Consider the following 137,475-nt stretch of genomic DNA (forward strand, 5'->3'; position numbering starts at 1 on the left):
TGGGGTGATATTCTCCTTTATACCTTAAGAAAATGAAATAATTCTATATTTTAGTGGGAAAAAATTTGATTTAAATTTTCACGGCCTAATTCCAATACATTCTGCAAAAAAAAAACTGTGGGGTTTAAATGCTCACTATACCCCTAGATCAGTTGTCCCCTGGGGTGCCATGAGAACCCTCCAGGGGTGCCGCGACACTCCTCTGAACCACTGCCACGGCCGGCCCGACGGAGATTTTTTGCAGACCCATCTCCGTAGATGACCCCCCCGCACACCTTCTTCCTGTAGATATCACCACTGTAGCTTCCTGAAGGAATCGGAATCCCTCTGTGGCCGGGGATTTTGCTCCTGGACAGAGCGCTTGATGTCTCTGTCCATATATGGACAGTGACACCAGGGGCAACTCCTGAAGCGGAAACCCGGCCATAGCGTTACTGGCACGGTGGCCGATGATTCAGCTCCAGGAGAAGCCCCTAACGTCACTATCCATAAATGAACATAGACGTCAGGGGCTTCTCCTGGAGTGGCATCCCCGGTCACAGCATCGGCAACGCTGTGGACGGGGATTCCGCTTCAAGATTTACCCCTGATATCACAGTTCATACATATACAGAGACATCAAGTGCTTCGTCCAGGAGCAGAATCCCCGGCCACAGGGTGATTCCGCTCCTTCAGGGAGCTGCAGTGGCACCAGCTACAGGACGGGGGGTGCCATCTATGAGGTGGCTGTGTGGCACTACCTACAAGTGGGCTGTGTGCACTACCTACAAGGGTGCTGTGTTGCACTACCTACAAGAGTGCTGTGTTGCACTACCTACAAGGGGGCTGTGTTGCACTACCTACAAGGGGGGCTGTGTGACACTACCTACAATGGGCGCTGTGTGGCACTACCTAAATTGGCGGCTGTGTGGCACTACCTACAAGGGGGCTGGTTGGCACTACCTACAAGGGGGCTGTGCGGCACTACCTACTTACTACTATAATTTTAATTCACAAAAATATGGGTGTGGTAGGTATACGTTCACTTGTATTGACTTATATTTAGAACTGCCTGTGTAAACGTTTTAAAACAAATTTTATTAAACATAATTAATTCTTAAAAAATGTAGGGCAAAAATTGCTAAAGAAATCAGCTACAGGCGTTGGCAAGCAAATCCGGATTGCACACAATAGCTTGCGGGGTGTGAACATGTAGTCAGCACCAAAATAGAAGTGCCTAGCATGTAATAAACACCCCACACATTCACAGCTGCTAGGTGTGCTGGCAAAATATTTGAATGGGTTTGCCTGCCACAGATATAAAAAGACCACTTCCCAACGCGTTTCTGCACCAAGTAGGGGAGCGTCTTCAGGGGTATATCTTGTCTTATTAATCTTTATTGGTAAAGGGCCGGTCAGCATGTATTATGCTGTTTAAATTTCAGTTACGGCACGTATGAGACATCTGATGTCGGTCCCAACACGCGCCGGCAGAACACTGGGATCTTATGCACATCAAGCCCCACCTCCCTGGCCGGAGGCGTGATCGAGCCGCACCAATCAAAACACAAGACATCAGAAAAGACGCCCATTCGATCAGCCGGCCCCCTGGTAACCACTCAGCCAAAGGGATCGATGCAAACAGCATCGTTAGTAACATGGGGGGAGCCAAAGGCGGCCGAACCCAGCAAGACGATATAGCACCAAACTGAACACTGTGATACAGCAAGGGAAACAGAATCGGAAAATGACAGCCCGAAGGCCGTAAATGGATGCGCGTACAGCACAGAGTAGAGAGCCAGGACGACATAGACGCCGACGCCAAGGCACAAACATACCATAAAGTACGCACATCAGGATCCAATTAAAAATGCAGCAAATACACCGCATAGCAACATAGGCGGAGATCAGACGAGTCACAGAGAGAAAGCACGAATTAGGCCGATAAAGCGAGCACCACTTGCTGTCCCTCATCAAGTAATCCCTGTAGGACCCTAACGTGGGGGAGATCCTCCTCCTCGATACCTAATTCAGCACATTGTCTCCTGTCGTGGGTATGGAAAAACTTCTTCCATTTCAATTTTCTAACGAACAAGTTTAAGTCTTTTACCCACGAGAAGAGATCAAATTTATTAGTTGGAACGAATGATAACCCCTTTCCGAGGACTGCAATTTCAGAGTGGGATAGGATTCTATCAGATAAATTGACAATTTGCATCTCATTGTCGCTATGTGAGTACGCAGTAACTAAACATCCATGGGGTCCCTTTGGAGGTAGTCCATAATGGGGTGGCTTCTGCCTAAAAAACCACCCCCCCCTAGTGGAGGCTCTTCCCCTATTTCCCCCTCTCTGCATGGTACGCGGATTAGCCCTGCCCTGAGTTCTTTTATTCCGGGTAGTACGTAATGAGTATCTTTGCGTATCGGTGTCGGATACATCCGGCTCAGAGGAAGACAACTACGTGTCTAATTCCCGATATCCCGTCTGTTTGACGCAAAATTCAAAGATTCTACCCTCCCTAAAATCGGTAGTGTCGCGGACGAACTGAAAGTGCTTCCGTTCTTTGATATGTGCGGTGTACTTCTCAATGGCCTGTTGGAGTGCAAGTTCTTTTCTCTCAAAGTCAGCACTGCCAGAGAATTTTTTGACATGCTCTATTCCCTCCTTCAGCTCCAAAGAACTGCGTACCAGCAAGTTTCTCTCCTCCTCCAACAGAATACTCATAAATCTAAGAGACGAGTTAATAGACTCCTTCTCCCATTTCGCGAGTAGCTCCGCCGATCGAAGCCTAACCGCTGGAGTGAGTGAGATTCTAAGTCCCCTTGGTACAAGGTTATTTTTTAAATAGGTCTCGATGGTTTGAACCTCCCACCATGACCTAATGTGTTCCTTATAAATTTTGGTAAGGTGTTTAAAGGCGCTGTTCACACTGAGATTATGTGACTGCGGCACCAACTCACTCTCCGAAAACACCTCCCTCGCATCACACATTCACCTATCGGTGCTATTGTCAGTAGTGAGAAAACCTGCCATCCCCCCTCTAATATCAAAAGATAGAGAGTATAATTTTAATTCACGAAAATATGGGTGTGGTAGGTATACGTTCACTTGTATTGACTTATATTTAGAACTGCCTGTGTAAACGTTTTAAAACAAATTTTATTAAACATAATTCATTATTAAAAAATGTAGGGCAAAAGTTGCCAAAGAAATCAGCTACAGGCGTTGGCAAGCAAATCCGGATTGCACACAATAGCTTGCGGGGTGTGAACATGTAGTCAGCACCAAAATAGAAGTGACTAGCATGTAATAAACACCCCACACATTCACAGCTGCTAGGTGTGCTGGCAAAATATTTGAATGGGTTTGCCTGCCACAGATATAAAAAGACCACTTCCCAACGCGTTTCTGCACCAAGTAGGGGAGCGTCCTCAGGGGTATATCTTGTCTTATTAATCTTTATTGGTAAAGGGCCGGTCAGCATGTATTATGCTGTTTAAATTTCAGTTACGGCACGTATGAGACATCTGATGTCGGTCCCAACACGCGCCGGCAGAACACTGGGATCTTATGCACATCAAGCCCCACCTCCCTGGCCGGAGGCGTGATCGAGCCGCACCAATCAAAACACAAGACGTCAGAACAGACGCCCATTCGATCAGCCGGCCCCCTGGTAACCACTCAGCCAAAGGGATCGATGCAAACAGCATCGTTAGTAACATGGGGGGAGCCAAAGGCGGCCGAACCCAGCAAGACGACATAGCACCAAACTGAACGCTGTGATACAGCAAGGGAAACAGAATCGGAAAATGACAGCCCGAAGGCCGTAAATGGATGCGCGTACATCACAGAGTAGAGAGCCAGGACGACATAGACGCCGGCATCAGTCACCGACGCCGACGCCAAGGCACAAACATACCATAAAGTACGCACATCAGGATCCAAGTAAAAATGCAGCAAATACACCGCATAGTAACATAGGCGGAGATCAGACGAGTCACAGAGAGAAAGCACGAATCAGGCCGATAAAGCGAGCAAACCCCCCCCCCCAATAAAAAAAAAAAAAAAAAAAAAAAAAGTTTCGTCTTGCTGGGTTCGGCCGCCTTTGGCTCCCCCCATGTTACTAACGATGCTGTTTGCATCGATCCCTTTGGCTGAGTGGTTACCAGGGGGCCGGCTGATCGAATGGGCGTCTGTTCTGACGTCTTGTGTTTTGATTGGTGCGGCTCGATCACGCCTCCGGCCAGGGAGGTGGGGCTTGATGTGCATAAGATCCCAGTGTTCTGCCGGCGCGTGTTGGGACCGACATCAGATGTCTCATACGTGCCGTAACTGAAATTTAAACAGCATAATTGTAAAGGATCTGCCAGGCACTACGTCTGGGTATACTCCCAGGATTAATCAGTCGACACCTGAGGCCAGACCTCTGAGACTGACACCTGCTCCCACCAATCAGGGTGGCAGGCTCAGGAGTGGGAGAGCCTATCGCGGCCTGGTCAGTCAGAGTTAGCTCCGCCCCCTGTCCATTTATACCTGCCGTTTTCTCTTCCTCCTTGCTTGTTATTCTTCTTGGATTCCTGGCCCCACTGCTGCCTTGCTCCAGCCTGCTTCTGCCGTGCTTCTGCCTTGCTTCAGTTCCGTTAAATCCTGCGTTGCTCTGCCCCTGGCTTGCTTCTGCTCCGTGCTCCCGTTTGTATACTCCACTACTTCCTGATCCTGACTGGCTCATTCACCGCTCCGTCTCCTCGCGGCGTTCCGTGGGCTACTGTATTCCCTTGCGTGTTCCCTGTTTGTACTCCTTGCACTTAGACAGCATAGGGACCGCCGCCAAGTTGTACCCCGTCGCCTAGGGCGGGTCGTTGCAAGTAGGCAGGGACAGGGCGGTGGGTAGATTAGGGCTCACTTGTTCCCTTCACCTGCTTCCTGCAACTACATAATAACAAGCCCTTACCTAGTCTACCATTTCTTCTACGCTGACGCTATCATGGACCCCCTTGAGACCCTGACCCAGCAGATGCAGGGCCTCTCCCTACAGGTCCAGGCCCTGGCTCAGAGGGTCAATCAGTCTGACGCTGCCTTTGTAGTACCCCTCACCTCACCTTTAGAACCCAACCTCAAGTTACCTGACCGGTTCTCAGGGGACCGTAAGACTTTTCTCTCCTTCCGGGAGAGTTGCAGACTTTATTTCCGCCTAAGACCTCACTCCTCAGGTTCCGAGAACCAGCGGGTGGGTATCATTATATCCCGACTCCAGGAAGGGCCCCAAGAGTGGGCCTTCTCCTTGGCTCCTGACGCCCCTGAACTTTCCTCCGTTGATCGGGTTTTCTCTGCCCTCGGTCTCATTTACGACGAGACTGACAGGACTGCCTTAGCCGAGAGTCAGCTGGTGACCTTACGTCAGGGTAGGAGACCTGTTGAGGAATACTGTTCTGATTTTAGAAAGTGGTGCGTAGCTTCTCGGTGGAACGACCCGGCCCTAAAGTGCCAGTTTAGGTTAGGATTATCTGACGCCCTGAAGGATCTGCTAGTTAGCTACCCCTCTTCTGACTCCCTAGACCAGGTTATGGCCCTAGCAGTACGACTTGACCGACGTCTCAGGGAACGTCAGCTTGAACGTTTCAATGTTTTCCCCTCTGACTGCCCTGCGATTCCCCCCGAGGTCCCGTCTCCTCGCTCTTCCACGGAGGACTCGGAGGTACCTATGCAACTCGGGGCCTCCATGTCCCCTCGACAACGTAGAGAGTTTCGCAGGAAGAATGGTCTCTGCTTCTATTGTGGGGACGACAAGCATCTACTGAACACCTGTCCCAGGCGCAAGAATAAGCAGCCGGAAAACTTCCGCGCCTAAGTGATCATCGGGGAGGTCACTTGGGCGCACAGGTATTTCCCGTTAATACTAAACGCAATAAGATTTTGCTTCCCTTTCAGGTCTCGTTTGCTGGCCGGTCTGCCACTGGCAGTGCCTTCGTGGATTCGGGCTCATCTGCTAATATCATGTCTGTGGAATTTTGCTATGTCTCTAAAAATGCCTTTTATTGATTTACCTTATCCTATCCCGGTAGTGGGTATCGACTCCACTCCTCTTGCTAATGGTTATTTTACTCAGCATACTCCTGTTTTTGAACTCCGTGTTGGCTCCATGCATTTGGAGCAGTGCTCTGTACTGGTGATGCAGGGATTATCGTCCGATCTGGTATTAGGTCTTCCCTGGTTGCAGCTGCATAATCCCACGTTTGATTGGAATACTGGGGATCTCACCAAATGGGGTAGTGATTGCCTGATGTCATGTCTTTCGGTTAACTCTATTTCTCCCCGGGAGGAGGTAAACACGCTTCCTGAGTTTGTTCAGGACTTCGCTGATGTGTTTTCTAAGGAGGCCTCCGAGGTGTTGCCCCCTCATAGAGATTACGATTGCCCCATCGATTTGGTGCCTGGTGCCAAGCTTCCTAAGGGGAGGATATTTAATCTTTCATGTCCTGAACGTAAAGCTATGAGGGAGTATATCCAAGAATGCCTGGCCAAGGGTTTCATTCGCCCCTCGACGTCTCCTGTAGGTGCTGGCTTCTTCGTGGGGAAGAAGGATGGTGGTCTTAGGCCGTGCATTGATTATCGGAACTTGAATAAGGTCACAGTAAGGAACCAGTATCCCCTTCCTTTGATTCCGGATCTTTTTACTTGGTGCAGAAACGCGTTGGGAAGTGGTCTTTTTATATCTGTGGCAGGCAAACCCATGCAAATATTTTGCCAGCACACCTAGCAGCTGTGAATGTGTGGGGTGTTGATTACATGCTAGGCACTTCTATTTTGGTGCTGACTACATGTTCACACCCCGCAAGCTATTGTGTGCAATCCGGATTTGCTTGCCAACGCCTGTAGCTGATTTCTTTGGCAACTTTTGCCTTACATTTTTTAATAATGAATTATGTTTAATAAAATTTGTTTTAAAACGTTTACACAGGCAGTTCTAAATATACCTACAAGTGGGCTGTCACAAGGGGGCTGTGTGGCACTACCTACAAGGGAACTGTGTGGCGCTACCTACAAGGGGGCTGTGTGGCACTATCAAAGAAGGGGGGGAGGGGGAGAAAAATTCTGGTGTAGATATGGCACTCTGCTCAAATATAACTATAAAAGTAACACATTTTATTAAATATAATAAAAGTAAATGCAGATCAATCCTGCATTTACCGACAAACAAACATATACATCACAAGCCCGGCCGGGACATAAGTAGCATGTTTCACAATATTGAAGAGCAATTGCTCCTAAAGATCGTATCGTACGTCAAAATTGCACAATGAACATAAACATCACATTAGTGAAATATAATGGAGGTCATACATATGTATACAAGATTAGGACCATATAGATCCAATAAAGCCGCAAGATAAGGACCAAATACCTAAAAATATAATGTCATAGATTGGTTAGTAAAATAGCGGGCATGAGCCATGAATTTAGCGGTCATAAACAAGGAGTAATTCCTAGAAATAGATATGAGTAGAGATCTGAAAAGCCTGGCTTCCCATGAGTATGGACTGCAAAGCATTAAAGAGGCTCTGTCACCAGATTTTGCAGCCCCTATCTGCTATTGCAGCAGATCGGCGCTGCAATGTAGATTACAGTAACGTTTTTATTTTTAAAAAACGAGCATTTTTGGCCAAGTTATGACCATTTTCGTATTTATGCAAATGAGGCTTGCAAAAGTACAACTGGGCGTGTTGAAAAGTAAAAGTACAACTGGGCGTGTATTATGTGCGTACATCGGGGCGTGTTTACTACTATTACTAGCTGGGCGTTGTGTATAGAAGTGTCATCCACTTCTCTTCACAACGCCCAGCTTCTGGCAGTGCAGCACTGTGACGTCACTCACAGGTCCTGCATCGTGTCGGCACCTGAGGCTACAGATGATTCTGCAGCAGCATCGGCGTTTGCAGGTAAGTCGATGTAGCTACTTACCTGCAAACGCCGATGCTGCTGCAGAATCATCTGTAGCCTCAGGTGCCGACACGATGCAGGACCTGTGAGTGACGTCACAGTGCTGCACTGCCAGAAGCTGGGCGTTGTGAAGAGAAGTGGATGACACTTCTATACACAACGCCCAGCTAGTAATAGTAGTAAACACGCCCCGATGTACGCACATAATACACGCCCAGTTGTACTTTTACTTTTCAACACGCCCAGTTGTACTTTTGCAAGCCTCATTTGCATAAATACGAAAATGGTCATAACTTGGCCAAAAATGCTCGTTTTTTAAAAATAAAAACGTTACTGTAATCTACATTGCAGCGCCTATCTGCTGCAATAGCAGATAGGGGTTGCAAAATCTGGTGACAGAGCCTCTTTAATGTAGACAAACAGTACAACCGTATGGTCGGTGCAAGGGGTACTCATCGTATGGCATCACATGACGATCAACGAAGGATTCCTTTAATAAGTTCAGTCACTGATATTAAACGTATCGTTCCTCCTGCAGTAAAAAGCGGCAGCTTGAAGGAATTTCTCAGTATCGAGAGTAAAGATGCAGTCAGATAATCACAGTTCAGTGTTAGGGTATGTTCACACGGCCAAATTTCAGACGTATACGAGGCGTATTATGCCTCGTTTTACGTCTGAAAATATGGCTACAATACGTCGGCAAACATCTGCCCATTCATTTGAATGGGTTTGCCGACGTACTGTGCAGACGACCTGTTATTTACGAGTCGTCGTTTGACAGCTGTCAAACGACGACCCGTAAATTTACTGCCTCGGCAAAGAAGTGCAGGGCACTTCTTTGCCACGTAATTTAAGCCGTTCTTCATTGAAATCAATGAAGCACGGCTCAAGGTTTACGAGCGTCTCAGACGCCTCGTAAATTACAAGGAGGAGCTTTTACGTGTGAAACGAGGCAGCTGTTAACAGTCTGTCTTTTCACACGTAACTGCCTCTCAGCGTGTGAACATACCCTTAAGTTCTCCCAAACGCTTATACAACCAGATCACGGTGCAAAAGGAGCCAGTGAAACACTTAAGTCAAATGCAGTAAATTTAGTTCATAATGGATAGTGCCTCGATCTTGGATACTGCGTAATCCGTACTCCGACATCAGATCCGAGCAGCGTGGCATCCAGTGAAGGGCCGGTATACCTGCAAGGGGGCTGTGTGGCAATACCTGCAAGGGGGCTGTGTGGCACTACCTGCAGGGGGCTGCGGAGCACTACCTACAAGTGTCTGTGTGGCACTACCTATAAGGGGGCTGTGTGGCACTACCTACAAGGGTCTGTGTGGCACTATCTACAAGGAGCATCTGTAAATGGGGGGCTGATAGTGAATTTACCTTCAGTGGGGGCTGATGGTCTTTAATTGGTTTCCACCTCTGACCTCCAATTGACAATAATAGGAGGCCGAAAAAACCTGCGGTGCTCGGTTGGAGTGCTTTTTTTGCCTGCGTCTTTTGCATTAGCTTCAAATGCTTAAAAAAACGCAGGCAAAACAACGCTGTCAATTCCAAATCTGCCTCAAAAGTCCTGAAGGAATTTTTCTGCCTCACAAAAAATGCTGTGTGAACATACCCTAAACGCGTAACCCGTAAACGCCCAAAAAACGGCCGAAAAATCGTAAGCAGAACGCCTCCAAATCGCGAGAGGCACAAAAACGTCTGAAAATCAGGAGCTGTTTACTCTTGAAAACAGCTCCGTATTTTGAGACGTTTTTGACTCTACGTGTGAGTGCTGTGCTTGTTTTTAGCTATTTTCTGTCTTCCTCTAAACAATTTTTGGTAGGGGTGCCCTAAGGAATTTTTTTTTTCCAGGGGTGCCTCGAGTCCGAAAAGGTTGGTTAACTCTGCCCTAGGTAGATTCCTTGAGGGGTGTAGTTTCCCAAATAGAGTCACTTTTGTGGAGTTTCCACTGTTTTGATCCCTCAGGAGCTTTACAAATATGACATGGCCCCTGAAAATCATTCCAGCAAAATTTGAGATCCATAAGCCAAATGGCACTCCTTCCTTTCTGATCCCTGCCATGTGTCCAAACAGCAGTTTATGACCACATATGTATTACCATATGTATTACCATACTCTGGAGAAATTGCTTTACAAATGTTGGGGCTCTTTTTCTCCTTTATTCCTCATGAAAATTAAAAAATCTGAGCTATTCTCACAGCCTAATTTCAAGAAATTTAGCAAAAAAAACAAACAACAGTATTTGATAAAAATGCTCACTATACCACTAGATGCGTATTTACGCAAATTGCAACTTTTCTATGGCAGAAAACTGGCATAGAGTGTTAAATAATTTCCCCCCACAGTGCATGCTGAGATTTTTGGACCATTTTGGGATCAACGCTCTCAGTGACAGTCCATAAACTGTTTATCAGCAGTGCAAACAGCAAAGGTTATGTACGAATGTTTGTGTATTTTTCCTAAGAAACAGGCCTAATAATCTAGGAAGATTGTTTGTACATGTTCATTAACCCCTTAATGACCGCCCATACGCTTTTTTCGGAGTGGTCATTAAGGGTAACTTTGTCATAAGCCTGGCATGCAGGGAGCATGTTCCACTTCTGGCCGGTACCCCCAGTAGATCCTTAGGGCCGGCGCCACGTTTTGCTGGCTCCAGCCTCCATCATTGCTTTGACCGCTGACATGGCTGTGCTGCACCTTTAAGAAATGACCACTGTATCTAGCAGATGTGCTGCATGCTAAGCACCAGTGGCGTAACTATAGGGGTCGCAGTGGTCGCAATGACGACCTAGACCCCGAAGCCAGGGGGGCCTGTGGAGTAGGGTAAGTTTAATACCACTGTCTGCTGGAGCTGATGGGTCCGGTTCCGACTCCCTGGACCCCCGCCAATCAGCTGCTTTGAAAGGGGTGCAGTGCTCGTACGAGCGCTACCTCCCTTTCATTCCGGTCACATTCTCACACTGTGAATCGCCGACCCGGACTTGTCAGCGATTCACAGTGTGCGCAAGTGTGGAAAATGAAGGGGAAGCAGCGCTTGTACAAGCTCTGCAACCCCTTGAAAACAGCTGATTGGCGGGGGGTCCCAGGAGTCGGACCCCGTCCTTTAAGCTATCCTGAGGATAGACCATCAATGTTTAGTGTCTGGACAACCCCTTTTAAGCTTACCATGTGTTAGGCTTAGATACAGGGCACCAGCAGACAGTAATCTTATACTGTATAAGATTACTGTCTGCTGGACCCTGCATCTAAGCCTACCTTAGGCTTAGATACAGGCTCCAAAAAACAGTATCACACATGCACATGGGCCCTGTATCGAAGGCCCTGTTCACATCACCGCTGCCCTTCTGTCGGAGGTTTCCGTCAGGTAACCCCTCAACAGAAAGGCAAACTGTTACCTCAGCTTCCGTTTCCCTCCCCATTGATCTCAATGGTGACGGAAACTTTGCTAATAGTTTCCGTTTGTCACCATTGTGAACGGGTTCCGCTGTTCAAAGCAAACCAACTGTATCCTGTCACAACGTTGACAAACGGAAACCTTTAGCAATGTTTCCGTCTCCATTGTGATCAATGGTGAGGGAAACGGAAGCTGAGGTTTCAGTTTGCCTTTCTGTTGAGGGGTTACCCGATGGAAACCCCGACTGAACCCCTCAATGGAAGGGCTACGGTGATGTGAACAAGCCCTTACTAATGTTTTTTTTTAGTTTTTTTACAGGTTCGTTCGTTGGACTACGTTGGATTCGAAGTCTACTTCGATGACTGCTTTTTTTATTCTCAATAAAATGGTTAATGAGGGTTGCGTGGGGGTTTTTTATTTCAATAAATCTATTTTTTCTATGTCTGTATTTTTTTTAAACTTTATCGCTACCGCCTTAGTAATGGCTTAGCTGGTGAAAAGGCTAACACTAACCCCCATTATTAACCTGGTACCCACTGCCACCAGGGGTGCCGGGAAGAGCCGGGTATGATCCAGTACCCGACCATCTGTAGTGATGGCTGGGCACTGGGGCGGCCGCAGGCTGGTATTATTAGGCCAGGAAAGGCCAAAAACAGTCGCACTCCCCACCCTGGTAATGCTAGGCTGTTGCTGCTGTGTTGTATCTGGCTGGTTATGAAAAATGGGGGGGACCCCACATCATTTAAAAAAAATAAAAAAAATAATTGGAAAGCACGATGTGGGGTTCCCCCATTTTTATAACCAGCCAAATACAACCAGGGTGGGAAGGGCCACTGTTTTTTGGCTTTCCTAGACTGATAACAGCCTGCGGCCGTGCCAGTGCCCCTCCGTCACTACAGATGGCTCTTCCCGAGACCCCTGGTGGCGGTGGGTACCGGGGTAATAATGGGGGTTATTGTTAGCCTCTTCATGTCTAACATTAAGCCTTACCTTAGTAATGGATGTTGTTAATCAGCCAGCAGCTATTACTAAGGTGGTAGTAGTAAAGTTTAAAAAAATACAAAGACATAGATAATATATTTTATTGAAATAAAAAAAAAAAAACACACAACCCTCATTAACCATTTTATTGAGAATAAAAAAAACACCATCATCGAAGTAGTCCAACAACCGAACTTGTAAAAAAACACAAACACACAAAAATAATTAGTAACACATAAAAAAGCAAATCAATTCTTATGCTTACCTTTCCTGGGTCCAGCGCTGGAGCCGCAATGTCAGCGAACTGGGCCTTATATCTAATGCTATCATGTGTAATACTGCCTGCTGAGCCGCTGTATCTAATCCTATCCATAGCTATAGGGTCGTAGTGCTATAGATATGCTGTCTCATATATATATATACACATATACATACACATATACATACATACATATCCATAGCTATAGGGTCGTAGTGCTATAGATATGCTGTCTCATATATATATATATACACATATACATACACGCACACACATTTTTTTGGGGGGGTATATGTATTGGGGCTATTTCCCCATATGTTTTAAATCCTTAGCGACGCCCCTGGCTGCTGGTGCTGCATCGTTGGGTCACTTTGACGACCCAGCTATGCAGCTGAAAGCTGCGGGCCATCGGCCATGAGAAGTTTTGGGGGGGGGGGGGGGGGGTCCAAGTAGAACCATTGCATTGGGGTCTATGAGTCTTTAGCTACACCCCTGCTAAGCACATCTGCTATAACACGCCTCCGACTCTGCCTGCCAGAGAGAAGCAGTAGAGCCTGCCGCTGCGTCTGAGCGGTGAGTGGCTTGTTGGCTGCTGTGCCCCCACTTCCCGGGTCTGGAGCACAGCAGGAGATTGAAGATTGCTGGTGAGCAATGTAAAATACTGAGTGCTGCTGAGCCTACTGTTCAAACTATCCAGGACCTTGCAAAAGTTAGTTATTTGCTGACGACAGTGCTCCTGGGGGGGACTGACTGCTGAAGCCTCTATGGGGGAGGGGGGATAGTTGCCTATAGCAAACAGATTACTTTTTTCATTTTCGAAAGGAACTCTGCAAAATTAAAGATTGAACCTGATTTGTTGCAATGGGCAATTACTTCACTTTTCCCTTGCACCAGTTTTGATAAATCTCCCCCAATGCCTTGCTCAGACCCTGTATTGCAATTGTAAAGATTAGTGTGTGGGTGGATTTAGGCTCTGTTTAGATCTGCAATGGAGGCTCTACTAATAGCCTCCGTCACAGATCCAGTAAAAAATGGAGGACAAAATAGCACAGCATGCACCGCTATTTTGTCCGGTAAAATGACGGACACCATGATGGAAAAATGACAGGCTGTGGGTGTCCCTCATGCAACGGCTTCGTCACTGCTGTCATTTTCATTGTTCTCCTCCTATGACAGAGCCGTAAAACAGAAATGAGCAACGCAGATGTGAGCAAAGCCTAAGTAACCTAATGCATTTTCACTCTGAAGTTATTGATTTCTTATGCCTTGTTTTGCCTGTTGCTATTTTCTGTTCCAGTAAATGCAGCTTGATGTATATGATTTCCAGCTTGTGTATGTATTTTATGATAAGACAGTAATATACTTCACTGAAAAAAACTGCAATAGCAAAGAGGAAGACAAGAACTTGCTAAAAAAAAATCAAAAAAAAATCTGCATCTAAAGAGATTATGGACACTTAGGTCACTGGGGCTACCCCAGGGAAGCTCTGGTGACATAGTTTCCTTTGTCTCCTCTATTTCCCGCTCAAGACGTTCTAAGCAACCATAGCTCCGGCTACTTTAAAGATATTGAAGGGGGATAGTCGGCACTTTGAGGGAGAATCACTTGGTGACGGCAATGGGAGGGTGCTGAGACTCCACTTAGGGAAGCTATGTCACTAGAGATTTCCTGTGGTAGACTATTCTGTCCTGAGGCATCCAGTGAAAAAACATATACATATAACGTGTAGCGTCCATGGCCGCGGGACGTCGGGTTCACTCACCTCCCGACGCCCGCAGCCATGGATCCGTGAGCGCTGGTCCCCGTCTCCCTCAAAGGAGATGCCAGCGCTCACTTCCGCTCCGTTCGGCTGTGTCCCTTAGGGTGCGCGCGCACACTCGCGCCCGGCCTTAAAGGGCCAGCGTGCGCAAATAGGAAATCGTGATCATCATCAACTGCCACGATTTCCTGGTCTATAAGAAGGCCCCTGGCCTTCTAATCCTTGCCTGAGCGTTGTTAGTTTTCCCAGTCTGTCTTGCAAATGGTCCCTTAGTGTTTCCCGTACCAGTTGTTACCCGTGCCTTGTTACCCATTCCTATTTCCCGTGCTGTGCCTTAGTATCGAGTCCTGCCACATCCAGAGGAATCTGCCACGTCCTGTGTCATCTGCCACGTCTAGAGGTATCTGCCACGTCCTGTGTCATCTGCCACGTCCGGAGGAATCCGCCACGTCCTGTGTCATCTGCCACGTCCGGAGGAATCCGCCACGTCCTGTGTCATCTGCCACGTCCGGAGGAATCCGCCACGTCCTGTGTCATCTGCCACGTCCGGAGGAATCCGCCACGTCTGGCGCAACTTGTGGCTCCTGTGTCATCGTTTGGCGCTGTCTGCTGCAACCATCTCCATCTGTGCCAGAGCTGCGGCCACCGTCCGGACTTGTGCGGGACATTGTATCTCTGGGGTTTCCTGTGGTTTGGCCAGCTGCCTCCCCGCTACGGCGGTACAGCCTAGTGGGTCCACTAACCCGCTTCGTGACAGTATGCTCAGGCCATGGACCCCGCTGGTCAACCTGAGACTTTGACGACACAAGCCATGCTGGCCGAGATGGAGGATCTCCAGTCACGACAAGACCAGCTCCTCCTGTCGGTGAACGCCATAGACCATCGGTTGCTCTCTCCAACCACAGTCGTCTCCACACCCGTTCCTGCGGTTCCTCCTGCTACACTTCCTGTCTGTACCGGTACCAACCCCCTGTGTTTCTTGCCGCTACCTCCACGCTATGACGGAGATCCAAGGTCTTCCAGGGGATTTTTGAATCAGTGCCTGATCCATTTCAGACTACATGCCGGGTCCTTCGGTTCGGATGACGTCAGGATCGCCTTCATCATCTCTCTCCTTACTGGCAAAGCCCTGGCATGGGCTAATCCTCTGTGGGAACATCAGGGACCAAAGACCCGGGACTTGCAGTGCTTCCTACAGACCTTTCGCTCGATCTTTGAAGAACCTGGGAGAGTTTCTTCGGCTGCTGCATCCTTGCTAACCCTACACCAGGGAGACCTCTCCGTGGGCGAGTATGCCATCCAGTTCCGTATCCTGGCTGCTGAATTGACCTGGAACAACGAGGCTTTGGTGGCCACATTCTGGCAGGGACTGTCTTCAGGGATCAAGGACGAGCTGGCTGCTCGCGATCTGCCATCTACCCTGGACGATCTTATCTTACTCGCCTCCCGTGTTGACATGAGGATCCGGGAACGTTCCCAAGAGGTTCTCCGGGAGAGAGAACTTCCTAGGCTGGATTCTGCTGTCCTGCAATCCCCCTCAGTCGTTCCACCAGAGGATCCGATGCAGGGTAATTATGTCAAATTGTCTACCCAGGAGAGACAACACAAACGCACTTCTGGGCTTTGTTTGTATTGCGGCCGTGGAGGCCATACTGTGCGTCTGTGTCCCCAGAGGCCGGAGAGAACCCATTGCCTAGGATTGGTTGGAGAGACAACCCTAGGTGGAACGGAATCTAACAGAGCATTCGGTTCCAAATTGACTATTCCTGTGACCCTGGCATCCGGCGAGAGGACGCATCAAGTTTCTGCCTATCTTGACTCTGGCTCTGCTGCTAACTTCATCCAGAAAGAGCTAGTGGATCATCTTCAGTTGCCCACAGTTCACCTAGAGACGTCTTTGGCTGTTGCCTCTGTTAATGGACTGCCTCTGCCGGATCCCATCATTTCTAAAACCAAGCCGTTGAAGCTCCAGGTTGGAGTCCTGCAGTCTGAATTTATTTCCTTCCTTGTTTTGCCCAAGGCCATCAATCCTGTTCTGCTGGGCCTGCCTTGGCTTCGACTACATGCCCCAGTCCTGGACTGGAATTCTGGAGAGGTTCTCCAATGGGGCTCCAAATGCCATGGTCGTTGTCTGTTGCAGATCCATCCTGTCAAGCCTCCTCTGCCTCAGTCATTGGCGGGACTGCCTCCCCATTTTGCTCAGTATGCAGATGTTTTCAGCAAAAGGGAGGCTGAAACGCTGCCTCCACATCGGACCTATGACTGCCCCATTGAACTGGTTCCTAATACCTCTCTCCCCCGTGGACGGGTATATCCTCTCTCCTTGCCTGAGTCTCTATCCATGTCGGCCTATATCAAGGAGAATCTGGAAAAGGGTTTTATACGAAAGTCTTCCTCCCAGGCCAGGGCTGGATTCTTCTCCGTTAAAAAGAAGGATGGATCCCTTCGTCCCAGTTTTGACTACCGGGGCCTCAACCTGATCACAGTCAAGAACAAATACCCGTTGCCACTCATTTCTGAGCTGTTTGATCGCATACGAGGGGCCAAATTTTTTTCTAAGCTAGACCTGCGGGGGGCTTACAATCTAGTCCGGATTCGCCGGGGTGATGAATGGAAAACGGCATTTAACACCCGGGACGGGCACTATGAATACCTAGTGATGCCCTTCGGACTGTGTAACGCTCCCGCAGTGTTTCAGGAGTTTGTTAACGATATCTTCCGAGATCTACTCTATGTCTGTGTTGTTGTTTATCTCAATGATATTTAGATTTTTTCCCCAGATCCGACGACTCATCAGAGGCATGTCCGTCAGGTTCTACTACGATTGAGGGAGAATCATTTATACGCCAAGTTGGAGAAGTGCGTCTTTGAGAAGAGTTCTCTGCCCTTCCTGGGCTACATCATCTCGGATCAAGGCCTCAAGATGGATCCTCAGAAAGTGAAAGCTGTCCTGGAGTGGCCACGTCCTCAAGGCTTAAGGGCCATACAGCGGTTCCTGGGATTCGCCAATTTCTACCGGCAGTTTATTCCTAACTTCTCTTCTCTGACGGCCCCCATCTCGTCCCTTACCAAGAAGGGTGTGAATGCCAAAGTGTGGACTCCAGAGGCAGAGTCCGCATTTATTAGCCTCAAGAGTGCCTTCACTTCAGCCTCGATCCTCCATCACCCTGACGTATCTCGGCAGTTCTGTCTGGAAGTGGACGCTTCCTCTGTTGGTGCAGGTGCACTTCTGTTCCAGAGGAGCTCCAAAGGAAAGGCAGTAGTATGTGGCTACTACTCAAGACTGTTTTCTTCTGCTGAGCGCAATTACTCCATTGGAGATCGGGAGCTACTGGCCATCAAATTGGCCCTGGAGGAGTGGAGACATCTTCTAGAGGGCGCTGCTTACCCCATCCTGATCTTCACCGACCACAAGAACCTCACCTACCTTCAGTCTGCACAACAACTGAATCCCCGTCAAGCCAGGTGGTCGCAGTTTTTCACCCGTTTCCAATTTCTGCTCCACTACCGTCCGGCGGACAAGAATGTGAGGGCCGATGCCCTGTCCAGATCGTTTGAGACGGAAGACACGGTGGAGTCCCTTCAGACTATCATAGACCCATCCTGAGTTGTCACCGCTTATCCTCTGCAGATTAGAGACATCCCTCCTGGGAGGACATTTGTTTGGTTGGCAGACAGGAGAAGAATTCTCCGCTGGGGACACAGTTCTAGACTGGCTGGGCACGCTGGTGTCCGTAAAACCCGAGTCCTGATTGCTCGTCACTTCTGGTGTCCCACGCTACCTAAAGATGTTCTGGACTTTGTCTCTGCTTGCACGGTGTGTGCCTCTAACAAAGTGACTCACTCCAAGCCTGCCGGCCTGCTTCAACCTCTGCCTGTACCCAGTGCCCCCTGGCAGCACATCGCAATGGACTTCGTCACAGACCTTCCTCCCTCAGCAGGATGCAACACCATCTGGGTGGTGTTGGACCGGTTCTCTAAGATGGCACATTTTATCCCGCTGACCGGCCTACCTTCTGCTCCTCGTCTGGCGAGTCTCTTCATTCAACACATCTTTCGCTTGCATGGCCTGCCTCTTCACATCGTGTCAGATTGGGGTGTTCAGTTTACGTCAAAGTTCTGGAGAGCCCTCTGTAAACTCCTGGATGTGAGTTTGGACTTTTCCTCAGCCTATCACCCCCGTCCAATGGGCAAGTTGAAAGGATCAACCAGATCATGGAGATTTATCTCCGCCACTTCATCTCTTCACAGCACGATAACTGGGTACAGCTTCTTCCATGGGCCGAGTTTTCATACAACAACCACACAAGTGAGTCCACCACCTCCACTCCGTTTCACATCGTGTACAGTCAACATCCCAGAGTCCCTCTTCCTGTGCCAACTTCATCTCAGGTACCCGCGGCTGACTCTGCATATGGGGTCTTCCTGCAAATCTGGCAACAGACCCGGTCCTCTATTTTGCTGGCGGTAGATCGCATGAAGCGAAAGGCGGATACTAGGAGAAGAGAGCCGCCTCAGTATCTTCTGGGGACTAAAGTTTGGCTGTCCTCTCGGAACATTCGCTTGAGGGTGCCTTCATACAAGTTTGCTCCCAGGTTCCTTGGTCCTTTCGAGATCCTGCAACAGATCAACCCTATCTCCTATAAGCTGCGGCTGCCTCCTACCCTCAGAATCCCTAACTCCTTCCATGTGTCCCTCCTGAAACCAGTGGTCCTGAACCGCTACAGCAAGACCTCTAGTTCCACAGTTGCCCCCAGCGGTCCTTCTGATGTATTCGAGGTAAAAGAGATCCTGGACTGCAAAAGGGTAGGAGGAAGGACTTTCTATTTGGTGGACTGGAGAGGGTTTGGTCCTGAGGAGAGGTCCTGGGAGCCATAAGAGAACATCAGCGCTCCTGCTCTCATTAAAAAATTCCTCTCTCGCGTAAGAGGGGGGATACTGTAGCATCCATGGCCGCGGGCCGTCGGGTTCACTCACCTCCCGACGCCCGCAGCTATGGATCCGTGAGCGCTGGTCCCCGTCTCCCTCCTAGGAGACGCCAGCGCTCACTTCCGCTCCTTTCGGCTGTGTCCCTTAGGGTGCGCGCGCATGCTCGCGCCCGGCCTTAAAGGGCCAGCGCGCGCAAATAGGAAATCGCCATCATCATCAACTGCCACGATTCCCTGGTCTATAAGAAGGCCCCTGGCCTTCTAATCCTTGCCTGAGCGTTGTTAGTTTTCCCAGTCTGTCTTGCAAATGGTCCATTAGTGTTTCCCGTTCCAATTGTTACCCGTGCCTTGTTACCCGTTCCTGTTTCCCGTGCTGTGCCTTAGTATCGAGTCCTGCCACGTCCAGAGGAATCTGCCACGTCCTGTGTGATCTGCCACATCCAGAGGAATCTGCCACGTCCTGTGTCATCTGCCACGTCCGGAGGAATCTGCCACGTCCTGTGTCATCTGCCACGTCCGGAGGAATCCGCCACGTCCTGTGTCATCTGCCACATCCGGAGGAATCCGCCACATCTGGTGCAACTTGCGGCTCCTGTGTCATCCGCCACGTTTGGTGCTGTCTGCTGCAACTATCTCCATCTGTGCCAGAGCTGCGGCCACCGTCCGGACTATCCAGGTACCCTTGTGCGGGACATTGTATCTCTGGGGTTTCCTGTGGTTTGGCCAGCTGCCTCCCCGCTACGGCGGTACGGCCTAGTGGGTCCACTAACCCACTTCGTGACATAACGAATGCCATAATAGCCTATGGGTGGTGAATGCCACTGTATGGCAGCCATTGCTTGCCTCCGTTAAACATGTATGCCTGGAAGCTCCAGTGATGTAACTTTAAATATATGGATAGTTATCACTTGAGCCTCCCCATGCAGCAAAAGCTTCCCCTCTGCAACGAACCCCACACATATCCACTACGCCGGAGGGCCGTCTATCAGCCCGAAACAGCAAGACCTTTAGTGCAGCTGGAGTCCCCTGCTGTTTATCTCGGTCCGGGAAAGCTTTGTCACTGGAGCTTCCCTGGGGTAATCCCAGTGATGTAACTGTCTGTATAGGACTTTGCATAGAATAGTAGTAGTAGTTGATTACGCTATTTTATCCAGCAAAAAATATATGGAATTCAAGGGCGTTATTTATATATTGAGTTCTCTACGGTGGTACCTACCATGGGACCCACCCCCATCCTCCATATTTACTACCACCTGTGCGCCATGAAGAAGATGGTGTAGGGGATGGGCTTTGGTAGCTGCTCCGAAAAAAAAGAAGGTTTATTGAGATTATTTGCCAAATGGGGTAGTTGTTTAAAAGCAGCATTTCTGTCAGGGGGCACGTGGTGGATGTGGACTGGCAGGAGACGTCTTTTGCTGTTGATGTTGGTTACGGTGATGCTGAAAATGTGGGTGGTGGGAGTAATGTTAAGACATGGGTCGACTTTTCATGCTTCACGGATGCTGCAGACGTTAAGGCATCACTGTCCTTATATGGACAGTGATGTAAGCAAGAGAGGAGTCCCAGACAGAGCGCTGACAGTGATGTCAGGATCAAAGCAGTGTCCCAGCCTGGCGTAGCTAGCAATTGCGACCGGGCCCCGAAGCCCGTTGCCACACAGCGCAGACCGCGCTGGTCCCACTTCCAACAGAGCCTGCGTTCTCAGGACGCAGATTCAGTTGGGTTGAATGCTGGAGCCTTGCTCCAGCATTCACTTCGCCGTGAGCAGCTTGGCGCAGGCAGGCGTGATGTAGTGACATCATCGCGCCTGTCTGCGACGAGTCACTCACAGGACAGTGCAGAGGAGGAAAAGGATCTTCCACACGTCGTGGGAACAGGTGTAGGTAAGTAATTATGTTATTATTTTTCTATTAGGTACATATGGGGGCATTATACTAGGTATGGGAGTGGGTTCATCTTGTAGCTGTTGAGGGGGCATTATACTGTATGGGGAGCATTATACTGTATGAGACAGCTATGGGGCATTATACTGTATGGGGCAGCTATGGGGGCATTATACTGCGTGTGGCATTATACTGTATGTGGCTGCTATGGAGGGCATTATACTGTATGGGGCAGCTATGGAGGGCATTATACTGTATGGGGCAGCTATGGGGGGCATTATACTGTATGGGGCAGCTATGGGGGGACATTATACTGTATGGTGCAGCTGTAGGGGCTTTATACGGTATAGGGGCATTATACTGTATGGGGCATCTATGGGGGCATTAGACTGGGGCAGCTATGGGGGGCATTACACTATATGGGGGCATTATACTGTATGGGGCAGCTATAGTGGCATTATACTGTGGGGGCAGCTATGGGGGCATTATACTGTGGGGGGCAGCTATGGGGGCATTATACTGTGAGGGGGCAGCTATGGGGGGCATTATACTGTGAGGGGGCGCTATGGGGGGCATTATACTGTATGTGGCAGCTATGGGGAGCATTATACTGTATGGGGGCATTATACTGTATGGGGCGGCTATGGGGGCATTATACTATATGGGGCATTATACTGTATGGGGCAGCTATGGGGACATTATACAGTATTGGGCAGCTATGGGGGCATTATACTGTATGGGGCAGCTATGGGGGGCATTATACTGTGGGAGCAGCTATGGAGGGCATTATACTGTGGGGGCAGCTATGGGGGGCAATATACTGTGAGGGGGCAGCTATGGGGAGCGTTATACTGTATGGGGCATTACAGTGTATGGGGCAGCTATGGGGCATTATACTATATGGGGGCATTATACTGTATGGGGCAGCTATAGGGGAATTATACTGTATAGGGCAGCTATGGGGGGCATTATACTGTGGGGGCAGCTATGGAGGGCATTATACTGTGGGGGCAGCTATGGGGGAATTATACTGGGGGCAGCTATAGGGGCATGATACTGTGTATGGCAGCTATAGGGGCATTATACTGTGGGGCAGCTATGGGGGGTATTATACTGTGTGGAGCAGCTACGGGGAGCATTATACTGTGGTGGTCAGCTATGGGGGGCATTATACTGTGTGGGTGGCAGCTATGGGGGAATTATACTGTGTGGTGGATTTATACTGTGGGAGCAGCGATGGGGGGCATTATACTGTGGTGGTCAGCTATGGAGGGCATTATACTGCGTGGGGGGCAGCTATAGGGGCATTATGCTGTGTGGGGGGCAGCTATTGGGAGCATTATACTGTGGTGGTCAGCTATGTGGGGCATTATACTGTGTGGGGGCAGCTATTGGGGGCATTATACTGTGGGGGCAGCTATGGGGGCATTATACTGTGGGAGCATTCATGGGGTCTGTCGGGCAAGGCAGCTGGGCATAGGCATGCGCAGGGGTCTGGTGGTGTTGGGGAGGTGTAGGGGGGCCTAAGCTGAATTCTTGCACTAGGGCCCATGAGCCTTTAGCTATGCCACTCCCAGGCAGAGTGAGTGCTAGTAGTGCTCTGCCCAGGACTATGGCTCTGGGGTTGCCCCTTACAACACTGTCCATATATAGACAGTGACATCAGGGCCTGTGTGGCACTACCTGGGAGGGGGGCTGTGGGGCACTATCTACAGAGGGCACTCAATTTATGGGGGTACAAACTTGGGGCATATCTTCTATATGAGGGCATAAACAGGGCCTAACGTCTATATGGGGGCACAAAGTGATGAATTTTGGCATTTTACTGCCGCCGTGAGTTATCCCGCAAAGGGGCCCACTGAGTCTGTGTCGCCCAAGGGCCCACATAAACCTGGAGCCGGCCCTGTACAGAGCGGCTGTATCGTGCGCTGAAACCTGCATCCGTCTGGTCAGCGGCACTGAAGGGTTCAGTGACAGTGGGTCCTGTGTGTCTCTGACAAGGCTGCCATCAGGAATTTCTGGGACCCATACAGCCAAGGAGTCTGGATCCCCTCCAATACCGAAGGTTGGCCAACGGAAAGTGGTGCGCTCACGTTTGTACGTTATGTGCGATAACTGATTTTGGTACTGATGTCAAATACAGTGGACAAAACCATAAGACAGTCACATGACCGGTTAATGCCCTGGTTTTAATAACAGTTAATGCCCTGGATTTTTTTCAATTCAGCCAAAACATATGCCACTGTATGGCATACAGTGGGATACATCGCCCGGAGAATGGCCCTGGGGAAACTCCTGAAGTCACTGTTTATAAATGGACAGTGACGTTAGTAGCTTTCCCAGGGCTGGAATACCCGGCCAGAGCTTCTACTAGAGCTCTGCCCAAGGACTCCGATGCTTTTCCTGATGTCCATATTTGGACAGTGATGTCAGGAGCTTCCCCAGGGCCAAATTCCAAGGGCACAGCTATTGCGATTTTCTGCCTGGGGACGCCGGCATTGGGAAGCTCAACATAGTGTAGTCAGGAGTGGAATACAGCACAGTCTACTATGCTATTCCATCCTTCAAAAAAAGGTAAACCCCATTCACATGAGTTATATTGTAATTTGTAGGCAATTTTCAGTGCGCAATCCGCACCGAAAATAGAAGAGTTTTAGGCATGGGCCAATTTAAATACAAATTGTTCTTCTATTACTTTTCCAACCTACATGTATTTGGTCTTGTTTTTCTCAGAACATGTTGGGTTTCCATATTGTGTAAAAAAATAAGTGATATATTTAACTTTTTAAAAAATGTAAAAAGGGAAATAAAAAAAATAAAAATAAACTGTGAATATGTAATTTTAGTTGATGTTTTTTGACATCTGGTGCATGCCACTGGGTAAACACTCCTGAACACATATTCGGCAACTTCTGCAAACTGGCTTTTGGAGAGCAAATTTTCCAAAGCTGATTCCATAGCGATCTCTGTACATGCGACCAGTGTCACAGCCAAAGTCACCGTGTAGCGAGTCGGGTGCGCCCATTTTTTTCAGCCAGGGCCCCTGACGGCAGTACCAATAGTACTGCCCTGATGGCGGCCCTGGTCTCTGACACGCATGTTTGTGCTGTTACCAATCACATCTAAGTTCATAACTTAGATGTGATCGATAACAGGTGGATCCTGCTGGTCAGGACCCACTGTCACTGAACCCGTTAGTGCTGCTGACCTGACGGATTCAGGTCTCAGCGCAAGATACAGCTGCTCTGTATACACCATACAAAGCAGCTGTATATCAAAAAGTAAAAATCATTTTTAATAAAAAGTATTTAGAACGTTACACCAAACACACTTATGCATATTTTTATTTAAAAAAAAAAAATAATTATTCCAAAGGTGTACATAGCCTTTAAGCCCCCTCTAGAGGTAATTGCAGGCAGCCAGAATTGTATCATTAACTGTATGTTTACGTAGGGCATTTAGTGCTCTGTATTAGGAAAAGGAAACTTCGACCAGTATAAAGAAATATCAAGAAATTAATCAGCACAGAATGTTGGACCTAAAAAAGAAAGGTGGATAGGTATGCCAGGTATAGAACGGCATACAAGAAAGTAGGCTGCACATCCAGGAAAAAAGGGGAATTTATTCACCCACCAATGCAACTTTTCATTCCAACTGGACCTTGCTCAAGCATGTTTGATGGATGCGCTGCCTTGCTTCTTGTATGTAGATCTAACCCAAGGGACTTTGGATCAAGTCTCACTGAGCCCTGCACCTGGTATTTTTATTATATATCTTTTTCTCTGGTGCTGTGATATCCTCCCATTTTTGAGGTATAGAACGGCGTCTCACAGCTGATGGGGACAATTTATTCCGTACATTTCTGTTTGATGCACATGTTACGCTATTTATTTTATTATTATACTGACTGTCCTGTATAATATACCTGTACCCCTGCGAGGAGTTGATAGGATGGTCTTGTGCAAAGTTTATCTTGCTGTTACTTATTAACATGGTTTCTCACACAAATTGTAATAGGTTGGTTTCTGCAAGACAAAATTCATTTGAAAAATGGGTCGCCTTCTGATAAGTTTTACTCTGCTCTTTTATGCCTTGTCCCCAATAAACAGCGACTTTGTGATTGAAGGAATACGAAACATACAGGTTTGTATGTATAGTATGTTATATGTTATCCTTAGATATTCATGTTCACCTTTTAATGCTGCAGTGTTGTATTTAAAAAGATGTTATCATACAGTATATCGACCATTAAGTTACCATGTTATAAATATTATTTATATATTATATATTATTATTTAGCCACTTTATAGTGGTATTATTAGGGCACTGTATAGTGATATTATTTGGGGAATGTATAGTGGTATTAATTGTTTTTAGCAATTTTGTTTAGGCAACTCATAGCAGTGTATCGTTCTGATATTTGGGCACTGTATGGCGGTGTTTGTGTACTGTTTGTTTATATTATATGGGTACAATATGGGGCACTATAAGGACTTTTGTTAAGGTTATGTTTCTACCTGTAGTCTTTTATTATATTGTAGCAGTACAATATTTGTCTTTTACCTGCAACTTCTTATTCTCCCATTGCCTCATCTAAAAGCATGGAGGGACAAATAATTTTATTCAGAGACTCTTTTTTTTTTTGTGTGTATTCTTGATACAGCTTTGTTGAATTTTTTTAAGGATTCTTCAGATGAACAATTTATTAGTTTATCATAAAGTTATAAAGGATGAACCTCCTATTTTATTTCTTTATTTAAAGTTTAAAATTATAGTGACCATTCCTGCTCTGGTGTACACCACCTGTTTGAATCATAGAAATTGTAGGTATGGGGAGAGAGGAAAATAGAGCAAGATTGGTCAATGTCGCCTTCAATTCTTTTTATTGATACCGACTGTTATAGGGAAGGAATTTATTGTGCAATGTCCACTTTTCCTTTATTGCACAACAAACTATTTTATGTTCATTTATTTTTTTACTTTACAATTTTTGGTATTTTTATTAGTTCATTTGTTGTGAGTTTTTTTTATGTATTTCAAATCCCATTGATTAAGAAGCCATTATATGACTGAAAAAAACAGAAATGATCCAGCGATAGTGATATCAAAAATGGGAAAAAACTAGGTTTCCACTTTATTGAACTTTGTTTTTCCTCCTGATGTTCTATCCCAAGCTCTGACAGCTTGCATTTCAATAAAGTGGAAACCTAGTTTTTTCCCATATTTGATATCACTATCGCTGGGTCATTTCTGTTTTTTTCTGCTATTGCTGCCGTGTGCCGTCACGGCTGACCCGGGCGATTACCAACACAGGAGTGTCAGATCGGTGAGCTGGAGGTTTTCTCCCATTTCCCTTTTCCTTCTATATTACTACCATTATATGACTATTCTCCATCCATGGGAAAAAGGAGGGAGTACTCCAAAAGCTTTTGTTCTGGTTATGACTTAGTCCATGAATTCACACAACATAGATTCAGAGCTGCAGCCTGTGTCAGACGAGCAGCTAGATTGGATTGCACCAGGAAACGGTAAGTTTCCTAGTTCGTAGTTGTGTGTATCAGGACTTGTATATCACTTTGACTGCACTGGGAGAAAGTGAGTCTCCCAGGCCGTTGTTGTGTGCGTCCGGACTTTCTATACTGTCCCGGGTGTCGCTGCTCCAGGACCTGTCAGTCGAGCAGCGAGATCGGGATCACAGTTTTCACTGCACTGCACTGCACTTGGTCAAATGTGAAAACACGCCCAGTTGTCTATTAAGAAAGTCATTAGCATAAAGCTCAAATCGCTCATAACTTGGTGAAAATAGATCGTTTTTCTAAATAAAAAACACTGCTGTTACCTACATTTCAGCGCCGATCACATTATGTACAAGATAGGGCACTTATAATGTGGTGACAGAGCCTCTTTAAGGGCTCGTTCAGACGAGCGTGTATCACGTCTGCGTGACAGCTGTTAAAACAACGGGTGTCACACGGACTCATGTATTTCAATGGGGCCGTTCACGCAACCGTTGTTTCAACGGAGCACGTGAAGGGTCCGTGAAAAAATAGGACATGTCCTATTTTTTTGCGCTACACGCATCCCTCCATAGACTCTAGTCTATAGGGGATGCATAATAAAACGTTCCGCACGGGTGCACCTCGGATGTAAAAACTGCTGTTTTTCACGTCCAAGGTTGGCCACCCGTACGGGACCACGTCCGAGGTTGGCCATGTTCGTGTGAATGTAGCCTAAAGCTGCATTTGAACATTAGATCTTTAGAGAATCTTCTGGTTATCCTGCAACAACTGTGTTTAAAGTTTGTTTGATTAGGAACTCCATAACTGTATGCTCCAATCCCCCAGTGACTACAACCTTCGGTTGGATGGCGCCCTGTGCGGGACTCTTTATTGCTGCTCTCCACAAACCAAAAATGAACCACATATATAGACACGCACATACTGGAATAAATATACTGTACATACATAAAGGCAGATATTTAGACAGACAGGCAAATATATATATATATATATATATATATATATATATATATATATATATATATATACACATACATACACACACATTCTGGAATATATAAGTACGTAAAGGTAAATATATAGACATACAGACATATATATATATATATATATATATATATATAATTATATACATATATATATATACACACACACACACACACACACACACACACACACACACACACACACACACGACCATATACAAATAGATAAAAGGAACATATATACAAGCACAAAGACACATTCACACAGATAATTTAGATGTTACCTGCAGTCCTATGTTACGCCACAGATAACACACACTGATTGAGTACAGATAGGGTAGTAAATGTTACCTTCAGTCCTATGTAACACCACAGGTGACACTCTGTGATAAAACATTATGTAGTTGATGTTATCTGCAGCCCTATGTAACACCACAGATAACACACGGTGATAACTATACCCTCACAGCCACATTTAAGAACACACATAGTCACAGATATATAATCATGCAGTGCACCTCCAAACTGGAGATACACTTTAAAAAGATTATTTTCATGAATTAATTAATAGAGGGCAGCATAGTATATAGGGGCTGGATAGTATATAAGGGACAGCATAGTATATAAGGGGCAGGATAGTATATAAGTTGCAACATAGAATATAAGGGGCAGCATAGTATATAGTGGGCAGCACAGATATCTTCATTTTATCCGTTTTACTTTAATATTGAACGCACACTCACAAAGAGACCTAAACACATATATAGACACACACATACTGGAACATGTAGCACAGATACTTATATAAACACATAGGCACTTACCATCTCTCCTTGCTGACAGAATCACAGGTTTCTTGCAGGACGGGCTGTGGGCGGAGTTTCCTCCTCTGCTCCTCGGCTCCTGTTTACTCCGTGTGATTAACTAAGAGCAGAGGACAGAGCAGAGGCAGAGCCCAGTGGCGCCCCCTACATGCTGGGAGGGTGCAGCACCCTGTGCACTCGCACAGGTCGCACACCCCTAAGGTCGGCCCTGACTACACACTGCAGTTTACAGAGAGTCTAAACTACAAAATAGCATAATTAGGCTTAGTCTGTACTCTTTAGTCTGCACTGTAGAGGAGAGCAAGGGTTAAAAGGCTATTTACACTTTTGAAGCCAACCTTTTTTTTTTAAATGCAGGACCAGCTTTCACTGGAGCCGTCAGTGCAGCTGACCTGACGGAATTGACTTTGACGACAGGTTATAACTTCTATGTATGCAGAAACTGTATCTCAATATGTAAAACTTATTTTTAATAAAAAACTGTTTAAAAGTTGTTCAACCACTTCCTTACTGTAATTTTTTTTAAATATGGAAGGAAAAATAGTTGTTGTTTTTTTTTTTTAAAGTGAATATGTGACTTTAGGTGATGCTTTTTGACCTCTGGTGCTTGCCACTGGGTAAACACACCTGAACACAACTTCTGCTGACTAAAGCAATAACAAATGTGCGCACATTTCCTACATGCTGGGTGCAAGGTGGGGCTTACAATGAATGGCTTTTGGAGAGCAAATTTTTTACAAAAACGGTTTGTTCACTCCATACGATCATTACAGATGTTCTGAAGTGCCATAACACTTTTAACATCCCCAAAATGACTATTTTTAGGAAATTAGACCCCCCCCCCAAGGTATTAACTTATTGACATATCAAATTTTTGAAAATCTGCAGTGTAAAATGTCTTCGGCATGTGGATGAGATTTGTAAAATCTCATCTACTTGCCTTGTACTGTAATCCACTGCAGACTTTACCTGCGCATATCTGGAGGTTCAAATCTGCATCAAATACACCACATGTAAAACCACCCTAAGGCAAGGTGACTTTGGGATCGCTTTGTCCCATAGCCTACATTGCAAGTAATGAAGGGCAATGTGGTCACGTTGCAACCTGCAAATTACCATGACAAGACAGTATGGATTCCTTGAAACTGTCATGCCATGGCAAGTTGTGCGTCGTGACACAACCACATTGACCTTTATTATTCGCAATGTAGGCTACGGGACATAGTAAACCCTTTGGGCGTGTGACCTGTTGCACGGCCAAAGTCGCTGTTTAGCCCCAGCCTAAAACTGCACAATACATCAGTATATATGATATGAGATAGATAGAAATTATAATATGTATTTGTATAACAAAAAATCTGCATTAAGATAGATCATGATCATTATAATATCTTTATATATCTAAACACAATTTTTTTTGTGTCAAACAAATAAAGATTATTATTATCTCTATCTATCTATCTATCGATCGATCTTATATATATTGATATATAGTGTCGTTTTAGGCTGGGGCTACACGGTGACACAAGTCACATGGCCAAAAACGCTTTGTCTGGTAGCCTACATCAAAAGTAAAATTACTGCAACGCGACCACATTGACTGTCATTACTTGCAATGTAGGCAACGGGATGTAGCGACCTTTGGCCAAGAGACCTGAGTTGCAGCCAAAATACCTTGTAGCCCCAGCCTAAGCGCCATTTTACACGGGTCAATGTTTATGAGCATTCATATGAATGCTCGTTCCCGATCATTGCCCTGTGTAAGCAGGGCAACGATCAGCTGATGAACGAGCAAACGCTCGCTCATCGGCTGAATGTTTAGTTTATGCAAATATAAATATTACCATTGTTGGCAGAACATGTCCCTGTGTAGATTTTGTGATTGTTTCCAAACATTTTTTTCTGACTTAATGGAAAGTATGTTACATACTATAATTTTTTTGTTTCTTTTTGCTTTACAGAAAAGAAGCATTGGAAAGGTAAGATGTTTAATTACCAAACATACACTTGACAATCATCTATTTGCATCTATACATATCCTACTGTTAACGATAAAAGTATGCACATATACATATATCTCTCTTGAGACATAAAGAAGTAAGTACTGACTCCCTGGTCCCATTCTCAAGATCATCCCTCAGTCCTGAATGAAAGAACATAGCTTAATACAAAGTGTTAGCACCTTGTATTCTTCTATGATGAACTTCTGGATTTTCTGTCTTATACTGTAGTGCATAGTAGGACATTTTACAAAAATGAACAAGAAAAAAAAGTTAAGGACATTGAGAACAAAGGGCCCTTGAACAATAGCAGTTTATGGGCTCCTTCATTTCCAAATTCTTATTTGGTGGTACATATGTTATATCTACCCCTAAGAGGTGTATCTAGGCTTTTCTTCATCCATAGTAAAGATGCCGTTTTCTGCCTTAGCCCTGAATCTAACTACCCTGGTAAAAGGCAGAAAGGTTTGTTGGTGCCCCACTGGCACCCAACATCTGTGTGAACATTCCCTGCCAGCCCCCTACTTCCAGCTACGCCCTGACTTACCTGACTGTAATTAGTTGTGATCACAGAGAAGCTAATCTGACTAAAAGACTGTAGTGATGTCACAGCTTCTTACCTGACTGAAACACTCACAGTAGTTTACCTGAAAAAAAACTATAGGTGACGTCACAGCAGCTTACACAAGTGATACACATGTGAGGTCACAGCATGTTACCTGTCTGTAACCCAACTTGTGATGTCACATGTTTTTACCTGATTGAAAAACTTTTATGATACCACGGTAGATTGCCTGATAAAAACTAGAGGTGACATCACAGCAGCTTACTTGACAGAAACATAGTATTGATGTCACAGCTGCTTACCTGACTAAAACCTACTTATGACGTCACGATAGCTTACCGCGCTGAAACAATTGCGATATTACAACAGTTACCTGATGGAAACCAGTTGTAATGTAACAGCAGCTTACCAGATAGAAACACATTTGTGGTATTGTATGGGCCTTTGTCAACTACAGACTTTCCAGTATACCATTCCACTGTGAGCTGTCTCCTCCCCACTACATATGGCAAACATGCTCAATAATATGAAACTGTTTTCGCCTAGCTGCATGTCCAGCATCCCTAAAATGTCTGGAAACTGGTATTTAACTTACACATTACAATAGTATTGGGACAACTATACATTACACCTACAGGAGTTTTTTTTTATGACATCCCATTCTAAATACACAGGTTTTAATATGGAGTTGGTCCCCCTTTGTAGCTTAAACAGCTTCCACTCTTCTGGGAAGGCATTCTACAAGATTTTGGAGTTTGTCTGTGGGAATTTTTGCCCATTTATCCAGAAGACCATTTTTGAGGAAAGATACTGATGTTGGACGAGAGGCCTTGTTCACGATCTCTGTTCGAGTTCATCACAAAGGTGTTCGATGTGGTTAAGGTCAGGGCTCTTTGCGGCCAGTCAAGTTCTTCCACACCAAACTCACCCAACCATGCCCTTATGGGCCTTGCTTTGTGCACTGGGGAACAGTCATGCTGGAACAGAAAAGGGCATTCCTCAAACTTTACAGTTGGCACAATGCAGTCAGGTAGGTAACGTACACCTGGCATTCGCCAAACGCAGACTCGCCCATCAGACTGTCAGATAAAAAAGCGTCATTCATACTCCACAGAACACAATTCCACTGCTCCAGAGTCCAGTGGTGGCGTGCTTTTCACCACTCCATCCAACACTTGGCATTGTGCTTGGTGATGTAAGGCCCTGTTCACACAGATTTGTTTGCCGCTTTCTCTGCCTCCCATTAACGTCAATGGGAGGTCAGAGGCGTAAACGCCCGAAGATAGGGCATGTCGCTTATTTTTCCTGCGTGCGTTTTTTAGCACTCGTGGGAAAAAAACGCCTCCGCCTCCCAGTTTTTGTGCTGATGTTAATGCCGGAGGAGGTTTGGAACTTTGCAGTTATTGAGTCAGCAGAGCGTTGTTGACTTTTATGCACTATGCGCCTCAGCACGCGGTGACCCCGATCTATAATTTTACATAGTCTGCCACTTTGTGGCTAAGTTGCTGTGGTTCATAAACGCTTCCACTTTACAATAATACCACTCACAGTTGATCATGGAATATCTAGGAGGGAAGAAATATCACAAACTGACTTGTTACAATGGTGGCGTCCTATTACAGTACAACGTTGGAATTCAGTGAGCTCTATAGAATGACCCATTCTTTCACAAATGTTTGTAAAGACGACTGAATGGCGAGGTTCTGGATTTTATACACCTGTGGTAATGGGACTGAATGAAACACCTGAATTCAATGATTAAGAGTTGTGTCCCAATACTTTTGTCCATGTAGTAAATTTCAAAAAGGATTGTAGATCTTAGGAGTGATGATTCCTTATATTTTGGGTTTATTATAGAAACAATAGTCTTTCCAGATTATTGATAAAGGTAAAGATCGTTACTAATAAAGTCATTAAATATGGTTAACAGGCATATATTTTACCTTGTTAAAGTGACAGATTAAACATTAGCCGAAAAGTCCTATACATTAATTTCTGGATACAATAATAACTTGTGCACATCCATCTATTCTGTCAAATGCAGCCGGTGAACGATATAGAAGTCTATAGTGTAATTATCAACAGTCAGGTGACATCTCGCTTTGCCCATAATGTCATCACAAGCAGAGCCGTTAATCGAGCCAATATATCAAAAGAAGCCATCTTTAATGTGGATCTTCCAAAAACTGCTTTTATTACCAATTTCAGCATGTAAGTATAATATTGTACATTTTTTTTAAATTTACTTAGTGAGCATAAATGTCAATATGTAGGTATCAAGCAAATGTCATCTACAAATGAGGTTGGCTACTGAATAATGTTATCTAAAGTGCTCCCATAGTTAAAAGGCAAGTTTCTGATAATAACATTACATACAGGAACAGAAAAGATTCAGAAGTGTCGGGATTCTGAATACACATGACGTCCAGGCTGGATGGTCATGTGTATTCATTATCAGGACACTGGATTAATCAAGCAGAATCGCTGTGTATGTGGCTGCAGATCATGTTCTAGTAAGAACGCGATTCTGCTGTCTAAATGAATGGAGAGGAGTGCATGATGCTGATTGGTCAGCGTCATGCACTCCTCTGTACAACGCCCACTTGGTCGAAAGTAAAAATACGCCCACTTGGGCATTAAGAAACTCATTAGCATAAACCAAAATCGCTCCTAACGTTGTGAAAATAGATCGTTTTTTAAAATAAAAAGCCTTACTGTCACCTACATTACAGCGCCGATCTCCTTATGTAGGAGATAGGGCACTTATAATGTGGTGACAGAGCCTCTTTAAAGAGGCTCTGTCACCAGATTTTGCAACCCCTATCTGCTATTGCAGCAGATAGGCGCTGCAATGTAGATTACAGTAACGTTTTTATTTTTAAAAAACGAGCATTTTTGGCCAAGTTATGACCATTTTCGTATTTACGCAAATGAGGCTTGCAAAAGTACAACTGGGCGTGTTGAAAAGTAAAAGTACAACTGGGCGTGTATTATGTGCGTACATCGGGGCGTGTTTACTACTTTTACTAGCTGGGCTTTCTGATGAGAAGTATCATCCACTTCTCTTCAGAACGCCCAGCTTCTGGCAGTGCAGATCTGTGACGTCACTCACAGGTCCTGCATCGTGTCGGCACCAGAGGCTACAGTTGATTCTGCAGCAGCATCAGCATTTGCAGGTAAGTAGCTACATCGACTTACCTGCAAACGCCGATGCTGCTGCAGAATCATCTGTAGCCTCTGGTGCCGATGTGTCCTGACACGATGCAGGACCTGTGAGTGACGTCACAGCGTGATCTCTGGAGAACACGCTGTGTCTGCACTGCCAGAAGCTGGGCGTTGTGAAGAGAGGTGGATGATACTTCTATACACAACGCCCAGCTCGTAAAAGTAGTAAACACGCCCCGATGTACGCACATAATACACGCCCAGTTGTACTTTTACTTTTCAACACGCCCAGTTGTACTTTTGCAAGCCTCATTTGCATAAATACGAAAATGGTCATAACTTGGCCAAAAATGCTAGTTTTTTAAAAATAAAAACGTTACTGTAATCTACATTGCAGCGCCTATCTGCTGCAATAGCAGATAGGGGTTGCAAAATCTGGTGACAGAGCCTCTTTAAGTACATTATACATTTATAGCCAAGTTTAAATGCTGCCTACTATATTATGCAAAACAGTAGAAAAGAAGGGGACTATTAATTTAAGAATGATTAACAGGAGACGACACGGCAGCCATCTCAATATCAAAGACACATCCTAATCTATAGGAGTTTAATAGCCGACTATAATACCAGGTCAGCAGTATATCAAAAGGAGATACACATCCAAACCAAACTGATACTTGAAAGCAGTAGACTAGCCAAATATAAGCAAGGAGAACATCTGCTCTAAGCCATCACATAAACCTTATCATATACAAATCCCAGAAGCAGAGCAGGTGAGCGGCTAGAAGTACATTCACAATTAGGCCTACAGCATGCAACTATTATAATTCACATAGAAAAACACTAATATACACATAGAAAATACATTTAAAAAACATGTTACTCGGTATATACAGGGATGATGGGGGTTATATACAGTTATTTACAGGGATGATAGGGGGTAATGTACAGGGATGATGGGGGTTATATACATGGATGATGGCTGCTTTAGCTATCATCCCCATATATAACCCCCATTATCCCTGTATATATCAACCATCATCCCTGTATATACCAGCAGTCATTCCTGTATATAACCTCCATCATCCCTGTATATACCAGCCAGGCTGGTATATACAGGTATGATGGGGGTTATATACAGTGATAATGGGGGTTATATACAGTTATATACAGGGATGATGGTTGATATATACAGGAATGATGGGGGTTATATACAGGGATGATGGGTAGTCCAGCCATCATTTCTGTATTAACCCCCATCATCCCTGTTTAAAGCAGCCATTATCCCTGTATCATTTCAGAATGGGATACATCGGGGAGGGGAGCTTGCTCACCCTCTCCTCACACGCAGGCAGGCTTCTTCTGTTCCAGCGTTAGAAGCGTGCACTAGCAGACGTGCCAAACGTGCGCGCACGTCAGCTAGCTTGAATGACTGTTTGGCCGCGCACAGTCATGGTGAGAGCAACGGGAGCAGCAAGAGAAGAGCGAAGTGGCGGGAGAAGAGCAGAGTAGCCGGAGAGGTGGGAGCGGAGCGGAGGGCCCCACCGTCGCAGTAAGTGGGCCCCACCATCTCAGTAGGCCCGGAGCCACCGCCCCCTGCCCCTTCGCTAGTTACGCTACTGACACTGCCCACAGAGATGAAATGAAGAGTTACCTCCGATTTGGCAGGTATAGCCACATTAGCATATTTGGAAAAAAGCACATAACTTTAAAAATAATAAAGCTACATTGACACGACAGTGAAAAAAATGGCCATTAAAAATGAATCAACTGTCAGTTTTTAATGCCCATTTTTCATCAGTGTGTCTCCAAATTTCCATCTGTCCGTTTTTAATGGCCATTTACCATCCGATTTTCATGGCCGTTAAAAAAAAAAAAAAAAAAAAAAAAGTATGGATTTAATTTGTCAGGTTTTTTTTTACCCAACCCCCTGAAAACACCACAGTGCCCATGTAGATAGTGCCGCAATGTCCCTGTAGATAGTGCCACAGTGCCCACATAGTGACACAGTGCCCACATAATGACACAGTGCCAACTGTAGATAGTGCCACAGTGCCCACATATAAAGTGCCATGGTGCCCACACAGTGCCACAGTGCCCACTATAGATAGTGCCACAGTGCCAACATAGTGCCACAGCTCCCACATATAAAGTGACATAGTGCCATAGTGCCCACATATAAAGTACCAGTGCCCACATAGTGCCACATTGCCCACTGTAGATAGTGCCACAGTGCCCACATATAAATTGACATAATGCCCACATTAAGGTGCTTTCCCAAGAAAGGAGTCCCAGGCCAGAGATCTTGCGATGCTCTGGCCAGAGACTCCATAGTTGAGAGCCCTGACTTCATTGTCCATATATGGACAGTGCTGCCAGGGGATTCCCGGGGCTCAGCACTCAAAGTAGCCCTGTGTGCGGTGAGTCTTCGGCCAGGATCAGTTTTTACTGATCCATTGAGTTCTATGGAAGCCGTCTGACCGTGAAAACGGCCAAAAATATTACATCTTTTCTTTTTTAACGGCCGGTATTTACGGGCCGTTAAAACAACGGCTGTGTGAATACACCCATAGAACTTAATTTTTCTGAAACGGCTGTGCGATATATGAAACGTATATGAGTCTTAATAAATCTTCCCCTTGGTGTTTGTTTTCATTGAAAAAGTGTTTGTCTCTTTGGGACTTGGCTCTGGGAAGCTTTTTGCTTGTTCTTGACATTGATAGGTAATCCACCTACAAGACACCCACTGATTTCACATATGAATCTCTTTTATGGGAGGTCCTTTAAAATAAGTTATTGTCAGGAATTGATTTTAAAAAAAGCAGAAATTAGTGTCCCATACTTGTAAATACCAATTGTTATTGGGTATTACAGGATAATAGATGGAGTAACATATCCCGGGGTAATTAAGGAAAAGGAAGCCGCTAAGAAACAGTATGAAAAAGCTGTATCAAGGGGCCAAACAGCCGGACTTGTCAGGTACATTTTATTTCTCTTTGTCTTCAATCAATGGTGTTTGAATTTCTTCATGGATGGAAAGTGAGAACATTAAAGAGTCCTTTATCTCAGGATACAGCTCATTATTATTCATATATTTGCAGCAACCCTGGGGGAGTGCGGTTTGACCTAGAGGGACAGCTGGCAGGCAGGATGTTGGGAATAGTAGTCCTCTAGCACAGTTTGGTCACGGTGTTAACGGTGGAAGGGCCCGCCGCCACTAGGCCTCCCACACTCCTAGGGCTGGCACAGTGATGAGGGGTTTGCTCTTAGATGACGATGGTAGTTGTTCCCCCAGGGCACGCCCTGTGTAAATGTCTCCTGGAAGGTGGGGTGCCCTTAATGGTGTAGTGAATATGATAAGCCGGAAACTGTAGTGCAATTGAACAGATAACTCACGTTTTTTTTACTTGTCAGCAAATTGCAGAACACCTCCAAGATAGAGGTACACAGTCTTACAAGGCAGTCTTCCAACAAAGGGTTGGCTGAGCTGGAGCAAGATTTGCCAAATCTCAAGTTCTCACTTAACTGTAGCAATCCGTTTCTCCGTTTTAGTATGCAGTTCCCATTGGCAGGGTGCACATATATCTCAATGTTCTGCAATTCCGATCAGGTCTTCCGCACAACAGCAACATGTAAACTGCTGAGCCGGGCCGGAAGCCTATGACCCAGTCATGGCTGTGAGGCACATGGACAACTTCTCCTCACGGAATGCTCCTCTGTACTCCTCAGAGTTCAGTACATCCTCTTCTCAGCCTATCCTAAGCTGAACTCCACTGCCACTAACTGCCACTGGAAAGCCTATGTTATTTAAGCTCCGTCCTCCTTCCTGAACAATCTTTGTAGCAAACGACAGTATAATAGAAACACGGGAAACCTTACCGTCCTGCTCCAGCCTCAGATGGTTAATCCCAGATATTTAAAGGTACAGTCACTTATAATATGAAATAAAATGTAAACATTAATATAAATCAGGTTTCTGACTGGAACAAAGTTGAATCCATTCCAACACAAAACAATCTACATATCACATTTAGTAGTGTCCTAGTGGGACGCTAGATTATTCATTGCAGGGCCCACCTTTTGGTAATGCCTTTTCTGGTCCGAAAGATTAAAGCATTCAAAAGGAGGGCCCTGTAGTGAATAAATTAATATTAATGAGCTGTATCCTCTGGCAGGGCGCTGTTGTTGATAGAGCATGTTTGTATGGAGCAACTCATGCTTTATATGTTTACTAGCTTTTATACCCGTCGTTGCTCGGGAGGTTGACTTACGGTGTGGATAGAGTAAAAGCTCACAATTTAAATACCTCTCAGTATGAATTTAATTGCTACCTCTCGATATGAATTTAATTGCTAGAGAGTGTAAATAATGAAGCAATATATTCATGACAGATTTAGGCCTCATGCACACAAACGTAAAAAGGCCCGTAATCACGGGCAGTAATTACGGCCCGTAATTACGGGCCCATAGACTTCTATTGGCCACGGGTACCTTCCCGTTTGCTTACGAGAAGGTGCCTGGGCCGTTGAAAAATATAGAACATGTCCATATAAGGCGAAATTCACACGAACGTGTGCGTTTTGCGTGTGTAAAAAACGCAGTGTTTTGTGCACGTTGCATTTCCGTGTGTCCTCAGTGTTTGGTGCGTGGCTGCGTTTTTTTGCGCACATGGCATCCTTATGTCACGCGGTTTTGAGTTTTACAAAATGAAATGAAGGAGGTGGTTTTCTTTTTCTTTTCTTTTCATTTCGTGAGCAAGTGTTGCGCGATTCACGCACAGCACACGGATGTGCATCCGTGTGCTGCCCGTGACTTTCACGCACCCATTGACTTCAATGTGTGCGTGATGCGTAAAAAACGCTCAAGTACAGGACATGCAGTGAGTTTCACGAAGCGAACACACACTGCGTGAAAAACACGGAATGTCTGAATGGCCACATTGACTTCCAAACGTCCGTGCGACGTGCTTGATTTTCACGCAGGTATCACGGACGTGAAATACGCTCGTGTAAATAAGGCCTAGGCTTCATGCCCACTTCAGTCTTTTTCTTCAGGGTGCTAGCCGTTTTTCAGACGGCTAGCACCCTGACCCATTCACTTCAATGGGGCCATGCACACTTTGAAGGTCCCGTTGCTCCGTTCCGACAAAAGTAGAGCATGTCCTACTTTGGTACAAGATTCTGTGACCGTGAGGCCCATGCAAGTCAATGGGGCCATCAAAAAAACTGAAGGCACATGGAAGGCATCCGTGTGCAGTCCGTTTGTGACAGAGCCGTTGCCTAGCAACAGCCGGACGGGCAGAGGTACACATACAGACAGATACTGCACTGCACTAATCGGCAGCCCCTTCTCTCTGTCAGCACTGATAGAGAGAAGAGGCTGCTGATCAGTGCTGGAACGCAGCGATATTAAGAAAAATAAGTTCATACGTACCCCGGCCGTTGTCTTGGTGAGGCGTCCCTCTTCTGACATCCAGTCCGACCTCCCTGGATGACACAGCAGTCCATTTGACCGCTGCAGCCTGTGATTGGCTGCAGCGGTCACATGGTCTGAAACGTCATCTCAGGAGGCCGGACTTGAGGAAGAAGCACGCAAGCAGGGAGTTCTGGGTAAGTAGTAACTTTTTTTTGTTGCAGCTTTTTTTTAATATGAATCATTAATCTATATTGTGAGCGTCGCACATGGTATTCCCTGTCCAGTGGTAGTCTCTGTCCAGGGTGCTGAAAGTGTTAAGGGGCTGCACTGATCGGCAGTAACTCTTTAAGCACCATGGACAGTGAGTACCGCTGGACAGGGAATAGCATGTGCGGCGCTCACAATATCGTGTACATAGTGTGAACGGGTTTCAGTTTCCTCTTGGAAACTGAAACACGGAAGTGTACACGGAGTACACACGGGAAGCATACGGTTCCAATCACGGACACACGGATCCGTGAAAAACGGCTGTGAAAACGGTGATGGAAGTGTGCATGAGGCCTAAGTCTATGGGGCTCCCGCTCCCGTAATTACGGGTGGCTATATGTGTGCACCCGTTATTACGGGAGCGTTGCTAGGCGACGTCAGGGGATAGTCACTGTCCAGGGTGCTGAAAGAGTTAGCTGATTGTCAGTAACTCTTTCAGCACCCGGGACAGTGACTACCGCTGGAGTTAAAGGTATTAAAAGTTAACTTACCCAGAACTCCTGCTTCTTCCTCCAGTCCGGCCTCCCGGGATGACGTTTCATCCAATGTGACTGCTGCAGCCAATCACAGGCCAATCACAGGCTGCAGCGGTCACATGGACTGCTTTTAAACCAATGAAAAATCGGGCTTCAAACAAACTTTACAAAATATATATTAGATTAGGCACAATGAAGGATTTACTGCTGCCGCTGCTACATAGAGGGTGCTCTTATTAATATTTCTTTAAAGAGGACCTGTCAATAGGTCATATAAATTGAACTAGCAAACTGACCTGAATAGCACTGTCTCTCTGATTCTAGCACTGTTCTTTTTTTCCTGGACCCCCCCCCCCATATCGGCTAATTTTCTGTAGTTAACCAATGGGATGGAGCTAGCTTCCCTGCGTCTGATGCTGACCAATCAGCATAATGCAGCTTGAGGGTAGTTCATGCCCTGTTAGCTAACTACAGCAAATTGGCATAGAGGGAGCCAACACAACAATGGACCACATATCTGGAACGTGGTAGGGGTCCAGGAAAAAAAAGAAAATCAGCGCTGGAATCAGGGAGACAGCGCTATACAGGTCAGTAAACCAGTTCAACCTATATGACCTAATGACAGGTCCTCTTAAAGAAGGGTTCTGCAATGAATCAATGCATACTGTATTAATGAGTGACATCCTTATTGTGGCTGCAGGTGGCCGCCATTGCAGGAATCTGAACCCCATAGAGTTTGCGGTGGAACCCTGAGTTTCTACAGAACCCATTTTGAGAAACGCTTCTATAATCAATATCACCATTTCTTTCTTGCCAGAATTTTTCATTAATATATCCCAGTATATTATCATGGGGATAATACATATATTGTACCACATATGTGTCCTACTAATATAAAGTAATTATTGCTGGTCTACACAGGGCCTCTGGCAGGAAGACTGAGAAATTTACAGTGTCCGTTAATGTGGCTCCAGAAAGTAAAGTAACATTTGAGTTGGTCTATGAAGAAATGCTGAAACGTAATCTTGGAAAATATGAGATGTTCATCAAAGTTCAACCAAAAACTCTTGTCAAAAAATATGAGGTACAGTTCTTGTAGTATTATTTGCAATTCAGGCTTAGTTCTCATAATAAAAATTTGGTTTTAAATTGTTATGTCTTTAACCAGTTAATGACCACGTGGTGTAAACGTATGGCACATTGTCCTCGACTCCAAACCCGGCATTGCAACCATATACCGCAAGTTCAAAGCTTCTACTCTTGCAATCAAGCAGATCAGGAGGCGGTTGTCAGAGACAACCAGAAAACCTAGAGAGAAAACAAGAATGCTTTATTTCTGTTTCTGTTGTCTCCTTCACATTATACACATCGCTTAATGTATGTTGGAGCTGATGATCATGTGATCGCTGGATGCCTTCTTGCTTGGTCTTGGCTTCATTTATGACCTCTTGGGGGACATGTAAAATATATATTCAAGAAAAGGAAATAGCAGTTTCGAAATGTTGGGTACAAGCAAAAGTTTACCTTTTATGTTGATCCAACAGATCCACTTGGTAATATGTAAAAAGAGAAAAATAAAATAGAGAAAAAGACTACAGTTACTGCAACATATCACACTTAAGGGGTTATCCTGGGACCAAAAATTGCATTGCACTAATATTTTTATGTAAAAAGAAGTCACTTACTAATGTACTTTAATTTAAAATTCTGATGCTCTAATCGGGGACTCCAGTACTGCTGCCGACGTCACTGTCCATATATGGTCAGTAACTTCAGGGGTTTCCTATCGCTGGAGTTCCCGAGCAGAGCATCAGCTGATGCTCTGCCCAGGGACTCCAGCACTGCAGCTAACGTCACTGTCACTGTCCATATATGCATTGACAGTAACGTTTTTTTATCATTTCTGTTTCAGATTGAAGTGAACATACATGAACCTCAAGGTATCAACTTTTTAGATGCTCAAGCATCTTTTCTAACAAATGACCTACTACCTACTATAGAAAAATCTTTCTCTGGAGAAAAGGTAACGTCTAATGTGTTGTAGCAAAAGTTGTAAAATGTTCATGTCTATAGGTAAAAATTATGTCATATGTACCTGTAAAGCGGTTTATTCATCACTATTTATGTTTAAGTAATATATACCTCTGGACTTCGCTTTTCATTAAAGCAAGCTTAATTTCATTTAGAAGGCTTGGAAAATAACATGCTCTGTAGCTTCTTTCTATGTTGGGTTTTACAGATGCACTGCAGCTGGGAAGAGTTAGATTTGCAATCATTTTAAGTTATTGTGAATTTTACCCAAAATTGGTAATTTTAGGACTCCTCATACGTGTTTGTATATGGCCAGATTTTGGAAACAAGATAATTATGGTTTTGTTTTTTATCTTCAGGGCCATGTCTCTTTTAAACCCACAATAGATCAGCAGCGTTCTTGTGCCAACTGTGATACCACCTTACTGGATGGAGATTTTACTGTTACTTATGATGTTAATAGAGAATCCCCTGGAAACATACAGGTGAGGTGTTATGATTAGAGCTGGCCCAGTGGCAAACACAGGAGGGATTTCCAAGCTCATTTGGATGGTCAAGGGGTTATTAGAGATGGTCTAGGGCATTTGCTTTTTCATAAATATGTAATCTAAGTAGGTTTAAAATTCTTTATAAGGGTTGTTTTTTTGTTACAGTACTCCAGATCTCCTGCTTCCCTTCACTCAGCCATAGCGTTACATAATAACATTATGTTTGCCTGCAGCTGTCACTAAGGCTACATTCACCCGAGCCTGACAGATTTACGCGCCTAAAAAACACACGTAAATCTGTCCGTGTGTTGCGTTTTGCATCAGTGTGCTTTGTTGGTGTCATGCGTTTTTCACGCACTCGAAAAGCAGTTTCTTTTTTTAAAAGGAATTGATGCACAAATTACGCACTGCACACGGATGAAAACACACCAATATAGGACATGCAGATTTCATGCAGCGGACTCTCGCATGTGTGAACGGCCCCATTAAATCAATGTGTCCGTGTGCTGTGCATGATTTACATGCACAGCAGATAGACGAGATTCACGTTCGTGTGAATGGGCCCTAAGGGGGCTCACTGCATAGGGAATTATACAGCTCCCATGGTACTCTATTCTTTTTTTTTTTTTTTTTTTTTTTTTTTTTTTTTTTTTTAGAAATCCTTATGCAATATGCAATAAGCTCCTATTAGAAGTGGTAGTAATCTAACAGGTACTAGAAATCCACCCTAAGTGAACCCCTGCTAGCAATACACATTTTATATATCTGTTGGCTGACCCAGCTGAAGTTGTGAGAATGGGCAGAGATCTAATGTGTTACAGTCCCTAGACATCTACAGTCCCCAGACATTTGGAGCAGTGAAATTAATATAGGGACAATGTGCGAGAATAGTATAGTATAGTATATACAGAGGAAAGGACTTCAACTCCCACACAAACAAGAAGACTTGTGATCAGGGCCCAGGCTAGTGTGGGAATTGCGTAGACGTTAATCGGTCCCTAGTGCACACAAAAAGAAAGTGACACTGGTGGATACAGTCCTGAGACTCTGGTCAGAATTGTATTTAAAACACTTTCACACCAGGGTGTTTATTTTTTTGTATCGTTTTAAATAAATCCAATAAAGGTTTTAGATTAAGGGTCACGTCCTGCCACTATTATATATTATTTAGCCCAGCAGGGATATCAGTTAAGTGAACACTACTACAATTACTTAATAAGTACAATCCCCAGACATCTACTGTCAGAGGAAATAAGGATCAGGCATGTTAAATTTTAACCCTTTAGTTACCAGTCTATTTTGGGCCTTAAAGGGGTTGTCCACTATGGGACAACTAATGACCTATCTACCAGATAGGTCATCAGTATATGATCTGTGTGGGTCCGACACCCAGACCCCGCACCGATCAGCTGCTCCGGTGGCCTGCAGGTACCAGATGTCATTGATCAGTATGCAATGTACGGAGCCGGAAGCAGTTGGCTCCGTACATTGCATAGTGGCCGTGCTGTAGAACTGCAGGTCTGCTCCTATTCACTTGAATAAAAGCAGAGCTGCAGTACTCGTCGCTATTCCATGACCAGAGCCAACTGCTTCCAGTATGGACGTCCAGTTCCCAAAGGCCACCAGAGCAGCTGATCAGTGCGGGATCCGGGTGTCGGACCCCCACAGATCATATACTGATGACCTATCCAGTGCATAAGTCATCAGTTGTCCAGTAGTTGACAACCCCTTTAATAAATTTTTGGGATCGTTGCATTTCAAAGGATATAACTTCTTTATTTTTCCGTAGACATAGCCGTGCGAGGGCTTGTTGTAAGTTGTATTTTTAATGCCTTCATTTTGGGGTACATATAACTTTTCTAAACTTTTTTTGGGGGTATTGGCAAATAAAACAGAAATGTTACCATTCTTTTTTGCGTCATAAATTTACGCCGTTTACCATGTGATATAAATAACATAATAACTTTACTTTGCGAGTCATTACGATTACGGCAATACCAAATTTATATAGTTTTTTTTATGTTTTACTACTTATTGCACAGTTTTTTTTATTTTTATACTGAACTAGCTGTATCAGAGCTTTCTTTTGTGGGACAACTTGTGGTTTTACTATTTTGGGAAACACAAATTTTTGATCGCTTTTTATTGCACTTTTTGAAAGGCTGAATAAACAGAAAACTGCAATTCTGGCATTATTTTTACTTTTATTTTTACTGTATCTACAGTGCAGGTTAAATACTGTTATAGCTCAATAGTTTGAGTCATTACAAACACGACAATACCAATTATGCTTTTAACGTTTTCGTTTTTTTCATAACAAAGTGTGTTTTCATTTTTTTTACTTGAGATTTTCCATTTATTTATTAATAACTTTATTAAACTACTTCTACTAGGGATTTAAAGATGGACAGATGTCTCCACAATCTGAGACTTCCGCCTATCTGTGGTTATCCATAATGTGTAGATTCACTTTTGGTATTAAAATAACTTTGCTCTGTTTGCTTTTCAGGTTGTCAATGGATATTTTGTTCACTTTTTTGCTCCCCCTAAATTGTCTAGTGTACCAAAAAATGTAGTTTATATTATAGACAGAAGTGGATCAATGTGGGGTACAAAAATGAGGCAGGTAAGTCTGATATTCTATGCATCGTTTTATACTTTGTGGATTGAGATTTTCTTATATTTTTGCTCTATTGCTTTTGTTATCAAAAGTTGCAAAAGGCATATTATGTTAAATACAAAAAGAGAGCAGGGATATTGAATATCAATTTCATGCCTAGATAGCGACTGAAAATGCAAATCTAGCTGAACTTAAAATAACAACTTCTTTTTCTACACGTTTTGTTTAAGGTCAAATACATTGTTACATAATATTTAGGAAAAAAAACAAAACCTGCTATAGATATAATATATCCGGATGTTGCCAAGTTTAACTTGACTCTGATAACTTGCTGCATCTTGATATCACACAAAAAAAGCCATTAAAAAAGTCCAAGTTAAAGTTTCATATCACTGTGTATTTAAAGAGGCTCTGTCACCACATTATAAGTGCCCTATCTCCTACATAATGTGATTGCCGCTGTAATATAGATAACAACAGTGGCTTTTATTTTGAGAAACGATCATTTTTGACCAAGTTATAAACAATTTTAGATTTATGCTAATTAGTTTCTTAATGCCCAACTGGACGTTTTTAACTTTTGACCAATTGGGCGTTGTAAGGAGAAGTGTATGACGCTGACCAATCAGTGTCATACACTTCTTTCCATTCATGTCCATCTGTATTCACAGCACAGCATGATCTCGCGAGATCACGCTGTGCTGTCACATACACCCACATTAACTTTACTGAAGTGTCTTGAGAGTGAATAGACATTGCCTCTAGCCAGGATTCACGCTATGCTGTGTGAGTCCCACAGAAACTTCGCCGAAGTGTCAGGAGTGTGAATAGACATCGCATCTTGGCTGGAGCCAATGTCTATTCACTCTCAAGACACTTCAGTAAAGTTAATGTGGGTGTATGTGACGGCACAGCGCGATCTCGAGAGATCACGCTGTGCTTTGAATACAGATGGACATGAATGAAGAGAAGTGTATGACGTTGATTGGTCAACGTCATATACTTCTCTTTACAACGCCCACTTGGTCAAAAGTTAAAAAACGCCCAGTTGTGCATTAAGAAACTAATTAGCATAAATCTAAAATTGCTCATAACTTGCTCAAAAATTATCGTTTTTCAAAATAAAAACCACTGTTGTTATCTACATTACAGGGCCGATCAGATTATGTAGGAGATAGGACACTTATAATGTGGTGACAGAGCCTCTTTAATGTGTTAAAAGTCAAGATAAAGATGGCTACATCTGTACTTTGGTATATTTTGTGTTTGCATGCTTTAGACCAGTCCTTCCCACAGATCTGGCCGCGATGTGCCTGAAAACCTTGCCAGTGTGCTGTTCGACATGGTTGTCAAACTGATTGTTAATGGCTGCATGGTGTTGCTGGTAAAACCGCTGTTCATCTACCACGATTTTGCAGATAACCAGCATGCCACAGTGGTTTTTATGCTCATTGCTATGTGATTTTAGAATGTGTGTGTAATTCTTAATTTCAACTATTTTCCCTACCAATCAGTTCTTTTTTTACTTATCTGCAACGCAAGAAGGGGTTGTCCAAACAAGACTACCCTGTTAAAGTGATAACAGTTATAGGACAACTAGACAGGTTTAGAGTACAAGCTTTTTTTTTTTTAAATCCCTTTTTTTTAACTACAAATACAAATAAAATGCTACAAAATGTTAAACATTTTTGGGGTATTGTGTATCTAAGAGGATGCTGGAATGAACAATATGTAGGAATCATAACAGTCCCATATCAGGACTAATAATACTATTATGTCCACTAGATACAGGATAGATACACAATGGCATTATAGATTGATGTGGATAAGTATAAATCAATTGGAATCTATGGGAAAACGGAGGCATCCCATGAAACTATAAGGAAAGGTGGAAGCAAGACTGTGGTAAATAAGGACTATGGCCAGCCACTGCTCCCCTATAGGGCAGAGAGGGAAAGCTACTATTCGGATGAACGTAATATATTCTGTAATAAAGGGTGCTGATGTGGCAACCTTGTTGCGTCAGGAGGTATTGAGCCTCCGACCTTGAGTGGGGGAAGATGTTATTTTGTGGCGGATGGCAAGGGAACTGTAGGGGATATATGTCTATAGACACAGTAACCATAATATGGCACAGCACACACACAGTGAGGCTGGATTTGCACGAGCATGTTCGGTCCGTAAAATACGGAACGTATTTCGGCCGCATTTCCCGGACCGAACACAATGCAGGGACCCGGGCTCCTAGCATCATAGTTATGTACGACGCTAGGAGTCCCTGCCTCGCTGCGGGACAACTGTCCCGTACTGTAATCATGTTTTCAATACGGGACAGTATTCCACGGAGAGGCTGCGTTCTTGCCCATGGCGCTCAATGGGCGCGAGCGAAAAACGCAGTGAAAAATGTGGCAAAAACTCTGTGTGAACAGGGCCTTAGACTTTTCCTTTCCAGAGATTTGGCTAACTGTTGTGTTGGCTAGCCATATGCTAATTTGCTGTAGTTAGCCAACGGGGCTTGAACTACCCTCAAGCTGCCTCATGCTGATTGGTCACCATCAGAGGCAGCAAAGCTTTTTCCACCTCTGGATAATTAGGAGAGTTCACTCCCCGTTGGCTAACTAAGGAAATTGGCTTTTGGGGAAACAAAACAACAGTGAGCCATGCCTCTGGAATGGTTGGGGCGTCCAGGAAAAATCAAAATAATGGCGGTGAAATCAGGGAGATAGCGCTATTCAGGTCAAAAAAACAGTTTGACTTTTGACTTAGTGACAGGTCCTCTTCAACTACAACCTTTTTACTATCACGTGCTGTAAACAGTCAAACAAAGCCCAACAAAACAATCATGTATTGAACAAGTGGAGACCAAGTGTAGACAGTATTTGTTTCCATTTGGAGGTGCACCAAATTATATGCTGCATATTTAGTATGGTATTACAGTTTCAGCTATTAAATTTTATTTTTTGTATAATGACAAGTTATACAATTTCCCAAAATAAGTTCTGTAGCAATTTCTCACATTTTTCAAGATCTCTGCTTGCAATCATTCAATTGGAACTTTCATTGTTAACTCCCAAGTGATAAAAACCTGTCTTTTTCATGTGAAGCAGGTGCACGGCAGATATCTGATGCACATACTGAGACTGCAAGTCTTGCACCTGTGTGATCATCACATGACCAGGACAGTGATGTAAACTGACTATTGAGCCAATCAATTGTCACTAGGATCTATCTACTCTGTGTTGATTTACGGATAACCTACATATTGATGATGATTTGTACGGCATATCCATTGATAACAACTAGGGGCATTACTAGGATCTTAAAAGATCAGGAGCACTAGGCCCCAAGGCATATGTTTTGCCCCCCACCCCAAAAACAATATTGAAGACAGCATAGCTATAAAACTTTTAGATCATGTTAAGCTTAGATACACTACCTTATATGTATACTGCCCCTGGATATTACTTTATAAGGAAACCTGTACCTATATATACATTGGGCCTGTCCCCCAAAAATACAGTCCTGCAGTTATCAAATAATACCAGTATACAAGGTCCAAATAATACCTCTTCACCATGACCTTATATATCTACCACAAATACCAATATAACCAATTATATCACTATACAGTGCCTGTACAGTGGTCACATGGCAGTTCTACAGTGGCGCTCTACAGAGTATAATCATGTTGTGAATACCACACAATTAAATCCAGTGACTCCCAGGTGAAATTATTCACTTTCCGTTTTGCTATACATCTGTCCCAGACTGCCAAGAAGATTTTTGCATTACTGGTTTCTGCAGTTTGGTGCCTCCTTTAGTGGCTTCTTAGTGCCCCACACAAACATAGTGCCTTCTTAGTGCCCCCATAGAATTAGTGCCCACTTTTGTCGTCCCCCTACGGTAATAGTGCTCCCTATGTGCCCCTCACTCAGTAATGGGGTCCCTTAGTGCCCCCACTGAGTAATGCTGCTCCCTTAGTGCCCCACACTCAGTAATACTGCCTTAATAGTGCCTCCACTCAGTAATGGGGTGGTTTACTCAGTAGCGGTGCCCCCACTTAGTGTGGGGTAATAAAGCTGCAGTATTACTAAGTAATGCTGCCCACTTAGTACCCACTCATTGATACTGCCCTTTAGTGCCTGCCCCAGTAATGATGCCACCCACTCAGTAATGCTGCCCTCTTATTGCCCCCACTCAGTTTTAGCCTCCATGGTCCCCCCACTCAACAATGGTGCCCCCACCCCATAATGCCCACATTCATCAATTGTGCCACCACTCAATAATTCTGTCCCCTTAGTGCCCCCTTTCAATTATGCTGTCCCTTAATGCCCCCACTCAGTAATGCTACCACCACTCAGTAATGCTGCCCCCAGTCATTTGGAATTGTTCATTTTCCGTTTTCTTCTCCATCCGTCCCAGACTGCCATGACAAATTCTCCTGGCCATAATTTGTTTCCGCAGTATGCTGCCCCCTATAGTACACCACATGATTATAGAGCCCCCTAGTGCCAGACACAAACACAGTAACTTCTCAGTACCTCTATAGTAGTAGTGCCCACTCAGTAATGGTGCCCCCTTAGTGCAAACACACTCAGTAATACTTCCCCATTAATGCCACCACTCAGTAATGGTGCCGCCCGATAAGTGATGCTCAGTTATGCTGTCCCCTAAGTCCCCCCAGTCAGTAATGCTGCCCCATAGTGTCCCAACTCATTAATGCTGCCCTCTTATCCATTTTATTGAGAATAAAAAAACGCCGTAATCGAAGTAGTCCTCGAATCCGAAGTAGTCCAACAACCGAACGTGTAAAAAAACACAAACACACAAAAATAATTAGTAACATAAAAAAGCAAAACAATTATTATCTTAACTTTCCTGGGTCCAGCGCTGGAGCTGCAATCAGTGGCGTAACTACCGCCGTAGCAGCCGTAGCGGCTGCTACGGGGCCCGCGGCGTGAGGGGGCCCGTGTCGTCTGCCGGTACGGGCCCCCATCATGGCCGGAGGCTCCGCTAGCAGCCGCTATGGCTGCTACAGCGCGACGCCACTGAAAAGTACGGCAGAGCAAGGAGGTATCTCCCCGCTCTGCCATTAAACAAAAGACATGTATCCCCTATCCACAGGATAGGGGATACATGTGTGATCGCTGCCATTGATAGGGAGAACGGGGGACTGAAAGTCCCCTGAAGTTCTCCATCACAAACCTCGGACTTCCGGGGTCTGTGTCGGCAGCTCCGAAGAAATGAATGGAGCGCCGGTCCCGCTTGTGCGCATGCGTGACCAGCGCTCCTTTCATTTTTAGTGAGCTGCGCAGATGCCAGAAGTCAGAGGTTAGTCATGGAGAACTTCAGGGGACTTTCAGTCCCCCGTTCTCCCTATCGTTGCAAGCGATCACACATGTTTTCCCTATCCTGTGGATAGGGGATACATGTCTTTTATTAGGACACACTGTAGGTCGCATTTTTTTTGGGAGGGGGGACGCTGTGTGGCGTTCCCTACAGGGGGGGCTGTATGGCGTTCCCTACAGGGGGGGACGCTGTATGGCGTTCCCTACAGGGAGGGGACGCTGTATGGCGTTCCCTACAGGGAGGGGACGCTGTATGGCGTTCCCTACAGGGGGGGGACGCTGTATGGCGTTCCCTACAGGGGGGGACGCTGTATGGCGTTCCCTACAGGGGGGGACGCTGTATGGCGTTCCCTACAGGGGGGGACGCTGTATGCCGTTTCCTACAGGGGGGGCTGTATGGCGTTCCCTACAGGGGGGGCTGTATGGCGTTCCCTACAGGGGGGGCTGTATGGCGTTCCCTACAGACCCCCCTGTAGGGAACGCCATACAGACTCCCTGTAGGTAACGCTATACAGCCCCCCTGTAGATAACGCCATACAGTCCCCTCTGTGGATAGCGCCATACAGTCCCCCCTGTAGATAACACCATACAGCCCCCCTGTAGGGAACGCCATACAGCCCCCCGTAGATAACGCCATACAGTCCCCCCTCTAGATAACGCCATACAGCCCCTCTGTAGATAGCGCCATACAGTCCCCCCTGTAGATAACGCCATACAGCCCCCCTGTAGATAGCGCCATACAGCCCCCCTGTGGATAGCGCCATGCAGCCCCCCCTGTAGATAGTGCCATACAGCCCCCCCTGTAGAGAACGCCATACAGTCCCCCCCTGTAGGGAATGCCATACAGTCCCCCCCTGTAGGGAACGCCATACACCCCCCCTGTAGGGAACGCCATACAGTCCCCCCCTGTAGGGAACGCCATACAGTCCCCCCCTGTAGGGAACGCCATACACCCCCCCTGTAGGGAACGCCATACAGACCCCTGTAGATAACGCCATATAGTCCCCCCGTAGATAACGCCATACAGCCCCCTCTGTAGATAGCGCCATACAGCCTCCTGTAGATAGCGCCATACAGCCCCCATGTAGATAGCGCCATGCAGCCCCCCCTGTAGATAGTGCCATACAACCCCCCTGTAGGGAACCCCATACAGTCCCCCCCTGTAGGGAACGCCATACAGTCTCCACCTGTAGGGAACGCCATACACCCCCCTGTAGGGAACGCCATACAGTCCCCCCCTGTAGGGAACGCCATACAGTCCCCCCCTGTAGGGAACGCCATACACCCCCCCTGTAGGGAACGCCATACAGACCCCCCCGTAGATAACGCCATATAGTCCCCCGTAGATAACGCCATACAGCCCCCTCTGTAGATAGCGCCATACAGCCCCCTCTGTAGATAACGCTATACAGCCCCCTCTGCAGATAACGCCATACAGCCCCCTCTGTAGATAGCGCCATACAGCCCCCTCTGTAGATATCTACAAAGGGGGCTGTATGGCGTTATCTACAGGGGGGCTGTATGGCGTTATCAAAAGGGGGGGTTTGTAAAAAAGGCACTTTCTAGCCCATGCAGCCCCCCTGTAGATAGTGCCATACAGCCCCCCCTGTAGGGAACGCCATACAGCCCCCCCTGTAGGGAACGCCATACAGTCCCCCCCTGTAGGGAACGCCATACAGTCCCCCCCTGTAGGGAACGCCATACAGTCTCCCCCTGTAGGGAACGCCATACAGTCCCCCCTGTAGGGAACGCCATACAGTCCCCCTCTGTAGGGAACGCCATACAGTCCCCCCCTGTAGGGAACGCCATACACCCCCCCTGTAGGGAACGCCATACAGACCCCCCGTAGATAACGCCATATAGTCCCCCCGTAGATAACGCCATACAGCCCCCTCTGTAGATAGCGCCATACAGCCCCCTCTGTAGATAGCGCCATACAGCCCCCTCTGTAGATAACGCCATACAGCCCCCTCTGCAGATAACGCCATACAGCCCCCTCTGTAGATAACGCCATACAGCCCCCTCTGTAGATAGCGCCATACAGCCCCCTCTGTAGATATCTACAAAGGGGGCTGTATGGCGTTATCTACAGGGGGGCTGTATGGCGTTATCAAAAGGGGGGGTTTGTAAAAAAGGCACTTTCTAGCCCATGCAGCCCCCCCTGTAGGGAACGCCATACAGCCCCCCCTGTAGGGAACGCCATACAGCCCCCCCTGTAGGGAACGCCATACAGTCCCCCCCTGTAGGGAACGCCATACAGTCCCCCCCTGTAGGGAACGCCATACAGTCTCCCCCTGTAGGGAACGCCATACAGTCTCCCCCTGTAGGGAACGCCATACAGTCTCCCCCTGTAGGGAACGCCATACAGTCCCCCCTGTAGGGAACGCCATACAGTCCCCCTCTGTAGGGAACGCCATACAGTCCCCCCTGTAGGGAACGCCATACACCCCCCCTGTAGGGAACGCCATACAGACCCCCCGTAGATAACGCCATATAGTCCCCCCGTAGATAACGCCATACAGCCCCCTCTGTAGATAGCGCCATACAGCCCCCTCTGTAGATAGCGCCATACAGCCCCTTCTGCAGATAACGCCATACAGCCCCCTCTGTAGATAACGCCATACAGCCCCCTCTGTAGATAGCGCCATACAGCCCCCTCTGTAGATATCTACAAAGGGGGCTGTATGGCGTTATCTACAGGGGCGCTGTATGGCGTTATCAAAAGGGGGGGTTTGTAAAAAAGGCACTTTCTACAAGGGGGGGGTTGTGTGACACCCAGGGGAGGCGGGGCCCCAGTCAAAAGTTTGCTATGGGGCCCAGTCTTTCCTAGTTACGCCCCTGGCTGCAATGTCAGCGACCTGGGCCCTATCTCTAATCCTATCATGTGTAATACTGACTGTTGAGACACTCTATCTAATCCCATCATGTGTGATACTGTCTGCTGGGCCTTATATCTAATCCTATCATGTGTGATACTGTCTGCTGAGCCACTGTATCTAATCCCATCATGTGTAATACTGTCTGCTGGACCCTATATCTAATCCTATCATGCGTGATACTGTCTGCTAAACCACTGTATCTAATCCTATCCATAGCTATAGGATCATAGTGCTAGAGTTATGCTGTCTCCTATACACACACATATACATACACGCACACATTTTTTGGGGTTGGTATATGTATTGGGGCTATTTCCACTGGCGTTTCAAGACCTTAGCGACGCCCCTGGCTGCTAGTGTTGCATCGTTGGGTCACTTTGGAGACCCAGCGATGCAGCTGAAAGCTGAGGGCCGTCGGCCATGAGAAGTTTGGCGGGGGGCCCAAGAAGAACCTTTGCATCGGGGCCCATGAGCCTTTAGCTACACTCCTGGCTGCCGCTATAGTGCCCCCACTCAGTAATGGCACCCAAAGAGAGTGGCCCAATAAAAAAATAAAAATTAATACTCACCTGATGCATAAAGTACATTGGAAAATTGTATAACTATATATAATACAATAAATTATCTATATTGCCCTTTTAAATAACTATTTGATTTATGCCTATTGAGATATATTATTATAATCGTAATACCCACTTAAAATGTATCCTGTATACAATATGAAATTATGTAATGCCCTATAATTTACTAAACATATAGGACTGTTTGTATAAAAAAAGTTTTACAGAAAGTTTACCAGCCAAAGAGTATGTCAATCATACATCCACTTTGTGGCCTGACAAACTGATACCAGCCAAACATGTCTTTTTTTCTGAAATTCATGTATTGTATATACTGTAAACGTAACAATTGTATCTGTACATTATAGACAAAAGAAGCCCTTCTCCGCATTCTGAATGACACTTCAGAACATGATCACTTTAATTTCATACTGTTTGAGAGTAACATTATGCTGTGGAAGGATTATTTGGTCAAAGCAACTCCAGAAAACCTAGAAGAAGCTAGAAAATTTGTCAAGACGATAACTCCATCAGGCAGTAAGATATTTTATACGTTTTTTTGTAAAGTTAGTGAAAATGTATATAACGGATTTTCAAAATGGCAGATGTCATTCTGTTTCTGGAAAATACTTTTGGCAGTGCATGTCATTTGAATCATAATCTCCAGCAAACCCCTAACCACATGTGATTATAATACACACTCTGACTTCTTGGTTTCTTTTTAATCTTTGAAACTGTAGCTTGTAAATGAAGATCTATTTTACATGGATATGTTAGAAAGTCAGAGAGGTAGCTCACATATTAACCCCTCCACGTCAGCCATACGGCTATATACGTTCCAACTGCCAATGCCCCGTGCAGTTGTCACGTTTATACAGGGCCGGCATCAGAACTCATCGAACCCGGGCAAGTGCCGGGGCTCACTACCCTTGGGGGGGGCCCACTCGGCTGCCGGGTGCTGACGCTGCCATCATAGCTTCTCCAGGAGTAGAATCACCGGCCAGGGTCTAGCCGGGGATTCTGCTTCTAGAGGGAGCCCCTGTCTAGAAGGCGGCGTAACTACCGCTGTAGCAGCCCACGGCATGAGGGGCCCGTTCAACCCGCCGTCACACCGCCCCTCCATGCCCAGTGGCCCTGCTAACAGCCGCTTTGGCTGCTACAGAGGTAGTGACGCCAAATTCAATAGTATCTGCATCCTTAGGACGCAGATACTATTAAACGCTATGGCAGAGCAGGGAGGTATCTCCCCACTCTGCCATTTACTACGCTACAGACTCCCAGGCAGAGTTCTAGTAACTAATAGCGCTCTGCCCGGGACTCCGGCTCTGGTGAAGCCCCAGACATCACTGTCCATATATGAACAGTGATGTCAGGAGGAGAGAAGGAGTCCCAGGCAGAGCGCTAGAAGCGGCTCTGCTCCGGGATTACGTCTCTGGGGAAGCCCTTGACATCACTGTGCATATATGAACAGTGATGTCAGGAGCAGAACAGTGTCTCAGACAGAGTGCTAGTAGCGCTCTGCCCGGGACTTTGGCTCTGAGGTTGCTCCCGACATCACTATCCATATATGGACAGTGACTTCAGGGGCTCCTCCTGGAGGGGAATCCCTGACAAGATTGTCGGCCATGCTCTGGCTGGGAATTCCACTCCTAGAAGAAGCCCCAAAGGCGCTACCTACAGGGAGGGCGGCTGTGTGCAACTAACTGGGAGAGGACGACTGGGTGGCATTACCTGAGAGAGGGGGGCTGTGTGGCACTACCTGGGCGGCTGTGTGGCACTACCTGGGAGGGGCGGCTGTGTGGCATTACCTGGGCGGCTGTGTGGCACTACCTGGGAGGGGGGCTGTGTGGCACTACCTGGGAGAGGGGCTGTGTGGCACTATCTGGGAGGGGGCTGTGTGGCACTACCTGGGGGGCTGTGTGGCACTATCTACAGAGGGCACTTAATTTATGGGGGTACAAACTGGGGGCCTAACTTCTATATGGGGCATAAAAAGGGCCTAACAACTATATGGGGGCACAAAGTGACATTTTCTGCCATTTTACTGCAACCGTGTAGTTGCTCCACAAAGGGGCCTACTAAGTCTGTGTTGCCCAAAGGCCCATATAAACCTGGAGCCGGCCCTGCATATATATATATATATATATATATATATATATATAAAAACGTTGGCAGCGTGGAACAGGCCTTAAAGTGTGCACTTTCCTGTCTGCCAGCACTCTCATTGGGCTCCAAGCCCAGAGCATCACAAGTGCTCTGGCCAGGGACTCCGGTCTTAGAAAGCTTTTGACGTCACTGTCCATATAGGCACAGCGATGTTAGGGGCTTTGGAATACCAAAATCCCCGGCCAGAGGACTGTGACTTCAGGGGCTCCCTCTAGGAGCAGAATCCCCGGTTCCGGTTATAGCGTCAGCAATGCTCTCGCCGGGGTGCCCCAGTGGTGCTATCTACAGGGGGGGTGATGCTATCAACATGGGAGGTGGTGCTATCTACAAGTGGGGTGGAGTGGCGCTATCAACAGAATGGGAAATGGCGCTATCTACAGGGGATGTGTGGAGCTATCTACAGAGGGTTGTGGCGCTATCTACAGGGGGATGTGTGGCACTGGCTACATGGGCACTGTTGTACTATATGAGCACTATCTACAGGGGACACTGTGGTGTTAACTACCTACCTTGAAAGCATTCTTACTTTGTAGCATTTTTCCACAACTGCCTTAAACTTTTGCACAGTATTATATAAATTCCCACTTTTTTTGTGGTTTGTCTGCTCATCATAAAAATAAAAATACATAGAATTAATTCAACTAATCTAGAAAATGAAAGCCAAAACAGTCTTGTAAAAAAAAACATAATAAAAATAGTTATGATATTCAAAGCGGTTTCAAAAACATTATTATTTAACCCTTTAATGACCAGCCTATTTTAAACCTTAATGGCCAAGCTATTTTTTAAGTTTTTCCATCGACGCATTCCATGAGCTATTAGTTTTTTATTTTTGTGTCGACATAGCTGTATAAGGTCTTGTTTTTTTGCGGGACAACTTGTATTTTTTAACTGCACCATTTTGGGGTACATATAATTTATTGATTAACTTTTATTAACTTTTTTTTGGGGGGGGAATAGAAAAAAAACTGTTGTTTCGCCACCTTTTTTTGCGTCCTAAATCTACGCCGTTTACCGTATGGTATAGATAACAAAATAACTTTATTCAGCGGGTTTTTACGATCGATACCAAATTTGTATAGATTTTGTATGTTTTAAAATTATCAAAATTATTTGTTTTTGCGTCTCCATATTTGAAGAGCCATAACTTTTTTATTGTTCCACTGATGCAGCTGTATGAGGGCTTTTGTTTTGCAGGACAACTTGTAGTTTTTATTGGTACCATTTTGGAGTAGATGCAACTTTTTTTATCACTTTTTATCACTTTTTTTTTAAGGCAGGATTCACAGTTAACAGCCATTTTTCCAATGTTTTTTATTTTCTTTTTTACGGCGTTTACCGTGCGGGTTAAATAATATAATAGCTTTATAGTTGGGGTCGTTACGGACACGGCGATACCAAATATGTCTAACTTTTTTTACTTTATTTTGTTTTTTTTTAATAATAAATCATTTTGTAAGGGGAAAAAGTGTTTTTTTCTTTTTTTTTCCACTTTTTTTTAATTAACTTTCTTAAACTTTTTTTTAACTTTTTTACTAGTCCCACTAGAGGACTTTAATATGCGATCATCTGATCGCATTTATAATACACCACTGCAATACTTTTGTATTGCAGTGTATTACTGCCTGTCCGTTTAAAATGGACAGGCTTCTGCTAGGCCATTCCTCTGGCCTTGAAAAGGCGTATTGGCGGTCTCCAACGGGTTAAAGAGGGACATATCAGAAATGGAAAATTTGACCTGGACACAGGTGCATAAATGACAAAGGGTTAATATATCATTCTCTGGGTCATTAAGGCACAGGCATATGCCATTCATAACTGCAGGGATGGACTGGCTCACCAGAGTGCCAGAGGATCCTTGAGTGGGCCCAGGCTCTGATACAACAAAAGGTTCATGATGCCCAGCAGAAGATAATCCCAATTGGAGCTGACTGAATAACAAATAATTTATTAGAACGTTTTGATTATATGTATCCTGAGGATGCAATGATAACAACAAAGTTTACAATGCAATTAAAAGTGGACGTGCAAATTTTCTGCATAGATGGACTGGAGGTTAGGCCATCAAAATCAGTTTCTCTGGTGGGCCCTAGAAACCTTAGTCCAACACTGGTCATGATTGACTTGTAACGAGGGATACTTGGACCCACTGGGCCGTACCGCCTTGATGGTATGGCAGCTGGCCAACAGGACACAGGTCACAGTCTATAGTTCGTATGGTGTACCTGTGGTAGCTCAGACAGTAGTAAGACAGGCTTGGCTGGGACTAGGCAGCAGGCAGGCGCCAGGCGTGGTGTAGCAGGACAGGCGTGGAACACAGCACAGCACGACTTCAGCTCAACACAGCACTTGACCAAGATAGCACGGGATACAGGTTACAGGTAGCAGGAACGTGGAACACTGTGAACTGGAAAACACTTAGGAGACCATTTGCATAGACATACTTAGGATAACGACAACAAGGCTCATGCATTGGAGGGAGGGGCACAGCCCTTCTTAAAGTCCAGGGTGCTCTGGGAGCAATCAGCTCAATCTCCTACCTGTGTGTGACCTGGCTCCTTGTCTGGACTGAGCTTGCGAGTGCACTCTGGTGGTTACTGTGGAACAGGACGGCCGCATGTGTGGACATCTCTGGAGAGAAGGGCGTCAACCGGGTGGAAGGAGTTTGTGGTCAGCGACCAAGGATGTTACAGTATCCTCTTCTCTTACACCCCCTCCTTTTGGGACCAGAATGAGAGAGAAACTTCTTAATGAGGGTAGGAGCATTGATATTCTCTTCTGGCTCCCAGGACCTCTCCTCCGGACTAAACCCCCTCCAATCCACTAAATAAAAGGTTCTTCCTCTTACTTTTTTAGTGTCCAAGATCTCCTTAAGCTCAAAAGTATCTGATGAACCGCTGGGAGCCACTGCAGGAGTGGGAGTCTTGGAGTAGCTGTAATGTCGGGGTAGGGAGACAGACAAGTGAGCCCTAATCTACCTGCCACTCAGTCCCTGCCTACTTGCAACGACCCGCCCTAGGCGACGGGGTACAACTGGGCGACGGTCCCTACACTCAATCGGTGCACGACAGACAAACAGATAAGGGTACAAAGAAGCCAGGGAAATGGGGAAGTTGCCCACGGGGACACCGTGAGCAACAAGCGAAGTGAACGAGCCGAGTCAAACCAGGAGATGAGCGAGGTACAAAAACACAGAGCAGAAGAGTGGTCAGTAAAGCCAAGGTCAATCACAAGCAGAGGATCAGTAGTTCAAGAAACTGCAGCAGGGCCAGGAAAGCAGCAGAGAAGTATCACAAGCAAAGGAGGAACAGGAAAGGCAGGTATAAATAGACAGAGGGTGGGAGCTAGCTCCGTCTGGCCAGGCTGTGATAGGCTCTCCCACTCCTAAACCTGCCATCCTGGGTGGTGGAAGAATCGCCTGTACGCCAAGTTGGAGAAGTGCGTGTTTGACAGAGATGCTCTACCCTTCCTGGGCTACATCGTCTCGAATCGAGGTCTCAAGATGGATCCTGAGAAGGTAAATTCTGTCCTGGAATGGCCACGCCCTCAAGGCTTGAGGGCCATACAGCGCTTTTTGGGATTCGCCAATTTTTACAGGCAGTTTATTCCAAACTTCTCCTACTGACTTCTCCCATATCTAACCTCACTAAGAAGGGTATGAACGCCAAAGTGTGGACTCCCGAGGCAGAGTCCGCATTCAATAACCTGAAGAGTGCCTTCATGTCAGCCTCTATCCTCCATCATCCGGATGTCTCTCTGCAGTTCTCGTTGGAGGTGGACACATCCTCTGTCGGTGCTGGTGCACTCCTGTTCCAGAGAGGTCCCAAGGGCAAGTCAAGGGTATGTGGATATTTCTCTAAGCTCTTCCGCAGAACGCAACTACTCGATTGGGAATCGGGAGTTACTGGCCATCAAATCGGCTCTGGAAGAGTGGAGACATCTAATAGAGGGCGCAGCTCATCCGATCCTAATTTTTACAGACCACAAGAATCTGACCTACCTCCAGACGGCCCAATGGCTGAACCCTCATCAGGCCAGGTGGTCACTGTTCTTTACAGGCTTCCAGTTTGAGCTCCATTATCGCCCGGCCGACAAGAATGTGAGGACGGATGCCTTGTCCAGGTCTTTTGAGACGGAAGACACCATGGAGAGTCCACAGAACATTATTGATCCATCTTGCATTGTCTCTGTCAATCCCCTGCAAGTTGGGGACATTCCTCCAGGGAGGACTTTTGTGCTTCTGGCTGATCGTGGAAGAATCCTCCGCTGGGGACACTCCTCTAGACTGGCAGGTCCGTAAGACCCGGTATCTGATTGCTCATCATTTCTGGTGGCCCACGCTGCCCAATAACATTATGGACTTTGTTTCTTCCTGTTCTGTATGTGCAGCCAACAAGGCCACTCACTCCAGACCTGCTGGTCTGCTCCAGCCATTGCCTGTGCCCAATGCTCCCTGGCAGCATATAGCTATTGACTTTATTACAGATTTATCTCTCTCTGCTGGATGCAGTGCTGTTTGGGTGATGGTGGATCGATTTTCGAAGATGGCCCACTTCGTTCCTTCGACCAGTTTTCCTTCTGCTCCTCAGCTGGCCAAGCTGTACATCCAACACACCTTCTGCCTGCACGGCTTGCCGCAGCATATTGTGTCTGATCGGTGGGTTCAGTTTACCTCGAAGTTCTGGAGAGCCCTCTGCGAACTCCTCGGTGTGAAGTTGGACTTTTCCTCAGCCTATCATCCTCAGTCCATTGGTCAGGTCGAGAGGATAATCAGATCTTGGAGAACTGCCTACGCCACTTCATCTCCAAGCAGCATGATGACTGGGTGCAGTTGCTCCCATGGGCTGAATTCTCCTACAATAATCACACCAGCGAGTCTTCAAGGAATACACCGTTCTTCATTGTCTACAGCCAGCACCCACAAATTCCTCTCCCGGTGCCCGATACTTCCGAGGTACAAGCGGCTGACTCCGCTTTTAGAGACTTCCTGCAGATCTGGCAGCAGACTCGATCCTCCATCCTAATGGCAGTCGACTGCATGAAACGGAAGGCTGACACAAGGAGAAGAGAATCTCCTCAGTATCTTCCTGGCACAAAGGTCTGGCTGTCTTCTAGGAATATGCGACTAAGGGTGCCGTCATGCAAATTTGCTCCCAGTTTGCTCGGACCCTTCGAGATCCTGCAGCAGATCCACCCTGTCGCCTACAAGCTTTGGCTGCCTCCTACCCTCAGGATCCCCAACTCCTTCCATGTCTCCCTCCTGAAACCGGTGGTTCTGAACCGCTATACCAAGCCTCCTAGCCCTGCGGTTGCCTCCAGTGGCCCTTCGGACACCTTTGAGGTTAAGGAGATCTTAGACACCTAGAAAGTGAGAGGACAGACTTTTTATTTGGTGGATTGGAGGGGGTTTGGTCCTGAAGAGGGGTCCTGGGAGCCAGAGGAGAACCTTAATGCCCCTTCTCTTCTGAGAAAATTTCTCTGTCGCTCTGGTACCAAGAAGAGGGGGCGTAAGTGGGGGGATACTGTAATGTCCGTGGCTGTGGGTCGTCAGCTCCAATCTCCTCCTGACAGCCGCAGCCACGAGTTGGCAACCACTGGCCCCAGCCCCCTCCTCAGGAGACGCCATCGCTCGCATTTACTCACCTCAGCCGGGTCCGCGCACCGGACTTCTGATGAACTTGAACCCGTGAGTACCCTGGACTATAAGAGGGCTCCAGTCCCCTGCTTCTATGCCTGAGTGTTGTTGTTGTTTCCCTAATTTGTCTATGCAATGGTCTCCTAGTGTGTTCTTGTTCCTGTTCCCTGCATTCCATACTATCCTGGTCGAGCACTGTGCTGTGCCAAAGTCACGTCGTGCTGTATTCCACGTCTGACTTGCTTCACCTCGCATGACATCTTCCTGCAGCCTAGTCCCAGCCGAGCCTGCCTTGCTGCTGTCCGAGCTGCCACAGGTGCCTATACAAACTATAGAGATTGACCCTGTTGGCTAGCTGCCTTAGCGCTAAGGTGGTACGGCCCAGTGGGTCCACAGACCCTTCGTGACACAGGGATTTAGTCATTGGGCCGTCTGGAGATAAGTGAGGTTCTTCTGGTCCGTGAATATCAAGATGGCATGAACTGCACCCTCTAAAAGAGGTCTCCACATCTCCAGAGCCAATTTGATGGCCAGTAACTCACGATCCCCATTCGAGTAGTTGCGTTCTGTGGAAGAGAAGAGCTTAGAGTAATAGCCACATACCATTGACTTGCCCTTGGAACCTCTCTGGTACTGGAGTGCACAAGCACCGACAGAGGAGGCATCCACCTTCAACGAGAACTGTCGCGAAACATCTGGATGATGGGGGATAGGGGCTGACGTGAAGGCACTCTTCATGCTATTAAATGCGGCCTCCGCTTCTGGAGTCCACACCTTGGTGTTGATGCCTTTCTTGGTGAGGTTAGAAATAGGAGATGTCAGTGAGGAAAAGTTTGGAATAAACTGTCTTTAGAAATTGGCGAATCCCAGGAAGCGCTGTATAGCCCTCAGGCCTTGAGGGCGTGGCCTTTCCAGTACGGCCTTTACCTTTTCAGGATCCATCTTGAGACCCTGATTCGAGATGATGTAGCCCAGGAAGGGTAGAGCATCTTTCTCATACACGCACTTCTCCAACTTGGCTTACAGGCGATTCTCCCTTAACCGTAGCAAAACTTGATGGACATGTCTCTGATGAGTCATCGGATCTGGAAAAAAATCAAGATGTCATCAAGATAGAGCACAACACAAACATAGAGGAGGTCACGGAAGATGTCATTAACAAACTCTTGGAAGACCGCAGGAGTGTTGCACAGGCCGAATGGCATTACTAGATATTCATAGTGTCCGTCACGGGTGTTAAATGCCATCTTCCATTCGTCACCCCAGCGAATCCAGATTAGATTATAAAGGGATTAGGGAACCTCTCTTCATAATAAAATCCTCCCAATGCGTTTCCTCTTAGCCAAACAATTCCTCAGTGGAGATTGACCAGGAACAGCTCTACCCAAGTTCCATAGGTGCTGGTGCAGATTACTTGTGGCTGCTGATTAGACAAAAAGACGTATGTGCTTGCAGTTGCAAGGAATTAAACACGCAAAATTTATGGGTTTCGAATTTCGGCACCTGTTTTTGGCGTCTGACGTCACAGCTAGGGGGAATTCCCTATCCTTATAAACACAGTTACTCCGCCCATCCTTCCTGTTGCATCACATCCATGACGTTGATGGGTGTGTGCAACTAGAAAGGCAATGATGCGCTGACCGCGTAGTGGGACATGCGTCGACATCGCCAACCTGGCATGCCAGCGCCGCCCACATACACCTCCCCAGAAACAACGATTTAGACCCCAACAAGGCTCAGGCATTGGAGGGAGGGGCAGAGCCCTTCTTATAGTCCAGGATGCTCTGGGAGCAATCATATCAATCTCCCACCTATGTGCGACCTGGCTCCTTGTCTGGACTGAGCTCGCGAGGTCACCCTGGTGGTCACCGTGGAACAGGACGGCCGCATGTGCAGACATCTCTGGAGAGAAGGGTGTTGGCCAGATGGAAGGAGTTCGTGGTCAGCGATCAGGAACGTTACATGACTGACTGAGCAGACTCATTATTCCTTATATATTTACTTGAATTTGTAAATCTTTAACTCCCTTTAAAGTGTCCCTCTGGTTTCAGGACAAAATTATAATTGTGATGGAGTTATATTACCTGGTGCCGTACAGTTTCCCCCTCTGCCTTGGATCCACTGGTTTATGGTCTCAAAATGGCTGCAGCACTTCTCAGCGTGTCTAAGACACAGTTCTCGGATTGGTTGGAACAGCTCTGGGCAATCCGAGAACAGTGGGAGTGTCTCAGACTCGTAGTCTAAGAAGAGCTCTGGCCATTTTGGGACAGCACAGAGGGACCCTGAGACGGTGGAGGGACACAACTGGAGGGTATTAATTATCAATTATCACTCCATATACACCATTATATTTAAGATGTTATCCCGCTACTGGAGGGTCACTTTGACTTGAATTCATAAATCCGTAACTCCCTTTAAAGTGACCCTCTGGTCTCAAGACAAAATTATAAATGTGATGGAGTATATGGAGTAATATTACTTGGTGCCCTCCAGTTTCCCCTTCTGCCATGGATCCACCATTTTAGGGTCTCAAAATGACTGCAGTCTGATCTTCTCAGACTGAGTCTAAGGCACTCCCACAGTTCACGGATTGGATGGAACAGCTCTGGCCAATCCGAGAACAGTGGGAGTTTCTCAGACTCGTAGTCTAAGAAGCGCTGAGGCCATTTTAGGACAGCACAGAGGAGACCCTAAGGTGGCAGATCCACAGCAGAGCGACACAACTGGAGGGCATTAGGTATTATCACTCCATATTCACCATTATATTTAAAATGGATCGGAGGGTCGCTTTAAATTGTAAAAAACTTGAGGTGCGTTATCTTAAATTGTAAGTATCAGTGTGTTCCACTGATAGAACAATGATTGTATACATGGACCATATATGACTATTAAAGTAACTGTTACAATATTATTATTTTTTTATCATAGTGACAAATATTAATGACCCTGTGCTGAAGGCTGTCGAATTATTAAACAATGCGCATAACAATAAATCTGTTCCTGAGAGAAGTGTTTCCTTAGTTGTCCTTCTTACAGATGGTGAAGCCAATCAAGGTAGGTAAAACAATTTAGGTTATTTTGTTTTCTAGTAAATTTTATTCTTTAGTTAACCTTTTCATGAACAGGGTGTTTTGAGCCTTCATGCCCCGAACAAAATTTCACCTTTTTAAATGCTGCATTCTAAGGCTGGGTTCCCACGGGTTGGATACCCTGTGTAAAACTATGCGAATATCCGACCTAGAACATACAGCTCAAACTGTGCAGTTTTTCGGGATGGAATTTACCCCTGTCGTAGTCATGGCAATACGTTTCTCTGTTGTCGTGCAGTACGGCTGGCTGGGGTGACACTGCAGCCCATTTGACTGCTGCAGCCTATGATTGGCTACAGCAGTCACATGGGATGAAACATCAGCCCATGAGGCAGGCCTGGAAGAAGAACAGTAGAAATCGTTGTTATGGCAACGCCCAAGTATAAGCTTTTTTTTCTGAGTTGCGACTTTTGCTGTGGAATCGCTGCTTTCCCACCGCAAAAGTCACAACAATTGTCAACAATTTGTTGCGGGTTTTACATCCCCATTGAATTCAATGTCGAAAACCTGCAACAGAAGAGCAATAAAAACGCTGCATATATTGACATGTTGCCAGGGGCAAAACTAGGAAAGACTGGGCCCCATAGCAAACTTTTGACTGGGGCCCCCCTCCGCTGGGTATCACACAACCCCCCCTTGTAGATAGTGCCTCCCTATAGATTCCACCACACAGCACCCCCTATAGATATCACCATACACAGCCCCCTGTAGATAGCACCATACACAGCCCCCTGTAGATAGCGCCATACACAGCCCCCTGTAGATAACGCCTTACAGCCTCCCTGTAGATAACGCCATACAGCCCCCCTGTAGATAACGCCATACAACCCCCCTGTAGATAATGTCTTACAGCCTCAAATCCCCCCTGTAGATAACGCCATACAGCCCCCCTGTAGATAACGCCATACAGCCCCCCTGTAGATAACACCATACAGCCCCCTGTAGATAACGCCATACAGACCCCCCTGTAGATAACTCCATACAGACACCCCCTGTAGATAATTACATACAGCCCCCCCTGTAGATAAAGCCATACAGACCCCCCCTGTAGATAACGGCATATAGAACCCCCCTGTAGATAACGCCATACAGACCCCCCTCTAGATAATGACATACAGCCCCCCTGTAGATAACGCCATACAGACCCCCCTGTAGATAACGCCATACAGAACCCCCCTGTAGATAACGCCATACAGACCCCCCTGTAGATAACGCCATACAGACCTCCCGCTGTAGATAGCGTCATACACAGCCCCCTGTAGATAACGCCTTACAGCCCCCCTGTAGATAACGCCATACAGACACCCCCTGTAGATAACGCCATACAGAACCCCCCCTGTAGATAACGCCATACAGACCCCCTGTAGATAATGACATACAGCCCCCCCTGTAGATAACGCCATACAGACACCCCCTGTAGATAATGACATACAGCCCCCCTGTAGATAATGCCATACAGACCCCCCTGTAGATAACGCCATACAGAACCCCCCCTGTAGATAACGCCAAACAGACCCCCCTCTAGATAATGACATACAGCCCCCCCCTGTAGATAACGCCATACAGACTCCCCTGTAGATAACACCATACAGAACCCCCTGTAGATAAGGCCATACAGACCCCCTGTAGATAACGCCATACAGACCCCCCCTGTAGATAACGCCATACAGACCTCCCGCTGTAGATAACACCTTACAGCCCCCCTGTAGATAACGCCATACAGACCCCCCTGTAGATAACGCCATACAGAACCCCCTCTGTAGATAACACCATACAGACCCCCCTGTAGATAACGCCATATAGACCCCCTCTAGATAATGACATACAGCCCCCCCTGTAGATAACGTCATACAGACCCCCCTGTAGATAACGCCATACAGAACCCCCCTGTAGATAACGCCATACAGACACCCCCCTGTTGATAACACCATACAGACCCCCTGTAGATAACGCCATACACAGCCCCCTGTAGATAACGCCATACAGAACCCCCTCTGTAGATAACACCATACAGACCCCCCTGTAGATAACGCCATATAGACCCCCTCTAGATAATGACATACAGACCCCCCTGTAGATAACGCCATACAGAACCCCCCTGTAGATAACGCCATACAGACACCCCCCTGTTGATAACACCATACAGACCCCCTGTAGATAACGCCATACACAGCCCCCTGTAGATAACGCCCTACAGCCCCCCTGTAGATAACGCCATACAGCCACCCTGTAGATAACGCCATACAGCCCTCTGTAGATAACGTCTTACAGCCACAAATCCCCCCTGTAGATAACGCCATACAGCCCCCCTGTAGATAACGCCATACAGCCCCCCTGTAGATAACGCCATACAGCCCCCTGTAGATAACGCCATACAGACCCCCTGTAGATAACTCCATACAGACCCCCCTGTAGATAATGACATACAGCCCCACCTGTAGATAACGCCATACAGACCCCCCTGTAGATAACGCCATACAGAACCCCTGTAGATAATACCATACAGACCCCCCCTGTAGATAACGCCATACAGACACCCCCCTGTAGATAACACCATACAGACCCCCCGGTAGATAATGCCATACAGACCCCCCCTGTAGATAACGCCATACAGACCTCCCGCTGTAGATAACGCCATACAGACCCCCATAGATAACGCCATATAGCCCCCCCCCCCCAAAAAAAATGGCCTATAGTTTGTTCTACAAAAGAGATGTATCCCCTATCCACAGGATAGGGGATACATGTGTGATCGCTGGCAGCGATAAGGAGAACGGGGGACCGAGAGTCCCCCGAAGTTCTCCATGACAAACCTCGGACTTCCGGCGTCTGCGCAGTTCAATAAAAATGAAGCGCGACCGGTGCGCAAGTCTATGGAGCTGCCAGCACAGACCCCGGAAGTCCGAGGTTTGTTATGGAGAACTTCGGGGGATTTTCGGTCCCCCGTTCTCCTTATCGCTGGGCGTCGCAGCGATCACACATGTATCCTCTATCCTGTGGATAGGGGCTGCATGTCTTTTGTAGGAACAAACCCCTTCAGTGGTGTCGCGCTGTAGCAGCCATAGTGGCTGCTAGCGGAGCCTCCGGCCATGGGGGGGCTGAGCCGGCGGGTAGCACGGGCCCCCTCATGCTGCGGGCCCCGTAGCAGCCGCTACGGCTGCTATAGCGGTAGTTACGCCACTGCATGTTGTTTTTTAGCCGATAGTCGATAGCAATTCATTTTATAGGTCTGTTTTAGTGAAAACTGGTCACAAAGAAGAAACGTAAACTGTTTTTCCTCATTTTTTTCATGCAATGTTTTAAGGTAGTTTAATGAATAATATTCACCTCATAAAGGAATCCTCAATTTTTCTGGACATAACGATGTCAAATATGTGTTCATTGTGTATTTTAGCTTTAAATTTATTTCCCTCCCTTTGTTTTAGATGCAGCATCTGTATATGGGTGATTGTCAGCCAAGTAATGAAATTATTTAGTATAGGCACAAAAGTAAATAGGGTCGGGATTGAAAAGACTAAAATTGATGGCCGGGGTAATTATTTTATGTTTGGTGTAATGTACAGTATGCCTGATAGGAACATATTAAAGCCTGAGCATCTGACGCCCATGCAAAATGTGTTCACGTCATGCAGAATGTCTAAAATTGGTGCGTGTGCGTTCAGAGCGGTGTGAAAGTTTTTGATTTTTTTTCTCACTTCATTTATTCCTTTTTTTACATTTTACTGCATTTATGTTTTAACTTTCTATTTTTTGTTTTAGGGGCCTAGGTTAGCAGGCAACACATTATCTATGTATGTATTCCTTGCAATCCCCATATACAGATCACTGATAACAGTGATCTAATAAGTAACAGTTCAATAGATCACTGTTACCAGTGATTTGTATAGCCAGACATGCAGAGAAATTGCCGATTGCGTCTTCTTTGCTTCTTTCCAAGCCCCCTCTGCACATGGAATTCCTGTGACGTCATTACTGATATCACTGGGTTACCTAGAAACCGCACCTTCTGCATTCGAGAACAGTCCAGTGGCATCGCTAGCACCGGACCATCAGGGCCCAAGCCCTGGATCTTTCGCGCCGGGTGACTGCAGCTACAGGGGTCCCGTCTATTTACTATAGTAACTGGGTCCTATGTCGTAAAATACATGGGCCCCTGTTACTATAGTAATACCACTATACTTACCCTCCTTCAAGAGAACAGTGGAAATGCTGACGTCTTCTCGCGTCACAACGTCACGGCGCTGTGCGTCGCGCATGACGTCGCGACACTGGATGGTGTCGGGACATCTGCTGCACCTGGAGCCGAAGAGGAGGGTGTGTGTAACATTACTGCCTACTGGGGTCCTGTATCTAAGCCTGCCTTATGGGTCATGTATCTAAGGCCACATGGTGGGCTTAGATACATGACCATGTATGATACTGTCTGATGGGCCCTGTATCTAAGCCTACCACATTGTAGGCTTAGATACAGGGCCCGACAAGACGGTAATCTTATACTGTATAAGATTACTGTCTGCTGGGGCCCTGTATCTAAGCCTAACGTATGGTAGGCTTAGATACAGGGCCTATCAGACAGAATCACACATGGTGTGATCCTGTCTGCTGGGCCCTGTGTCTAAGCCTACCACATGGTAGGCTTAGATACATGGCCCATGTGTGATCCTGTGCGATGGGCACGTAGCAGGCTTAGATACAGGGCCCGAGCAGACAGTAATCTTATACAGTATAAGATTACTGTCTGCTGGGGGCCTGTATCTAAGTCTGCCTTGTGGTAGACTTAGAGACATGGACTAATTGACAGTATCACACATGGGCCCTGTATCTAAGCCTACCACCTGTGTTACTAATGTTTTTTTTTTTTGTGTTTGTGTTTTCTTGCAGGTTCGGTTGTTGGACTATGTCGGATGCAAGGGCTACTTCGATGACAGCTTTTTTTGTTTTCAATAAAATGGTTAATGAGGGTTGTGTGGGGGTTTTTATTTCAATAAAATATTTCTTCTATCTCTTTGCATTTTCTTTTAAACTTCATTACTACCGCCTTAGTAAGGGCTGCTGACTGATTGACAACGTTCATTACTAAGATGAGGCTTAATGTCATCAGAGGCTAACACTTACCCCCCAATATTACCCCAGTACCCACAGCCATCAGGGGTTCTGGGAAGAGCCGGGTATGATCCAGTACCCGACCATCTGTAGTAATGTTCGGGGATAGGGGCGGCCGCAGGCTGGCATTATTTGGCCGGCATAGCCAAAAAAAACGTCGGCCTTCCCACTCTGGTAATACTAGACTACTACTGCTATGTTGTATCTGGCTGGTTATCAAAAATGTGGGGACCCAACATTATTTTATTTTTTTTTAATGGAAAAACGTGTGCCCCCCCCCCCCCCATTTTTCATAACTTGCCGGATACAACACAGCAGCCTAGCATTACCAGGGTTGGAAGGCGCACTGTTTTTGGGCTTTCCCAGCCTATTAATACCAGCCTGTGGCCGCCCCAGTACCTGACCATCACTTCAGATGGTTGGGTACTGGATCGTACCCGCCTCTTCCTGGTACCACTGGTAGCGGTGGGTATCGGGGGTAATAATGGGGGTTAGTGCTAGCCTTTTCACCGGCTAACATTAAGCCCTGCCTTAGTAATGGACGTTGTCAATCAGCCAGCGGCCATTTCTAGGACGGTAGTAATAAAGTTTAAAAAAATACAAGGACATAGAAAAAATATTTTGTTGAAATAAAAACCCCCACACAACCCTCATTAACCATTTTATTGAGAATAAAAAAGCCATAATCAAAGTAGTCCTCGAATCCGACATAGTCCAACAACCAAACCTGTAAAAAAAAAAATAAAATTAGTAACACATAAAAAAGCAAAGCAATTCTTATACTTACCTTTCTTGGGTCCAGCGCTGGAGCCGCAATGTCAGCGAGTTGGGCCCTATATCTAATCCATTCATGTGTGATACTGTCTTCTGAGCCACTGTATCTAATCCAATCATGTGTGATACTGTCTGCTGAGCCATTGTATCTAATCCAATCATGTGTGATACTGTCTGCTGAGCCAATGTATCTAATCCTATCCATAGCTATAGGGTCGTAGTGCTATAGCAGGGGCGTAGCTAGGGGGGGGCAGGCGGGGCACGTGCCCCGGGCGCAGTTCAGAGGGGGGCGCCAGCGCCCCCTCCTCCTGCACTATAATTGTACCTGTGTCGCAAGGACACAGGTACAATTAGAAGCAATGAATGACCGGGCACGTTCCGTGCCCGGCCATTCAGCGCCTCTCCGCGAATTAAGCGACTGGTACCTTTTGTACCAGTGACGCTTCCGTCGATGAAAGGCGCTGACTGACTGGCAGGGAAAGTCATCCGGCCCAGCCAATCAGCGCCTTTCATAGACGCTGTGTTCAACCCCCTGCAGACCTGCGCAGAAGAGAGCAGGTCTCCATGGCTGCCGGACGGCGTGGGAGCGGGAATAAGGTGAGTTTGAATAGTTTTTTCTTTTTTCTTTTAAATTGTAATAAAAGTGTGGCTGTATCTGCGGGGGCTATATACAGGGGGGCTATATCTACAGGGGGTGGGCTATATACAGGGGGGCTATATCTACAGGGGTGGGCTATATACAGGGGGACTATATCTACAGGGGGGCTATATCTACAGGGGGCTATATCTACAGGGGTGGGTATATACAGGGGGGCTATATACAGGGGGACTATATCTACAGGGGGGCTATATCTACAGGGGGGCTATATCTACAGGGGTGGGTATATACAGGGGGACTATATCTTCAGGGGGGCTATATCTACAGGGGATGGGTAATATACAGGGGGACTATATCTACAGGGGGGCTATATCTACAGGGGGTGGGCTATATACAGGGGGGCTATATCTACAGGGGGTGGGCTATATACAGGGGGACTATATCTACAGGGGGGCTATATCTACAGGGGGTGGGCTATATACAGGGGGGCTATATCTACAGGGGGTGGGCTATATACAGGGAGACTATATCTACAGGGGGGCTATATCTACAGGGGGTGGGCTATATACATGGGGACTATATCTACAGGGGGGCGGTAATATACAGGGGGACTATATCTACAGGGGGGCTATATCTACAGGGGGTGGGCTATATACAGGGGGGCTATATCTACAGGGGGTGGGCTATATACAGGGGGACTATACAGGGGGGCTATATCTACAGGGGGTGGGCTATATACAGGGGGACTATATCTACAGGGGGTGGGCTATATACAGGGGGACTATATCTACAGGGGGCTATATCTACAGGGGGTGGGCTATATACAGGGGGACTATATCTACAGGGGGGCTATATCTACAGGGGGTGGGCTATATACACGGGGGCTATATCTACAGGGATGGGCTATATACAGGGGGACTATATCTACAGGGGGGCTATATCTACAGGGGGTGGGTAATATACAGGGGGACTATATCTACAGGGGGGCTATATCTACAGGGGGTGGGTAATATACAGGGGGACTATATCTACAGGGGGGCTATATCTACAGGGGATGGGCTATATACAGGGGGGCTATATCTACAGGGGTGGGCTATATACAGGGGGACTATTTCTACAGGGGGTGGGCTATATACAGGGGGACTATATCTACAGGGGGGCTATATACTGGGGTGGGCTATCTATGGAGCACCATAGCCCCCTGTAGATATGGTCCCCCTGTAGATATAGCCCACCCCTGTATATAGTCCCCCTGTAGATATAGCCCACCCCTGTATATAGTCCCCCTGTAGATATAGCCCACCCCTGTATATAGCCCACCCCTGTATATAGTCCCCCTGTAGATATAGTCCCCCTGTAGATATAGCCCCCCTGTAGATATAGCCCACCCCTGTATATAGCTATCTGTGAAACACTATATACAGGGGTGGACTATATGTGGAGCACTATATACAGGGGTGGGCTATATCTACAGGGGGGCTACATACAGGGTTGGGCTATCTGTAGAGCACTATAGGGGGAGTTATTTGTGGGACACTATATACAGGGGTGGTCTGTATGGGGGCACTATCTACAGGGGCTCTATGGCAGGCACTATTTACAGGGGGCTCTATGGCAGGCACTATCTACAGAGGGCACAGTGTGTGTGTGTGTGTGTGACACGGTGTATAGTGCTATTATAATTAGAGGTGCAGTGTATGGCGCTATTATATTTAGGGGTGTAGTGTGTGGTATAATGATAACTTTATATTTATTTATAGGTGCAGAAATGTTACAAAAGTGAGAAGCTGAAGACATCTGAGCAGCAAACTGCAGAAATGGCCTGTGACCGGGAGAAGCCACCATAGAGGTCTGGACCGGATGGAGAAAAAGAACTGGAATCTAAGACATCACCGGTGAGTCACTTAATGTAAATGTTTTTTCTGCCTCTAATCAGTAATGTAGTCACTGAATGATCTGCAGCGAGATGATGGGTGGTGTGATTATGATAGGATTTATTTTTTTGTGAAACGGCATCTCCCAGCATATCCTTATCATTGTTTGGGTCATGCTGGGAGCTGTAGTTTTACGCCGTACTCACCTATACGGCAGGGGTTGCACTAAATTGAGCTGTATTTGTGCTGGTGTTGTATTTATGTACTGAGCTTGGTTCTGGGGCTGTATATATGTACTGAGCTTGGTTCTGGTGTTGTGTATAGAACCATATTGCTTGTAAAATGTACAAATATTTTTATGCTCGCGTTACATAAAAAGAAATGACACGTCGATTGGTAGAGAAAACAAACACGGCGAGGGGGAAGGAGATGTCGGGAAAGAAGTTGGGGGGGGGGGGCGCCAAACTGAATCTTTGCCCCGGGTGCTGGAGAACCTAGCTACGCCTCTGGCTATAGATATGCTGTCTCATATATATATATATATATATATATATATATATATATATATATATATATATATATATATATAATGAGAAAAAGAATAAAGCAGCACAGCAACAGCAGTGGGTGCAGGCCTCCTAGGTTGAGGCTAGAAACCCTATAGTTAATGAAATCCCCAAAAAAATGAAGCGGCAGCACAAATTGGTGAAAAAAAGTGGTGTGTTTATTCACCCCAGGCAGGCAACGTTTTGATCCGTCTCTATGGGATCTTTGTCAAGCCTTTTTTTTTGGGATTTTTATATATATATATATATATATATATATATATATATATATATATATATATAGTGAAGGAAATAAGTATTTGATCCCTTGCTGATTTTGTAAGTTTGCCCACTGTCAAAGACATGAACAGTCTAGAATTTTTAGGCTAGGTTAATTTTACCAGTGAGAGATAGATTATATATAAAAAAAAAAACTGAAAATCACATTGTCAAAATAATATATATTTATTTGCATTGTGCACAGAGAAATAAGTATTTGATCCCTTTGGCCAACAAGAATTAATACTTGGTGGCAAACCCCTTGTTGGCAAGCACAGTAGTCAGACGTTTTTTTGTAGTAGATGATGAGGTTTGCACACATGTTAGATGGAATTTTGGCCCACTCCTCTTTGCAGATCATCTGTAAATCATTACGATTTCGAGGCTGTCGCTTGGCAACTCGGATCTTCAGCTCCCTCCATACGTTTTCGATGGGATTAAGGTCTGGAGACTGGCTAGGCCACTCCATGACCTTAATGTGCTTCTTTTTGAGCCACTCCGTTGTTGCCTTGGCTGTATGTTTCGGGTCATTGTCGTGCTGGTCTTGCCCATGTTGTAGAGGTTAGAGTCAAACTGATTAATTGACTTGTGGACAGGAGTTTTTTATACAGGTGACCATGTAAGACAGCTGTCTTTAATGCAGGCACCAAGTTGATTTGGAGCGTGTAACTGATCTGGAGGAGGCTGAACTCTTAATGGTTGGTAGGGGATCAAATACTTATTTCTCTGTGCACAATGCAAATAAATATATATAATTTTGACTATGTGATTTTCTGTTCTTTTTTTTCTTATATAATCTATCTCTCACTGGTAAAATTAACCTAGCCTAAAAATTCTAGACTGTTCATGTCTTTGACAGTGGGCAAACTTACAAAATCAGCAAGGGATCAAATACTTATTTCCTTCACTGTGTGTATATATATATATATATATATATATATATATATATACACACATACTAATCCTTCTCAATTAATTAGAATATCATCAAAAAGTTTATTTATTGTAGTAATATATTTCAAAATAGTGAAACTCCTACATTATATAGATTCATTACACACAGAGTGATCTATTTCCAGCATTTTTTTTATTTTAACTCCTTAACGCCGAAGGACGGATATATCCGTCCTCAGCAGCTGCTAGTTCGCGCAGGAGGACGGATATATCCGTCCTGTGATGGCGCGGGCACGGAGACTGTACCCACGCGATCAGCGGCAGGAGCACGGCTGTTATACACAGCCTGGCTCCTGCTGCAACTGCCGGAATCGAAGCGCGCTCCGATTCCGGCAGTTTAACCCATTAAATGCCGCTGTCAATAGTGACAGCGGCATTTAATGTGTTTGACAGAGGGAGGGAGCTCCCTCTGTCACCCGATCGGCGCCCCCGCAAACAAATCGCGGGTCGCCGTCGGGTTTCCATGACAGCCGGTGTCTAACAAAGACCCCCAGGTCTGTCTTCAGCATCTGCCTCTTAGGCGATGTCGGAGGCATGACCTAATAGGTTGCCTGTCAGTTTTACACTGACAGGCAATAATGCTTCGGTAAACTAAGTATACCAAAGCATTATATATGCGATCAGGAGATCAAATGGTGAAGTGTCCTGATGGGACTTTAAAAAAAAAAATGACAATCAGTTAAATAAAGTTTGTGAAGAAAAAAAAAAAAAATTAGTCAAAGTCAAATAAAACTACTTTTTTGGCCCAAAAAGTGGTTTTATTTAGTAAAACGGTCAAAACAAATCACACATACACATATATGGTATCCCAGCGATCGTAACAACTTGACCAATAAAATCAACGCATTAATTAAACCGCCGGATGAACGGCGTCCAAAGAAAACGCAAAAAACAACGGCAAAATTCTCTCTTTTCTCCCATTCCCCCCATAAAAAATAAAATAAAAGTTAATCTATAAGTCCTATGTACCCCAAAATAGTACTAATAAAAACGACACATTGTCCCGCAAAAATCAAGCCCACATATGGCCACATCGACGGAAAAATAAAAACGTTACGTCTCTTGGAATGCGGCGATGCAAAAACAAGTAATTTTTTTCTAAAAGGCTTTTTATTGTGCAAACGTAGGAAAAACATATAAAACCTCTACATATTTGGTATCCCCGTAATCGTGCTGACCCATAGAATAAAGTTAACATGTTATTTACGCTGCATAGTAAACGGTGTAAATTTATAATGTGAAAATCAATGCTGGAATAGCTGCTTATTTTCAATACTCTCCTAAAATAAAGTTAATAAAAGTTAATCAATATATTATAAGCATCTAAAAATGGTGCAAATACAAAATACAACTCGTCCCGCAAAAAACAAGCCCTCATACGTCTATGTCGACGGAATAAAAAAAAAGTTACGACTCTTGGAATGCGACCGTGAAAAAACAAGAAATAATCCTTGGTCATTAACGTGCAAAATGGCCTGGTCATTAAGGGGTTAATATTGAAGATTATGGCTAACAGTTAATCAAAACCAATAATTTAGTCTCTCAGAAAATTAGAATATTGGGTAAAAATTGAAGATTGTACACTCATGGTGTCACACTCTAATCAGCGAATCAACACAAAACACCTGCAAAGGTTTCCTAAGCCTTTAAATGGTCCAACAGTCTGGTTCAGTAGGCTTCACAATCATGGGGAAGACTGCTGTCCTGACAGTTGTCCAGAAGACAGTCATTGACACCCTCCACAAGGAGGGTAAGCCACAAAAGGACATTGCTAAAGAAGCTGGCTGTTCACAGAGTGCTGTAGCCAAGCGTATTAATTAATAGTTGAGAGGAAGAAAAAAGTGTGGTAGAAAAAGGTGCACAAGCAACAGGGATAACCACAGCCTTGAAAGATTTTCAAGAAAAGGCCGTTCAAGAATCTGTGGGAAATTCACAAGGAGTGGACTGCGGCTGGAATCAGTGCTTCAAGAGCCACCACACACAGACGTATCCAGGACATGGGCTACAACTGGCGCATTTCTTGAGACAACGTCAGAAGCGTCTTACCTGGGCTAAGGAGAAAAAGGACTGGTCTGTTGCGCAGTGGTCCAAAGTCCTGTGTTCACATGAAAGTAAATTTTGCATTTAATTTGGAAATCAAGGTCCCAGAGTCTGGAGGAAGAGTGGCGAGGCATCAATCCAAGTTGCTTGCGGTACAGTGTGAAGTTTCCTCAGTCAGTGATGGTTTGGGGAGCCATGTCATCTGCTGGTGTTGGTCCACTGTGTTATATCAAGTCCAGAGTCAACGCAGCCATCTACCAGGAATTTTTAGTGCACTTCATGGTTCCCTCTGCTGACAAGCTTTATGGAGATGCTGATTTCATTTACCAGCAGGACTGGTTTAATAACCACAGTATCGCTGTGCATGATTGGCCAGCAAACTCGCCTGACCTAAACCCCATAGAGAATCTATAGGGTATTGTCAAGAGGAAGATGAGACACCAGACCCAACAATGCAGACGAGCTGAAGGCCGCTATCAAAGCAACCTGGGCTTCCATAACACCTCAGCAGTGCCACAGGCTGATCGCCTCCATGCCACGCCGCATTGATGCAGTAATTCATGCAAAAGGAGCCCCAACTAAATATTGAGGGCATATACTGTACATACTTTTCCGTAGGCCAACATTTCTGTATCAAAAATCATTTTTGAAATTGCACTTATTTAATATTGTATTTTTCTGAGAGACTAAATTTTGGGTTTTCATTACCTGTTAGGCCTCATGCACACGACCGTAGCCATGTGCACAGCCGTGATTTTCGGGTCGGCTGGCAGCGGATTGTCATGTGCATGAGGCCTTAGCCATCATCATCAACATTAAGGCCTCATGAACACGAACGTGCTTTGTTTATGAAGACCTGCCTATTACATCCTTCACTCAGCTGCACATGTATGGGCAGATGAAAGGTTCTCTTTAAATAGATAGGTCTGCTTGTGGTTTCCTGGAAGCCACAATGCTCCCATGACAGCCCCAATGCCATCAAAGCACCTATGTCAGCCATAACGTCCCCTTGACAGCCACAATGCCCACAATACCACCATGCCAGCAAAAATGCCGGGGTGATACAGACAGGGGTTGATTTGGCATTTCTGGGACCACAAGCTAAGTTATATCTAGGGGCACTAATTAAAGATCTGTAAGGAGTTTCACCGACAGTGCCTCCTGTAGATAGTGTCTCACACACAGTGTCCTCTGTAGAGGTTGCCAAACACAGTGCCCCCTGTAGATATTGCCCACACAGTACCATCAGTAGAGTTGATAGTTCCCCACATATTTCCCCGTAGACAGTGCCACACACAGTGCCATCTGTAGATCGTGCCACACACAGTACCCCTGCTAGATAATGCTACACACACAGTGCCCCTAGTAGATAGTGCCACCACAGCGCCCCTGTTAGATAATGCCACACACTATGCTCCTGTTAGAAATTGCCCCACACAGTGCCATCTGTAGACAGTGCCACACACAGTGCCCCGCTACATATATGCCACACACAGTGCTCCTGGAAGATAGTGACATGCACAGTGCCCCTGGAAGATAGTCTAACGCACAGTGCCACTGGAAGATAGTCAGAAGCACAGGGCCGCTGGTAAATAATGCCACACACTATGCTCCTGGTAGATATTGCCCCACACAGTGCCATCTGTAGACAGTGCCACACACAGTGCCCCGCTACATATATGCCGCACACAGTGCCCCTGGAAGATAGTGACACGCACAGTGCCCCTGGAAGATGGTAACACACACAGTGCCTCTGGAAGACAGTGAGACGCACATCACCCCTTGTAGGCAGTGCCACACACTATGACCCTCATAGATACTACCACACACACGGTGCCCCTCGTAGAAAATGCCACACACGGTTCCCTTGGTAGATAGTGCCACATACAATGCCCCAGGAAGATAGTGCCACACACAATTCCCCAGGGATCTAGAGCCACACGCAGTGCCCCTGTTATATAGTTCCACTCCCAGGGTCCCTTGTAGATAGTGTCACACACATTGTCCCTGGTAGACAGTGCCACACGCAGTGCTCCCTGTAGATAGTGCTCCCATTCAATAACACTGTCCCCAAACAAATAATAGATAATGCCACACACAGTGTCCCTGGTAGCTAGTGCCCCACAACGTACCATCTGTAGATAATGCCACACACAGTTCCCAGCTACATATATTCCTCACACAGAGCCCCTGGAAGATAGTGACACACACAGCGCTCTTGGTAGACAATGCCACACAATATGACCCTGGTAGATATTGCTACACACACACACACACACACACACACACACACACACACACACACACACACACACACAGTGCTCCTGGTAGAAAGTGCCACACACAGAGCTCCTGCATTGTTAAACATCATATTTTCTTGAAAAAAAATTAAATAATACAACTGAAATGTGTAAATATTTTATTTACTCAAAGGTGAATCAAACCCTTCAAAAATCCAAGAGAATGCCAAGAAAGCCATTCAAGGAAAATACACCCTGTACAGTCTTGGTTTCGGGAACAGTGTTGATTATCCTTTTCTGGAGAAATTAGCTTTGGAAAATTCAGGAGTCGCCCGTCGCATTTATGAGGACTCGGATGCAGACTTGCAGTTGCAGGTAATGTTTTATGATGTTTTATAATGTTTATCTTTATATAATACATGTTAATTGAGAAAGAGGCGTAACTAAAAGCTCCTCAGCACAAATGCAAAATCTGTAACAGGATCCTTCAACTACCAGTTATATAACTGGTGTCATCTTATGTGGCAGAGCGGCCTTTGGGGCCCCCAGACACCTAGGCCCATGTGCGACTTCTATCTCTATACCTTATAGTTATGAACCTCAATGGAGTTTAAAGGGGTTTTCCAGCCAATAAAAATTGATGGCCTATCCTCAGGATAGATCATCAATAGCTGATGGGTTGGGGTCCTACTCCTGGGACCCTGCTGATCAGCTGTATTGAAGGGGCCGCAGCGCTCGTACGAGCGCTACGTCCCTTTCATTTCTTCTTGCTCGCTGTGAATCTTTGACACGCGTTTAGCGGTGATTCACAGGTATTGGAGCCTTTTCTACCATTGAAGTGAATGGTAGGATAGGCCATACATTTTTATTGGCTGGAAAACCCCTTTAATCCAATTTGTTTTCTTCACACTCCATCCATTTAACCCTTTCCAACACTCAAAGTTCTATCGTTTTTGCACATATATTACCCTTTGTCACCGATACATCATCCCTCTTTTCTTCGTATTTTCTCACCCAGTCCCCTTCTAATATTTCCTTATTCCTTATAAATTTTTACCTGTCCACTAATTCTGCTATCTACTAACCAAATATATATACATACAGTCAAGTGAAAAAGTAAGGACACCACATGTTAAGTGTTTGTTTTTTTTGACATATGTGTCACATCACTTCATTCAAACAGTAAATGAACATGAAGGTGATGTAATTGAACAAATAAAACATCCGTTTGACTTTGCAGCGATTTATTAAACTTAAATTTACAGTACAATTTATGTAAATGGGGTATTCAAAACCTTATCCACACATAGGAAACACATATGAATAGTGCATAGGAAAACTGCAGCATGCTTATTGTGCAGAATGTTGTGGATTTTCACAGCGAATTTCACCCTTTGCAATGCAAATCCCGTAAAGCCCTTTAATATAAAGTCATAACGTATTACATACGTCCTGAAAGGGTTAAAGTCTATAGTAAACATAAGAGAGCCACCATACACAGGGGCAGCTTTATTTAAGTCACCTCTACATAAAACCCCCCATAGCTGCAATAATCAGTTAATAGCTGAAAAGACGCTAATTTCAAGTCGGTTTTCTTCTTATATAAGTTTAGATATAAGTTTTATTTTACTACTCACATTCCCTCACTATAAGCCCGTAAACAAGCCGTGCGCTGTATGGTAATGACGAGTCCTAGGAGTCCTCTCCATCATGGATTCAGCAGGACAGTCCCAGATTCCGGGAGCCGTCCCGCTGTACCGGGAGGCCGGTGGTATATCCTGGTGTCAACTGTATTTGCGTCCTCAGGACACAGATATAGTTGAATCCAATGTTGGAGCAAGGAACCCTGCTTCAGCATTAGTACAGAGCGGAGGAGCAGAGGGAGCTCCTCCAGTCGTCGAGGACTCTGTGGGCACAGCGCTACTTTAAGCTCTGAATCCAGGGAAGCCCATGATGTCATTGTCCATATATGCACAGTGATGTCGGGCTTTCAGCTATGGAGTCCCCGGCCAGAGCAACGCAAGCTCTCTGGCCAAAAACTCCTGTCTTGGGAAAGCCCTTGATGTCACTGTCTATATATGGACAGTGACGTCAGTAGCTCCTCCAGGAGCGGAATCCCCGGCAAGAGCGTTGCCAACATTCTGACAGGGGATTCTGCTCCTGGAAATGCCCCTGGCATCACTATCCATACAGTGAAGGAAATAAGTATTTGATCCCTTGCTGATTTTGTAAGTTTGCCCACTGTCAAAAACATCAACAGTCTAGAATTTTTAGGCTAGGTTAATTTTACCAGTGAGAGATAGATTATATAAAAAAAAAAAAGAAAATCACATAGTCAAAATTATATATATTTATTTGCATTGTGCACAGAGAAATAAGTATTTGATCCCTTTGGCAAACAAGACTTAATACTTGGTGGCAAAACCCTTGTTGGCAAGCACAGTAGTCAGACGTTTTTTGTAGTTGATGATGAGGTTTGCACACATGTTAGATGGAATTTTGGCCCACTCCTCTTTGCAGATCATCGGTAAATCATTAAGATTTCGAGGCTGTCGCTTGGCAACTCGGATCTTCAGCTCCCTCCATAAGTTTTCGATGGGATTAAGGTCTGGAGACTGGCTAGGCCACTCCATGACCTTAATGTGCTTCTTTTTGAGCCACTCCTTTGTTGCCTTGGCTGTATGTTTCTGGTCATTGTCGTGCTGGAAGACCCAGCCATGAGCCATTTTTAATGTCCTGGTGGAGGGAAGGAGGTTGTCACTCAGGATTTGACGGTACATGGCTACATCCATTCTCCCATTGATGCGGTGAAGTAGTCCTGTGCCCTTAGCAGAGAAACACCCCCAAAACATAATGTTTCCACCTCCATGCTTGACAGTGGGGACGGTGTTCTTTGGGTCATAGGCAGCATTTCTCTTCCTCCAAACACGGCGAGTTGAGTTAATGCCAAAGAGCTCAATTTTAGTCTCATCTGACCACAGCACCTTCTACCAATCACTCTCAGAATCATCCAGATGTTCATTTGCAAACTTCAGACGGGCCTGTACATGTGCCTTCTTGAGCAGGGGGACCTTGCGGGCACTGCAGGATTTTAATCCATTACGGCGTAATGTGTTACCAATGGTTTTCTTGGTGACTGTGGTCCCAGCTGCCTTGAGATCATTAACAAGTTCCCCCCGTGTAGTTTTCGGCTGAGCTCTCACCTTCCTCAGGATCAAGGATACCCCACGAGGTGAGATTTTGCATAGAGCCCCAGATCGATGTCGATTGACTGTCATTTTGTATGTCTTCCATTTTCTTACTATTGCACCAACAGTTGTCCCCTTCTCACCCAGCGTCTTACTTATGGTTTTGTAGCCCATTCCAGCCTTGTGCAGGTCTATGATCTTGTCCCTGACATCCTTAGAAAGCTCTTTGGTCTTGCCCATGTTGTAGAGGTTAGAGTCAGACTGATTAATTGAGTCTGTGGACAGGAGTCTTTTATACAGGTGACCATTTAAGACAGCTGTCATTAATGCAGGCACCAAGTTGATTTGGAGCGTGTAACTGGTCTGGAGGAGGCTGAACTCTTAATGGTTGGTAGGGGATCAAATACTTATTTCTCTGTGCACAATGCAAATAAATATATATAATTTTGACTATGTGATTTTCTGTTCTTTTTTTTCTTATATAATCTATCTCTCACTGGTAAAATTAACCTAGCCTAAAAATTCTAGACTGTTCATGACTTTGACAGTGGGCAAACTTACAAAATCAGCAAGGGATCAAATACTTATTTCCTTCACTGTATATGGACAGTGACATCAGGGGCTACTCCTGGAGCGGAATCCCCTGCCAGTGCATTGCCAATGCTCTAGCTGGGGATTCCACTCCTAGAGGGAACCCCTGACGTCACTGTCCATATATGGACAATGATGTTAGGGCCTACACCTGGAGCGGAATCCCCTGCCAAATCATTGCCGACGCTCTGGTTGGGGATTTCGCTCCTAGAGGGAACCGCTGACATCACAGTCCATATATGGACAGTGATGTCAGGGGCTCCTCCTGGAATTGAATCCTCGGCCACGGCATGGCTGATGCTCTGGTTGGGGATTCTGCTCCTAGAGGTAGCCCCAATGGCGCTATCTACAGGGGGGGTAGCGCTATTTACAGGGGTGGCGCTATTGTCAAGGGGTGTGTGGCCCTATCAAGCTATGAGGCATTATACTGTATGGGGCAGTTAAGGGGGCATTATACTGTATGGTGGCAGCTAAGGGGAAATTATACTATATGGGGGCATTATACTGTATGGTATAGCTATAAGGGCATTATACTGTAAGGGGGCAGCTGTGGGGACATTATACTGTATGGGGGCAGCTATAGGGGCATTATACTGTATAGGGGCAGCTATGGGGCATTATGCTGTATGGGGCAGCTATGGGGCATTATACTGTATAGGGGCAACTAAGGGAGCATTATACTGTATAGGGGCATCTGTATGGGGATTATACTGAATCGGAGCATCTGTGTGGGCATTATACTGTATGAGGGCCACTATGGGGGATTATACTCTATAGGGGCATCTGTGTGGACATTATACTGTATGGAGGCAGCTATGGGGGCATTATACTGTATGGGGTAGCTATGGGGACATTACGCTGTATGGGGGCAACTATGGGGCATTATACTGTATTGGGGAATTTGTGTGGGCATTATACTGTATGGGGGCATATATGTGGGTATTCTACTGTATGGGGGCATCTGTGTTGGCTTTATACCGTATGGGTGCATCTATGGGGGAATTATACTATGTGGGGGCAGCTATTTGGCATTATACAGTGTGAGAGGCACAATGGGGCATTATACTGTGTGGGGGGCAGCTATATAGGGGTATTATATTATGTGGGGGGTTCTATGGGGCAGTATACTGTGGGGAGGCACTATGGGAGCATGATACTGTGTTGGCTGAACCGGGTGTGTATGGGAGAGGATTGAGCAGAGTTAGGCATGGCTCTGGAGTAAGATGCGACTCATATGTTAAGATGCGATCGCCTCCTAATAAATGTGTTGCATCTTTCCGCTGGGGTAACGACCATGCCTCATGCATTCCCCCCATCACATAAAATAAGAAAAAATACGCACTAAACTCACTGCTACTTTTCATGCCCGGCGTCAGTACCTTGAATGAGCCGCTGCATGAAGAGGGAGCCAGAGGGGACCCGAAGGAGAGAAGAGAAGCGGAGCAGAGCGGCGAGTATAAAAATATAGTTATATTTTTATGTGTCCAATCGGGAATGGGGTGCTAAGTAGTAAGATGGGGGGGGCAAGGTACGAGGTCCGGAATGGGACTTTGCTTTGCTACTCCCCACAGATGAAAATCGCAGCCGTTAGGAGTTGGCATAGATTTCTGCTGTAACTTACACCAGAAATGGTGTAAATTATAATAAAATTGCCCATTGTGGTGGAGGCCTAGCACCTTCGGCTATGTCCTGCCCTGCCCCTCTTTTTACTACTTTCAGAAAATAGCGGGAAAAGTAAAAAGTCGCAAATTTTAGTGCAACTATGGCGTGCACCGAGATCTGTTACTTGAAAACTGCCAAATGTATCTTTAAAATAAAAAACGCCATAAAAAAACGCTAGTATAAAACGCCATGAAAAAAACACTTAAATTCGGTCGAAAAAAACCTTTAAAGAGGCTCTGTCACCAGATTTTGCAACCCCTATCTGCTATTGCAGCAGATAGGCGCTGCAATGTAGATTACAGTAACGTTTTTATTTTAAAAAAACGAGCATTTTTGGCCAAGTTATGACCATTTTTGTAATTATGCAAATGAGGCTTGCAAAAGTCCAAGTGGGTGTGTTTAAAAGTAAAAGTCCAAGTGGGCGTGTATTAGGTGCGTACATCGGGGCGTTTTTAATACTTTCACTAGCTGGGCGCTGTGAAGAGAAGTAACATCCTCTTCTCTTCAGAACGCCCAGCTTCTGACAGTGCAGATCTGTGACGTCACTCACAGGTCCTGCATCGTGACGGCCACATCGGCACCAGAGGCTACAGTTGATTCTGCAGCAGCATCAGCGTTTGCAGGTAAGATCGACTTACCTGCAAACACTGATGCTGCTGCAGAATCAACTGTAGCCTCTGGTGCCGATGTGGCCGTCACGATGCAGGACCTGTGAGTGACGTCACAGATCTGCACTGTCACAAGCTGGGCGTTCTGAAGAGAAGAGGATGTTACTTCTCATCAGAGCGCCCAGCTAGTGAAAGTATTAAAAACGCCCCGATGTACGCACATAATACACGCCCACTTGGACTTTTACTTTTAAACACACCCACTTGGACTTTTGCAAGCCTCATTTGCATAACTACAAAAATGGTCATAACTTGGCCAAAAATGCTCGTTTTTTTAAAATAAAAACGTTACTGTAATCTACATTGCAGCGCCTATCTGCTGCAATAGCAGATAGGGGTTGCAAAATCTGGTGACAGAGCCTCTTTAAGGCTACATTCACACTGCGCAGTCAAATCACGGTTTATTTCTGCGATTACTTCGAAATTGCAGTAAATTAACTGTGATTTGACCGCACCATTTGAATATACCCTTAGAGTGCCCATACACGATGCAGTAATTGCCATAGTAAGTACCACGTGGTTTACCACAAATTACCGTGGTTTTGTGGCAAGTATAGGTGAAACAAATAAAATCCATGTGCTATAGCTGTACTTGCGGCATAAGGCTATGTTCACACGGGGTCTTTTGCCGAGTTTATTGACGCGGAAACCGCGTCGCAAAACTCGGCAGAAACGGCCCGAGAACGCCTCCCATTGATTTCAATGGGAGGCGTCGGCGTCTTTTTCCCGCGAGCAGTAAAACTGCCTCGCGGGAAAAAGAAGCGACATGCCCTATCTTCGGGCGCTTCCGCCTCCGACCTCCCATTGACTTCAATGGGAGGCAGGAGAAAGCGTGTTTTCTGCCCGCGGCGCTCAATGGCCGCGGGCGAAAAACGGCGCGATCATTGCTATTCACACGGAGTATTTTGGGGGAGGAATATCTGCCTCAAAATTCCGTTTGGAGCTTTGAGGCAGATATTCCTCCCCCAAAATACTCCGTGTGAACATAGCTTAAGAGTAAGTTCATACATAGCGTAAACACTGTGGAATTTCCATCAGGATTTTCTGTGTGGAAATTCAACAGCGTTTTCGCAACATAAATTGACTAGCTACGGATTGAAAATCCATACAACATGTACATTTTGCACATCTTTTGTGCAGGCTTTTTATGCAGTGTGTGGAAGCAATTTTTTTTAAGTCATCCGCTTTTCTGCTATTATAAGGTTGTGTTCACACAGGGCAGATACGCACCGTAAAAGTACACAGCGTATCCGGCCTGGACCCCGCAGTGAATACCAGATGGAAAACCGCACCAAATTGTGGTGCAGTTTTTCGGCCGAAATGTCCACTACGGAAAACAGCACATAAAAAAAGCCTATACTTACCCGTAGTCATGGCGATGCGTCCCTCTGATGTCCTGCAGGCGGCTGCCTGGGATGACGTTTCGTCCCATTTGACTGCTGCCTTTGATTGGCTGCAGCAGTCACATGGGATGAAATGTCATCCCTGGAGACCGGGCTGGATGCAGGAGCATAGAGATATGGGCAAATATAGACTTTTATTTTTCTGAGTTGTGGAATCGCAGCTTTTTCGCGAAAAAATTGAAACATCTGCTATTTGTTGTGGGTTTTACTTCCCTATTGAGTTCAATGGGGAAAACCCGCAACAGGAAATAAGCGATTCCGCAGCATGTAGCTGCGGATTGAAAAACCGAAGTGCAGGTCAATTTATGAACTTATTTTGTTGCGTTTTTTATGCTGCGTGTGGATGAGATTTTTTCAAATCTCATCCTCTTTGCTGCTACTGTACTATGCTAAGGATTTTCTGCAAAGAAATCCATTGCGGAAAGTCCGCAGTGTTTACGCTACGTGTGGACTTACCCTAAGGCTATGTTCACACGGGGTATTTTGCAGGAGGAATATCTGCCTCAAAATTCCGTTTGGAAGTTTGAGGCAGATATTCCTCTCCCTGCACGCCGATTTTCGTGGCGATTTTCGCCCGCGGCCATTGAGCGCCGCGGGCATTAAACAGTGCGAAATATGCTTTCTCTGCCTCCCATTGAAGTCAATGGGAGGTCAGAGGCGGAAGCGCCCGAAGATAGGGCATGTCGCTTCTTTTTCCCGCAAGGCAGTTTTTACTTCTCGCGGGAAAAAGATGCCGACGCCTCCCATTGAAATCAATGGGAGGCGTTCTCTGGCCGTTTTTGCCGAGTTTTGCGACGCGGTTTCCGCGTCAAAAAACTCGGCAAAATACCCCGTGTGAACATAGCCTAATACACTGCAGAAATTCCGCCACAGAAAATCCTGACGGAAATATTGATATGTCTAGATATATTAAAAAGTTAAACCTTTACATGGAGAGTACTACCTTTTACATGTATGTCTTTATATTTATGATTTCCTCTGTACAATAAATCAGTCATTTTGTTCATTAAACTTTCTTTTTTTTTTTTTGTAAAAAGTCAGTTGTGTACCGCAGACCAAGCAGCATAGCAATTGCCAGCTCACGAACAGCAATTCCCTTATATGTTAAAGCGGTTGCTTCTAGATTAAATGTTATCCCCTAACCGCAGGATAGGTGATAACATGCTGATCGTTGGGGGTCAGACCGCTGGGACCCTCACCGATCATGAGGATGGGGGTCCCGTTCCTCCGAATGAATGAAGCTGCAGGTTGCGCATATGCCCTGCTGCTCCATTCATTCTCTATGGTACTGCCGGAGTTAGCCGAGTACAGCGCTCGGCTATCTCCAGCAGTCAAATAGACAGTGAATGTGGCCGCAGTGTGAATGCACGACATGCTGCTCCATTCATTCCGAGGAACGGGACGCCGTTCTCGTGATTGGTGGGGATCCCAGCAGTCAGAACTCCACAGATCAGCATGTTATCACCTATCCTGTGGTTAGGGGATACCATTTAATCTTGGGGCAACCCCTTTAAATGGTTATAACAGATTAAAAAAATAATGCTGGTTTGTTGCATAATGAAAAGTTATTCTATCACAGTTTTCAATATCTCTGCTTGCAGTCATTCAATAGGAACCTTCATTGTTTAATTCTTGTAGATGCAAATCTGTCCTGGGCATGTGAGGGACACAGGTTCATGACTTAGTACATGACCAGGACAGATTTCTATCCAAAATAAGTAACCAATGAAGTTTCCTACTGAATGACTGCAAGCTGAGATCTTGAAATCTGTGAGGCACTGATACAGGAAGTATATTGAAAATTTCTGCGACTTTTCATCATACTTTGAATGGGCTTTATTTGCTGAAACCACTGTAAGGCCTTATTTACACGAGCGTGTAAAACGTCCGTGGGACGGCCGTTGAAACATCGGCCGTCCCACGGACCTTTGTAATTCAATGTGGCCGTTCACACAGCCGTTGTTTCAACGGACCGTGTGAAGGGTCCGTGGGAAAATAGGACATGTCCTATTTGTTCACGCTTCACGCATCCATCCATAGATTCTCATCTATGGGGGATGCGAGACATCGCGTCCCGCAGCTCTGAGCACGGATGCACCTCGGGCGTGAAAAACTGCCGTTTTTCACGTCCGAGGTGCACAACTCTCCTGTAAATAATGACTCAGGTTGTCTTTTACGATGGTCAATGTGCATTTTTACAGTGATTTTCACAAAAACGCGTCAAAAACTGTTACTTGACTGCGACATGTAAATCCAGCCTAAGGCCTAATTCACATGTCTGTGTTTTTTTTTGTCCGTTTGCTATCCACAATTTCACGGATAGCACATGGACCCATTCAGTTTTATGGCCCCATGCACATGACCATGATGTTCACAAATATGTGTAAGGGCTGCAAGTCTGGGCCACAAAAACTCAGGAGATGTAATTTTACTGTCCGTATATGCGGATCATGTGACATTGCCAAGCGACGCCAGGGAATTCATAAGATTCGGCGATCATGTGACCTACTCAGGGGGTTGTTTTCACTGGAATAGGGTTTCCGTTAATACTAATAAATAACTTTTATTGAATGTACTTTAAAATAAACAAAACTTGTGACTTAAAATAGTGCACACTTAGTTAACTAATTCAGGTCCCAAGTGAGTGGGATATACTCGTATTCACAATTCCCACAGTGGTGGGTAAGTAGCTGTGTAGAGGTAGATTATAGAGCACCATTGTAGTCATTTAACCTCTATCTCTCCTAAGCAGTCTGTTGTTATGCAGGTAATGATTATATAATGACTGTTATCTCACCAGCACCCCACCATTCAGTTAATCGGTACTGTTAGCATTTGCAGCCAGTCTCATAATATAAACCCTGCATTCAGGGTTCACCATAGAGGATAATGGATTCCTACTATCCTTTCAGAAATGCCCTGGTACAGGCTATCTCCTAGCACCCCCAGGTGGACGTTCTGCCTCAGCTACTTATTACTAACATATCCCTGTATTCAATTTGAATTCTTCCTAGCCTCTCCTACATGTTTCACCCTGCATTCAGGGATCATTAGGGAGAGTTTGGCTAAATATGCTATTTCAATGCAGGTGCAGTGCAATGGCCGCATGCGCTCGGAAACGAAGAGCTTTTAACTCAAAGGAACTTCCCACAGAGGGGACTGGTCAGAGGTATCACAGCCAATACTCAGGGGGTTGGGACAAACCAGTGACATCAAGTCCAACCTACGGTCAAGTGCTTTGGGCCTTAGGGATATGTTCACCTCCGCAACCAAATTGTAAAATTTTTCCCAATGCATCTGAAATTAAAAATTAATCAACTTTGTAAAAAGTCTTAATTAAAAACGTCCTATTTTGTTTCTACAGCTCCATCTCCATGGCTTCAGACAAGAAAGAAAGGCTATGTAGCCTGATTCTGCATTCGTATTGCCTTCTATTGGTCCTCTTCCTGCTTACAGACATTCAATAGGTTATCAAAAAGTAGGGGACAGATGGAAGAGATTATAACTGCAGGATCAAACTACAAACTATTTATTTGTCGTCTGTTACCATGGATACAGATAGATTTTCATAGAAGCTGTAGAAACCAAACTATAGGAAATTTCTAATTAAGGCCTGCTTCACACGGCCGTGTTAGGTCCGTGAGATACGGACCACCGTATGTAGGCCGTATTTCCCAGACCAAATCCAGTTAAGGGAGCCGGACTCCTAGCATCATAGACTATCATCACGTCATCACGCCGGCCTGTGCAGGGAGTCTTCCCAGCGCCTTAAAGGCTGCGAGCCTAACGTGGCTTGCAGCCTATAATATTCATTTGTATCTGAGTCCTGAGGACTCATATACAAGTGAATGTGGCTGCCGCTAGCACCGTGGTCCCCTCCGGTGCTAGAGACGCCATCGGTCATGAGGGGTTTCGGGCTGCCACGGATGCTGTGAGTCACTGCCTCCCCACGGCAATACTGTGATACTGTGTTCGGTCCGGGAAATATGGCCGACATACCGTCCGTATCTCACGGACCAAACACGGCCGTGTGAAGCAGGCCTTAGTCTTATTGCAAAATTGCTTTTTTTTTTTCATTTTAGATGCATTGGGACAATAAAATGAATTTGGGTGAGCAGGTGTACATAACCTTTAATGTAGAAATCTGATCTGGACCCTTTCAACACGCTAATGGCTGTTTCATATTATTGGGTCTCTTCACAAATATACACAAAAAAATTCAGATTTTAAGTTTCTTGCTGTGTTCATATATACAGAATATACATATAAAGACAGAAGGTGCAATACATATGCTCATTGTTTATTTCCATTTTCCTTTTGTTTTTGCACTTTAGGGCTTTTATAAAGAAATAGCAAATCCAACATTGATTGATATTAAAATGCAATATCCTGAGAATGTTATAGCTGACCTCACTCAGAACAACTTCAAACATTACTATGAAGGGAGCGAAATCGTTGTTGCCGGACGTTTAACAGATAATGACTTGAACTCATTTATTGTGGATGTAAACGCAGAAGGGGTAAGTATAGATTGTGTGCTGTAAATGCCATAACACATGTTAGGGCTTGTCCACACACAACGGAATTGTTGCAGAAAATTTCTGCAGCAATTCCATTGAAGGTCCAACGTTTTCCGCTGCGGCAAAAACGCACCATTTCCTGCGGTTTTTACGGAGGAAATGGTAAATTGCTGCGTTTTTCCCAATGTTAGGAGATGTAGACGTCTCCTCTGAAAAATGCAGCAATTATGGACACTTTCTGCAGCAGGAATTGACATGCTGCGGTCCAAAAAATACGCACTGCAGGTCAATTTCGTCTCAGAATATGTATGCAGCATGTGGATGAGATTTGTTAAATCTCATCCACTATGCTGCTACTGTATTCTGCTGCGTTTTTTCCGTCCGAAATTCCGTCCGTAAAAAACACGGCAATTCTGCAGCGTGTGGACGAGCCCTTACTTTTTTTTTTATTTTTAAAACTGTCTTTATACATTTTTTAATACAACAAAATGGGATAAAGAAATGGGAACAATCAATGGAAAATAGGGTGCATGTCATCTCAGTTGTCAAAAGCTGAAAGAAATTTGTTACAATCGTAAAACCAGTCATGAGATCATGACATCAAGACAAAGAGATATGTCCCAACTTATGTTGCTATGGCACCCTGCTATGGGATAGAAATCACTTCGGAAACCACATGCAAAATATCGTTCAGGTATAACACAGCATCAGGTGCCAGCAAGAAATACAAAGAGAGGGAGGGGAAAGGGGGAATTAGGACACTTGAGTCACAAGTTGTTAAGCGAGAAAGCTCAAAAAATTATTTGCCAATGTTGGCCACGCAACCAAAGGTCATTCACCCGCTAACATTTCTTCAAGATACTATGTGATATATGTGATATATTGGAAATGTACAGAGTTTCTGCTTAATTCTTGGTGGCAATGTGTTAATAAATCAGTCACATAAAGTTTTTTTTTAAAGTTTGAGTTCTATATGTAGAGTTGCTTCCACCCAATCCATCCTGAAAACATGGGAAAGTTTTTGCAAGAATAATTTCAAGGATGGGGGTTGAGAGCCATTCTTGCAATATCTCTATTTACGGGCCGCACCAGAGATTATGAGAGGTGTATCGAGTCTAAACAACCAAAAATACTATAGTCAGGCGATAACGGCACAAAGTTGACTAAGTATGTGAGAGCAAAATTTTCAAATTGTTTCCAAAACTGTTATATGCGGGGGCAACCCCAGAAACAGTGATAAAGATCTGCATCTAGTTCCGTACAAGTCAGACAAGCTGATGAGAGTTTGGCTAAATATGTTATTTCAATGCAGGTGAAGTGCGCTCGGAAACAAAGAGCTTTTAACTCAAAGGAACTTCCCACAGAGGGGACTGGTCAGAGGTACCACAGCCAATACTCAGGGGGTTGGGACAAACCAGTGACATCAATTCCAACCTACGGTCAAGTGCATTGGGCCTTAGGGATATGTTCACCTCCGCAACCAAATTTCAAAAATGTTCCCAATGCATCTGAAATGAATGATTCTGCATTCGTATTGCCTTCTATTGGTCCTCTTCCTGCTTACAGACATTCAATAGGTTAGCAAAAAGTAGGGGACAGATGGAAGAGATTATAACTGCAGGATCAAACTACAAACTATTTATTTGTCGTCTGTTACCATGGATACACATAGATTTGTTAAGCAAATACCCCATATGTGGTTATAAATTAATTTTTGGGCACACGGCAGGGCTCAGAAGGGAAGGAGTGCCATTTGGCTTTCGGACTACAGATTTTGCTGGATTGGTTTCTGGTTGCTATGTAGCATTTGCAAAACCCCTGTGGGACCAAAACAGTGGAAACCCCCAAAAGTGACCCCGATTTTGGAAACTACACCCCTCAAAGTATTCACCTAGGGGTGCAGTGAGCATGTTAACCCCGCAGGTGTTTTGCATAAATTAGTGTGCACTCGATATTGCAGAGTAAAAATTGGATTTTTCAATTGATATGCCAATATGTGGTGCCCAGTTTGTGCCACCATAAAAGACAGCTCTCTAATTATTATGCTGTGTTTCCCGGTTTTAGAATCACCCTACATGGTACCCCAAACTTTTGCCTGGACATTTGACAGGGCTCAGGAGTGAGAGAATACCATGCGAAATTGAGGCCTAATTTGGCGATTTACACAGAATTGGTTCACAATTGCAGAGGCTCAGATGGGAAATAATAAAAGAAACCCCCCAGAAGTGATCCTATTTTAGAAACTACACCCTCAAGGCATTTATTAAGGGGTGTAGTGAGCATTTTCACCCCACAGGTATTTTCCATAAATAAATGCGCTGCGTATGGTGCAAAGTAAAAATGAACATTTTTCTCTAGAATTGCCAATTCAGTGGCAAGTATGTCGTGCCCAGCTTATGCCACTGGAGACACACATCCCAAAAATTGTTAAAAGGGTTCTCCAGGCTATGGCGGTGCCATATATGTGGAAGCAACCTGCTGTTTGGGCACACGGTAGGGCTCAGATGGGTGGGAGCGCCATTTGGCTTTTGGAGCGTGGATTTTGCTTGGTGGTAGTTTTGTTTGGAGTTTTACTGGTGTTTCAGTTTATAATGTGGGGCATATGTAAGCTGGGCAGAGTACATCAGGGGCTTAGTCAGGGGGTATAATAATGGGGTAAACAATAAAATAATCCATAGATGTGCGTTACGCTGTGAAGCAATCATTTCTGCACAGGCCGGTGTCGCACTGATAAACGGTGTCTTTACTTATCCCCCTTTTGGTCCACACTCCGCACCATTGCAGTTTGGGGAATTTTGCTAGGAAGTGTTTTTCTGGTATAATACGGGCACCCTCGCTTCCAGCAGATATGTTTGGGCCCCCCCCCCTTCCTGGTTCCCTAATTTTAGGGCCTCGATAAATCGCCTCTTAAAACAGGTGAAATGTTCCCCTCTGATATGCACAACTGCATACTTTTTATTTCCTGACTTATGGAAGCTAATTTTATTTTTTCATAGACGTAGTGGTATGAGGGCTGTTTTTTTGCGGGATGAGCTGTAGTTATTATTGGTACCATTTTGGAGTACTTTTTGATCACTTTTTATCCTATTTTTTGAGAGGCAAGGTGACCAAAAAACTGCAATTCTGCCATAGTTTTTTAAAGGTTTTTTATACAGTGTTCACTATGCGTTATAAATTACATGTTAACTTTATTCTGCGGGTCCGTACGATTCCGGTGATACCTAATTTATAGCACTTTTTTATGTTTTACAACTTTTTGCACAATAAAATTACTTTTGTAAAAAGAATGTTTATATTTTTTCTGTCGCCAAGTTGTGAGAACCATAACTTTTTAATTTTTTAGTCGACGGAGCTGTATGAGGAGTTGTTTTTTGCGAGACGAGCTATAGTTTTTATAGGCACCATTTTTGGATACATCCGACTTTTTGATCACTTTTTATTTCAATTTTTGTAGGGCAAAGTGACCAAAAAACAGAAATGATGGCATTATTTTTAAAGTTTTTTTTTTACACCGTTCACCGCGTGGAATAAATAACATAATATTTTTATAGTTTAGGCCATTACGGTCGCGGCGATACCAAATATGTATGGTTTATTTATTTTTGGACTTGATAAGGGAAAAAGGGCGATTGTGTTTTATTTTATTACTTAAAACTTTTATTATAATTTTTACAACTTTTTTTCACATATTTTTTTTCACTTTTTTTTACACTTTACTTTGGTCCCACTAGGGGACTTGAAGGTCCAACTGTCAGATTTTTTTTCTAATACATTGCACTACCTACGTAGTGCAATGTATTAGATCTGTCAGTCATTCACTGACAGCAAGCCGATTAGGCTTCGCCTCCAAGCGGGGCCTAATCAGCTTCCGTAATGGCAAACAGGAGGCCATTGTTAGCTCTCCTGGTTTCATAGTAGCAGTCGGCAGTCATGCGATTGCTGGGCACAGCTGCCGATCTGCTAGCAACCACAAAGATGCAGCGATCGCATCCAATCGCTGCATCTGAGGGGTTAATGGCAGGGATTGGAGCTAGCTCTGGTTCCTGCCGTTACAGGTGGATGTCAGCTGTAACATACAGCTTACATCCACCGCTGATGACGGTGGCTCATCTCCTGAGCCGGCACCATCTTGCCGGCGACTACGGAAGCCTTTCAGGCCCCGCCTCCGGGCGGGGGCTGGAAGTTTTCCATGCTAGGCACACCGGGAGGCCAGTATTAGGCCTCCGGTTTCCATTGCAGCCACCGACACTCCGGCGATTTCATTGCTGGGGTGTCGATGAGCTGCAAACACCTTAAATGTAGCCAGCGGTTTTGACGGCTGCATTTAAGGGGTTAATGGCGGGGATCGAAGCTAACTTCGGTCCCCGCCGTTACAGCAGTATGTCAGCTGTCAGATACAGCTGACATTCGGGGATGATGGCACCGACTCAGCTTCTGAGCCGGTGCCAAGCATTTGTCGTAAGTATACGACATTTTACGGGAAGCACTGGCTTTCCATGACGTATACTTACGACAAATGTCTGGAAGGGGTTAAGGAGTTAATAACATAATATTCTTTTAATGTCCTTCCCTTATTGTAAAAGAAAATATCTGAAAACTTTAGCATAATCATAATTATGAGAATTCACTAGAATAAAATGTTCTCATATTTTGTTATATAGACTCCTTTTATGCAGCATTAGATCTGGTTGGAGTAAATATGATAAAGAACCTCTGCTGGTATATATCAATGTACAAAATAAAAAGTATTTCTTGTCCTAAAAATGAAAGAAACTAAGAGCAGTAAAGTTAATTTTGGGGAGAGTCGGAACTCTACCCAATAAATACAATAATTAACACGTTAGCTGGACAAAAGTAGTTCTAGAAATTAGTCCGATGGGAAAGTTGTATACAGAGCAGTCATCCAGATACTATTACTTTGAGTGATCACCACTGAACGTCTGATGTTCTCTCTGCTGTGTCAAGGATCATGCCTTTCTATTCTGAAAAATAGATATCCTCAATAGAAAAGAGATGCTTCCAATATGTTGATGCCACAACATATAAATTCTAAAATCTGGATTTTATTATACTTAAAAAAGCAGATGAATTTATATCATGTAACAAAATATAACTTCTCAAGACTCGTTTGGCTTCTTTTAAAATCAGTAGCAGTTTATTTAGTAAGGCCTCATTCACACGACAGGGTTTCCCGTCCGGGTGCCGGCTGTTCATAAATCGGCCGGCACCCGGCTGCATTAGGAATAACAGACCCTAATGGGGCTATTCACACGACCGATTTTTTGACGGCCGGGAAAACCGGCCGTCAAAAAATAGGACATGCTCTATTTTCGGCCGGGTACGCGGCCACCCGGCTCCCATAGAAGTCTATGGGGCCGGGTAATACACGGCCATCACCGGAATGTGTCCCGAGTGATGGCCGGGTTTTCCGTGGCTTGCGCTCTATCTCCTCCTCCTCACAGCGCAGAGTGCATGTGAGGAGGAGGAGTTGATGCCATTCGGACGAATGGCTACGCTGTACACTGTGTGGCAGGGCCGGGGTGTACAGCAGGTGGAAGGGAGCGCTGCGTTGGCTCCCTTCCCCTGCTTGTTAAAAGCGCCCTGGCCCGGCGACACCTTCCATGGCGCCGCTAGCAGCTGCTGCTGCTGCAGCTGCTACTACTGTAGCGACGCCACTATAGCAGAGCAGGGAGGTATCTCCCCGCTCTGCTATGTGCTAGCCCCACTTTAGCTCCTTGAAGGAGCGGAATCCCCGTGTTTTCGGGGATTCCTCTCCTGGACAGAGCGCTTGATGTCTCTGTCCATATCTGGGCAGTGACATCAGGGGAAACTCCTGAAGCGGAATCCCCGAACACATGGGGATTCCCCTTCAGGAGTTGCCGCTGATGTCACTGTCCAGATCTGCCCGGCCCGGAACGGATGCAAAACTTTATGCAAACCGGCCGGGCAAAATGGCCGATTTTACCGGCCGACACTCTGGCTCGGGCGGGACCCGGTCGTGTGAATCCCGCCTAAGTGTTGTCAGATGTTCAGTAACAAAAATTTCTGATCAGTGTTAAAGAGGTTTGATCACTCTCTAGAGTCGTTTTATTATGGAACTCATATAGTTGCATAGTTAAGCCTCATGCACACTAACGTGTTTTTTTGTTAGTGTGCTATTCGCAATTTTGCGGATAGCTTACAAACCCATTCATTTATATGGCTCCATGCACACAATAGTGATTACAGGTTGACGACCGTGTGTCATCTGCAAGTTGCCAAGCGACGCAAGGGAATTCATGTAATCCAGCGATCATTTGACCTACTCAGGGGGTTGAGACAAACTGGTAACATCAATTCCAGCATTCCTTTTTTTTTTTCAGTGCGTTTCTGTGAGTACTGATGACACATGGATATACTGCAGGAGGTTTTTTGCGGACAAATGGACTGCAAATACAGACAATGGATACGTGGTTTTGCAGACTGCAAAGTTACTACGGTCGTGTGCATAAGGCCTTAAAAAAAAGACACAGGTCCATCAAGTCCAACCTATAATCCTACAGTGTTGCTCCAGAGGAAGGCAAAAACCTTTATGAGGTATTTGCCAAATGCCTCATATTACGTAAGGTGAAAAATTCCTTTGCGACTTCAAATATGGCATAATAAATCATGTCCCGTAAAGAAGTTGCAGAGGTGAATAAACCTAGAGGCATCAGAGCCTCCCCATTTCATCCACTCCCAATCTCTGTATGCTCTTGACTAGGTGAAGACAATATACATTCAGGAAGGTTATTCAAGGTTGTGGTGTTTGGGGGCATACTATGTTTTGGTTCCCTGGGCAATTTCCCAGCCCCCTCCCTACTCTGTACCTGAATGTAAGCGGCATATACACTTTACTTATATAATAATTATTTGCAACATAGGATCAGTATTGTCAGTTATCTCTGATTGTTTTAAGGGGCTGGCCCATCTGGGACATTTATGGCATTTCCACAGGATAAGCCATAGATTTCAGATAGATGTGGGTCCCACCTCTGGGACACGCACCTATCTCTAGAATGGTGCCCCCCTTAACCACAGTTCTACATTTCTCGGTTCCCGCTACCTTCCGAGCCACTTAGTAATTTCCGACAATTAAATCAGTAAAACAGCGGACCTTGCTGAGCTACGCTGTTTGAAGTGAATGGCAGTTGGGGAAGCAGCATAGCACACGAGCTATACTGTTTCCGTACCTGCCATTCACATCTATAAGAGTTACGAAAACAGAGTCGCTCAGCGAGCTACGCTGTTTTCGTAATTTCCAACCAAGCAATCAGGAAGTGGCCGAGGAGGCATCAGGAACCGAGAAAGGTAGAACGGGGTTGTGGGGGCCCCGTTCTAGAGATAGGTGCGGGTCCCAGATGTGCATCCTTTGGATATGCCATAAATATACCTGATGGGAAAACCCTTTTGAAGCGTTCCTAACTTTTCAGGTGAGTTTACACTATTTCTGGCCGTTTTGTGACTCTATATTGTATTTTTAGCAGTTTTCCTATAACATGTGCTCCTTTATTCCCTACTGACTAACATGAAATCCATACAGTATTTTGTATATCTGATTCAATGTGATATGTTGAATAGGCTGATGAATCTATGAAATACACTGAAAATATTCAGCTCCAAAGTGAGGATGATGTAAGCAAACAGCAGAAATACATCTTTGGTGACTTTACAGAGAGACTCTGGGCATATCTCACTATACAGCAGTTGTTGGACAAGCGGTATGTAAATGAGTGAAGTAGTTCAAGTAGTATTTTTTATTATATCTATTACTTTAATTTACAAGCAGTTATGTTTTAAAATGTTGGACACGAGAGAATGGGAAGACAAGATAATCAACATTTTTTTGGGCAGATCCAGATGGTAGAGAAAGAGACATTACTTGGAGTCAGAAGTAACCCACAGCAAATTCGCCAGGGATTTTAATACTCTGAGACTTGATTTTTAAGGAAAAGAACATAATACTTTACTAATATTTGTCAGGTGCAGTGTTGTCATGGGGCCCTTGTATGTATTCAAATCAAAGGATATATACTAAGAATATCCAAATAGGAACCTCTGACTAATGTAACAACCAAATAGTACACGGTGCCGACCTAGAAAGATATAATTGTAGAAAAAGAAAAAATGTATCTAGGACATATCAAGCACTCATCAGAGCAAATAGAAAACTATATAATTATTTAATTGAAAATATATACGGCGAGGTAAAATCAATTACCAAACATAGTGAAATACGAATAAATACAATTTAAAAAAAAACACCTTTTCTACATGTATTCAAATCATCAACCACATCAATGTTTTTACAGTACGTATATTCTTCAAAGACACGATTACCACTATTTAACTCTTTAATGGCTGGCCTATTTTAAACCTTAATGACCAAGCTATTTTTTACGTTTTTCCATCGTCGCATTTCAAGAGCTATAACTTTTTTATTTTTTTGTCGACATAGCTGTATAAGGTCTTGTTTTTTTGCGGGTCGAGTTGTATTTTTTAATAGCACCATTTTGGGGTACGTATAATTTATTGATGAACTTTTATTTAAAAAATTTGGGGGGGGGGGATAGAAAAAAACAGGAATTTCGCCACACTTTTTTGCGTCCTAAATCTACACCATTTGCCGTGTGGTATAAATAACACAATAACTTTATTCAGTGGGATGTTACGATTGCAACGATACCAAAGTTGTATAGATTTTGTATGTTTTACTACTTTTACACAGTAAAAACACTTTTTTTTCAAAATTATTTGTTTTTGTGTCTCCATATTTGAAGAGCCATAACTTTTTTATTATTCCGCCGATGCAGCTGTATGTATTTTTTATTTACGGGACGACTTGTAGTTTTTATTGGTACCATTTTGCAGTAGATCCGACTTTTTTGATCACTTTTTTTTAAGGCAGGATTCACAGAAAACAGCATTTTTTCCATTGTTTTTTATTCGATTTTTTACGGCGTTCACTGTGCGGGTTAAATAATGTAATAGCTTTATAGTCTGCATCGTTACGGACGCGGCGATACCAAATATGTGTAACTTTTTTACTTTAATTTGTTTTTTTAATAATAAAGCATTTTGTAAGGGGAAAAAGTGGGTTTTTCACTTAAACTTTTTTTTTAACTTTTTTTTTACTAGTCCCACTAGGGGACTTTAATATGCGATCATCCGATCGCTTTTATAATACACTATATTATACTTTAGTATTGCAGTGTATTACTGCCTGTCTGTTTAAAACGGACAGGCCTCTGCTAGCAGGCATTTACTACAGGCAGACCTGGGGGCCTTTATTAGGTCCCCGGCTGCCAAAGAAGACACAGACACTCGGTGATCTTATTGTCGGGTGCCGGTGCGATGAGAGAGGGAGCTCCCTCCCTCTTTCCGAAACAACTCAGATGCGGCGCTCGCTATTGAGCGCCGCATCTGAGGGGTTAAACGGGTGAGATCGATACTGATATCGATCTCACCCGTTCGAGCAGGGATGCCCCTAGCCCTCAGCTACCTCTGGTAGCTGAGAGCAGGGAGATTTAACGGCTCCCTGCTCTGTTTATTTATTCTGATGCAGCGCCGTGAATATGCATATGCATAAGTATAAAGCCCATTAGTGGTCACCGTGAAAAGGCGTAATTGCGGTCACTAACGGGTTAAGCAAGTTAGGTTGTAAATATTGATGTAGATGGTGACTTAAATTCACACAGCGGTAAGCTGCCATACATTAAGCGCCATTACGCCGGACCCAGGATATTACAGTGTCTGATGAAGGTCAGAAACTTGACCGAAACGTTGCACTGACACTGGCATAACTATCAATAATAAAAATCTATCTTTGGATAACGACTTTGGTGGGCATAGTACTTTTTCTTAAATTCACACAAGGGCTCCATGACAACACTGCACCTTCAGAAAACAGAAAGCTGGGGGTTGTCTATAAAAAGAGGGCAATATGTGGGTTGGTGGTAAGCACTGAGAGAAATGTAAAACTAGGGCAATAATGGATCGGTCATATTAATATATTTAACGCCTTTACGCAAAAGGATGTGCCAGGTACGCCAAGGTGCTGGGGTGTAAGTATGAAGCGGGCTCACGCGCTGAGCCCGCTCAATACGCTCAGGTGTCAGCTGTGTATTACAGGTAATAACACGGACCAACGGCCAGGAACAGAGATTGCTCTGTTCCCGGCCGTTTAACCACTTAAATGCTGCATTTAAGCCGTTAGGAAGAGGTCTGCCTTCTGTCTGCCTCTGTAAAACCCTGCCTCTGGCAGGTCTTAACAGAAGCCTGTAAAAATGACAATACATTAGTATTGCAGTGTATTGTACTAGCGAGCCGACAATCGCTGGTTTAAATCCCCTAAGGGGACTAATGTAAAGTGTAAAAAAGAATGAAATAAAGTTTTCAGTAGAGTGTAAAAAATAAAAAAATATTAATAGTTCAAAAAATTCCGTTTTTTCCCTGAAGTAATGTTAGAAAAAGTAAATATAACTGGTATCGCCACGTCTGTAAAAGTCCGAACTATTACAATATAACATTATTTAAATGTAAAAGGTAGAAAGCACGAGGCACTCACCATATGTGGCAATAAAAGGATTTATTGAAAATGATATCGGTCTGTCTGATGTGGCTTTTCTACCTCTTACATTCAAGTTTTATACGTGCTGTTTTCTATCGATGAGCACCCCGTGGGCAACAATTTGACAGCTGCACTCCACGTATGGTGCCTGAATTAGGGCAGTGCCAGCCTTCTTTCTCTCCATTCAACTAATAACATTATTTAACCCGGTCGATGAATGCTGTAAAAAAAAAAATAATTTAAACACACCCAATTTGCCTTTTTTTGGTGCCCTTAGCTCCCCCCAAAAAATTGAATAAAAAGTGATCATCAAAAAGTCACATGTACCCCAAAATAGTACCGATAAAAATGACAGCTCGCCCCACAAAAATTAAGCCCGCTCAATCGATGGAAATATAAAAAAGTTATGGCTCTCAGAATGTGGAAACACAAAACAATTTTTTTTTAACAAATAGTTTTTTATTTATAAAAGTGGTAAAACATAAAAAAACATAGAAATTTGGTATTGCCGTAATCGTATTAACCCATAGACTAAAGTGAACATGTGGTTTTTGCCCCACAATGAACGCAAAAAAACAGAAACCCCCAATTTTTTTTCGCAATAGCTGTTTTTTTTTTTCCCATTCGACCCAACGGCAGAAGCATTTGGATGTGCGCTGTGCCGCTTTGTTTCTGTTCGGCTTTCCTCTGAAACCTGTGCGAGCGCTGTACGTGCTCATTAGAAAGTTTATGAGTCTGTACACAGCTCGCTCGGCTTTCCAAAGAAAGCCTATCAGAAATTAACCAGCACAGCGCTCACCCAAGGTATTCTGCCGTTTTGTTTTAGCAATTGGTGGGGATCCCAGAGCTCGTACCCCCACCGATCAAAACGTCTGACATGTCATTATGACATGTCAAAAGTTTTTTTAAAGTTTAGTTACACTAAGTATTTTAGTCTTTTTTAATATATAATAGTGTGAATGCTTTTTGTACAAGATATGGTACACGGTGAGTAAACATGATCTCATGTCTCTCAAATTATTTTATTTCATTTAAGGCTCTATGCAGAACCATCAGAAAAAGCAAACCTAACAGCGCAGGCGCTTGAGCTGTCCCTGAAATTTAAGTTTGTCACTCCTTTAACATCGATGGTAGTTACAAAACCAGAGGAAAAAGACAAGGAAGAAGAAATGTTAATTGCTGATAAACTTGTGGATGGTAGGAACATTTCTTATAACACGCAGCAGTAAAATAAGTAGAATGCTGTAAATTGCTTCTGTCCAGGGAAATTCCTTAACCCTTTCATGACCAAGGGTCATTGATACCCCTTGTCCAAGTCAAATTTTCCATTTCTGATATGCACTTCTTTAAACAATAATATCTTTGCAACCGCTTTGAATATCACAATTATTTTTACTTTGTTTTTCACAAGATTGTTGAGGCTTTCATTTTCTAGATCGTACCCGGCTCTTCCTGGTGGCGGTGGGTACCGGGGTAATAATTGGGGGTTAGTGGCAGCTTTTTTGCTCGCTAACACTAAGCCCCGCCTTAGTAATGGACAACTGCCATTACTAAGGCGATAATAAAGTATTAAAATAAAACAGAGACATAAGAAAATAATTTTTTTATTGAAATAAAAACTCCCCCAAGAAAAAGAAAAAAAGAAGTAGATCATTGAAGTAGTCCAATGAATCTACGACGTAGACTAAACGGTCCAGTGGAACCTGCAACACAAAAAATATAAAAGTTAGTTATATGCCGCTGCTTCTTCTTTCCTTGCTCCTATTGTGAATCTCCATGTAGTTACACGGCGGTTCACAGTAGGAGCAAGGAATGACAGAGCAGCGGTGCTCGCGGCTGATCCTTCAAAACAGCCGCCAAACAACTGTTTTGAAGGAACAGCGGCGAGCACCACTGCTCCGTTGAGCCCCCCCACCACACTAACCCCCCCCAAACATGCAACCGCGCAACACACAGACCCCCAAACACGAAACCACGCACGCACACACCTTACCTGCATGTTTGGGGGGGGTTTGTGTGTGTGTGTGGGGGCACTAGAAGGATCAGCTGCGCTCATGTGCCGCTGATCCTTCATAGCCGCCAATCAGCTGTTTTGAAGGAATAGCGGCAAGCACCGCTGCTCCGTTGAGCGCCCCCCCACATAAACCCCCAAAACATGCAACCGTGCCACACACAGACCCCCGCACATACATAAACCCCCCCCCACACACAAACAAACCTCCCCCACACACACACAACTTACCTGCATGTGTGTGTGTGTGCGGGGGGGGCGCTCGACAGAGCAGCGGTGCTCGCCGCTGATCCTTCAAAACAGCTGATAAGCGGCTGCGAAGGGTAAGCTGCGCTCGTGTGCCACTGATCCTTCATAGCCGCCAATCAGCTGTTTTGAAGGATCAGCAGCGAGCACCGCTGTTCCGTTGAGCGCCCCCACACACAAACCCCCCTAAACATGCAACCGTGCCACACACAGGCAGACACACACACTCAACCCCTCCACCCGCCTGCACGCGTACACACATACACCTTACATGCAGCCGGTCTTCTCCAAAATGGCAACAGCTTTCCCCCTACAAACCAGCTTCTATGGTGGATCTCTCTGAACTGCGCCTGCGCAATACAGAGCGAGACGGCACAAGCACAGTATGTAACTATTGGCTCCCGTTCGTTATGTCCTATGCTCTGTAGCAGTCATATTCCATCTGTGTATGTGTCGTTAAGAGACACATACACAGATGAAACAGAACATGGCAGCCCCCAGTAAATGAAAAAAGTGTTAATAAAAAAAACCATTTCATGTGGAAAAATAAATAACGTACATATAAAATGTTATTGAACAAAAACACATAATTTAATTTAAAAAAAAATGAATGACACCTTTCCTTTAAGCTCTTTTAAAAAAAGGCACAATTTTCTCAAGGTCTGTGAATCAAGCAAATCCTGCAAAAATTGGGATGACTGGGAGGTACTGTGTACCATTTCTAGTAAGTTTTTCTTGTGTAATCTAACCTTTTTAATTTGGCTATTTACAGGACAAGACCAATTCACTAATAATCCTCCTTCTAGAATGCTTTGTAAGTTATAGTTCAATCTGATTTTATTTAAGATTTCTTACATATAAACAGTGGACAGACAAGAAAGATATGACCCAAAGCACCAGATCATGCATTAAAAAGCACATTACAACCAATGTTAATACAGTAGAGTAATGCAATATTGTACAATAGCTGTCTGACACTCAGACACGATCCTATTCTAAAATGTTTATAGTTTGGTGAAGCCCTCTCAAATATGGGGACTGTGCCTATAGATGGTAAGCTAAAAATCTACTGAGCAGTGTTAACTGACATGGTTGTTTTAGCAACTACATGAATTCCCCATAAAATTACAATTCTGGAGCACCTTCTCTTAAAACTGTGTTGTGCCGTTCCTCTGTTATTCTTCCTGGAAATGTATGAATACATTGACAACTGAGTTACCTTTCCCCTTATCAAAGGGGTGTGTCCCAGGAGGAATAATAGAGTTCTAAGACCAGATGCACAAGCATTGTTGTTTTATGCGGAATACAATTATTTACTAAAACCGACATGTCAGGAGAAGAGACAGATTCTCTTTAAATTGTGGCCTACTTGATGGACCCAGTCTAAAGTGTTAGGGCTCATTCAGATGAGTGTGTAACTCGTCCATGTAACAGCCTTTAAAACAATGTCCGTCACACGGACACATGTATTTCAATGGGGCCGTTCACACGGCCGCTGTTTCAACGGTGCGTGTGAAGGGTCTGTGGAAAATAGGACATGTCCTATTTTCCTGGGTTTTCACGTATCCCTCAATAGGCTCTAGTCTGAGGGATCCGTGATAACACGTCCTACACGGGTGCACCCCGGACATGAAAAACTGCCTTTTTTCACGTCCGAGGTTGCCGACGCTTGTCTGAATGTAGCCTTAGACAGTCTGTTATCTACAGACTCCTAAAATGTAAATCTTGTACTGAATATGTAAAATCATGCTTTTGGCTGTCAACCAAAAATTCCTTGTTTGCCCTGATAGAAGCCACTTGTCTTTAAACAACTTATTATAGAAGGCACATTAAAGAGTCTGTCTAGTTTGACAAACCATTCTTAACCTGTAGGCCCCGTTCTTGGGGACCCCAAAGATCAGCTCGTGCAAAGGGAAGCACAATTGAAATGCATGGGAACTGCTGAAATGTTTTTCATTCATTACATGTTTACCTTCATGTCTTTTAACACCTCCTTAAATAATTTTAATAATTTCTTATTTTTTAACAGTTCATAGTTATTCTGCATATCCAACAAGACAGAGTAAGATATCTTTTATATTTAAGAAACTTAAATGCAGATCATATTTCATGTGTCCGTAATATTTGTTTTGGTTGTCTATAATTGTGAACAATAATCTTCTAATGTATGTGAACTAGTTCTGACCCTTAAAGGGTAACTATACTTTTATAAAACTTTTCGCATGTCATAGTGACATGTCAGAAGTTTTGATTGGTGGGTGTTTGACCACTGAGACCACCAACGATCGCGGGTGAGCGCTGTGCCGATTAGTTTCTGATCAGGTCTGGTTGGCATTCCTCGGAAATCTGAACGAGCAGTGTACAGACATATACTTTCGATTGAGCCTGTACCCCACTCGCTCTGGTTTCTGAAGAAAGCCGAGCAGAAACGAAGCGGCCAAGTGATCATCTGAGCGCTTCTGCCGCTTTGTTTTAGCGATCGATGGGGTCTCAGTTCTCGGACCCCTACCGATCCAAACTTCTGATATGTCACTATGACATGTCCAAAGTTTTATAGAGGCATAGGTACACTTTAAGTGTTCTTTTTTAGTATCTTACTTCTATGGTGAAATAAGATTACTTGAATTTAAATTCTCAAAGCCTGAGGCCATATTCACACGTTCAGAATTCTGTTCGAATTTAGGTGCGGATTCTGCGCCTAAATCCTAATAGAATCCATTAACAATCTGCCAGAAATTCATGTGAATGGGGTATCATACCCTATTTAGAAGTTCAGGAAAATATCTGCGTATTACCTTTATTGAATTACAATGGGGCTATTCTGTGTGCAGAACTGGTGGTCAATCCACGGCAGAACTCTGAGTTTCAGCCACAGATATTTGCTGTGGATTTTCTAAACAAATTTATGGAGTATTTGTCATGTGTACATGGCCCGAAGTTGCACCACTGGAGGGATTCTTATGCCAATAAGCCCCCTTCTGATTTCTGTTAGGTGCAGTGTTGCCATGGAGAAAGTTAGTGAATTCAAATCACCAAATTTATTGATATTCCTACATATTTGCCACTACTTAAAGGGAATGTGTCGCTAGAATTGTTTTAATTTTTTTTTAGTTAAACAATTATTATTTAAGTGATTACACATTGTTTTAGTTTTTTTTAAATGTTTTCACAAGTCAGGAAATATTATAAATTAGATTCTAATTTATTACATTTCCATGTGCTGGCCACTAAAGGGATCAGTTCCCAAAATTGCAGCATGGTCAATGTGGTAAAGCAACTTGATTGCTTTATGCTGCAAATTTGGGGTAGACACACTCTCTCTCACACAATCCCCCCTCCCTTATTCTGGCTAGTGCCAGGAGAAGGAGGTGTTTGAATCTTCAAACCTCCTACACTGTGTGCCGCCATTTTCTGAGCGACTGCACAGTGTAGGAGGATTAGATACAGTTCTCAACAGACAGTATAACACGAACATAATACACACATCACATACACAAACATAAATTACCTGCTCCTGCCGCCGCTGCCGCCTCCGCTCCTATTCCTTGCGCCTTCGCTTCCTTGAACATGAAAATGGCACCGGATTTCGCTCTGCGAATGAGCTTCGTGTTGGTCTGTGTGGGAGCGGCGCATGCGCCGTTCCCACACAGACGGCGTATGCTGCTGTGAATGGAATGGCTCCCGTTCGCATTCTCTATGGGGTTGTATGTGCCGTATTCCATCTCTGTATGTGTCGTTAATCGACACATACAGAGATGAAAAAAAAATGGCAGCCCCCATAGAGAAGTAAAACTAAGAACAAAGTAAAAAGTAGAACATGAGAATATAAATAAATAAAATTTATGTTAATATCATATTAAAAGCAATATGATAAAAAAAAAACACATTTCATGACACCTTCCCTTTAAATAAAATAGGTCCTTCAATTTTCTTCTGGTACTGTAGATCTCTTTTAAAGGGAAACAGATAAAACCAGAGCTTCCCATTGTATTTATTCATTAGGGACCAGAGTTTCTGTTTGCATTTATTCATTAGTTCGTTTTTAGTTCACGCAACAAACAGGACAATGCCACACTCTTGAAAAAATCCGGCATTGTCACTCAGAAGGAAAAGTTGGTCGCATTGATGTGTTACTAGCAGTGGCGTAACTACTGTAACTACCGCTGTAGCAGCCATAGCGGCTGCTATGGGCCACATGGCCGGAGGTTCCGCTAGCAGCCTCTATGGCTCCTACAGCGCGACACCACTGAACACTACGGCAGAGCAGGGTGGTATCTCCCCGCTCTGCCATTAAAGGTGTTGTTCCTACAAAACACATGTCTCCCCTATACACAGGATAGGGGAGACATGTGTGATCGCTGGGACCCCCATCGATAAGGACAACGGTGGACCGAAAGTCCCCCGAAGTTCTCCATGAAAAACCGGGGTCTGTGTCTGCAGCTCCGTAGAAATGAATAGAGAACCGGTCACGCTTGTGCGCATGCGTGACCAGCGCTCCTTTAATTTTAATTGCGCTACCAGACGCAGACCCTGGTAGTCCGAGGCTTCTCATGGAGAACTTCGGGGGACATTCGGTCCCCCGTTCTCCTTATCGCTGGGGGTCCCAGCAATCACACATGTATTTTTTTGGGGGGGTTGGGGCGGTATGGCGTTATCTACAGGGGGGGCTGTATGTTGCTATATACAGGAGCTCTGTATGTTGCTATATACAGGGGGGATGTATGTTGCTATATACAGGGGGGCTGTATAGTGCTATATACAGGGAGGGGTCTGTATGGCGCTATATACAGGGGGGCTGTATGGCGCTATATACAGGGGGCTGTATGGCGCTATATACAGGGGGCTGTATGGCACTATATACAGGAGGCTTTATGGTGCTATATACAGGGGGGCTGTATGGTGCTATATACAGAGGGGCTGTATGGTGCTATATACAGGAGGGCTGTATCGCACTATATACAGGGAGGGGGCTGTATGGCGCTATCTACAGGGAGCTGTATGGTGCTATATACAGGGAGGGGGCTGTATGGCGCTATCTACAGTTGGGCTGTATGGCGCTATCTACAGGGGGGCTGTATGGCGCTTTATACAGGGAGGGGGCTGTATGGCGCTATCTACAGGGGGGCTGTACGGTGCTATATAGAGGGGGCTGTTTATTGCGCTATCTACAGGGGGGCTGTATGGGGCTATCTACAGGGGGAGCTGTGTGGCGGAATCTTCAGGGAGGCACTATCTACAAGGGGGGGGGTTGTGTGGCACCCAGGGGAGGGGGGGTCCAGTCAAAAGTTTGCTATGGGGCCCAGTCTTTTCTAGTTACATCCCTTGTTACTAGTACTTCTATTCTGGGCTGCCAGGCAGAGGGAGATTGTGGCCTGGACCCTGTCTTAGTGAAGGGGAAGGAGGGAAGAGGGCTTTTTGTCTCCCAGCAGAGTTTTGCTCTGTAAATACCTATGATTGAACATTACAACCGCCACTCCCACCACAACTGATTAGAATGGCAGATTGTCCACACATATGTTTAACATAGAAGACAAATTGTCTTTCCTCTTTAGCATATACGTTATATATATTCATGCATATTGAACATCTCAACACCTTGCAGAATGCATCTGGATTAGCCCACATGAGCACATCACACATTGATGACGCATTGTTATTTATTTGTTGTTTCATTTTTGTACATTGTGGCTATTTGGGATTTACAATTTTTAAATTAGTTTTATACACAGTTACTTTATGAATGTATGTATACCTTAAATTAAGTTGTATATTCAGCAACAATATAAAAACAAATCATGTTGCTATCTGGATCCCATCATCAAGCAGTCTAGCTGCTGGTAGCAGTTCCTACAATGGGTTGTATGTGTTTTTGTAGGGAACTTTGAGTGCAGTGTTCTAATTGACCAGTATGTGAAACCAGCATGAAGACACCTTAATGCCAGCCCATAGACTGGTTCATTAATACAGGAATACCCAACATCACCAGCTTATTGACACATGAATAACCATGAAAGGCCAGCTAATTAACAGATAATTATCGCCTACAGTCCAGGTCATTAACACATAAATACATGTGGTTACTATCTTGTACATTCAGAGCGCTAAATAAACTGATTTATGACTGAATTTTTCCTCCATAGCTGCATTTCCGACCACCCACTGTCCCACAGTGCCACTCACTTCAATAGGCCTGTGTTGCAGTTACCCACACACCAGGTGGTCGGGAGTGCCGCTGTGCAGGAGAAAATCAGAAATAACCCCAGTCCCTTCGTTCTCCGTATCGCTAGGGATCCTAGAGTTTGAACCTCCATCGATCATAATGTTTTGGCATATTTATATTTATTAAGGAATATCCCTTTTAGAATTATGAGATCAGTCAAAAGCAACTATCCTGCTTCTGACAGTTTTCATAAAGCAAAAGGATGTTATTTTTATATACTGCACAGATTACAAAGGAACTGAAAAAATTGAAAATGAACAAAAAATTTAATGAAGATTTTATTCAAGAATTAATAGCCAATGATCCAGCTAATCAAAGGCGGAGCTCACTAAAAAAATAGATAAAAAAATCAGTTTATATTAGCAGTAGGTTTATATAGGTTTATATTAATGTTTTCGTTTTTCTTTTTTCCTAGTTTCACATCCTCCAGCTTTTGGTAAGTTATTCTATAATCTTAAGAGCTTAAAAATTGCCAATATATTTTATGGTGGTTTTTGATGCAATCACGGCCAAAATATATATTAGACTGAAGTTTTAGACGGGTATGTGAACCGATACCCTCCCAGGAAAGTTATCCAGATCCAAATCATAGGTTATATCGATATATCGGAGAGAAGTAAGAGACATTCTATACCCAAAAATACTTCTCTGAGGTTTATTGCCAAAATCTCATTACAATAATATTTTTCAAATGGGGAATAACCAATCAGAGGAAATGTGGCAATGACTGTTTCAGCCAATAGCAAACAACAAGAATATTTCATATTGAGCCAATCACAGACATACAATACATTTTAAATGTAAAATTGTAATTCTGAATTCGACTACGCTTTTAATTCCGTCAAAATGACGGAACCCTTGCACAACGGAGACAAACGTAAACCATTGGCACCGGATCCGTCACCATTGAAATCAATGGCGATGGTTTCCGTTTGCGTCAGTCAGTCAGGGCTCCATTTCGACGGAAAGTTCAGACGGTACGTCGGAACGGAGTCCTGACGCAGATGTGAATGAAGCCTAACACCTGCAATTTGACATAACCATTTTTCAAGCAAGAATACGATGTTATCTCTTGCCCTGTTCTCTCTCGTGAAACTTTACACCATCTCTGCATTTGCTACAAACAGTATCCATATTCATGTGCCTTGCTGTAAATCTCACACAAACGTTACCGAAGTGTCAGGATTCTGAATAGACATCACGTCCCGGCTGGTAGTGGTCTCTATTCACTGTCAGGACACTTGAGTAACGTTAATGTGTGTGTATGTGGCTGCACATAGTGATCTAGCTAAATCATTATGTGCTGTGTAAATGAATGGCGAGAAGTGTATGACACTGATTGGTTAGCGTCATACACTTCTCTCCACAACGCCCACTTGGTCAAAAAGTAAAACACGCCCAGTTGTCCATTAAGAAAGTCATTAGTATAAAGCTAATATAGGTCATAACTCCGTCAAAAATTATCGTTTTTCTAAATAAAAAACACTGCTGTAATCTACATTGCAGTGCCAATCCCATTATGTACAAGATAGGGCACTTATAATGTGGTGACAGAGCCTCTTTAAAGTCACGGTAATGCCCACTGTAGAAAACCCATGGCCACGGCTAAGCTATTTCATCGTGATGTCACATTCATGTGGTCATGTGATATATCAAACAGTATTGTCCATGAGCTTTATAACAGCAGTCTATTTTCCAGCAATGCCTTGTATACATAGATATTAACTTTATTATTTCTATTAACAGTGGATTCTGACCCTCATTTTGTGATAAACGTTCCACAAAAGAATGACACGCTGTGCTTCAATATTCAGGAGGAGCCAGGTGTAATCCTGAATCTTATCAAGGATAAACAACTGGGTATGTTATTGAACTTGTCCACTTAAATGAACACTAACTTTTCAAACAATTTATGCTAATCTAATAGTATACCTGATATAGTCCACTTTGTAATTTACTTACTGTTAAAATGTAGTTGCTTTATCCATGCCAATTTTGTGTGAATTTACGGCCACTAGGTGTCTCCGCTTATCTAATCTTTTGTCAAGCCTTTGTTGTCAAGCAAAATCCATCCCTAGTTACAGATGGACTGCAGATGGTGTGGGTGTGTCTCCTTACTGTCTGTCAATACAAGTCTATGGGGAGAGGAGGGGAGCAGGAGGAGGGAGCAGAGGGACATAGAGACACAGACACACATGATGACTGTATGATCTCCTCCATTATTCGGCAGCTTCTACATATTTGATAGGTAGTAGAGGAGAATCATGCTCTTCTATATCTATGTGTGAAGTGTATAGAGGACATGATAGCTGTTAGGCTCTGCCCACTAGCTCAGAGACTGCTGAGAATTAGAGATAGAGCCTGCAGAGGGAAAAACTGCTAAAAAATGCAGAACACAATTCATACAATAGCCAGAAATAGTGCTATTCCTTATGTACACACATATAATAGCCAGTATTTAATCTGAAAGCAGAGAGCACTGTATTCCTCAACAAGGTGCACTCTATTTGGGAAATATAGCACATCTTCTGAGCTATGGCTGTTCTTACCTGCCGGATCACACTTCCACTTTTCCATTGGAAAACTGGCATTTTAGAATGTATAGAAGGACTTGTAGTTCAATAACTCTATCAGCCTGCCCTTCCCCAGTACTACTACTGCTGGGTGACGTCCCCGGTTTTCTCTACTATGTAAAGTTAGTCTGCTGTCAAAATACTATGTACCCCTGTTTCTATTAAAACTGTAATATTACTCTTTCTGCTAGTGTCTGTGCCACACACCAAGGACCCAGGGCATGTGCCTCACTGGTAGCCACTAGCTATACTCTTATCTTAAAAAAAAATAATGACTCTCTGATATTCCAGGTAAAACTCATGATTTAAGTGTTTCCTATATGTGGAGGGCTGCCCATGATCACTTAGGTATAACCTACCACAGTGGCCACAGATAGATTCAAGGGCCACATTATATAATCAGATAGGTTGACTACCATTGTGTTAGACAGTTACATAAATGTTTCTAGGTAAAAAGGTTTTAATCTTAATTTTAAAAGGTTTTAGACTTTAATTAAAAAATATATATATTATGTAACACCTCTATTGAATAAACAATAAATTACGGTCCGCATACTATCCGCAATTGTGGATAGTATAGGACACATTCTGTCCTATGGGCCAATGCACACGACCGTGGTTTCCATGGTCCGTGCATTGGCTGGGAGCCCTGAGCACAAAAAAATAAAGCAAGTAATTTTACGGGCCACATTTGCAGTCCGGGCTCCTTAAAATCAATGCACATCTTGCGTGCACGGTCCGTGATTGCGGATGGCACTCCTCAGGCCACCCGTGCCATAATCACGGACCATGCACTAGACTACGGTCGTGGGCATGAGGCCTTAGAGACTTTGTAAACGCCTTCACTGTTTATATGAACTATCAAAGACAAATGTCATTATCTATTCTAATTCAGTTATATATATAGTTAAAAAGGTTTGCATTATTTTGAGAAAAAATTTATCCCAAAGCCAGTAATTTTTGTTTTCTTTAGGTATTGCAGTCAATGGGGAACTTATCGGGAACAAGAAAACAGACAATAATGTCAGATCAAATGAAACTTATTTTGGCAGAATTGGGATTGTAAATAGAGAGATGAAGATAAGAATTGAGGTGACCACTGACAAAATCATTGTCCTGAACCATAAAAATAAGAGAATGTTCTCGTGGCAGAAAACTGGCTCTATTAGCAAGGAAGGGTAAGAAACTTAGAATACTGTACTATGCCTATGAAAAGTCTCCAAACTACAACCTTTTTGTGAAGTAAGCTGCCCCAGTGATCAGCTGACCAGTGCGGGGGTCCAGTTCCGGAAAGTTTTAACCAGCCACACATATTTTAATACATGTGACTTTCATTGCAAAGTCATCTGGTCAACTGTAATGGTATGTTCACACGGCCATTTTTGGAGCTTTTTTCGATAGAGTCAATGAAAAACGGCTCCAAAAACGTCCCAAGAAGTGTCATGCATTTCATTTTCGCGGCGTTATTTTTACGCGGCTGTTTTTCCAAACAGCCACGTAAAAAAACAGCCCATCGGAACAGAAAGCCGTTTTTTTCATTGCAATCAATGGGCAGATGTTTGGAGGCGTTCTGCTTCCGAAAATAGGCAGTGTGAACATACCCTAATGGTCAGGCTGCTCTGAACTTATGTTCACTTTTATTTGAGGTAAGGTGAGATGATCTACTGGATCCTTCAGTTTTCTAGAATCCCCAACACAAGTTATAGGACAACTAGACTTTTTTTTTTTTTTTTTTTTAAATAGAAGAAATAATGCCAGTTGTACATTTCAGGTGACTCTCAAATATAGTACAAGTAAAATTGAGTAGGGTCTGAAATCAAATCATCAAAATCTGAATGAATATAATTTCTGTATTTATACTTTCCCAGGTTTAATCTGATAGTCAACAAAAGAAGTAACGTAACATTTTCATTTGGAGAAGGAGCAACATTTGTTATTATTCTGCATACAGTTTGGAAAGATCACCCTTTACACAGGGATTTCTTAGGATTTTATACACTGGATGATGATACATTTTCTAAAGGAGTCCATGGACTGCTAGGTAACATTTGTTCCTGTAATATAAAGTGTTATAATCCTCAATGCTTATCGTCTTTCAGCGTGCTCCCTTAAAATGGACTGGACAAAAGTGTATTAAGCTTCCAATTAATGCATGCCTGTTTTTAACCCTATCGCTGCCACAGTTTCTGGTCATTTTGCACATCAAGTAGATGGGAGGATTTTCACATTTCTGACAAGTACAAATAAAACGTGGATTATAAAATAAAAAAAGTGCCACCTAGTACTTTACACTCACAGTTTAATGTAAATTTGCATCAAAGCGTAACATTTTTTTAAATAAATACATAAAAATGAATCTTCTAAAAATAAAAGTTGAAGATGTGCAGAGTTTATACCTACGACTTACTATATGACTATGTGGGTCCACATTCGGTGGCTATACTCACGGATTCATCCACTAATCTGCGGCTAATCCACTGCGAATTTCACCTCTGTTATATTAAAAGTATGAAATTCCGCAACAGAAATTTACATTCTGCAGATTTAAAAATTTGCACCACAGGTCAATTTCTACAAGGAAAATTTCAGTAGCATGTGGTTAAGGTTTGTTAATATCTCATCCACTACTGTATTCCGCTACAAATTTTACCCGAGCAAATCCACAGGTAAAATCCACAGCCGTTCCTATATAAATGGAACTAGCCTGTTAAGGATGGAGACATTTTTTTACATTAACCCCTTGGAGATAGGCAATTTTTCTTTTTTTCATTTTTGTGTTTCTACCCTCGCATTTCAAGAGCCATAGACTTTTCATTTTTCCATCAACATAGCCATATGAGGGCTTGTTTGTGGGACAAGTTGTAGATTTTAATGACACCATTTAATGTACCATATAATGTATTGGGAAACTGGAACAGAATTCTTTGTGGGGTGAAATAAGGAAAAAAATATGATTCCCCCATAGTTTTTTTGGGTAAGTGTTTACGAGGTTCACTGTGTGGTAAAAACTTATTGTTAATTCTTTTCTGCGCGTCAATACGATTACAGCAATCCCAAATTTAAATAGTTGTTTTTGGTTTTATAAAGAAAAAAAATTGGTTGGTGTTGCCATATTCTAAGTCAGAACTTTTTAATTTTTTTGTCGATTGAGTGGGGAGGAGGTTTTTATTTTGTGGGATGAGATGTCGTTTTTAATAGTTACATTTTGTGGTACATGCCACTTTCCAAATCCATTTTATTCCATTTTGGCGAGGGGAAATGAAGGGACCAAAAAAACAGCAATGCTTGCATTGTGAAATCTTTTTCTATGGCGTTCACCCAGCAGGTTTAAAAACTTGATATTTTCCTAGTTCAGACTTTTACAGATGCAGCAATATCAACTATGTTTACAATATTTTGCTTACATAAATTTGTGATATATTTTTTTTTCTTTATTGTGAATTATTATATTTTGACAAATTTTAAACATATCTTAACTTTTTTTTTTTTTAGTCCCCCTAGCGGACTTAAACATGTGATCTTTGGATTACTCATGCAATACACTGCAATACTTATGTATTGCAGTGTATGGCTTTTATCTGTGCTCTACTTTTAAAGAGTAACAGAACTTTCATCAAACTATTGATATGTCTCAGAGACATATGAAAAGTTTGGATCTGTGGGGGTCCGGATGCTGAAACGAAGGTGCAAAATTGCTCAGCTGAGCACCGTGCACCTTTTTTCCTTAGAGCAGACAACCTGACAACTGCAATAATTTTGCCCATGGCCAGGTAAACCTATGAAGATGCCAGAGACCAATGGGCTCAGGGAGGTGATCTATGGCAATCTTGATGAATATGTTAAACTGGAAGGTTGGCTAGACAAGGGGCCCAATGTATCTGGTGTTTAAGGGCTCACGTACACCTGGAGCCAGCCCTAGTCTTGCCCAGATATTGTCAACCATGACCACCTTCACTAAACTTTGTGAAAAAAAATGTTTGTCTTAAATCATCCAAATGACATCAATGTGTGCAAAGCATATATATATATATATATATATATATATATATATATATATATATATTTATCACATGTCTACATCTACAAGAGCATGTGCTCACAAAAAGCTGAAACAGTAGCCATGCAATATCTGGTCTTCACCATCAAATTTCATGAAAATATACCAAAGACTTAGTGTGCTACCAAAATCTACATTGTTTTTGAAAGCATATAACATCCCATCTATAAAAATACAACTCAATCATTTACACTCTTAACCAGCTTCATGTAACTTTTCAGTAATGTAACAATTTTACCAATAATTGCATACAATTTCAAATTTGCGCTACAAAACTGACCTTAGCAGACCCCTAACAAATAAAAGAGTTCCTTAAAAAATGTCTGCATGTGTCTTTGTCTTCACGTGCATGTCTCCACAAATCCGTCAAAACCGCAGGAATCCAAAAATCTTATTTTTTATTATACAACCCAAAGCTGTTGTACAATCAAAATCAACTTTTTTTTTTTTTAAAGAAATCAGACCCTATGAACATTGCAAAAAATTTACCTAGACATTAATCATGATGACAATCTTCATGCAATTTTGCAAGCAATATTATTTTTCACCTAAAATGCTTACTCAAGCAGACGACATATCCTTTCTTATTGGTTAAGGGGTGTGATAACTGGAACAAAATATTATGTTAACTCACCCCTGCGCCTAAACAGGGATAGGATCATGATCACCGATACATTGATCCTGCACTCTCTCTCTGAGGATCAAAGTCTTGAAAAGAGGATTTTCTAGCCATGATGTTACTGCTACATCTGTGCCTAAAAAAGTCTATCCTTGTCTGGATGTAAGAGATAAGTTTGTGGTAGGGAACTCAGAATAGCTATTAAGTTTCTCAAAGCAAACAAGCAACATAAAAAATTCTGAGAAATACTTGTTGTCCATATCACTTAATTGTTCTCCATATTACTCAATGTCTTAAAAAAAGTCTCACATTCTAAATGTACTACATTACTAGCAGCATTCTCGATGATCCCAAAGCTTGGGAAGTACACTACCCAATGGGCCAACTGGAGGCCTATATCCCTCTTTAATATTCTTAAATTGTCAAACGTTTGACCAGCCTTAACTGAGACTCGGTATCATTGATTGGAAAGAACTAGGTGGTCTTCAAGTCGTCTTGACAAGTTGTAGAAAATATCAGATTTTTCTCCAACTGGTTTCACTATAACACCTGGAAAATTCCAGCAATGTTCCTGTTCCTTAATATGTCTAAGGCCTTTAATTCTCTTTTGGAAACAACCGACCCTTGACATCTTGGAGCTCAAGCATAGGAGGAATTACTACATGGTTAAGGAAAAGCTTACTGACACAGCGGACATCTAGGTAAAGCTGGAAAATCTGGGACCCCTGGACCTTGTTTTCTTTCTCTCCCCAGCAGACTTGAACTCCCCCTCCATTTTTTTTCTCTATAATTGTTCTTTCCATTGGGCATACGGCCTCCTATGCATTTACCTTATGGCTACTTACATTCTTTCCTCAGGGACTGACCATTCCCAGTGACCCTGAGTAGCTCCGGGTTTTTAACACTTTACTGGTTACCTGATTGTTTTTTTGTAGCACTTCTACAACATGTTCTTGTGTTTCACCAATCACATTTTGCTTCTCGTTGCCTTACCAAGCTCTCATGTGCCATACCTGATCTGTATTGTTTTGACACTTCTACTGTGATGCACTTTAAGAACTGATGTATCGTTTTGAAAATTCTATAAAAACAATGTTTAAAAAAAGAAGTTATTGGAAGGAAAAGGGTTAATACGTAATATACGAGTGTGTATATATGTATAATAAGTCAAATATTTTAAGACTTTAGTGTAAACTACTGTTATTTGTCTTCTCATTCTTGTGTTGGTAAACTTATTCTTAATGTTTCTTACATTTTAAAGGACAATTTTTTCATGGAATCAATTATGAAATTTCCAATGTTCACAAAACTGATAATCTAGACAAACCGGATGCGACAATGAAAGTGAAGAACAAGCTGCTGACAGTGACAAGGTAGGATATATTTGCTGTTCTAATTGCCCACACCCTTGGTGGGCAACCAGTAGATACAGATCTACTGGTGGCCTTGATCATGGATGCTTTAGACCAGCAATGAGGAGGCCCCAGTCCATGGTCCTGATTCTTATCACAGTGGAGTATAGCCAAAAGTGTTGGATTAAGGGCTTATTTACACAGAGCAATTATTGCTAAAATTCCAACGTTCTCATTGATAATCACTCAGTGTAAATGTGCAAAAAGATCAGCAATGAGCACTGAAACGATAGTTTAGAATTTACAAAAATCGATTGAGCAGAACTGTTACATCTTTATGGATACCGTAGACCTTGATCCTAGTGTACGGTATTATAATATATAACATATTCTAATGAAATTGTTAGTATAATATACAATATCTGTAATGGAGTAAACGTCCAACTAACTTCGGGGATTAGCTATGATTGGCTCATCTCCCTTCAAGTGAGTGAGGCTCAGCTGCAATACCAGCCACAGACCATGGACAAGAGTGGTGCTGTTTTAGTAAAACAAGCAGGATCCTGGATAACCCATTTAATTTGTATCCTCTTTTTTATGGCAAGTTACATTGTTAGCATGGTTAAAAAAAAAAATATATGTTTATCTAGTTTAAGTAGCGGATAAGAGGGTGGTATGAAGGAAAAAAACCTCTACGAATCATCGCAGCTTTCTATGTAAATTTAATGGCAAATCTTTTAAGAGTGTTCAGCAAATCGTACTGTAAGTGAAGTGGATCCAATCAGACACACACAAGTATTATCCTATCAGCATAGTCCTACATTGAATAGATTGTTGCTCCAACTCCCACTGCTTAAACTATAAACTGTCCCTGACGCTAATATCTAAGTACCCAATACTGCCCTAAGACACAGGCCTCTTGTGCCTAACTGAAAATCTGGTAATGATGGCAATGCAGTTCTGGAACAGGCAGACATTAAAGGGGTTTCCACTACCGAACAACTGATGACCTATCCACCAGATAGGTAATCAGTATATGTATGGTCTGTGGGGGTTCGACACACGGACCCCGCAGCGATTAGCTGCTCCGGTGGCCTGCGGGAACCGGATGTCATTACATAGTATGCAATGTACAGAGCTGGAAGCAGTTTGCTCCGTGCATTGCATAGCGGCCATGCTGCAGAACTGCAGCTCTGCTTTTATTCACTTGAATAGGAGTATTTTGTCTCATATAATGTTTATTGATTTATTATTGTGTATTTTTTTAGGGGTGTACAAAGAGACTACAGAAAAGACCCCAAGAATGGCATTAAAATTCCCTGCTGGTTTGTGCATTTCAATGGAGAAGGCCTAATTGATGGAACCCATACAGATTACATTGTACCTCATATTTTTAGTATTGCGTAATAGAAGTAATTAACTAGAAACAGGTGTAGGGAAGCTTTTTTATGTGTTGTGCCAACTAAAAAACAAAAAACAAAGATGAAGTACTCAGTATGCCATGTAACATAAAATTCATAAAACACAAACTGGTTTCTTGTATATCACGTAAACTAATCAATCAGTTAATAAAACTTACATTTCAGTGTGACCCTTGTCCCTGACTTTCTTTGCATAGATGACCCTCTTTGGTGCATATGAGGTGACTGAGCTGAACACAGGCCTCGCAGTGGCCTGCTTTTTGAGTGGAATTCATGTATGAGTAGATCCGCTCACACAGATACAGTATATAAAAAAAAGATACAGCAGCTCAGAGACAGGCTCACTTAGGCTATGTTCACACGGAGTATTTTGGGGGAGGAATATCTGCCTCAAAGCTCCAAACGGAATTTTGAGGCAGATATTCCTCCCCCAAAATACTCCGTGTGAATAGCAATGATCGCGCCGTTTTTCGCCCGCGGCCATTGAGCGCCGCGGGCAGAAAACACGCTTTCTCCTGCCTCCCATTGAAGTCAATGGGAGGTCGGAGGCGGAAGCGCCCGAAGATAGGGCATGTCGCTTCTTTTTCCCGCGAGGCAGTTTTACTGCTCGCGGGAAAAAGACGCCGACGCCTCCCATTGAAATCAATGGGAGGCGTTCTCGGGGAGTTTCTGCCGAGTTTTGCGACGCGGTTTCCGCGTCAATAAACTCGGCAAAAGACCCCGTGTGAACATAGCCTTATTGTTCCTTGCAAGACTTATGTGGCTTATGACAATAGAGGGGACATGTTGTACCAGGAGTGACAGCCACTGTTCATAGAATTGCACTGCATACATGAGACTGACGTCTAAATCCTGGCCAAACGCCACCGCCTTGTGCTGACATCACTGGCTTCTTGAGTGAAGTTTTACGCAAGCCCTGTGCATTCCCTGGCCCTGAAGAAACCAGTGGGTGAACGCTGGAGCCATCAATCAATCAAGCAAAGGGGCGCGGCTTTGGCCTAGGTTTAGGCTGAAGAGCACTTGCGGTGGTTAGGATACCAGGCAAACATGCCCCTGCGTGCAAGCTGTGGCACGCGTGCCATAGGTTGCTGCCCCCTAAACTAGGAGATTCAATATAATTTCAGTATACAAATATGAAAGGGAAAACTCAAGACAAATAATGTTGAGACTTTATTAGATCTATGTAAATATTTTACAATGCTTTATTACCAGTCACGAGTGAAGGTATACAGTTAGGTCCAGAATTATTTGGACAGCGACACAATCTTCATGATTTGGGCTCTGCATGCCACCACATGGATTTGAAATGAAACAACTGAGATGCAATTGAAGTGTAGACTTTCAGGTTTAATTCAAGGGGTTGAACAAAAATATCATGTGAAACGTTTAGGAATTGCAACCATTTTTCTACACAACCTCCTCATTTCAGGGGCTCAAAAGTAATTGGACAAATTAACATTACCATAAATAAAATGTTTTTTGTTTTTTTTAATACTTTGTAGAGAATCCTTTGCAGGCAATGACTGTCTGTGTCACGAAGGGTTCGTGGAACCACTGGGCCATACCGTCTTGGCGGTAAGGCAGCTGGCCAACAGGACGCAGGTCAAAGTCTATAGTTCGTATAGGGTACCTGTGGCAGCTTGGACAGTAGCAAGGCAGGCTAGGCAGGAACTTGGCAGCAGGTGGACGTCAGGTGTGGAGAAGCAGGACAGGCATGGTATACAGCACAGCACGGCTACAGCTCAGCACGGCACTAGATCAGGATACAGGTTACAGGAACGGGAAACACTGGGAGCAGGAAACACTAGGGGACCATTTGCAAGACAGACTAGGAATACAACAACAAAGCTCAGGCATAGAATTAGGGGGCTGGACCCCTCTTATAGTCCAGAGTACTCACGGGTCAAATTTCAGGAACTAGGTCCGGTGCGCGCGCTGCCCCTTTAAGAGCGGGCACGAGCTTGCGCGCACACCCTACGGGATCCAGCAGTGGTGAGTAGAAGCAAGCGCTGGCTTCCCCTGAGGAGGAGGCTGGGGCTAGTGCTTGCCGACTCGTGGCTGCGGCTGTCAGAGGGAGAACGGAGCTGACAGACCGCAGCCACGGACATGACAGCCTGAAGTCTGGAACCCATGGACATCACCAAACGCTGGGTTTCCTCCTTTGTGATGCTTTGCCTGGTCTTAACTGCAGCTGTCTTCAGTTGTTGCATGTTTGTGGGTCTTTCTGCCTCAAGTTTTGTCTTAAGCAAGTGAAATGCATGCTCGATCGGGTTGAGATCTGGTGATTGACTTGGCCATTGCAGAATATTCCACTTCTTTGCCTTAAAAAACTCCTGGGTTGCTTTCGCAGTATGTTTTAGGTCATTGTCCATCTGTACTGGGAAGCAACGTCCAATCAACCTTGCTGCGTTTGGTTGAATCTGAGCAGAAAGTATATCCCTGAACACTTCAGAATTCATCCGGCTGCTTCTGTCTACAGTCACATCATCAATAAACACTAGTGACCCAGTGCCTTTGGCAGCCATGCATGCCCATGCCATCACACTGCCTCCACCATGTTTTACAGAGGATGTAGTGTGCTTTGGATCATGAGCCGTTCCAAGCCTTCTCCATACTTTCCTCCTCCCATCATTCTGGTACAGGTTGATCTTAGTTTCATGCTGTTCCAGAACTGGGCAGCTTCTTTACATGTTGTTTGGCAAAGTCTAATCTGGCTCTTCTATTTTTTAGGCTGATTAATGGTTTGCACCTAGTGGTGAACCCTCTGTATTTGCTCTCATTAAGTCTTCTCTTTAGGGCGGATTTACACGAGCGTGTGCGTTTTGCGCACGCAAAAAACGCTGCGTTTTGCGTGCGCAAAAGGCACTTAACAGCTCCGTATGTCATCACATAGGATGTGCGGCTGCGTGATTTTCGTGCAGCCGCCATCATTATGACACTCTGTTTGGATGTTTGTAAACAGAAAAGCATGTGGTGCTTTTCTGTTTTCATTCATACTTTTGACTGCTGTTGCGCGAATCACGCGCGTCCCACGGAAGTGCTTCCGTGTGGTGCGCGTGATTTTCACGCACCCATTGACTTCAATGGGTGCGTGATGCGCGAAAAACTCAGAGATATAGGACCTGTCGTGAGTTTTACACAGTGGACTTACGCGACGCAAAAATCACTGACAGTCTGCACTGCCCCATAGACTAGCATAGGTCCGTGCGACGTGCGTGAAAAATACGCGCGTTGCACGGACGTATTGCCCGTTCATGTAAATCCGCCCTTATGGTAGACTTAGATACTGATACACCTAGTTCCAGGAGAGTGTTCTTCACTTGGGTAGATGTTGTGAAGGGGTTTTTCTTCACCATGGAAAGGATTCTGCGATCATTCTCCAGTATTGTCTTCGTGGTCGTCCAGGCCTTTTGGAGTTCACAAGATCACCAGTGCGCTATTTTTTTTCCCAAGAATGTACCAAACTGTTGATTTGGCCACTCCTTACAGTTGTGCTATCTCTCTGATGCATTTCTTCTTTTTTTTTCAGCCTAACGATGGTCTGTTTCACTTGCATTGAGAGCTCCTTTGACTTAATGTTGTGGGCTCACAGCAACAGCTTCCAAATGCAAATGCCACACCTGGAATCAACTCCAGACCATTTACCCGCTTAATTGATGATGGGTTAACGAGGGAATAGCCCATGCAGCCCATTAAATAGCCTTTGAGATAATTGGCCAATTGCCTTTGGTCCCTTGAAAAAAAGGCAGCTACATGTTAAAGAGCTGTAATTCCTAAACCCTTCCTCAAATTAGGATGTGAATACCCTCAAATTAAAACTGAGAGTCTGCACTTTAAAGGAAATGTGTCGCTAGAAATTATTATTTTTTTCTAGTAGTTAAATAATTATTATTTAAGTGATTACACATTGTTTTCATTTTTTTTAATTTTTTCACAAGTCAGGAAATATTATAAATTAGATTCTAATTTATAACATTTCCATGTGCTGGTCACTAGAGGGAGCAGTTCCCAAAATTGCAGCATGGTCAATGTGGTAAAGCAACCTCATTGCTTTATGCTGCAAATTTGGGGTAAACACACAATCCCCCCTCTCTTATTCTGGCTAGTGCCAGGAGAAGGAGGGGGTTGAATCTTCAAACCTCCTACACTGTGTGCCGCCATTTTCTGAGCGACTGCACAGTGTAGGAGGATTAGTTACAGTGCTCAGCAGACAGTATAACACAAACATACACGAACATAAAACACACATCACATACACGAACATAACTTACCTGCTCCTGCCGCCGTTGCCGCCTTTGCTCCTATTCCTTGCGCCTTCGCTTCCTTGAACATATGGCCGGAAGCCGCGGCCGGAAGTCGTCATCTTACTGTCCGGCAGCGGCTTCCGGTCCACATGAAAATGGTGCCGGATTTCGCTCTGCCAAAGACCTTCCTTTTGGTCTGTGTGGGAGCAGCGCATGCGCCGTTCCCACACAGACGGCGTACGCTGCAGTGAATGGAGCGGCTCCCGTTCGCATTCTCTATGGTGTTGTATGTGCCGTATTCCATCTCTGTATGTGTCGTTAATCGACACATACAGAGATGAAAAAAAAAATGGCAGCCCCATAGAGAAGTAAAAGTAAGAAAAAAGTAAAAAGTAGAACACAAGAACACAAATAAATAAAATTTATTTTAATATCATACTAAAAGCAATTTAAGCTCATATTGATTATATAACTGTATATTCAATATAAATACAAGCTAAAATGCCAAAACTTGTGTCACTGTCCAAATAATTCTGGACCTAACTGTACATATACATTACGACAAAACAAAAACATACATTACATATATTACATTATATATCATATAATATATACATTTATTCTTATAAAACACCTTCTTCAAAAAGAGGGTCTGCAGCAGTTGATGATTGTATTTTTATCTATATTTCTATGAGTCTATAGCAACTGGGCACAATATTGTAGAATATACAATGCAGGTGCTGCAAAACCTCTTTGTTAGGCTGGGTTCACACGAGCATGTTACGTCCGTAATGGACGGAACGTATTTCAGCCGCAAGTCCCGGACCGAACACACTGCAGGGAGCCGGGCTCCTAGCATCATAGTTTTGTACGATGCTAGGAGTCCCTGCCTCAACGTGGTACTACTGTCCCGTACTGAAAACATGATTACAGTACGGGACAGTTGTCCTGCAGCGAATCCAGCCTAAATGGGGAAACTTCAGATCAGTCAATCAGTGATACAAAGCTCTTGTCTTTTGTAAAAGGTTCTGCAGAAGTTGTGGTTTGGATTAGGGCCTGTTCACATCACCATTTGCCTTCCGTTTGGAGTTTCCATTCATCTGTTCCGTCAGAGGAACAGATGAATGGAAATACAAACGGAAAGTATCATTTCTGTCTGCAATACCATTGCTTTCAATGGTATTCTTTGGTTTTCAGTTTTCATCCGTTCCGCTATATTTTAATTTTTTTCACGGAAACAATAGCGTACTATGCTGCGCTATTGTTTCCATGAAAAAAACCCGGAAACCTAGCGAAACGAACACAAACTGAAACAAAACAAATACCACTGAAATAAATGGTATTGAAAACGATACTTTCCATCTGTCTTTCCATTCATCTGTTCCTCTGACAGTACAGATGAACGGAAAGCCAAAACGGAAGGCAAACACTGATGTGAACAGGCCTATGTACAGTGCTGCTGTAGGCATATTGCAACATTTCTTGTCCAGGATGCCAAAGTGACTCCAAGCCAATATTATCTATAGTGCCCCCAAACAATGCCAACCACAAAATACCCCAGCCGATGACATATACAGAGCCCCCAGTCAATGCTATCTACTGAACCACTGTCCTCTTCACAGTCAGACACAGCCCGCTTTCCACAGCTACAAATAAATATAGAAATTCTTCCATCCTTCATGCACCCTTGCACAGTCATTACTTGTGAGTGGCCAGTCGGTAATTCCCTCTTCCTGTGCCAGAGGTACTTACAGCTGTAATGACATGTTACAAAGCATTAGTGAGGCCTCATCTAGAATATGCAGTCCAGTTCTGGGCTCCAGTTCATAGAAAGGATGCCCTGGAGTTGGAAAAAATACAAAGAAGAGCAACGAAGCTAATAAGAGGCATGGAGAATCTAAGTTATGAGGAAAGATTAAAAGAACTAAACCTATTTAGCCTTGAGAAAAGACGACTAAGGGGGGACATGATTAACTTATATAAATATATGAATGGCGCATACAAAAAATATGGTGAAATCCTGTTCCATGTAAAACCCCCTCAAAAAACAAGGGGCACTCCCTCCGTCTGGAGAAAAAAAGGTTCAAGCTGCAGAGGCGACAAGGCTTCTTTACTGTGAGAACTGTGAATCTATGGAATAGCCTACCGCAGGAGCTGTCACAGCAGGGACAGTAGATGGCTTTAAAAAAGGCTTAGATAATTTCCTAGAACAAAAAAATATTAACTGCTATGTGTAGAAATTTTTTACTTCCCCTTTCCCATCCCTTGGTTGAACTTGATGGACATGTGTCTTTTTTCAACCGTACAAACTATGTAACTATGTAACTATGTATAGATTGGAAATCATTGATAGCTTGGGAGAAGGTGGCACATCAGGGCATGCAGGTTTTTGTTATTAGGTTACAGAAAAATGGTTTTGTAATGTGATTAGGATTTCATTAATTCAATTATTGTTTTTCAATGATAAAATTGTTGCAAAAGTTGCACAGTTTATAAAGTGACTCTCCACCTTTTATCATCAAGTCATTTTTAGGTCCAAACGCATGTGGTCATTAATTTCTTAATTTATCATTAAAAAAAGTCAGAGCACTGTTTTCTGATACAGAAGTACAAATCCCTTGCATGAACAAAGATTTAGATAAAATATATAAAAAATAACATGCTGGTTTTCACCACCTGTCACTAGAGGGAGCTTAGAAACTTTCTGCGTACTGTTATTATTGAGTTCATCATATAATCATGTAAGCTCCTGAGCTCCCTCTTGTGGTGGCTGCAGGCAGGCAGAATGTTATCTTTTAAATCTCTATGTAAATGCAGGGGATTTAAAGTTCTGTATCAGAAAGAGGAGCTCCGATTGCTATAAAGAATTATTAAGGAATTAATTAGCCCAGAATTTTTAACCTATTTAGCCCAAAATAAAAAAGTTCTGCATGATAGTTATCACCTGGACAATCATTGATTTAATTGTCCCCTTTTGCCCCTTTCCCCCGCCAATCTCTAGTGTTGTTATTTATATGGGGAAACTGATTAACAAAAAATGTAAAGGCAGAACATTGTTGTGCTGTGCTGTAAGTCCCACACAAACGTTACCGAAGTGTCGGGATTGTGAATAAACATCGCGTTCTGGTTGGACGCGATGTCTATTAACTCCCAAGACACTTAAGTAACGTTAGTGTGTGTGTATGTGACTGCACATAGTGATCTAGTAAGATCACTATGTGCAGAGTAAATGAATGGAGAGAAGTGTTTGACGCTGATTGGTCACTGATTGGTCAGCGTCATACACTCCTCTTTACAACACCCACTTGGTCAAAAAATAAAACACGCCCAGTTGTCAAAATAAAAAACACTGCTGTAATCTACATTACAGCGCCGATCACATTATGTAGAAGATAGGCCACTTATAATGTGGTGGCAGAGCCTCTTTAATAAGGCACAGGTAAAAGTTAATAGGGCAGTTTCGGGTTTCGTGTTCAGGAATGGGGGCATCTTTGTTCGTCATTAGAGACTTTGAAGATGGGCAAGAAAAATTTTGGTTGGGGGACGGCGTTCACCTTACCGCGGTGGGAATTGACCTTTCGGCCCTTCGAATTAAGGAAGGCATAGAACGTGCCCTATTACTGGGGGGGGGGGGGGGCTCTCTTGCTTAAATGTTGTCTAAGTATGTTCATTTGGCGGATTGGGGGACCTTGGAATTGGTGGTAAATTGTTGTGGGGCGGATTCATCGGGGGTATGGTCCCTTCCGAATTTATTATTGACTAGTGGTCTGGTCAATTTGGTCTCCTGCTGGGTGGTGTCCCGGGGAGTGGTTGCACTTTAGGTCAGCCAACTGAAGGTATGATGGTGCCCCTGAGCCTGTGGGGAGACGGCTGGGAGTAAAAATAGAATGCAGATGGGCTGGTTGGTGCCAGACTTTTGTAGCTCCAAGGACTCCCCTTCCATTGTTATACCATATGTAAAGTGTTTTTTTTATTATGTATCTTTGTCAATACAATGGCTGCTGTGGCCAAAATGTATCCAAACCAAAGCTGTCCGTGTTTTTTATAGGAAAGGGTTTAAATAGGAGGCCTGGCCACCAGGAGGGTAGCTTTAGTATTTACATAATTTTTCCTAAGACTGAGCGAACTCTACATGTATTCTACAATCAAGTCACTTTATTGATACTACTGGTATTATTATTGAAGTGTCACTATTGCAAGTAAAGTTAAATGATCCTTAAAGAGATCATACTCCTTTTCTAACATGGACTTGTACTGGACTGCGTATAACACCTAGAGGTCAGGTACCATACACTGTAACACTCTTGCTACACGAAGTGTTGTGTGTCGTGTATGTTGCACAGCCATGGGTGGTTGGGCTTTTTGTGAAAGATAGAAGCATATCAACCACAAGGAACTACGAAGACGCAGAGCACATCCAAACGAAGTGACTGTGGCAACCCTGTAGCTGACGCAAAGCTGCGGCAATGTAGGACAGACGTCAGCCGACAGTCACTTAGAGCATAACACTTCTGTGATGGATCAGTGACACATTCCATTATCCTCTACCCAGGTAAACAATCAACTAATAATACCATCCATTGGCTACTGTTTGTACTACCTCAATAGAACCCTTTTAAGAAAAGTACTGTAATGTGGGGTAGCAAATAAAAGTTCTTGTGAAACTGCCTCCTCTACCGTGATCATCTCATGTACTGTGATCATCTACTGATATTTATCCATAACTCTACTTCTACATAGTAAAAGGGGGTACCCGTGTACACCCGATTTACAAGTATAATAGTAAGTGACTAATCTTAATCCATTTAAAGCATTTGCACATAATTTTTAAACATCGAAAAACCCCTTTAAGATTGCAATCTATCTAGGTTTCGGTTTTTTTCAAATAAAACTTGAGTTGTTTTCAGCATGAATTATACTGTATACTGTATATGAAGAGTGAATAGTCACTCAGTGCCAACATTACTAAATAGGAACATTCTCTGAAACACTATAAAATGTATTCCATCAAATGGTTTAGAACTGGATAAAGTCAGTTTGAGCTAAACTTTTCGTCTGTGTATTCACTTCAAGTAGCTTAGTAATGAATGTTATTAAACTAGGTTTCCGTCAACTATACAGCTATAAACCATGCCAGCTATATTTGTTACAGTAGAATATATATGACTAAATTTTAGAAATCCAATATTCTTGGATAAATAGCACCTATGGGATACTCCCTGAATGTATACATCGAATAAATCCAGGAGTGTTAAACGGTGAAAAGAACATATTCACCCTCCTGCTCTGTTCCCACCTATGCCCTTAGCCAACCAAACTGTGAAGCATTTATTCCTTCTTACTTGCGTGTATCCTGTTTACCCTCACACTTTTAATGGAACTATTCACCCTCCTTTTATTTAATCCAGTTCATGAACAATTTACTGATAGGCATCTAACAATTATTGGCTGCAGAACTAGCCGAGTCCATCCAATAGGAACTATTAGCCGGCATCGGCGTGACCCTAATCATCATCATATTTATAAGAGGTGCTCTATAAATTGCTCAGCCTTATAAGTTGACTTGTCTGTGCTGTGATATCGTATGTCAGAGCTGCCATCAACATTAAGGTATATGTATATATGCTTTCTTGATACTTAGTTTGCTCGTAATTAGAGAAAAGGGATACAAAATGATATTAAGGATATTAATGGAATCTCTACCACACGTGGTGGATACATTGCATTGCTTTCTATCAGAGGTGGCACTATATAGGAATAAAGCAATAGATTCAAAATTGTCTGTAAAGATGTTTTAAATTATTTAAAAAAACGTTATTATACGTGTATTATATTACTTTATTGTATTTCTCTCATAGCATGTCTTTACTTTTCATTAATGAGCTATAGCGTTAAAAGCTAATTAAAAGCAGTCACTGGAAACATTAGCAAGTCGGACAGTCATTTACCATTGTAGCTTTTATTTTTGAATTGCCTCCTTAAAGTGAAATGTTAAATACTTTTGTGTCAAAAAAGACAAAAGTATAATAGGTATGATACCTTTATTGGCTAACCATAAAAGTTCTATATGCGGCTTTCAGAGCACACAGGCTCCTTCTTCAGGAAATTCATTTAATAAATAGGAAATAGAAGACGGAGCTCCTTTCTAATACATATGTACTGCAAATTTGGTCCCTAAATGCTGAACATGAGACTGAAGAGGGGCTGTGCATGTTTACCTGCCACATCCTTGCATGTTAGAAGGTTATAAGTAAAGAGCTCTGTACATAGAAATCAGTGTGGATCTCTGTCCTTACAGCCACATAAATGTGTATGTTATGTATATAAAAGCGGCTCCTCAATAGCTGCAGTTTATGAGTTCAGAATATATATGCAATGTAGATATATGCTGAAGTGTTAATACTAGAGGTGCTTAGGCCTCATGCACACGGCCGTGCCCGTAATCACGGGACGCGATTGCTGGCTGCTGCCCGCATTTTCGGCCTGTCTTCTTATTTGCAACGGAAGCGTTACCATTGAAATCAATGTTAATGCAAATGGAAAGCTATGGTTTCTGTTTGGTTTCCATTCATGGGTTCCTCTGATGGAAAGGTCTAACGGAACCCATGAACGGAACCCCAATGCAGATGTGAACGAAGATTTAGTGGAGCAGGCAGAAGCCCCTGCTGACTGCTACTCCACCAATCAGCGCACACTTCACACTGCAAGGAGTGGAAGGAACATTTCTCCTCTCTGTTGTGCGGCCGTATGTGAAATCCTTCCCGTGCCCCCCCCCTTTTTACTTGTCAGTCCGGCGGGGATCAAGAGAAGGGGTTGTAAAAAAAAAAAAAAATGTTATCAAATTTTTATTACTCTCATTTGGCAACGTCCCCCGCAATTTTCCGTCCTAGGCATTGGACCTCCAGTGCCTAGTGATAAATACGGCCCATGGTACATTTCTTTAAAAAACTTGAGTTGTTTTTGATCACGGGTCCCCTTCTCCAGTGCTTATGAAAAGGCACAATATTTTTAAAATGATACATTTTGATCCAACTTAGGGAATCCATCTCTGTTGATATTACAAAAGTACTATAAGGAATTGTGTCGTACATACAAACCCTAGCTAACTGCTAGTCTGCTCTAATGTCTTCTATACACTGCATACATATGTTTTGCCCCACCTATGCACATTATTAAAATATATCTTGTCTATACAGATTCGGAATATAGTATTGTAACTTTTTGTATTCACTTTTTTTCATACCTTAAAATATATAAATTATTCACTGATTACTTCATTTGTTCGTTATGGGCACATAATATTTATATGTATCTTCCACCATTATATATTTGATTGAATTTGTATATTCAGAGGAAAGGGACAATTTGGGAGGGAGGATTTATCTACAGCTCTCTTTACATTACCGTCTAAACCTTTTGTATACTAATATTCACATACACTAGTGATCCATGTGTTTCCTGGGGTTGCGCATGTGCGATGATTCGTTTGATTTACGGAGTCTCTGCTCCGGGCTTTATGCTCTGTGCTTGTGCCATCTCCCAAGTGACGCAACCTAAGAGCGTTTGATGGCCCGGGACAGTATTCTTGCGCTATCTCAACTAAATCACGCGAATGTGCGGTTGACGAGGTCTTCCATTGGTAGAAAGCACATCACCTGAACGTTTCAGTTTGCTAATTAAACTGGGCATGAACATACCTCTATGACTACATCGCTATGACTACGGTCGGGGTAAGTATAAGCTTTTTTGAATTTATTTTATTCCTGATCTCGTTCCGCAGCGAACATGCCGCACAAAAAACTGCACGACAATTTGATGTGTTTTTTCAGGCGGAATTCCCTGCGGTTTACAGGATGGATATTCTGTGTAGTTTTACGCAGCGTATCTGCTCTGTGTGTTCCTACCATTATAGTCAAGTTGCTCTCCCCCACAAAACTTATCTCTAAAGAATCCTTTCTCCCTCACACAACATGTGCAGTTAAGTCCCCCTCTCCCACATATGATTTATAAGAAGCTCTAAAGCCTCATGCACATGGCCATACCCGTAATCACGGCCCGTGTTTGCGGGCACGGCCGGCCGCGAGCAGCCGCCTGCATTTTCGGCCCATGCTCCCATACAAAGTATGAGAGCACGGTCCGTAGAAAGCAAAAGATAGGAAATGTCTTACCCTTCTACAGCCCGGACACCTTTCCGTAAATAAACGTGAAGGTGTCCGTGGATAATAGAAGTGAATGGGTCCGTAATTGCGGATCGCAATTACAGACGATTTTTACGGTCGTGTGCATGGGGGCTTACACCACAAAATAAACTATAAAGAAGTCCCCATTCCCCACAAAAAAAGATTTATAAAAATCCCCCCAAACGTCTATGACATTTAGAGCAATGTTTCCTCCCCCACAAAATCGATCTATAAACAATCACCATAAAGCACCTATAACCAAGTCTACCCGCCCCCACAAAATCGATCTATACAGAAGCCCCCATCCTCTTACAGATATCATTTATAGTTCCTTCTTTCCTCCTCCCTCACAGAGCACATAAATTAACATAGATTAAACTAAAGCTGCTGCTCTTACTAAACTCTGGAGGAGTCTTCATTGTGGCAGCAGCAGAGGAGACCTATGGGAGGCCCTGCAGGTGCTGAGTCTTTTTGCAGACCAGGCTGTGCTGATTAGGCTTCGTTCACATCTGCGTCAGGCTTCTCTTAATGGGTTCCGTTAAACCTTTCCATCAGGGAAGCCCATGAACAGAAACCAAATGGATACCATAGCTTTCCGCTTGCATTACCATTGATTTGAATGGTAATGCTTCCGTTGCAAATGGTTTCCATTTGTCTCCGTTCAGTAAGGTTTCAGTTTTTTTGTCGAAATCAATAGCGTACTCAACAGACAGATCTAACGAAACCCATGTGAACGAAACCTTAGTGGAGCAGACAGAAGCTCCTTCTGACTGCTGCTCCACTAATCAGCGCTCACTTCACACTGCAAGGAGACGAAGGAACATTTATCCTCTGTGTCATGCGGCCGTACGTAAACCCCCTCCCGCGCCTCCCCTTTTTTACTTGTCAGTCTGGCAGGGAGCAAGGGATCAATAGCGTAGTCGACTGCGCTATTGTTTCTGCCAAAAAAACGGAAACCATTTGCAACGGAAGCATTACCATTGAAATCAATGTTAATGCAAACGGATGGATATGGTTTCCATTCATGGGTCCCTCTGACAGAAAGGTCTAACGGAACCCATGAATGGAACCCCGAACGCAGATGTCAACGAAGCCTTAGTGGAGCGCGCAGAAGCCCCTGCTGACTGCTGCTCCACCAATCAGCGCTCACTTCACATTGCAAGGAGAGGAAGGAACATTTCTTTACTCTGTCGTGCAGCCGCACATAAACCCCCTTCCACGCCCCCCCCCCTTTTTTTATTTGTCAGTCTGGCAGGGATCAGGGAAAGGGGTTGTAAAAAAAAAAATGTTGTATAAAAATTTTATTACTCTCATTTGGCGCCGTCCCCCACAAGGTGCTGTCCTAGGCATGGGAACTCCAGTGCCTAGTAGTAAATACAGCCCTGGGTACATTTCTTGACTTGTTTTTGGTCCCGGGTCTTCTTCTCCAGTGCATATGAAAAGACACTTTACCAATATTTTTAAAATGATCAATTTTGATCTAACTTAGGGAATCCATCTCTGTTGATATTACAAAAGTACTTTAACCCCTTCACGACTGCCATACCGCTAGACAGCCACAGACACAGACAGACACAGACACAGACACAGACACAGACACACACACACACACACACACACACACACACAGACACAGACAGACACACAGAGACACACACACACACACACACACACACACACACACATAAACAAATAAATATATAACAAAAATCCAAAAGTGTTTTTTTTTTACATTTTTAGTGATTTGTCTGCTCATAATAAAAAATTAACACATGGAGTTAACTCAACTAATCTAGAAAATGAAAGCCTCATAAGTCTTGTAAAAAACAAAGTAAAAATAGTTGGGATATTCAAAGCGGTTGCAAAGATATTATCGTTTAAAAAGTTCAATATCGGAAATGGAAAATTTGACCTGGACACAGGGGCATTAATGACCCTTGGTTGTGAAAGGGTTAAGGAATTGTGTCATACATACAATCCCTAGACAACTGCTAGTCTGCTCTAATGTCTTCTATACACTGCATACATGTGTTTTGCCCCACCTATGCACATTATTAAAATATATCTGGTCTTTACAGATTCATAATATATTATTGTAACTTCTTGTATTCACTTTTTTCCATACCTTAAACTATATCAATTATTCACTGATTACTTCATTTGTTCGTTATAGGGATGCACATTATATTTATATGTATCTTCCACCATTATATATTTGATTGCATTTGTATATTCACAGAGGAAAGGGACAATTTGGGAGGGAGGATTTATCTACAGCTCTCTTTACATTACTGTCTAAACCTTTTATATACTAATACTCACTTACACTAGTGATCCATGTGTTTCCTGGGGTTGCGCATGCGTGGTGATTCGATTTACAGAGTCTCTGCGACGGGCTTAATGCTCTGTGCCTGGGCCATCATCCTAGTGACGCACCGTAAAAGCGGTTGATGGCCCGGGACGGTATTCTTGCGTCTTCTTGCGGTATTCTTATCTCAACGAAATCACGCAAATACGCCGTTGACCAGGTCTCCCATTGGTAGAAAGCACATCACCTGAATGTTTCAGTTTGTTACTTAAACTGGGCATGAACATACCTCTAGTACCCCTTGAAAAAGCTATTTACGCGAAATGCGCGTCTGAGCGCTTCCGTCTTTTGGACCACTTGACCACATACTAATAAAATGGGTAAGACACTTTGCTTATGGTACCCTCTTTGGGACTCTGTTTATATACACAGAAGTTAGGCCGTAAACCCTGTGCGCCTCGTCTGGGCCTCTCCGCCCGACGGATCGGGGCTGCCACCTCCACACAGCCAGCTGGACGTCTCCCACCAGTATACCGTTGTGTCACCGCCGATCGCGGGACACGCCTGTGTCCAGGCCCTTTGACCTCCATGTGTCTGACGGGCTGTCCGACTGGAGCATCGCCAGGGCAGCCCGCCGCAGCTCCATACTCATCAGGACGGGAGACGAGGGGTGGTCCCAGAGGTCTCACCATCTCCGCAGAGTCAGGGCGGCTGAGCGGATTCCTCTCAGACCGAGCCCGCCAACACCTAGCGGGGTCTGGAGGGTCCCTTGAGGCGCTCCATACATGGCGCCCAACTTTTGACAGTGCCTCAGGGCTCAGGCGTTCTGGAGACCGCGTCTGACGAGACCGCTGCCTCACAGGGGATAACGTCACCATCTGAGCCCCAGAGGAGCGAGAATCCACACTGCCCAACGCTGCCGGAGCAGAAAGTCCCATCAGCTCACCACTCCCAACGACCGCTGCTGCAACCGGCTCCATCTCCAAAGGGCTGGCCAGCCCCAGCCCTTCCGCCAACCATGCCATCCCCCGCTCAGCAACTGCAGAACGGAGCTGCACCAACAAGGCCTCCATCAGGTAAGTAGTCAGCCGTGGCAACTCACAAAGCTATCTGATTAGTTAAGGGCACCGACTCCCCTGCCTCCCCTTTATAAGTCTGCCTCGCCCTGTTATTCCCCCTCCCCTACATAACTCCTACTCCTCCCCTACGCTTCTTTAACCCCTTCCTACCTACACTCCTGGTCATACTGGCCTACCTCTAAGTCCTATGGCCGGTGTCCGGCCTGTACTGTTCAGTTCCTGTGCACATGAAACCACAGCCGGAGACAATGGACAAAGCAGTTACGTGTGTATATCACATGACCACTTCTTAATTCTGCTTTGTTTACATCAGAGGCAGCACTTCTCCAGTAGAAGAATTAGAGCCAAATGGGAAATGAAGATGAATTAGTTACATAACTTCCCATCTTAGGCTCTTTTGCACAAGTACATCGAAAGTGGCCAACCCCTTTAAAAATGTTATCCACTTTGGACAATACTTACTTGTTAGATCATTCCCTTGACAATAAGCTAATCACAAATTGGTAGCCCTAGCCTGGGCCAGCTCTAGGTTTATGTGGGTCCTTGGGCGACACAGACCTAGTGAGCCCTTTTGCGGGGGAACTCACACCGGCAGTAAAACGTCAGAAAACGGTAGTTTATGCACCCATATAGAAGTTAGGCCCTCAGTTTGTGCCCCCATATATACAGTGCCCTCTGTAGCTAGTGCCTCAGTGCCACACAGCCCCACTGTAGATAGTTCCACACAAACCCCCTGTAGATAGTGACACAGTGGCCCCTGTAGATAGTGCCACACACACCCCCGGAAGCTAATGCCCCAAACACACACACACACACACCCCATTTAGATCGTCCCACACACCCCCTCGTAGATACCGCTACACCCCCTCCCTGTAGATAGCACCATTGGGGCTCCCTCTAGGAATGGAATCCCCAGCCAGAGCTTTGCCAACGCTCTGGCCGGGAATTCCTCTCCTGGAGGAGCCCCTGACCTCCCTGTC

At 44.3% G+C, this 137,475-nt stretch overlaps 1 protein-coding gene across 1 annotated transcript; it reads left to right on the forward strand.

Moving 5' to 3' along the window:
* The first annotated feature begins 25,157 nt into the window (after positions 1-25,157).
* LOC142658083 (inter-alpha-trypsin inhibitor heavy chain H3-like) lies at positions 25,158-120,854 on the forward strand. Its single transcript, XM_075833802.1, has 22 exons — positions 25,158-25,268; positions 30,416-30,433; positions 33,064-33,230; positions 37,059-37,163; positions 41,264-41,426; positions 42,255-42,365; positions 42,733-42,858; positions 45,371-45,487; positions 54,637-54,805; positions 64,998-65,123; positions 79,759-79,940; positions 91,412-91,597; positions 99,197-99,336; positions 103,222-103,382; positions 105,215-105,256; positions 106,472-106,504; positions 111,078-111,098; positions 112,409-112,522; positions 114,209-114,413; positions 115,104-115,276; positions 119,173-119,284; positions 120,532-120,854. Exons 1-22 carry the CDS (start codon positions 25,176-25,178, stop codon positions 120,668-120,670), a joined length of 2,703 nt encoding a protein of 900 aa, XP_075689917.1. The 5' UTR covers positions 25,158-25,175; the 3' UTR covers positions 120,671-120,854.
* The last annotated feature ends 16,621 nt before the right edge of the window (positions 120,855-137,475 follow it).

Source organism: Rhinoderma darwinii, chromosome 7 (assembly GCF_050947455.1).
Source record: "Rhinoderma darwinii isolate aRhiDar2 chromosome 7, aRhiDar2.hap1, whole genome shotgun sequence".
NCBI classification, from domain to species: Eukaryota; Metazoa; Chordata; class Amphibia; order Anura; family Rhinodermatidae; genus Rhinoderma; species Rhinoderma darwinii.

Bases quoted from the DNA above. Each gene is read 5' to 3' on its own strand.
- LOC142658083 (XM_075833802.1), top strand. From the start codon at position 25,176: ATGGGTCGCCTTCTGATAAGTTTTACTCTGCTCTTTTATGCCTTGTCC. The intron at 42,366-42,732 runs GTAACGTCTAAT...TTTTATCTTCAG, and splicing joins AATCTTTCTCTGGAGAAAAG to GGCCATGTCTCTTTTAAACC. The intron at 119,285-120,531 runs GTAGGATATATT...GTATTTTTTTAG, and splicing joins AAGCTGCTGACAGTGACAAG to GGGTGTACAAAGAGACTACA.